The 144,179-nt window shown below is 40.0% G+C and overlaps 1 protein-coding gene across 2 annotated transcripts; it reads left to right on the top strand.

Annotated features, from left to right (window-relative positions):
• Positions 1–67,188: 67,188 nt before the first annotated feature.
• Positions 67,189–131,922, top strand: LOC124545005 (ubiquitin-conjugating enzyme E2 J1-like). 2 transcript variants are annotated; one of them, XM_047123779.1, is made up of 6 exons: positions 67,189–67,359; positions 67,500–67,562; positions 67,660–67,865; positions 94,473–94,663; positions 130,269–130,383; positions 130,700–131,922. In XM_047123779.1, the coding sequence occupies exons 2-6, from the start codon at positions 67,526–67,528 to the stop codon at positions 130,916–130,918; spliced, it is 768 nt and encodes a 255-aa protein (XP_046979735.1). In that variant the 5' UTR covers positions 67,189–67,359; positions 67,500–67,525; the 3' UTR covers positions 130,919–131,922. The 2 variants fall into 2 exon arrangements, with proteins under 2 accessions (XP_046979735.1, XP_046979724.1); XM_047123768.1 differs by having other exon boundaries at positions 67,192–67,562.
• The last annotated feature ends 12,257 nt before the right edge of the window (positions 131,923–144,179 follow it).

The raw sequence follows: 144,179 nt of genomic DNA, 5'->3' as shown, positions 1-144,179 counted from the left end.
AAAGCAAATTCCCCAAGCCAAATAAAAGATGGGACTGCCAAAAATCAAAGTTGGCAGTACGTGAGTCGTGATATAAAGGACTGCCAAACACCAAAGCGGTCAGATAAATAGTCAAAGGAGAATTGTAAGTGTGGTACAGGTGATGTGATAAAATGATGCGAAATGGACTGCCCAAATCTGAATAATTGGCAGAAAATGTATGTAGAGATTTTTCAAAATAGTATTGAGTGTTTATTAGTAGATAAGGAAATGGACTGCCATTCAATGCAAGCAGCAACAAATTGTTTTATAGTGTATATAGGTAATTGTATATGCTTTGTAGTTAAGTGTTTGTGTTCCATATTTTGATTTTATTTCTCTGAGAAATTTAATAATAATAAGTAATTTGCTACTCAAATCATGTTGTGATAGGAGGTTGTACTGTGTCAAATGCACTTAAGCACATGATAGGTAAATGTTCCCAATATATTAAAAAGTGTAGACCTATATAATGTGAGTAAAAGGAAGTTTTGTGATATAAAATTTGATGATGGTACACTCACACAAAGATTCAGAACCCCTGTATAAACATAAAGTTCAGTGTTCCCATCAAATTTGCACTTAGTAAAATTTACTGAAAACAGGGGCATGTGTAACAACAACGATGCTGTACTATTGTACACATAAATAATATTTTTTCTTCTGATTTTTCGATACACTTGTGTAATTAATGTTCTCCAGAATGAGATTTTCACTCTGCAGCGGAGTGTGCGCTGATATGAAACTTCCTGGCAGATTAAAACTGTGTGCCCGACCGAGACTCGAACTCGGGACCTTTGCCTTTCGCGGGCATGGGCTCTACCAACTGAGCTACCGAAGCACGACTCACACCCGGTCCTCACAGCTTTGGCAGAAGTAAAGCTGTGAGGACCGGGCGTGAGTCGTGCTTCGGTAGCTCAGTTGGTAGAGCACTTGCCCGTGAGAGGCAAAGGTCCCGAGTTCGAGTCTCGGTCGGGCACACAGTTTTAATCTGCCAGGAAGTTTCAATTAATGTTCTGATTTCATTTTTTTTTGTTTCATACCATTGTGCTAAGAAAAATGTAAACAAATTTCAGTGTGAATATTAATGTTTATGTCAAGTGTCAAGCAATATTGTAATAGAATTGAAATGTAACGAATTTTTAAACTGTTGTAAGATGTTTAAAATTGTAACTGTGCATCTGGTCCATACGTAGGCAATGTGTTAGGATACGTAGAATGCAAAACCTCGGGTGAATACGCTGTCTGTAAGGGAGCGGTAAAAGGTGGATGGCAGGGGAGCACAGGAAAATGCAAGTGGGCACTGCCCGGCACAAAGGGCTCAGCAGTAGTAGTTGGTGTTCGGCATTGGTTTGAGCAACACCTTCTGGAGCGAGGAGGATCTCCTGGAAGACATAGCTTCAGTGTACCTTGGGTAGGCTGTTCCAACGCCCACACAGCATGGCAAAATTCCATAGGCACTAAATGGAAAAGTATTGCGATGCTAAGAAGAATTAAAGTGCCGATACATCAAGAACCATAGCTGTGATTGTATGTGTGCTCTGTGCCTCGCCACCTCGCCGCCCGCCAACCACCGCATCGATACAAGCAGGTTCGAAACATTTAGCACTGTATTCGTATGGATCAGAGAGTGAACTGTGCAAGAATAACCCAAATTTTACCAGAACTTTTCCATCATTTAATTATCCTCACAACTAACATAGACAGGGTCCTTTCCAAATGTTGTTCAATCCGAGTGTCCCGAAATGAAAAATTAAATTTTGTGTTAATAATAATTATTTGCAGACCTAGCTATGTCAGAATGGCGTTTAAAGAAATGTTTTGTTAATGAATCAGTAAATGAACCAGTAAATGAATAACGAAGGTCTAACGAAGTTGAAAGATAACTTTAATATTGATATAGTAACGAAGTTTCATTATTTCGAGACAGATATAAAGGGATTTAAATGAGCAGTAAATAAGATGAAAAGATTAGTAGCTTATATACTGGAAATCTTGAAAGCATAATAAATTCAGTAATCAATTTTTTATTTCAGTGATCCTAACAGTGTCAGGGTTCCCCCCTCCCCACCCACCCCTTAATTCATTTGAATTCTGAAGTGTTCTAAATTGGTTTGACCAGCAAAAGTTAAAGTCAATATAAAAGTCAAAATTTACCAGTGTTTATCAAATTGACATTTTGTGTATGGCACGAAACTGCTATTTCTAGGGTAACCTATGCCCGATTTTAATCAGATTAATAGACGGTATAAAGTTTTGTAGTATACATTATAGTGTAGTGTTATGTATTCATGGTTTTTCCATATCAGTACAGAACGTAAAACTATCAGTTCAATAGATTTTCAGGTTCTAAAATTCTACTATATTATGCAGTGTTACTACTTGGTGTTTTGCATGAATATATACCAACTTGTACAGGGAAGAAACTCAGTTAATGCCTAATTAGGCAGGCGACCGTATTATTATCACATTAGTAGCATCTTCTGGGTTGCTTTTGGTCCATCCTGACGTGTAATTGAATTTCGAACTTCCTTGATGGATCATTGTTATTACAGAGTGGATGCAAGTCTGATTTGCCACCATTCAGGTACACGCAGTCGATAACTATACGAAAATCCTTTCTCATAAGGTGAACCCCGCTCACTTACCATAGCACAGGCTTTAATGAGTACTGTGTCACACACAGAGGTTACATGCCGAGTCTTACGTGACCATTTTGGCTGGACAGATCCACCCCACGGACAATGCTTGTTTTCCAATGGTGATGCTGTGCTCCAAGACGAGAGAGTCTCTGTTCACATAGCTCACATCGTCCAGATCTGGTTCTGTGAGCATGAGAATGAACTGTCAAATTCCCCCTGGCCACTGCTTCGCCAGATGTCAATATTATTGAGCCTTCCTGGTCTAGTTTTGAGAGAAGGGTACATGATTGCTATCCACCTCCGTCTTCATCACCTGAAACTGTCACTATTTTGCAGAAAGAATAGTATAAGATTCTCTTGAAAACCGTATAGGACCTGTATTTATCCATTTCGAGACGACTGGAAGCTACTTTGCATCCCCACGGTTTTCCTACACTGTATGAAGCAATGTGATGTGTTGTGTTTGTGGTGTTCCCATATTTTTCCCACCCTGCGTACTTTTGTCTTAGTGCAAGTTTCCTTCTACTTCTGGGAGGACCGCTCTTCCAAACAATTACCCAAGTGCTTCGACACTGGAGAGCAGCCCCCTCTTTTGGGAGAGCTACTCTCCTAAATGGTTGTGTAGCGAATCCAAAGTATGGCAGCAGTGTCAGGTACTTGTGTCCGTTACTAACATATCCTTCTAGTGTAACTGCTGCCTTATACATAGTTGAACGCTGCCGTCCCAAATGGGACAACAGCTTACTCAAGGTGTAGCAGCTGTTCTGGCTGGAACAGCTCTGCCAATGCTCTCTCAGTGTACAAACACTTGTTATTATGAAAATATATAATCCAGATAAATAAACTGAAACACGAATGAGAATATATGGCACAGAAAAGCGTTACACTTATTTTTTTTTTAATTTTGGGAAATTGAATGTTTATTCTGAGACCTTACAACAGGTAAACAGTAAAAGTGGTTTTAAAGCTATTAAGCCCTTATTATCTGACACTTCTCGCTCCAATTTTACGGTATAAAAAGAATTAGTGAACTTAATTTTCATCAGACTGTTTGTCTTTAGCTGCGGCTAGCCAATTTTCTGATGCACTTATAGCATAAGAATATTAGTAAACGTTTTTCTTTTCTTCGATACTTGTATTGTTGTATTATCAAGTGCAATTTATCTCAGTTATCCAAGAATATTATAATTAAATGAGAGACTTTCTACAATACGTGGAAGAGTCTTTCATTATAGAAAATTTGATTGTAGTAATACTTAAAACAGATATGGATAGATTTGTGGTGAGAAACAAAATGAAAATTAGGAGAAAATAAAAGGCGCAATTCGGCAGCTGAAAATATAAGAGAATCATGCACTATCTTTGAAACGTATATGCTTTAGAGTCTTCAATGATGGACATTTTGATGCATCTCACAATGAAAATCATAAGTGTACTATAAAATCAGCTAGTTTTTAGCTTTTTAAAACATTTTCGGTAATTGAGAATAGTGAAAGTACTATTCTTGTTTCAACCAACTTAAGAACTACAACGCAAATCGAAGGACGCAGTGCTTGAATTGTATACTCCAAAGCAAACAGCTTAAATTTCTGCTTTACAAAAAGGATCATAGTGATTTTAATAAGCAGTTTGTTACCTCTGACAAACACGACCTTGAATTTTCAAAATATATTACGTACCTGAAATATAAATGAAAAATTTGTAGTAATGCAGAACATCCATGTCTTTCATATGGTTTTTAATGGGCAATCCAAAATTCCATGCCATCAACATAACAAACATAATAATGGAATTTGTCAAATCTGTGGTGATGTGTGTGAACTAAAGCAAACAGTCCTTCTGACTGACTGGCAATAAAACCGGAAAAACATTGACTGATGATGAATCCTCAGACTGGGAACATGGAAAAGAGTGAACTCATGTTAAAAGTGCTTCTAATATTAATTCCATTTAAGCATTAGAAAATATCGAAACTATTGTCATTGGTCAATCAATGTCATCATTTCGGTTGAAACAAATTTCATCTATCAAACACTGATACTGAGAATATTAGCGCATTAAAGGCTTTGGCGAGACAGGGTCTCTCAATATGGAGATTCAACAATGGTGAAAGTTATCAATATTATGACATATTTATAGGTTCAAGCAGATGTAGCACAATCAGACACTTGTTTACAAAGAGATGGTTACAAATGGCTTCAAAACAATAATCAAAATGAAATGTTAGAGCTGATGGCTACTGTAGGAATTACGGATCAGATAAAAACAGCTGAATATTTCTCAATTTTGTTGTATATTCCCAAAGTAAGCAAGTCTCTGTTTACCTCATAGTCGGTCTTGAAGATTTGACAGTGAATGAATATGTTATTGGACAGTTACTTAGGCAGAAACATTTTTTGATCCCATCAAATACATTGTAGTCCCGCACAAATTATCAGTCTAAAATCTCAGAGGCCATTGTTATGACGAGTAATTAAATATTTGTGGCTAAGTGTCAGAATTACATTCACAAATACATAAAGGAGAAGTCTTGAGCACTGTTTATGAATTGTAATAAAAAACAGTTCTGACCAGCTGCATCATCAAATGCGGATGCAGAGGGGCATGTGGTCAGCACTCTGCTTTCCCAGCCATTGTCAGTTTCCATGACTGGTTTTGCATTATAGCACTCATAACTTAATCTGGTTGTGTAACGAAGCTTAATGAAATAATGAAAGATCTGAAAATATAGTATGGGATTCATTGAAGCACAGTGCTCTGTTCAGACAGCTGCAGGTTAAAGCTTAGAAAGAAACTGAAAAATCTTAACCTACTGTCCAACAACAAAGCAGTATATACTACAAGTTTTATGAATTGTGATTGACATTTCAAAGGAAATTGCTAGAATAGTATCAGCCAAAGCATCAAGATTCTATTATTATTTGCAAAGGTTCGAGTGCTCTTTTAATTACCAATGCCTGTTGAAGTTTTTCATCGAATAGAAATTTTAAACACTAAATGCACAAGTCTAAGCTATGTGTCAGGAATCTTATTAGCTGCAAAGCGAAACTGGGCAGTGGCTAAATATATGCTGTGCTTCTCGGCCGTACAGAATAAATTTTCTCGATAGGCAGCTCGCCCAACCCTCCTCCCCCCCCCCCCCTGCTCACAACTCAGATGTACTGAGGTAAACAATTTGATTATAATGGCCTTGAAAAATGAGTCGTGTGTGTGGTTCTTGTTGAAATTAATATGACAAATGGAGTGAAGGGGTTTATCCATTTAACTTAACTTAAAGAGAGGTCTACTTTGACCACAGGTTATTATTAAATTAAAAAATGGAAACAACACATGATGCATACATTGGAGATAAGTGGAAAGTGGTATATAAAATCAGTACAAGTATCACGTTTCACAAATATTTAGCAGTGAATATAGCACATGGTTTTAGAATCGAACATGTTGATTGTGGACATCATATGGGATGTGGGAAAATACATGCAGGATTCCAACTATTACAACTGTGGAATAGCATAATTACATACAAGATCATCATTCAACTTTGGAGCGAAATTGTGGCTATTCGTAACTAGCAACTCGCCTCGTCTCTCTGCGTGAACATTGCGCAATTGTGTGGTGAAAAGATGGACCTGAAGTCTTACATGGACAAAACCACATAATTTCATATAAATTTAACGTCCCAAAAACAACGGAAAGTGCAAAAATGTGCACTTGTCTATTAGTAACTTATGTAGATTAATTTATGAAATGTAATTATTATTTCATAAATAATAATTCAAAGATGTAGTGGCAGTCATCCTGTGGCTGATTGCGATCCACTGTAATAACTTTTTTTTGTTTTAGAAGATAAGTGAAGAGCGTTCCTGCTCAGATCTCTTCTCTTGTCTGTTAGCTTTTATGCTGATAGAACGCAATGTAGCTGTATTGCTTGCGTATCAGTAATTAATATTTCTTTTGCATACACAAATATGATGTAAATGTCCTGTATTAGCTTTATAACCATTTGCAATTAAATTAATATAAATTAGTTAAGTCTCATAAGTTCTCTTTTTAACAGTGCTCCTACTGGGTATATGATACATGAAATGTTTTAATGCATAATTATTACAGCCAATGACCAATACGATCTTAATGGATCGTGGTATGGAGACACAATGGCAAAATACAATTAGTGTTCTGCCATTTATTTATTTGCAGCTTGCTACTGTGTCAATGACATTAACTGCCGATCATCACAAAGCGTTTTGCAAACCTGAATGCAAGTGCAGAACCTTAAATAATGTGACCACAGTCTCTAAGCTCTGATTCTGTTTCGCCCATAATTACCAGATTTCAGCCCTGCAAAACTGATTATGGTATTTCTAAATTTTATAGCATTTTCCTAGAAGTTAGTTTGGCAACTAACAAATGTGCATCCACTATCAACAATGGCCTTCTGCTGCAGTTAATTTTAACAGTTTTCTGGCCAGTGATGAATTTTAATTTCTGTTTAAAGCCAAATTATCACACATAGTAATCTTGTGTGAGCGTATGCATCAGGCTGTGATCTCAGCAGCCACAGAAGTAGTATGTGCTACATCTGCTGCCTATGGAACTAGTACAGAGATAATGTCTCAGGACTCAGTGTATCAGGAGTCGTGTCTCTCTCTCTCGGATTCCAGGAAAGAAGTGTCTCGCTCTCGAGTCCACATCCGAATTCTCTCGCTCGGATCCTAGGGAAGAGGTTTTTTTTTTTTACATACGATGCTCTTCTGAGTCCTCTGTGGAGACACCGCCAAACATTGTTTATGGGCGAATCAGAAGGATTGTAATATGTACTGTCGATGAGAAGCCAAATAGCAAACATTGCCCATTCTCTTCCGAAAAGTTTATTTATACCTAAGCCAATCTCTTAGATTTTCACTTTAAACAATTTTGCAACAATTTTGGAAGATGTGGCCACAACCAATGCGAGAGAAGTCAATCTACCACCCCACTGGGAAATCGCCCTCTCTCCCCCACTCCGTCTATTTTTTATGTTACTATCCAATGAATGACAGCCTTGCCACATGTGTGCTCATGTCAATAAATTCTGAGTCTTGGCTCCTTATAGTCAAGCTGTCAAATTACAAAGCATGCCTAACTTTTCGCATGTTTACAGTGCCACGGACCTCAGTAGATCTTATCCGTAAACCATGCCGCCAGGACATGGTTCTTGTTTGACATGTGTCTGGCATCGGGCCACTAAATACATAGGGCGCAGTTTGGATTAATAGGAAGACGGCTTTCGAAATGCAGAAGCCTCCTACAGCTCTTGCCATTCCTTTTATGCTGCACAACAGTTATAATAACGGTCTGCTACGTCCTCCTGACGCCTGCCCCGATTCCGAAAAATGACGCCTCACTCACCAGAGTGACGGCAGACTCACAAAAACGGCCCGAGCGGTTGGTGAGAGTGGACTGCTGGAGGTGGGGGTCCGGCCCTTTAAGCTTGTGGTTCCACTCTCTTGACGTCCAGCTAAGTGTACCAATGCCCCTTGGGATAACAGCAAAGTCATCTCCAAAGTTATAGATGCACCAGCCTCAAGCCACATGCAAACCTAATGAACAGTTTAAGAGGAAATATTTTCTCAGAGGGATGCTACATCCTCTACAGTCATAATCGGTATCTCATTTGCACATCAAGACTCACACCACTTAAGCAAGGAAAGCAAAAATCTTAAATGTAGTTAAAACTGAAACAATGGACTGGCTACAACCTGATGCATTTCAGAACAAGCAGAAGCAGCTACTGATGTTTTAAGTACTTCTTGAGATTTTAAATTTGAGGAAATTTGGCGTAAAAGTGATCAAGCTGTTGCTGATCTTGATCTTGAGGAAATCAAACTTCTGCATCAACACAAAACTCCAAAACATCTCCATCAAGGAAATAAAGAATACATCAATTGAAAACGCTTCAAGAATTTTTTTGAATCATATACTGAAATTTTCATCCAGTTGATTGCATTGCTCAAGAGTAGCTCCAACAATGATTTTTACATTGCTGGAAAATTTACTCCCACACATCCTATGGGAATCTAAAAAATTGTAAAGTTTTACAACAATTATTTTGATGGAGAGAGACTGATAAGCAGTAGAGACATGTCTTTTAAACTTTTGAAGAGACAAGATGAGCTGGTAAAGAACTTTAGGGAAATTGTGAAATTCTTAAAAAAGTGCAAATGGGCAAGAGGACTAATTCCAAAGTTTGTGTGTGTTGTTTGCTTTCTCATTATATAATTCTTGGCTCATTGTGTTCTAATGAATGAGATTTTTCTTTTTTAGGTCCATTTAGATCTTATTTAAGGTCAATACTGTTGCAAGACTGACTCAGTCATACTGTTATCCACATTATTTACTGCAATATTGCCAATAAACTAGATTTATATGATTTATTAGCTACATTTATTCATGAAACGCAAAGTGCAGCACAGTTCTTGTCATCTTGCGCTAAACAGTATTTAATAAAATAAATAATATGTTATGAATCATTTTGAATTATATTTACAAGGGAGGATTATGTTTTGGATACTCATCCACTCACACAAAACATGAACCACTGAGCCTCATAAGTTGTGCTTCCAAGTGATAGTAAAAAGACCTTTTTTTTATATTTTGGAGATTTTATTTTTCAAAAACTGTTTTCTCATTTATAGAGAAAAAGAACCTTCAATGTTGGCCATTTTCAGTTCTTGTTGGTAGGCTTCATGATTCTCTTAGGGCATCCTCGTCTTCTATTCGGTGATCACTCGAAAACCCTCAAATAAACTACATTTTAAAAACATTTTTTTTTTTTTATGAATGTATGTTATGGGCAATCTGAGCTCACAATAGTATCATATTTAAGTGTCTTAAATGTGAGGTGGGGTCACTTCAACCCAAACCAGCTGACAAAAAGAAAAGGGGGCCCAAGTGGACCACTTTTGCATGTTGTGTTGGAAATCAGTGTGTTTATATGGTTTACATTATAAAAACATTAAACTGATTATGTATAAAGTTACAAAATGTATGTAATATGATAAAATATCACTTATCAACAATCTGTATCCATAATAATGCCAGAATACACGAAAGTTGAGAAATATTTGAAACAGGAACTTTTTTCTGGGATGAATGAGCCACAACAAAGCCTCTGGTGATCAGTATATGAACTAACAGTTCTATCCGTAATACTGAGATTGCTGCTAACATCAGAAAATCATAATTCTAACACTCCCATCAATAAATGTTGCCTCTGACAACAGACCGAAAGTTATTTCCTTTTTGGGCTGAAGAGAACCCTAAGGGGTCAAGTAATCCAAATTTGTTTCATATTTGTTAAGTCATATCTTACAATTACATTCTGAACCACTTTCACTTGCAAAATCATCTTGAAATTCCGCATGAACAGCTGTGTAATCCTGATCAAAATATAGCTATCTGATCTTATGACCACACAGACAAGATTAGTCAGGTGGCTGCTACCTGCCACCCCCTCCTCCTTCGCCATCTGGGCCAGTCAGTACCATACCACACCTCCCATCCCCCACCCATCTATGCCACTGCATTGGCCTCATCTACAACTTCTAAGAATGTACTAAGTTTCAAATACATCTAAAACTCGAAGAATATTACCTGTAGCTTTTCAGAACTGATATATGACAGAATTTAGGTACTTTATTTCCGTTCATGAAATTTTCTTTCAGGACGGTGCAAATAACTTCACATATGTTGGTATGATTTTGCTCAGTGCTTGTTTAGAAATTGCAGTAGAGGATTTTAGCTCCTTGTAGATTCACCCTGTTGCCAGGAATCTTAAAGTTAGTGTCTGGTGCTCATATGGAGTAATTACTCGTGTCAGTCAAGTATTTTTCCGCATTATGTGAGGTGTTATGAATGTCAAAAGATAAATATATGTTTCCAAATGCAACCAATAACAATTACACCACTCATTGATTTTGCCCTGCAAGTCATGAAGTAAATTTATATACGAAAACTGCCTTTCCTTAAGTTGCCACTGTCTAGACAATTTTGATCGGTGTTTCTATTCCTAGCTTTTTTTGCGACACAAGTTGTAGGCACAGATAATAACAATAATTACTCAATAACGAATTTCTAAATAGAAGAAATAAACATTGAGGTTGTGTCAGCCTACTCACTTGCTGCTGATATTTCTTTTCTAGACCGACAGGTTGCGGTCAAGCAGCAGGCAAGAAGTAGATTGTAGCCTGTATCATGTGACCGTGCCACATCTGCAGTGATTAATTGCAAGCACAGACATTTGCACAGATATCTCTGAAGACAGATCAGTGTGTGAGTATGGGCCTTAAGGGAGTATACGTTAAGGGGAGAAATACCACTTTCAGCTAAGTCCAAAGACTATTACAGTGCACTGGTACTATCTTTGAATCAATGCAAGGAGTTTTTATACCCTGGGTATAAAAATCTTTCCCACCAGTAAGATTCGCAAGGCTATTAGCCAATAATTGGCTTGCCAGTCAGAGAGCTTCTGTGGCAAGAGCTTCTGTAGTGGGAGAAGCTATTATCACTAGGCTCAGTTTATGAGAGATGTTAGGCTCACCTTGGTGATACTTCTCCATGATGCCACTATGAAGTATAGATGCACACTACTGACTGACAGACTTTTGTGGTGATATCAAATTTTGAGAATCTGGAATTTCCTTGTTTTAGTTGGAGCACAAATTTTATAGTTTTTCAGTTATAATCCGTATGCATATAAGCTGCTTCAAATACCGATGCTATCTGTTATAATTAAAGGTAAGGTTAAGGCATGCCAGTGATTTAAGTCTTCATGACTTCAAATATAAAACAGAGAACCCACCACGATGCCGTAGGTGGTGTAAATATTGGATTACAAAGAGAAATATAGCTTGTGTGCTGGTTCCTGTCTTACTACCTCTAATGTTTCTTTTTTACTTTCGCTTTTCTGAAAGTTTCTAGGACATTATTAATTTAATAGAAGCGTGTTCTGTAATTCTTGATACTACAAGAGCGATCCCCCAAGGAAAGAAATGTATTGTCAGCAATTTACAAACTGAGCATGACACATGCAGATGCCAGTAAATATTCAAATCATCTAAGTACCACTCAGAATAAGATGTATAGAAAAGACTGATACATTTGAAATGATTAAAAGGTATCTTTTTCTCAGTCTTTGATAAGTTATAAAACAAAATTTAGAAGCTAGTTATTTTAGGAGACTTCTTTTTTCAAACAAGAACATCTTCAATTAAAGAATACACCAGACGAAATATATTCTGGTGCTTGTTCAGGAAAGTTCCTGCAGCTGTTTTTCTAGTTATTTTGGTTACTTTCAGATGCAAAGTGAATTGCAATTTTTCGCACAAATTAGAATATACATCACACAACCAAAACACTTTTAGCACTGGGGGAGCTTACTTTTATGTACTTTTCGTGATACATACGAAAATAACGAGTATAAAGTTAGCAGATTTTCACATTCAGAGAAAGAAAATGCAGTAATAGTTTCAAAAATTGCAGCAAGTCTACCAACTGAAGATATAAGTTGCTGCTTTCATTCGTGTGCAAGAATGGCTACCACAATCAAAACAAAAACCCAAATTAACAACATTTTTGTGATTGCAGGAGAGAATTATGATATACGATTTTTGTTGTTCTAGGGTGCATATACCTTTGTATATGTAACTAGACGACATTATGTTATGTATATGGTCCCAAAATAAATAAACAGGTAAGTTAAAACAAGGTCATTAAGCAGCTCAGATCGAATAGGGTGAAGCAGGATGTGACTTATTCACTGGTCTGCTACCTAAAAATACATTTCAGTTTATTCATACTAATGAGGTACACACATTGATAATGCATTTTCGGACAGCATTTCTGAAAGGAACGTAACCAGGTTAACCACACATTACTTTCATGCTTGGAAGCAATTTGATATTGAAAACGGAACAAACCAAATTATTTCTAACAATCATTAAGTTGCGACACCAATATACCAGATGTGAACTTTGTGCCACGTGAGACTCGTCGTACTCTGGACTTGATATGAGTATAAAAGTCGAGTGATTCCCAAACGGTCGAAACTAGGCATGGGCACATCATAGTGAGGTCACAGAGACGTATCACCACAGTGCATCTAACATCTCCCTCGGCTTTCACTCAATACATCTATGTGACAGACGTCATACTGATTTGTCATATTTCACAGTTTTTGTTGCAGTATGCTGTTTCAATGCTATGGCACACTGAAGATCTATCACAAAAACGGCCCAGTTTCTTATAATCAAATTCAATAATGACACATCACCAGTAATAGGCTTCAAGAGATTGTAACATGAGGAATATTGAAGTTTCAGTTTACAAGTTCTCAGGGTAGCCTACCAGTAGTGATGCAGATTGTTGCTTATAGAGTAATCTTAGTATTATAACACTTTCTGGAACTTTCTTATTCAAGTAACAGAAATATGTTCTACAATATTCGACGTTACAAACACAAAAGAGGGCGCGCTCTCAGGAACGAATTTCTTCGATTTTGTGAATTCAGACTGATTCGAAACGAAGGATGAAAATGCTGTAAGCCGCTTTTCCCTAACATATCATAATTTCTGAGGGTGTGGTTAGACAGGAACCTAAGAAAACAGTCTAAATTAATGTCAGTGAATCGAGCACCAATGGCATCTATATTCCTTGCTTGTCACAAATATCTGGTTGTTTATTTCCGAATACATCGCAATATCCAAGGTCGAGTTTAGACAGATATTCATGGCTTGTCACAAATATTTGGCTGTGTATTTTCGAATAAGTCGCAAGTTAGCCAGGAACATAAGAAGACTGATTAAATTACTATTGCAAATGTATGTGCCCTGAACAGAGATGTCTGCCAGTATCGCTACCGTAGAACATAAAATTTTCGGAATGAATCTTCCTAACGAGTAACTTTTGCTGGGAAAGAATATCGCTAGACACAATTGAGTTTCAGTCGGTTTTAGCTCTCTGCCTTATATCAACAGGGAGTATCTTTGACCGGAATGATTTTCTTGCTTGGAATATAAGCAGACGTTCTCTAGGGAGAGTTTGTTTGCACCCAAAGAGATATATAATTAATATAGCGAGGTTATCTATGTATCAAAAGTGTTCTGGGTGGCGGCAACAAGCAACACTGGTCGCCATATTTTATAACGTCAACACAGTCACCATATTGACCAGACGGATACAACTCAACAACCTATAAACCTTATTTGACACAACACTAGCTTTGTTTTGCGATTGAAATTTGACATAGAAGTATTTTCTCTAAACCATAAACCATGGCTAATGTATGTTCCTAGTGGCAGAAATTATATTAAGGAAATGTGGAACTTTGGTAGCAAAAAATAATTTTCTCTAATATTATATCTCGTTGTATTCAGAATGTTGGAACATAGACAGATTTTATTTGCAGGATCTCATCACCCAATGGTTTCCTATGAATTTAGAGAGTAATGTTTCTAGTGTATTAGGAATGTTAATAGTCTATTCTGATAAAGCTGTTATTAAAACATAACCGGTACTTACCTTGTCGATGATATTTTTGCAAAACTAAAGCAATGGACGACAGAGGAAAACCGAGAAGACGAACATACATAAAGTTAATACTGTTTAAAGGACAATAATGGGCCTTTCTTGTAAATTGGCCTACTTAATGTAGAAATATAATCTGAGCTACATTTTATTGTCGAATGCCTGTAGGACTATGTAAGACAGCCATATTTGTTATTAAACTTGTCAATTACTGTAAATCGTAAATGTGTTGTATTTGATTTCTCTTTTTTCCTGTTAGCTTGTCAGACAGTTAGTAGAGATTTATTTTACGGTTCAGTGCTCAACTTACAACAGTATGCTTCAGTTTATCCATTATCAAATGGTCGTTTAACACCTGCCACGGTAAAAACAATTGTTTGGCTTTTTAAACAGCAATACTTGCTTTTATACAATAACAGTAGCAGTTTAATATCAAATGGTACCCTGTAGGATGTTGACTCATGCAAGAGGTTAGACAATGGTATTAATATTCACCCTAAATGTACTGATCATAAGGGATTTCGTAAATATTCTTTATCGAGAAACAGTTATCTTAACACGATATGACATAAACCATGACTGTCCTGGCTCCCATTACAACTGCTCAAAGGCACATAAAAACGGCATAACGACACAACTACAAAAATCCTACCTACATATATGTAATGCTCCTCAAAAACGGTAACTAAGCATTCGAAGCATGTTTTTAAATTTATGTTTGCTCATTATTTGCTTTTACTATAAATATCAATGATCTACCAAGGTACCTTTGATAAATATGCAAGACAGTACTTCAAAGCGCGAAATGTCATTAGAGTTAGAAGTAGGATAACCGAATGTAAAAATTATATGCGAAATCGCCTGTATCTATGCAGAAAGATAGTCTGTAATTACAAAAATACGCTTGTTGACATTACAGTAAAGTCACCAAAATAATGCAGAAGCTCGCAGATCGCAAATATCGCACTTATGGTAACCATAGAGTAAATATCTCTGGAGTGAGCATTGCGTTCTGCGCATGTTGTAAACATTAAACCAGGATTGTCACGTGTTTTCGGGACTTCGCTGTGCATGTGTGCTTTCCACAGAGTTTGAAGTTTATAATATCAAGAGTTTTTGTTGTGTTTTCACCGTTTGTTGATGGTGTGATAGCGATGGTGAATTACTGTTGTTGCTACGGATGCAAAGAAACATATGTGAATGGAGGGATAGTAACTTTTCATGGGTACTATGTTTAAAAATTTCGAGACGCATTATAATTCAGGCTTGATTCTGTAGACCTATTTTCCTACGATTTTATGACTATATAACAGATATTACGCCTCGTACAAAAGCTTACAAACAATCGCTTCCTCTTGTAAATTTGCTAGTGGAACAGGAAATGGAATGGTTAGATGTTTCAGCAAATACTATCCTCCATGCATTTATCAGTGACTTGCCCATTATGTACATAGATTTGAAAGATGGGAGACAGATAAATTCAATAGAGTGGGAGTCTGTAACTGTTTTCGTATTATATGTGTGTCCAAACCCTTTTGTTTACTATAAAGTTACAGTAGGAGACTTTGTTAAGTGTGTCTAGGACATGTAGAATGACTATGTGTGATTTATATTTTAGTTTCCTGAAGGATGAAAAACGAGTAAAGATGTGGCTCCAGAAAATAAGGAGTAATTTTGTCTCCACAGAATATTCCAAAGTATGTTCAAAATACTTTGAAGAGGAATGTTTAGACAGAGAAAAATTTGGATGTGTATGGCTGAAGGTAGATGCTATACCGACTATTTTTAATTTTCCACAGCACCTGCTACCAATTTCTGCATTCAGCTTAAATACATTTTTTGCACAAATCAAATAAAAATCACAATAGTGTAGTTAATCAAAGTACACATTCATCTTCTTTGGTATATTTTGCCTTCAATTTATTTTCTTCACCAATTGATTAAGAAGAGTAAAATATTAGGATACATGTCCCCAAACTCTTTCATTTGTGTCGCTTTCCACTTCCCTTAATGGTGTTATATGGGTTGACTGTTACATGGCCAACTATATTTGCTTTACAGTACATTTATTCACCGATCGCCTTTTTTCCCCCTTCTTACTCAGTCTACTATTGATTTAATAAACTGGCCGGCCGGAGTGGCCGAGCGGTTCTAGGTGCTTCAGTTTGGAACCGTGTGACCGCTACAGTCGCAGGTTCGAATCCTGCCTCGGGCATGGATGTGTGTGATGTCCTTAGGTTAGTTAGGTTTAAGAAGTTTTAAGTTCTTGGGAACTGATGACCTCAGATGTTAAGTCCCATAGTGCTCAGTGCCATTTGAACCATTTAATAAACTGGGAGCAAGTACTTAAAATGCGTTAAATAAACACTTCAAAGTGTCACCAGTAAGAAAAATTGTGCTTTAGGTCGCAGAAACGAGAAAATAAATACGCAGAAATAGCACAAAAAAAGGCCAAATTAGCAGGGATATAATCGCTAATGTGTAGCAAATTGGGTGTTTTTGGGACACTTGCAAAAGTACTAGCGTACGGTCAAGTCGTTTTGCAAGACTATCACTGCACAAATGTACGTCAGGGTCTGTAATACTATAAAGTGCTGTATCATACCGAAAACTGCTAAAAATCGAGTGCATCTGAACCGTAACACCTATTGCAAAGAAGCAGAATGTAATATAACTTGCCCTTAAAAGTTACGTAGCTGGTTTATTCCCGGTATCAAATGGATACTGTTAAAATGTCAGCGCAACATATATAAATAATGCACGACACGTACGAAAAGAATCCGTCTGTACTAGGGATGTAGTGACATTCGAAATAAACAGGGCGCTAAACGCGCTATACGGACAAACGCACGACGTCCCGAGAACACGTGACCAGGCCGGCAATGTATGCTGACAACACAAAATCTGTTCTGCGCATGTGAATGCTCACTCCAGATATATTTACTCTATGATGGTAACATAGTACACAACAAAAACACCTCGTTATTGGGATCATTTCTCGAAATGCATCTTTTTTGTGACTGGCAGCAGCAAATGCCGTTGCATAACAAAAAGAAACTAATATGATCCCATGTTAGCATACAACTGGTTCCCAACCTGACGCAAAATATGGCAGCTAAGTTTCCAATTGGCTTCAAAAATGGTGGCGCCTTATTGTTTATGGAGGTAACAGGTCATTGTTTCTCCCAAGCGAGCTAAGGAAATGACGTCGGAATGGACGTTGCCGAACGTTCATGGCATATGTCGATACCTCGATCAGCAAATACAAATCGAGTTGACGTGAAAGTAGCGTATGGCCAGCCAGGGCCATTCGGGCACAGTCTCTCACGGATTCTCCGTGTAGATGGACTGTTCGTTGACTACACGATAAAACCTTGTCGTTAACACATGGATAAATCATAAAGCTATCTGTTGTATTCTAATTAATTATACTGTGCTTGTTGATTCATCCATGGTAAAATATCCATAAGATATATGTCTTCTAATTATATTTATAAAATTTTACGCGCTTTCTAGACTTCAATAATGAAATTCAGTATTAGCAAACATACTCCAGAAACAATGCATGTAGAATCCAAAAAATCATGTAATTGCATTGGCAAAAAAAGAAACAAGGTGATTTGTTGTAAAATAAGTATGATTAAAAAACGAATTTTGTCACAGACACCGAGTTCTTTATTTATATTTGCTGTAGGATATATGAAATTACTCCTATCAGCACATTTTTAACATTCATTTTCACATTATCTCTGCTATTTCCGAATTTAATGTGGATGTGATTCACACAACTATTTAACAAGAAACGTAACTATATTATGAATCAGTTACCAGAACTCTTACATGAATATTATTCTTGTGATAGGGTTTTTACTGTGTTATAGGATTTTAGTTATGAGCAGTGTATGATCTCCAGCCACACAAAGATAATCATGTCTCCACACACAGAACTGTAGAAATAATGTTCCGTAATGTGTTATTAAAAAGTGACAATAATATATGCTGCCTACTGCACGATAGTAGGTGATTAAACATAATGTGCAAAATAAATAGTGAGGTGACTGTGTGATTTGACTGACAGTTGATTCGGCATAATATCTGCAGCTTCTGAACCTTTTTGCCCCAAGGAGTGGGGTGTATTCTGTTGACAATTTGTTTTCTGTTTGAAAAAAGTGTACCATTGCATTTATTTCTTTGTGTATCGTTTACAAATTGCTCATCTGTATTTGGGATGTATTCCCACATACCAGTACTGAACGGCATTGCAAGTGTGTCCATTACTCAGCAACAACAGTCTGAAGTTGTTTCATTTGTCTGCATCTAGATACTGGTACTGAAGACGGTTTTAACAGAGTGACAACATTATTTTAGAACTGTTTCTTCTGTAATACCCCTCAATATTTAGACTGTTTTGTTTATTGCCATTCCTCAGCCATAGAAAGGTTGTTATTTGTAATAGTTTTAGCCACATGTGCCTCAGAGTATTTGATGTGAGGGCACTGAGGATCTCACTCTTAGGTAGCGTACAGCCACAGTCATCATCACTGTCATGAAAGTGAGATGCAAAGCAAAAGTTTCAGAGTTCAGTCTCTTGTACTAATGTGGTAGAATATGGAAGATCCAGTTCAGTCTGGCGTCAGCTTAATCATTCCTTTTATTTTATTTATTGTGTTTAAAATTGTGTATGTTTTACACTTTATCCTTAACTTTTGAATGCATTTGGTTACCATTTAAGACCAGCTCTGTCGATACTGTTCTGCTGTTCCCTTCTCCACTGTGGAACAGCAAATTTGTTCAAAACCTGAGAACTGACTATGTTATATGCCCAGTTTGCTCTGTTCTTAAATGTGTTTTCATTATTTTTCAGAGATCAGTTTCCTTTTTAAGTACTGATTACTACCATTTTCTATAAGCAACTTGTAAACCTTACATTATAATTTGTAGTGAATAATTCTGTCTTCTGATATACTGTTACAGTAATATGAAGCTCCTTTTTGCATTAATGATTACCTTTTCTAATCTGTCCTTATTTATGGAAATTGACAATTATTAAGTAATTATTTTGAAACTCCCTCTTGAAAGTTTGCTGAAATTTCATTTATGCATGCATTTAATTTAGTATTAAAATGGCCAGTACAATATACGCTCCTGGAAATGGAAAAAAGAACACATTGACACCGGTGTGTCAGACCCACCATACTTGCTCCGGACACTGCGAGAGGGCTGTACAAGCAATGATCACACGCACGGCACAGCGGACACACCAGGAACCGCGGTGTTGGCCGTCGAATGGCGCTAGCTGCGCAGCATTTGTGCATCGCCGCCGTCAGTGTCAGCCAGTTTGCCGTGGCATACGGAGCTCCATCGCAGTCTTTAACACTGGTAGCATGCCGCGACAGCGTGGACGTGAACCGTATGTGCAGTTGACGGACTTTGAGCGAGGGCGTATAGTGGGCATGCGGGAGACCGGGTGGACGTACCGCCGAATTGCTCAACACGTGGGGCGTGAGGTCTCCACAGTACATCGATGTTGTCGCCAGTGGTCGGCGGAAGGTGCACGTGCCCGTCGACCTGGGACCGGGCCGCAGCGACGCACGGATGCACGCCAAGACCGTAGGATCCTACGCAGTGCCGTAGGGGACCGCACCGCCACTTCCCAGCAAATTAGGGACACTGTTGCTCCTGGGGTATCGGCGAGGACCATTCGCAACCGTCTCCATGAAGCTGGGCTACGGTCCCGCACACCGTTAGGCCGTCTTCCGCTCACGCCCCAACATCGTGCAGCCCGCCACCAGTGGTGTCGCGACAGGCGTGAATGGAGGGACGAATGGAGACGTGTCGTCTTCAGCGATGAGAGTCGCTTCTGCCTTGGTGCCAATGATGGTCGTATGCGTGTTTGGCGCCGTGCAGGTGAGCGCCACAATCAGGACTGCATACGACCGAGGCACACAGGGCCAACACCCGGCATCATGGTGTGGGGAGCGATCTCCTACACTGGCCGTACACCACTGGTGATCGTCGAGGGGACACTGAATAGTGCACGGTACATCCAAACCGTCATCGAGACCATCGTTCTACCGTTCCTAGACCGGCAAGGGAACTTGCTGTTCCAACAGGACAATGCACGTCCGCATGTATCCCGTGCCACCCAACGTGCTCTAGAAGGTGTAAGTCAACTACCCTGGCCAGCAAGATCTCCGGATCTGTCCCCCATTGAGCATGTTTGGGACTGGATGAAGCGTCGTCTCACGCGGCCTGCACGTCCAGCACGAACGCTGGTCCAACTGAGGCGCCAGGTGGAAATGGCATGGCAAGCCGTTCCACAGGACTACATCCAGCATCTCTACGATCGTCTCCATGGGAGAATAGCAGCCTGGATTGCTGCGAAAGGTGGATATACACTGTACTAGTGCCGACATTGTGCATGCTCTGTTGCCTGTGTCTATGTGCCTGTGGTTCTGTCAGTGTGATCATGTGATGTATCTGACCCCAGGAATGTGTCAATAAGGTTTCCCCTTCCTGGGACAATGAATTCACGGTGTTCTTATTTCAATTTCCAGGAGTGTATAAGAGACTGTCATAAGACGGAATTTATGGAATTTGTGGCTGCAAATTTTTTGTGTACCGCAAATTATTAACTGGTTCTGAATTGCAGAAACACTGAATAGTTGAATCCTTTCTTAGCTCTTTCAGTTGAAAAATTTACATTAAAGCTCCCCTCAAGATTATTTGTCCTTTGTTTAGTATCAGATGTAGCAGGTAAGTTGCCATAAAACTACTGAACTGATATAAGTGTGACTCATGAACTGCCAGCCCTTACTAGCATACCATCAACTTTCATCACCCCTGCACAGGCCTAAAACTGCAGCAGATCTACAACAGTGGGCTACTCGAATGTGTGTCCATGTAGAATTTTGTGGTATATCATGAGAAGTGCAGCAAATGACCACTGTATACACTCTGTCAAGTTGCTGAAGCACCCAATAAATAGATTTGTTTTGTGCTCTTCACCAAGAGGATGGTCCAACCCTATTTTAATACTGATCATATTTTTAAATGAGGTTTTCCATTATAATAACTTAAGTATGGAATATTGCACTGAAGTTACCAGTCCAGTAACTGTTTCCCATACCTTTAACACAGTGATTGCCGTCTGGCCATCAGCAGTCCCATCAAAACTGCATGCTTAACATTGTGTGGCTACTGGAGGCCACAGCTAATGCCATGTACCTGGCATTGTGGTGAAACAGTTATCACTAAATGTGTGCCAGTCAATGGGTTAAAACCATAAGAAAATTTCAATTTAGAGCCAGTTGCAAATGTGTGTACGTTATTTGAAAAATGTAATATATCTTCAGTTTCTGAATTTTTTGCAGTAATTACCTTGTCAGTACAGGGAGATAAGTGACAACTCAAAGTAAAACTTGGGTTGAATGGCAGCATATCCCATTGCATTTGAGTACACGAAACACACACACCAACACACACCGGTAATGTGGACCATGGAGGATGTTGTAGCATGGAGGAGATCCTGATGTATGGGAGGCTGTATAACCGGCCACGTCATGGCTTCCGTGGGGGGAAGGTGAGACTGCACTGTTGCTCTGCAAGGAAGAAGGAAGTGAGGAAAGCATGTAATCTCTGTGCCATAGAGGCGGGTGAGGGGATGGCCTTCATGGGATAAAGGAATGTGAGAGGAGGGGGAAGGGTTGAGGATCTGGAGGGAAGAGATATTGCAATGATAAACCACCCAGAGAAGTCAATGGTACAGTAATGTTGGCCTCATTTGTGGATGGAAAAAAAGGGTAATGTGGGCAGTCTTGGGGTTGTTGAAGGAGCAGGGAGGGGTATGGAGAAGAGAAAGGGTATCTTCATGGATCTGGATCGAAAGATCTTCAAGACTTAATGGCGAGACGTCAGTGGAGAATGTTGCGACACTCAGTAGTGCTGGTAAGAGAGGAATCATCAGAAGATGTGTGCGTGTTTGACCAGTAATAACGACACCTATTCCGATTGTTGGCAACACATGAACAGACAATAAAAATGCACGTTAATTTTCACTAGCAGAGAAAAGATAAACTGGCAGACTTCCTCACACATCTCAACTCCAGACACGAGAATGTTAAGTTCACCACGGAGATCGAAACGGATGGGATGCTTCCTTTCCTAGATGTTTTGATTAGAAGACGAGCTGAGCTGCCACCACCCGGCACAAAAGAATGGCGTGCTCAAAACTCTTGTACACAGAGCTCACACCATCTCCGACAGGGGCAGTCTCCAACAAGAATTGGACCATCTGAAGACCGTGTTTCAGAGGAACGGTTACAAGGAAGGGAAAATTCGGAAGGCTCTGCATCCCACACCTGCAGCACCGGCGGAAACTGAGGATGAACCTCAGGAGAAGGTGGTCTTGGCTGTTATTCCGTTTTGTGGGGCCTTATCCGGAAAAATTGGATACATTTTACGTAAACACCAAGTGAAAACCATCTTCCGTCCTCCAAGCAAAATCAAGAGCCTTCTTGGTAGTGTCAAAGACAACCTTGCTCTATGTAAATCAGGGGTTTATCAGATACCTTGCCCATGTGGTAGTGTATACATAGGGCAGACCATTCGTACCATTGAGGGCCAATGCCGAGAACATCAATGGCACACTAGACTGCAACAGCCCAGTAAGTCGGCAATCGCTGAGCATTGCCTGTCGAACCTCCACAGCATGGATTATGACCAAACCAAAGTCCTGACACAGACTTCCAAATACTGGGACTATGTCATCAAAGAAGCCATAGAGATCAGAGTAAGAGACCCACAACTAAATCGATACAGCGGTTACATCCTTAGCAAGGCCTGGGCACCCCCAATCACCTGGATTAAGAAGAGAAAGGATATTTCCCAGAGTGTACCGACTTCGGGGGAAGAGGAAAGAATAACGAGAGCGGTGCTGGCGGACCTTCCTGAACGAGAAGACCTACGACGCAGCGCCCATATGGCTGGAGAACGGGCGCTCTGCCTGGACCACACACGGAGCGCAGACCACACCGACTCATAGGAAGCACCTGAGGGAGGAGCGGGAGGGGGATTGTCCTATATATATATAGATGGCGCCGGCCCACCGCCGGTCAGTAAATCAGTGCACTTGATGATGACAATGTGGTCGATTGCCGAAATATTGTGTCGCATGCACACTCATACCAGGCTGTTCACCTGAGATTTATTTGGTTATAAAATACGTCTGGAGAAATTGAAGAATCACATCACATACCTCTACGGGGAGGAGATGTATCACAGCATGAAAAGGACCGACAATCTGCGTCATTAGAGAAGTCGTCTACTGAGTTCTTTTGTTTTTCTTATGAAGTGCCGTGAAGAACGTATGGTACCGAATTTTACTAAGGTCAAGCATCACATCTACTCAGCGGTAGCCAGAAGAATCAAGAAACATGCCAGCCTAGCTTTGGTACAAGAGAGAGTTCGCTTCATGCAGTGGCGCTTGGACACTACCGACAAAGAACTCCTACAGTTACATCTATAACTGGCCAACCGGCTCAGCCCCTGGACGTGGGACTGGGTTGATGGTGTCACATGGGCCACAGCCGACTCAACCCAGAGGAAGTCAGCCGAATGACAGGCATCCAAGTTTGAACGTATATCAGAGAAACAACCTTCTCATGGCGATGAAAAGACCATCATCAATCCCATTAACAAGGAACTCGATGATGACGCTATTTCGGTTCAAAGAAAGAATTTCGCTCCGACTCCTAAAGAGGTACCCATTGTTGACATCATTAGCACAGGGGAACAAACAGCTACTCGACTTCCACCTAAAGCTACTGAAGAAGTTCGTCGCGAAACCTGCAGAGCTCTAACCAAAACAAAGCTGATGAAACCGAACATCTCTTACAGGGAGAGGGTCGCCATATGGGAGCTAAGAGAAGATCCAGACACAGTAATATCACCTGCAGACAAGGGCAACGCAACAGTGATCCTATCCCGACAGGATTATGCCTACCAAGAGGGTCGAGAGGAAGACTCTGGCGCTTCTCAAGGATTCCGGCTTCCCTAACGAGATTACCAAGAAGCTATGCCATAGCGATGCTGATCCTCCTAGACTTTACGGATTGCCGAAGGTGCACATGGAATCGATTCCGTTATGTCCCATTGTCAGCAATATTTGTGCCCCAACGTAACTTCTCGCCAAGCACCTCAAACAGCAGTTTAGCCCTTACATTGGGAAATATACACACAATATCCATAACTCCGTGGATTTCCTGGGATGCATCAATAACTTTGCTCTTAAAGAATCTGACATACTGGTGAGCTTCGACGTGGTATCTCTATTCACTAAAGGTCCGTTACAAGAATCCTTGGAACTCTTCAGACAGAAATTTAAAGAAGAGACCACCAACCTTTTCAGAGATGTTTTGACATCATTTACTTCTTATTTGACGGTGAATACTACGACCAGACAGAAGGAGTAGCATGGGGAGTCCACTCTCACCCGTTGTCGCAAATATGTACAGTCGTTCTCAAGAGTATCCGAACGACCTGAATTGCATTTCGCCTCATTCGCACGCAACCCAGATAACGCAGCTGTCTAGCGGATCCTCTAATCACTCTTCGGTACAATCGTTTTGCTATTGAATGCGGTTCCAACAAGTCACCACTAGAAAACACTGCTCTGTATCGCAATAACTCAAGATGTAAAGTAATACCACGATACTACAAATGTCAGGGAACACCTTATCGCAGATAGGACTGTCCTTTAGGCTTGTAAGCTCACATTGATAACAATAAAGGACATACCTGAAATGATACCACTCTCATTATTACGTCAGACAGGTAATGCACGTAGTAAGTTGGTCGTAATCATGATTTCCTCTTCAAGTAACATACGTACTTATTATTTAACACAAAATGACAATAATAATTTAAATTATTCACAAGCAACAAGTTGAGAATATGTATGAACTTCAAATGACACGACGAACCGTGTCGTTCTGCATTTGGATTTAAACCCAGGTCATGTAGACTAAGCAAAGATTTCGTGACTGACGGAAACTAACAGTCATTCCTGACTAGGCATACAGAGAGTGATATACCTCGATTTTAGACAGTATGAGTTAGTTAATATCAACTTTAAATTACGTAACGTAAACATTTTTAATGGACGGGAATTCCTACCCAGCATCAGCATCTGTTAACGAACTACGAGAGAAATTACGTATTGCTTCTTCACAAGTAACTTACTTGAAATGCCGTGAGGTAAAGCTTTGTGTTGGACAGGGATTCGAACACAGAACCTAATTGGATTGATATCGAAGCACAATCAACTGTGACATATCGTATTTTCTTGGCAGTAGCTAGATGTAACGGAAATGACGAGAAGAAACATTAATTTTTTACTTCCCAGGACTCCAACCCGGCACCTATCGCTGTACATTCTAGAGAAAACGAACGTTAAATATGGGTTTGTTACACCAACAGTGACATGTGAGCATGTTTGAACTAGAAATAATATGACGAAGAGTTCAGTGCGGACTGGTAATCGAATGCCACACACATCGTTGTTGACTACACACGATGAGACGTCAGCTACCGAATTTTTCTCCACCAGCAACTCAGAATAACATCATTGAACTTTCAGTGATCTCGCAAATAGTTCTGTCTCTCATTAGAAGGCAAAACCGTCAGATATCGTTAGTGTTGACAACGAATGAAAATACATTAAAAATTAAAATTAAGATACACCAGCAGATAGGTATTCTCACGTTAGAGCTTGATAATACATAATGAAAACTTCAGTTCCAGGCTAGGATTCGAACCCATTCACGCGCAATATGAGAATATGTTCAGGAATCTGCAGTTTTGAACAAACAACAAATTGTAGTCGAGCTGTACTGTCACGAAGGCATCAAATTCCTCGTTAAGGGCGGTCTGAGTTGCATTCCCAGTTCAGAATCAATTTTACCGACATTCAGAAGCTGCAATATAAGATGGAATAAGTGTCCTGTGACCATACATAGCGTTTGTTTCGTCACTAGAAATAAAGAACTAGTGTAAGAAAAGTTACTAGAGATAGAGTTTCTACATGTCGTCACCCGTGACTTTATTGTGGTTCAACCTAACATCTACTTGGTAGACAAGGAATATCATGTTTAATGTGAATTTCAGACAACAATGCCATTGTACCTTCTTCACTTGGGGTAGCCAAAAGAGAAGAGAATCTGTCTCTCCTTATCAAAAATCATCAGGAGAAGTTGGAATCGAACCCAGACCATAAGTATACAAACCTACCATCAATCCAACAGACCACCACATCACGTACTCCAGGTTTCCTTTTTCTATTGTAACGCTGTTGTGCCACACTGGATGAGATTTCTGACACACAGGCTCCCTGTAGTGGTTTGCGGCATGTTCACTACATTCATTTACTTGGTTGACCGAATCTCCATGAACTAGCTGCCTCGGCTAGCCAGTGCATACATTCGACTCTGTTTTGTAATCACCGAAATAAAATCACGCAACTGCCACCTACACAGAACTGCCAACAGTGTAGGATGCAGAAATGTAAATAGGAAGTGTTCCTTTTCACTTGACCCGGACGCCCGGGTTCCCGGGTTCGATTCCCGGCGGGGTCAGGGATTTTCTCTGCCTCGTGATGACTGGGTGTTGTGTGATGTCCTTAGGTTAGTTAGGTTTAAGTAGTTCTAAGTTCTAGCGGACTGATGACCATAGATGTTAAGTGCCATAGTGCTCAGAGCCATTTGAACCTTTTTGTGCAGTGCAAAAGAAAAGCTGTAACTGTCTGTCTCTCAGAATCTAGATCTGGACATATGCATTATCTCACAGCACTGTGAAATGCGGAAGTACTGGAGGAATCGTTGTCGACTTCTGGTGCTGCAGTACCTATGTGTCAGCCGGTAGTGTAACTGTCGGCGTCGCGCACTGTAGATTTGACGTCGTGAATTCAAGTGCAATCACTGCTAAATTTGTTAAAACGCAATTCTGCTGGCTGATGCCGTTATCAATCTAATGGAACTTTGAACATAATTCCCTTCACTTCTCAATCCAAAATAATCGCATGTTAAAAAAGTGCTAACTTATGTGACATTTTGTTCTTCTTTCAGGTTTAATAGACGACCAGGCAGCAGATGTATCTCGAAACTTTTGTATTATGTATTGGGAGAGCGCATCTGCCAAAATACGCCAGAAAAGTATTTTCTACATTAGCTGTCGTGTGGTAGTGGCATTTTATTCTTCTTCAAACCTTGTTTGACAGCTTTAACTCAGAACAAGTTTTCTACATGCATGTAAACAATAAACTGCATGTGCATTGTCAGACTGTTATAGACAACATCAGAGAATTCGCACATATCGTTGATGATTAATTTCTCTACCATGTTTACTATTGTTTTAACAACACTAAAAGAAACCTTACGAAAATTGTGCACTGTATTACAAGAAATGAAATAAAACTACCCATGATAACCTTATGACGAAAGTCTGTTTTAATAAAACTGAATATCTGTGCACGAGCGTGACTCTATCGGCGCGAAGTAGTAAAATACTACTCACTTAGATTTCGATTGAGTCTGTGTTTAATTGGTATGCTGTGCCATACTGAAGAGGTGTGCAAAGGGAGTATTTCATAAATTAAGTTATGTATTCCTAGAAACGAAAAATTTGCTTGTCAGCAGCGGACAGAGGCGTTACCTGTTCTGCAGCATTATAATTTTTCCACCATTGCACTATGAGTCGGAAGTATTTTCTTGCGATCTCCTTATTGATGTTTGATCTGACTGCTTGTAGCACTTTCACAGAAGGGATAAAAACGTTACTGTCAGTAACACTGGACCTGCTAACCATAAAAGACGCTTTTTCCTAGATCAGCACGTTACCACATAGCTAGCAAGGAGGTATGCGTTTTTGTTTCCTCTTACAAGGCCAGTAGTGGCTACAACTCGTAAACCGCTATTTAAAGGACGAGATTAGTTGCGATTTCCACGTGCAACAACTTACCTGCGCTGAAAACCGTAAATTTACAATCTTTTGTTACACCTAAAGCGATAATAACTCAGATTATTCAATGGGAATGACAGGAAAAATTGAGTGAACTTTGAGGCTTAATTCCGTACACACCAGGAAGTAGCTCGTCGATCACAGAGTTGCCAAACATTCCTTGCCTTGTTGCCAAATCTCAGTTACAGCACCAGCAGGAAGAAGACAAACCGATGTGATCCTACAGCGGGCTGGGAAGTGACCATATCTCGCATCTCAAAGACGCGGCTGCTGCGGCCTGGAATACGGAATGCATCTGATTCGCATTTCTGTAACTAGGTTTAGGGACTGGAGCGTAGTTACTAATAATACTCTGGACAGACTGCAAACTCAGCATCATAAATCAGTATCTCTCATAGTTGTTTTTATATTTCTTTCGTAAGTGTACTCAAAACAAAGAAACTCATTCATGGACCTTTTCGTGCCTCGCCGATAGTCAAGAACTACAAACAAATAAAAATAAAAAAGAATGTGTGTGAGAGAGTGAGAAGAGAGAGAGGAGAGAAATAGTTGAAAATAAAAAAGAATGAGAGAGTAAAAAATTTTTGTTAAGAAATTGAATCAAGGTATCTAAAGAAATCTTTCATTAAAATGACACGTTTAACATCAATACGAAATGGTTTATTCAGGATCTATGGAACAAGTATTAATCTAATCTAATCTAATCATATTGCTGAGTAGCCACGAAGAGTCATGAATTACCGAAATTTTCGCCAATATCAGCAACCAAAACTAACCTTGAAAATAAAAGACGACGGTTTTTGTAATAAACTGGGACTCCTCTCAAGACCCTTTCTTCCCTGTTAACTAACCACAGAAGATGTCTGATATACCTCCATTCATTAGTAACAAAGTGTGCATGCATTTAAAGATGAAGTGCATGATGTGAAGTTCTGTGATGGAGATACGAACCCAACACATAATCAGATTGTTAACTAAGTAAAATCAAATGTTACATATCGGTTTTTTTACCAGCTGCTAGGTGTTTGAATCTAAAATAAGGATAAAAAATTTTGTGCCTGAGCGACAAGCGAACCGCACACCTACCGTCCTTTACCATTCACAAATATAGCTTAAGTATCAATTGCTTATTCACCAAAAGTAAGATGTGTGCGTGTTTGACCAGAAATAACGACACCTATTCCGATTGTTGGCAACACATGAACAGACATTAAAAATGCACGTTAATTTTCTGTGGGAGGCCAGTGTGCACGTGATAGGGCTTGAAATGAGACGAGGTACTGGCAGAATTGAAGCCATGAGGATGGGTTGTGAGTCTTGTTTGGGTAGCTCATTTGGTAGAGCACTTGCCCGCGAATTGCAAAGGTACTGAGTTCGAGTCTCGGTCCGGCACACAGATTTAATCTGCCAGGAAGTTTCATATTAGCGTACACTCCACTGCAGAGTGAAAATCTCATTCTGGACAGTATCTGTGTTTACCATGACATCTGCCTATGTCATTTCCCAACGTAAACCGGCTCTGCCCAGTTGGTATTGAAGGAACACGATGTTCATGTGGATTCTGGATTATAACGTCTTTCTCTTGAGTTTACCACAGGTAAAGGAAATTTGTTTGTGCCTCTTAAAAGTAAATGCCTGCACCCACGCTTTGCACCTGTGATAGTTCGTTCCACCAGACCATTTTCTAAAACATTCTTTGTCATACACAACTTGAAATAGGTCACATCGACCAAATCATATGGAAGAACTGACAGCGACATATATCGGAAGGCAGTAAGATCCCTTGGCTTTTGGTTTGGCAGTATTCGACAGCCATTTCTAGGCGCAAGTAAATGAAGAAAGGCTGCGTCTTCATCAGTTACTTTAGTTTTTCTGTAATCTACGAGTAATAACTGATGTTTGATATTAAAATGAAGAGGATTCCGTAGTCAGGGAAAAAACCTGTGCTTTCACAACTAATTTTATAATGACCAAAAGGCATTAAATGATCTTCGAGCACATGTGTTCCAGCAATGGTATGAGGAAAATGATAGTAATAATGATGGTAATAATCGAATTATCAGGTAACTTCACACTTCACAATGGATTTTCTCGAACTAAGAAATTTGCTGAATTGGTGAAAATTTCAAAATGGCTTCACATCGAGGCTATGATGCCTAGAAAAGTCTTTACACCCTGTTGACATGACAATGGCATAATCTCCGCGTCAGAAGCCTGCTTCTACTTAATCATTTAATAGAAACGCATTTTTCCCACTGTGACTAAGTTTGTAAGCTAGGCACATCATCCGTTACAGCACACTCCAGGTGCTGGGAAATGTGGCCGCAATGGTCTGGTGGAACGAACTATCACAGGTGCAATGCGTGGGTTCAGGCATTTATTTGTAAGAGGCACAAAAATGGTTCAAATGGCTCAGAGCACTATGGGACTTAACTTCTGAGGTCATCAGTTCCCTAGAACTTAGAACTACTTAAACCTAACTAACCTAAGGACATCACACACATCCATGCCCGAGGCAGGAATCGAACCTGCGACCGTAGCGGTCGCGCGGTTCCAGACTGTAGCATAAGAGGCACGAACAAATTTACTTTACCTCTGGTAAACTCAAGAGAAAAACGTTATAATCCGCATTAAACATCACGTTCCTTCATTACCAACAGGGCAGAGCCGGTTTATGTTGGGAAATGACATAGGCGGAAGTCATGGTAAACATAAATGCTGTCGCCAGCAAACTTACTTACATTAGAAAATTTTATTTTATTTGTTGAACCGATAGCCATTTAAAGGAACAGGACACCTATTTTACTTGTGCTTAATTGAACTAGAGATTTTGAAAAATTTGGTGCTGGACTGTGATTCGAATTCGTATCTCCTCTTTCGAGGATCTGAATCTCTCGGAACAGTATAGTTCAATCATTTCGTTCCTTTTCCCAAGACTGCAATCTTCTTTAGGTCTCCTCCAAAGGTAAGTATGTGGGTCAGAATCCTGATACAGTACAAAAATATTCATAACTTCATTTCAAGCCCTACCACGTGCACACTGGCCTGCTAGTGAAAATTAACGTGCATTTTTATTGTCTGTTCATGTGTTGCAACAATCGGAATAGGTGTCGTTATTTCTGGTCAAACACGCACACAACTTACTGTTGGTGAATGAGCAATTGATACTTAAGCTATATTTGTGGATGGTAAAGGACGGTAGGTGCGCGGTACGCTTGTCACTCAGGCACAAAAATTTGTATCCTTATTTTAGATTCAAACACGTAGCAGCTGGTAAAAAAAACCGATATGTAACATTTGATTTTACATAAATAACAATCCGATTACGTGTTGAGTTTGTATCTCCATCACAAAACTTCACATCATGCACTTCATCTTTAAATGCATGCACACTTTGTTACTTCTGAATGGAGGTATATCAGACATCTTCTGTGGTTAGTTAACAGGGAAGAAAGGGTCTTGAGAGGAGTCCGGTTTATTACAAAAACCGTCGTCTTTTATTTTCAAGGTTAGTTTTGGTTACTGATATTGGCGAAAATTCCGGTAATTCATGACTCTTCATGGCTACTCAGCAATATGATATGATTAGATTAGATTAGATTAATACTTGTTCCATAGATCCTGAATAAGACATTTCGTAATGATGTGAAACGTGTCATTTTAATGAAAGATTTCTTTACATACCTTGATTCAATTTCTTTACAAAAATTTTTTACTCTCTCTCCTTTTTTATTTTCAACTATTTCTCTCCTCTCTCTCTCCTCACTCTCTCACACATATTCTTTATTTATTTTTATTAGTTTGTAGTTCTTGACTATCGGCGAGGCACGAAAAGGTCCATGAATGAGTTTCTTTGTTTTGAGTACACTTACAAAAAAAATATAAAAACAACTATGAGAGATACTGATTTATGATGCTTAGTTTGCAGTCTGTCCTGAGTATTATTAGTAACTACGCTCCAGTCCCTAAACCTAGTTACAGAAATGCGAATCAGATTAGATTAGATTAGATTAGATTAATACTAGTTCCATGGATCATGAATACGAAATTTCGTAATGATGTGGAGCGAGTCGAATTTTCCAATACATGACATAATTAGGTTAATTTAACAACATACTTAAGTTAATATAACAACTTTATTTTTTTGTGTTTTTTCATTTTTATTTTTTTATTTTTTTTATTTTTTTAATATTTTTTTTCTTAATTTATATCTAAAAATTCCTCTATGGAGTAGAAGGAGTTGTCATTCAGAAATTCTTTTAATTTCTTCTTAAATACTTGTTGGTTATCTGTCAGACTTTTGATACTATTTGGTAAGTGACCAAAGACTTTAGTGCCAGTATAATTCACCCCTTTCTGTGCCAAAGTTAGATTTAATCTTGAATAGTGAAGATCGTCCTTTCTCCTAGTATTGTAGTTATGCACACTGCTATTACTTTTAAATTGGGTTTGGTTGTTAATAACAAATTTCATAAGAGAGTATATATACTGAGAAGCTACTGTGAATATCCCTAGATCCTTAAATAAATGTCTGCAGGATGATCTTGGGTGGACTCCAGCTATTATTCTGATTACACGCTTCTGTGCTATAAATACTTTATTCCTCAGTGATGAATTACCCCAAAATATGATGCCATATGAAAGCAATGAGTGAAAATAGGCGTAGTAAGCTAATTTACTAAGATGTTTATCACCAAAATTTGCAATGACCCTTATTGCATAAGTAGCTGAACTCAAACGTTTCAGCAGATCATCAATGTGTTTCTTCCAATTTAATCTCTCATCAATGGACATACCAAAAAATTTGGAATATTCTACCTTAGCTATATGCTTCTGATTAAGGTCTATATTTATTAATGGCGTCATACCATTCACTGTACGGAACTGTATGTACTGTGTCTTATCAAAATTCAGTGAGAGTCCGTTTACAAGGAACCACTTAGTAATTTTCTGAAAGACAGTATTGACAATTTCATCAGTTAATTCTTGTTTCTCAGGTGTGATTACTATACTTGTATCATCAGCAAAGAGAACTAACTTTGCCTCTTCATGAATATAGAATGGCAAGTCATTAATATATAATAAGAACAACAAAGGACCCAAGACTGACCCTTGTGGAACCCCATTCTTGATAGTTCCCCAGTTTGAGGAATGTGCTGATCTTTGCATCTTACGAGAACTACTTATTTCAACTTTCTGCACTCTTCCAGTTAGGTACGAATTAAACCATTTGTGCACTGTCCCACTCATGCCACAATACTTGAGCTTGTCTAGCAGAATTTCATGATTTACACAATCAAAAGCCTTTGAGAGATCACAAAAAATCCCAATGGGAGGTGTTCGGTTATTCAGATCATTCAAAATTTGACTGGTGAAAGCATATATGGCATTTTCTGTTGAAAAACCTTTCTGGAAACCAAACTGACATTTTGTTAGTACTTCATTTTTACAGATATGTGCAGCTACTCTTGAATACATCACTTTCTCAAAAATTTTGGATAAAGCTGTTAGAAGGGAGATTGGACGGTAATTGTTGACATCAGATCTATCCCCCTTTTTATGCAAAGGTATAACAATAGCATATTTCAGTCTATCAGGGAAAATGCCCTGTTCCAGAGAGCTATTACACAGGTGGCTGAGAATCTTACTTATCTGTTGAGAACAAGCTTTTAGTATTTTGCTGGAAATGCCATCAATTCCATGTGAGTTTTTGCTTTTAAGCAAGTTTATTATTTTCCTAATTTCAGAGGGAGAAGTGGGTGAGATTTCAATTGTATCAAATTGCATAGATATGGCCTCTTCCATTAACAGCCTAGCATCTTCTAATGAACACCTGGATCCTACTATATCCACAACATTTAGAAAATGATTATTAAAAATATTTTCAACTTCTGACTTTTTGTTCGTAAAGTTTTCATTCAATTTGATGGTAATACTGTCTTCCTCTGCTCTTGGTTGACTTGTTTCTCTCTTAATAATATTCCAAATTGTTTTAATTTTATTATCAGAGTTGCTGATTTCAGACATGATGCACATACTCCTGGATTTTTTAATAACTTTTCTTAATATAAGACAGTAGTTTTTATAATTTTTGATAGTTTCTGGGTCACTACTCTTTCTTGCTGTCAGATACATTTCCCTTTTCCGGTTACAAGATATTTTTATACCCTTAGTAAGCCATGGTTTGTTACAAGGTTTCTTACGAGTATATTTAACTATTTTCTTGGGGAAGCAGTTTTCAAATGCATTTACAAAAATGTCATGAAATAAATTATATTTTAAATTGGCATCCGGTTCACGGTACACCTCATCCCAGTCTAACTGCTGTAGGCTTTCCCTGAAATTTGCAATTGTTAAATCGTTGACTGAACGTACTACTTTGGAGGACTGTTTAGTATTGCTGAATAGAGCGAAGTCATATATTGTAACTAGCTGTGCACCATGATCAGAAAGACCATTCTCAACAGGCTGAGCATTTATCTGGTTAAACTTATCTTGGTCTATAAAGAAGTTATCTATCAGTGAGCTGCTATCCTTTACCACCCGAGTAGGAAAATCAATAACGGGTGTCAAATGGAAAGAACCGAGTAATACTTCAAGGTCATTTTTCCTATTACCCTCTTTCAGAGAATCTACATTGAAGTCCCCACAAATGATAATTTGCTTCCCCCTGTCTGACAGATAGCACAACAAGGAGTCCAAATTTTTCAGAAATAGATGAAAATTTCCTGATGGGGACCTATATACAGTTACAATTATAAATGTCCCTTTATTTAATTTAAGCTCACAGGCACATGCTTCTATATGTTTCTCTACACATTCTCTATGCATTCCGTATTCCAGGCCATAGCAGCCGCGTCTTTGAGGTGCGAGATATGGTCACTTCCCAGCCCGCTGTAGGATCACATCGGTTTGTCTTCTTCCTGCTGGTACTGTAACTGAGATTTGGTAACAAGGCAAGGTATGTTTGGTAACTCTGTGATCGACGAGTTACTTCCTGGTGTGTACGGAATTAAGCCTCAAAGTTCACTCGATTTTTCCTGTCATTCCCATTGAATAAAATGAGTTATTATCGCTTGAGGTGTAACAAAAGATTGTAAATTTACGGTTTTCAGCGCAGGAAAGTCGTTGCACGTGGAAATCGCAACTAATCTCGCCCTTTAAATAGCAGTTTACGAGTTGTAGCCACTACTGGCCTTGTAAGAGGAAACAAAAGCGCATACCTCCTTGCTAGCTTTGTGGTAACGTGCTGATCTAGGAAAAAGCGTCTTTTATGGTTAGCAGTTCCAGTGTCACTGACTGTAACGTTTTTATCCTTTCTGTGAAAGAGCTACAAGCAGTCAGATCAAACATCAATAAGGAGATCGCAAGAAAATACTTCCGACTCATAGTGCAATGGTGGAAAAATTATAATGCTGCAGAACAGGTAACGCCTCTTTCCGCTGCTGACAAGCAAATTTTTCGTTTCTAGGAATACATAACTTTATTTATGAAATACTACCTCTGCACACCTCTTCAGTATGACACAGCATACCAATTAAACACAGACTCAATCGAAATCTAAGTGAGTAGTATTTTACTAATTCGTGTCGATAGAGGCACGCTTGTGTACAGATACTCAGTTTTATTAGAACAGACTTTCGTCATAAGGTTATCATGGTTAGTTTTATTTCTTTTCTTGTAATACAGAGCACAATTTTAATAAGGTTTCTTTTAGTGAAGAAGGTACAATGGCATTGTTGTCTGAAATTCACATTAAACATGATATTCCTTGTCTACCAAGTAGACGTTAGGTTGAACCACAATAAAGTCACGAGTGGCGACATGTAGAAACTCTATCACCAGAAACCTTTCTTACACTAGTTCTTTATTTCTAGTGACGAAACAAACGCTATGTATGGTCACAGGACACTTATTCCATCTTATATTGCAGCTTCTGAATGTCGGTAAAATTGATTCTGAACTGGGAATGCAACTCAGACCGCCCTTAACGAGGAATTTGATGCCTTCGTGACAGTACAGCTCGACTACAATTTGTTGTTTGTTCAAAACTGCAGATTCCTGAACATATTCTCATATTGCGCGTGAATGGGTTCGAATCCTAGCCTGGAACTGAAGTTTTCATTATGTATTATCAAGCTCTAACGTGAGAATACCTATCTGATGGTGTATCTTAGTTTTAATTTTTAATGTATTTTCATTCGTTGTCAACACTAACGATATCTGACGGTTTTGCCTTCTAATGAGAGACAGAACTATTTGCGAGATCACTGAAAGTTCAATGATGTTATTCCGAGTTGCTGGTGGAGAAAAATTCGGTAGCTGACGTCTCATCGTGTGTAGTCAACAACGATGTGTGTGGCATTCGATTACCAGTCCGCACTGAACTCTTCGTCATATTATTTCTAGTTCAAACATGCTCACATGTCACTGTTGGTGTAACAAACCCATATTTAACGTTCGTTTTCTCTAGAATGTACAGCGATAGGTGCCGGGTTGGAGTCCTGGGAAGTAAAAAATTAATGTTTCTTCTCGTCATTTCCGTTACATCTAGCTACTGCCAAGAAAATACGATATGTCACAGTTGATTGTGCTTCGATATCAATCCAATTAGGTTCTGTGTTCGAATCCCTGTCCAACACAAAGCTTTACCTCACGGCATTTCAAGTAAGTTACTTGTGAAGAAGCAATACGTAACTTCTCTCGTAGTTCGTTAACAGATGCTGATGCTGGGTAGGAATTCCCGTCCATTAAAAATGTTTGCGTTACGTAATTTAAAGTTGATATTAACTAACTCATACTGTCTAAAATCGAGGTATATCACTCTCTGTATGCCTAGTCAGGAATGACTGTTAGTTTCCGTCAGTCACGAAATCTTTGCTTAGTCTACATGACCTGGGTTTAAATCCAAATGCAGAACGACACGGTTCGTCGTGTCATTTGAAGTTCATACATATTCTCAACTTGTTGCTTGTGAATAATTTAAATTATTATTGTCATTTTGTGTTAAATAATAAGTACGTATGTTACTTGAAGAGGAAATCATGATTACGACCAACTTACTACGTGCATTACCTGTCTGACGTAATAATGAGAGTGGTATCATTTCAGGTATGTCCTTTATTGTTATCAATGTGAGTTTACAAGCCTTAAAGACAGTCCTGTCTGTGATAAGGTGTTCCCTGACATTTGTAGTATCGTAGTATTACTTTACATCTTGAGTTATTGCGATACAGAGCAGTGTTTTCTAGTGGTGACTTGTAGGAACCATTTTCAATAGTCCAACGACTGTACCGAGGAGCGATTAGAGGATCTGCTAGACAGCTGCGTTTTGTGGGTTGCATGCGTATGAGGCGAAATGCAATTCAGGTCGTTCGGATACTTTTGAGCATGACTGTACATGAAACATTTCGAGGAGGAAGCTCTTGAACCAGCACATCTAAAACCCACTTGTTTCTTTAGATATGTGGGTGATACCTTCGTTGTCTGGCCACATGGAAGAGAGAAACTGGCAGGCTTCCTCACACATCTCAACTCCAGACACGAGAATATTAAGTTAACCATGGAGATCGAAACGGATGGAATGCTACCTTTCCTAGATGTTTTGATTAGACGAGGAGCTGACGGCACTTCGGGCCACAGCGTGTATAGGAAGAAGACGCACATCGATTTGTACCTACATGCGGATAGCTGCCACCACCCGGCACAGAAGAATGTCGTGCTCAAAACTCTTGTACACAGAGCTCACACCATCTCCGACAGGGGCAGTCTGCAACAAGAATAGGACCATCTGAAGACCGTGTTTCAGAGGAACGGTTACAAGGAAGGGAAAATTCGGAAGGCTCTGCATCCCACACCTGCAGCACCGGCGGAAACTGAGGATGAACCTCAGGAGTAGGTGGCCTTGGCTATTATTCCGTTTTGTGGGGCTTTATCCGGAAAAATTGGACGCATTGTACGTAAACACCAAGCGAAAACCATCTTTTGTCCTCCAAGCAAAACCACGAGCCTTCTTGCTAGTGTCAAAGACAGCCTTGGTCTACATAAATCTGGGGTTTATCAGATACCTTGCCAATGCGGTAGTGTGTGCGTAGGACAGACTATTCGTACCATTGAGGAGCGATGCCGACAACATCAGTGGCACACTAGACTGCAACAGCCCAGTAAGTCGGCAATCACTGAGCATTGCCTGTCCTGACACAAACTTCCAAATACTGGGACTATGTCATCAAAGAAGCCATTGAGATCAGAATAAGGGAGCCACAACTAAATCGTGACAGCGGTTACATCCTTAGCAAGGCGTGGGAACCCGCGATCACCCGGATTAAGAAGAGAAAGGATATTTCCCAGAGTGTACCGACATCGGGGGAGGAGGGAAGAATAACGAAAGCGGTGCCGGCAGACCTTCCTGAACGAGAACACCTAGGACGCAGCGCCCAGACGGCGGGAGAACGGACGCTGTACCTGGACCACGCGCGGGGCGCGGACCGCACCGACTCATAGGAAGCACCTGAGGGAGGAGCGGGAGGGGGATTGTTCTATATATATATATATATATATTGATGGCGCCGGCCCAACGCCGGTCAGTACATCAGCGCACCTGATGATGGCAATGTGGTCGATTGCCGAAATATTGAGATTAGATTAGATTAGATTAGATTTACTTTCATTCCAATTGATCCGTAGTGAGGAGGTCCTCCTGGATGTGGAACATGTCAGAAAAACAACAATACATGACAAATATTTACAACTAAAACAAATAAAGTAATGTACCATTCCACAGGTCCCAAGTGGAATGATCGTCATTTTTAATGAACACTAAGAGTCATTTTACAAATACTAATGCACTGAATTTAAAATAAAAAACGTTTTTTTATTTATTTATAAGGTAATAAACATGTAATACAACTACTGTAATACTTATTTACAATGAACACATTACTGCACTGAAATGGTGCAGAAGTTAGATTATACTTACACACACACACACACACACACACACAAATTTTCAGTGAACACATTACTGCACTGAAATTGTGCAGAAGTTATGTTGTACTTATATACAAATCAGTTGGTTTTACTAAGAAATTCATCAATGGAGTAGAAGGAGTTGGCCACCAATAAATCCTTTAGGCTTCTCTTAAACTGAATTTCATTGGTTGTTAAGCTTTTTATGGCTGCTGGCAAGTTATTGAAAATGTGTGTTCCTGAATAATGCACACCTTTTTGTACAAGACTAAGTGACTTTAAATTCTTGTGAAGATTATTCTTATTTCTAGTATTGATTCCATGAATTGAGCTGTTGGTTTGAAAAAGTGATATATTTTTAATGACAAATTTCATTAAGGAATAAATATACTGGGAAGCTGTAGTTAGTATCCCTAGTTCCCTAAACAGGCTTCTGCAGGATGTTCTTGAGTTCACACCACATATAATTCTTACTGCACGTTTTTGTGCCCGGAAAACTTTAGCTTGGCTTGATGAATTACCCCAAAAAATAATCCCATATGACATTATGGAATGAAAGTAAGCATAGTATGCCAGCTTTTTCACTTTTATATCCCCTACGTCTGACAAAATTCGCATTGCAAACAGAGATTTGTTAAGACGCTTCAGCAGTTCTGTGGTGTGCTCCTCCCAATTGAATTTATTATCAAGCTGTAATCCCAAGAATTTAACACTGTCCACTTCTTCTATCTTCTTGTCATCATATGTTAGACATATACTCTTGGGACACCCCTTACAAGTTCTGAACTGCATGTAGTGTGTTTTTTCAAAGTTTAGTGACAAAGAATTGGCTAGGAACCAGTGATTAATGTCCACAAATATTTTATTGGCTGATCTTTCTAAGACTACACTTGATTTGCTATTTATTGCAATGTTTGTATCATCGGCAAACAAAACAAACTTGGCATCTGGTAATGTTACTGATGAAAGGTCATTGATATACACAAGAAAAAGTAAGGGCCCCAAAATGGAACCTTGTGGGACCCCACATGTAATTAGTTCCCAGTTGGATGATGCCTGACAGACATGTATCAAGCTCTTTCCTAATAACACCCTTTGTTTCCTGCCAGAGATATAAGATTTGAACCATTTTGCAGCATTTCCTGTTACACTATAATATTCTAGTTTACTTAAAAGGATATTGTGATTTACACAGTCAAATGCCTTTGATAGATCACAAAATATACCAGTTGCCTGCAATTTTTTGTCTAATGAATTAAGCACATTTTCACTGTAAGTGAAGATAGCCTTCTCAATATCAGAACCTTTTAGAAATCCAAACTGTGACTTTGACAGTATGTTATTTGAGATAAGATGGTTATAAAGACGACAGTACATTACTTTTTCGAAGATTTTTGAGAATGCTGGTAACAGTGAAATTGGACGGAAATTTGATGCTATTTCTTTATCTCCCTTCTTAAACAGTGGCTTAACTTCAGCATATTTCAGCCATTCAGGAAATATTCCACTGATAAACGACTGGTTACACAGATAGCTTAATATGTTACTTAGCTCAGAATCACATTCTTTAATTAACTTTGTTGATATTTCATCATACCACACTCATACCAGGCTGTTCACCCGAGATTTATTTCGTCAAGATACAAAGAGGTTGACTAGAAAAGTTATGAATCTGACATACAGGATTAGAAACAGAAAAGTATTACACAGAACACTAAGTAGACTTGGATAATGTATGCACAAATTGTGTTTTCATACCCTGGTGGTGATGTTCTGCTAGTAGTATCATCAACAAAAATTCAGGAACAGAAAGCGGCCTTTCTCTTTTCAACGCCAACGTCATTTCTGCAGCAACATCAGTTCTTGCTTTAGGAAAATCAGTAACTTGTAACACAATACGAAGGTATCAAATTATATATAGTGAAGTGTTTATTTAACATGTCCCTAAAATATAATTCGGAAAAAGAGACTTTTTTGTATCCTAGTGACCATTTCATGACTGAATAGAAAACCTGGGAAATACTAACACATTTGCCTTAAGGTGTAATTAGCCATCTCTCATTTGTGTCGATTATATTTTTCCTTTAACTGATATGGTCTGCATGTAAATATAGAAAAGAAACGGAAATTTATTTTTAAAAAATTGGCAGTAAGTGATATGTACCGATGTAAATAAACATTGTCACTTGATGTACCTTGAACTTCCACAACCAGGTAACATGCCACTGTTGTCTTATATTGTAGTGGTGGAGACTACCACATCTGTGCAAGGATTGTGTGTGGATTATACTTTCCAAAAGAGGAAGTGGTGTAGGGAAGTACCAGAATATTTCTTCTCCACTTTGGGGAGAAGACAACTGTGCCACGTGAAAAGGAATAGAATGATATGTATTTCTGAATAACTTTGCTCGCAAGTAATATTTTAATAGAAAATCGTTGCAGCTACTAACATACCTTGATGTTACACAGAAGGTGATCTGAAACTGCAACTATTTTAAAAACAGTCCTTTTGGCTTGTCCGTTGCTTACAAGCAACATGAAACATCCAGCTGCAATAATATGTAAATACAAATATAAATTGTACAGTGCATACATTTGCTTAAGTTAATCCACTGTAACTATGGGGTGTTCAAAAAGTCGCTCTGCAGTGCTGTATGATTGTTAGCCGCGCGTGCCGTATGATTGTCCGCCTGCCTGGGTTACTTCCCTTCAAGTGGACTCTCCCATCATTCCACTGTTTCGCTTATCTCAGCCAGCGTCAGTAGTATCGTTGGTGTTTGTAGTTACGTGTTGATGTGAACGTTTAAGTTTAGTTTCTTTGTTCGTTTGTTTCGTTTTTGTCACTGTTAAAATTCTAACCATTGAAGAACGTGTGTTTTTAGTAGCACAAGTGTTCTAAGCTGGCGGTAAATACACAGTTTCAGTTCGTCAAACATTTAATTCAATTTTCCCAGAGACAACACTCCCACATCGCGATGCTGTGCGAGATTTGATTAACAAATTTCGAAGTACAGGTTTAGAGACAGATGCACCGAGAAGTGGTCATCTGAGGATAAACTACTCGATATTTCCGATAAAACGTCAATGAGTCCGAACAAGTCAGTAAGAAAACTCGTCCAGGAAATCGATATTAGTGTCGTGACAGCCCACACTGTAAGGAAAAAACTAAAACTTTTCCCATACAAAGTGACAGTCGTCCAAGAACTGAAAAATACTGATCATGGCAAGAGACTGCATTATTGTCAATGGTTCAAAAATTTCGTTCGACGAAATGGAAGGGATATTCTCAATGAGAGATATGAAAGGGAAGCAGTGGTTGGGAAGGGAGTGAGACAGGGTTGTAGTCTCTCCCTGATGTTATTCAATCTGTATATAGAGCAAGCAGTGAAGGAAACAAAAGAAACATTCGGAGTAGGTATTAAAATCCATGGAGAAGAAATAAAAACTTTGAGGTTCGCCGATGACATTGTAATTCTGTCAGGGACAGCAAAGGACTTGGAAGAGCAGTTGAACAGAATGGATAGTGTCTTGAAAGAAGGATATAAGATGAACATCAACAAAAGCAAAACGAGGATAATGGAATGTAGTCGAATTAAGTCGGGTGATGCTGAGGGAATTAGATTAGGAAATGAGACACTTAAAGTAGTAAAGGACTTTTGCTATTTGAGGAGCAAAATAACTGATGATGGTTGAAGTAGAGAGGATATAAAATGTAGACGGGCAATGGCAAGGAAAGCGTTTCTGAAGAAGAGAAATTTGTTAACATCGAGTATAGATTTCAGTGTCAGGAAGTCATTTTTGAAAGTATTTGTATCGAGTGTAGCCATGTATGGAAGTGAAACATGGACGATAAGTAGTTTGGACAAGAAGAGAATAGAAGCTTTCGAAATTTGGTGCTACAGAAGAATGCTGAAGATTAGATGGGTAGATCACATAACTAATCAGGAAGTATTGAATAGGATTGGGGAGAAGAGAAGTTTGTGGCACAACTTGACTAGAAGAAGGGATCGGTTGATAGGACATGTTCTGAGGCATCAAGGGATCACCAATTTAGTATTGGAGGGCAGCGTGGAGGGTAAAAATCATAGAGGGAGACCAAGAGATGAATACACTAAGCAGATTCAGAAGCATGTATGTTGCGGTAGGTACTGGGAGATGAAGAAGCTTGCACAGGATAGAGTAGCATGGAGAGCTGCATCAAACCAGTCTCAGGACTGAAGACCACAACAACAACAACATTCTTAATGAAATGTTTTTCACCGATGGGGCGTAGATTCATTTATCACGGTACATAAACTCGCAAAATTCTCGTATGTGGAGTACTGCAAATCCATTCTGTATTCATGAGGAACTACTTCATTCTGTGAAAATAGGAGTTCGGATTGCAATTTCTAGACGTCGGATTGTGGGTCCCATATTTTTCAACGAAACAATAAACGCACAACGATACTGCAGTAATATTCTGTACCCATTCATAGGAGAACTTGTGTTAAGTGAAATACTGAACGGTTTTTTTCCAACAAGGTGGTGCAATCGCGCATACAGCTCGCGTTTCAATGTCACTGCTTGCTGATGTTTCTGGTAATCGCATAATTTCACAGGGACATTGGTCTCCACGTCGCCTGACCTAACACCACCTGACTTTTTCTTCTGGGGCGCAGCGAAAGCAACTGTCTATAAAAATCGTCCAAAATCGATCGATGAATTGAAAACTGCAATACCCACTTTCACTGCTTCTGTTACAGAAGAAATGTCACAGCTTGTGTTTGGAAACATGATTAGACGAATTGAATTGTGTATTCAACAACAGGGGGGGACACTTTCAACATTTAATGTGAAAATAAGCAAGTAAAAATGAATATTCAATACATTAATAACTTTTATTTCACTGAGTTTCATTTCTGTATATTTACTGCGGCATATGGCACATGCGGCTAACAATCATACAGCACTGCGAAGAGACTTTTTGAACACCCCGTACAAAGTCAGATTCTTCAGTGATAGCCTCGTAGGAAATGCAGTACCAGTGAGAGTGCATGCATAATAAACGGAACAGGGGGTGTGGTAGACAAATCCTTACTTGATTTTGCTGGACGTAATTACATCGTGATCTACACTAGTCAGAGATTCAACACATACTAACTCATCGCAGATATTATTGTGCAGTGTACTGCACTGGGCAGCGCTGTTTACTTTGTCAATCAGTTACTATGTCGCCACAGAGACCCGCCCCCCTCCCCACTCTGTAGTGCAGAGCACGGTAGAAGGGGAAGCATTGCTAAGTGTTGAAGTGCCAGGGTTGATCGGCGGTGGGGCAACAGCCACAGTGATACCGGAGTTCTCTTAGTCTTTGAGGTGGGCGGGAGACTGGAGGTCACATCCATAGTGGGAAGCAGCTCGCTGTCATCGGTAGCAGCCTTGGTGGTGAGCTTCGAGGGTGGAGTGGCCGACAGTGTAGTTCTATTGTCAGCTGTAGGCAGGACAGCTGCACCATAAAGTGGAATGGTTATGATGAGGGAGCCCTTGGTAGCGAGTAGGGACATCAGTTCCACTACGTCCACATTGGCGAAATGTAGGCGAGGTGTGGTGGTAGCAATGCAAAACCATGCTGGCCCCGGATCTCCTATCTTGGTCGTGCAAAGACGAGCAGCTTTTGTCGACGAGCATCACAGATATATCCTCAAGGACAGTCAGAGAGGTTGAACTGCAGTGTGAAAGGAGTAGAAGATGGTTGCTCAGGTGAAGAATCACATCACATACCTTTACGGGGAGGAGATGTATCACAGCATGAAAAGGACTGACAATCTGCGTCATTAGAGAAGTCGTCTACTGAGTTCTTTTGTTTTTCTTATGAAGTGCCGTGAAGAACGTGTGGTACCGAATTTTACTAAGGTCAAGCATCACATCTACTCAGCGGCAGCCAGAAGAATCAAGAAACATGCCAGCCTAGCTTTGGTACAAGAGAGAGTTCGCTTCATGCAGTGGCACTTGGACACTACCGACAAAGAACTCCTACAGTTACATCTACAACTGGCCAACCGGCTCAGCCCCTGGACGTGGGACTGGGTTGATGGTGTCACATGGGCCACAGCCGACGCAACCCAGAGGAAGTCAGCCGAATGACAGGCATCCAAGTTTGAACGTATATCAGAGAAACAACCTTCTCATGGCGATGAAAAGACCATCATCAATCCCATTAACAAGGAACTCGATGATGACGCTATTTCGGTTCAAAGAAAGAATTTCGCTCCGACTCCTAAAGAGGTACCCATTGTTGACATCATTAGCACAGGGGAACAGACAGCTACTCGACTTCCACCTGAAGCTACTGAAGAAGTTACTCGCGAAACCTGCAGAGCTCTAACCAAAACAAAGCTGACGAAACCGAACATCTCTTACAGGGAGAGGGTCGCCATATGGGAGCTAAGAGAAGATCCAGACATAGTAATATTACCTGCAGACAAGGGCAACGCAACAGTGATCCTATCCCGACAGGATTATGCTGGGAAGATGTGGAGCCTACCAAGAGGGTCGAGAGGAAGACTCTGGCGCTTCTCAAGGATTCCGGCTTCCGTGCCGGGTGGTGGCAGCTATCCGCATGTAGGTACAAATCGATGTGCGTCTTCTTCCTATACACGCTGTGGCCCGAAGTGCCGTCAGCTCCTCGTCTAATCAAAACATCTAGGAAAGGGAGCATTCCATCCGTTTCGATCTCCATGGTTAACTTAATATTCTCGTGTCTGGAGTTGAGATGTGTGAGGAAGCCTGCCAGTTCTCTCTTCCATGTGGCCAGACAACGAAGGTATCACCCACATATCTAAAGAAACAAGTGGGTTTTAGATGTGCTGGTTCAAGAGCTTCCTCCTCGAAATGTTTCATGTACAGTCATGCTCAAAAGTATCCGAACGACCTGAATTGCATTTCGCCTCATACGCACGCAACCCACAAAACGCAGCTGTCTAGCAGATCCTCTAATCGCTCCTCGGTACAGTCGTTGGACTATTGAAAATGGTTCCAACAAGTCACGACTAGAAAACACTGCTCTGTATCGCAATAACTCAAGATGTAAAGTAATACTACGATACTACAAATGTCAGGGAACACCTTATCACAGATAGGACTGTCTTTAAGGCTTGTAAACTCACATTGATAACAATAAAGGACATACCTGAAATGATACCACTCTCATTATTACGTCAGACAGGTAATGCACGTAGTAAGTTGGTCGTAATCATGATTTCCTCTTCAAGTAACATACGTACTTATTATTTAACACAAAATGACAATAATAATTTAAATTATTCACAAGCAACAAGTTGAGAATATGTATGAACTTCAAATGACACGACGAACCGTGTCGTTCTGCATTTGGATCTAAACCCAGGTCATGTAGACTAAGCAAAGATTTCGTGACTGACGGAAACTAACAGTCATTCCTGACTAGGCATACAGAGAGTGATATACCTCGATTTTAGACAGTATGAGTTAGTTAATATCAACTTTAAATTACGTAACGTAAACATTTTTAATGGACGGGAATTCCTATCCAGCATCAGCATCTGTTAACGAACTACGAGAGAAGTTACGTATTGCTTCTTCACAAGTAACTTACTTGAAATGCCGTGAGGTAAAGCTTTGTGTTGGACAGGGATTCGAACTCAGAACCTAATCGGATTGATATCGAAGCACAATCAACTGTGACATATCGTATTTTCTTGGCAGTAGCTAGATGTAACGGAAATGACGAGAAGAAACATTAATTTTTTACTTCCCAGGACTCCAACCCGCCACCTATCGCTGTACATTCTAGAGAAAACGAACGTTAAATATGGGTTTGTTACACCAACAGTGACATGTGAGCATGTTTGAACTAGAAATAATACGACGAAGAGTTCAGTGCGGACTGGTAATCGAATGCCACACACATCGTTGTTGACTACACACGATGAGACGTCAGCTACCGAATTTTTCTCCACCAGCAACTCGGAATAACATCATTGAACTTTCAGTGATCTCGCAAATAGTTCTGTCTCTCATTAGAAGGCAAAACCGTCAGATATCGTTAGTGTTGACAACGAATGAAAATACATTAAAAATTAAAATTAAGATACACCAGCAGATAGGTATTCTCATGTTAGAGCTTGATAATACATAATGAAAACTTTAGTTCCAGGCTAGGATTCGAACCCATTCACGCGCAATATGAGAATATGTTCAGGAATCTGCAGTTTTGAACAAATAACAAATTGTAGTCGAGCTGCACTGTCACGAAGGCATCAAATTCCCACGTTAAGGGCGGTCTGAGTTGCATTCCCAGTTCAGAATCAATTTTATCGACATTCAGAAGCTGAAATATAAGATGGAATAAGTGTCCTGTGACCATACATAGCGTTTGTTTCGTCACTAGAAATAAAGAACTAGTGTAAGAAAGGTTTCTGGTGATAGAGTTTCTACATGTCGCCACTCGTGACTTTATTGTGGTTCAACCTAACGTCTACTTGGTAGACAAGGAATATCATGTTTAATGTGAATTTCAGACAACAATGCCATTGTACCTTCTTCACTTGGGGTAGCCAAAAGAGAAGAGAATCTGTCTCTCCCTATCAAAAATCATCAGGAGAAGTTGGAATCCAACCCAGACCATAAGTATACAAACCTACCATCAATCCAACAGACCACCATATCACGTACTCCAGGTTTCCTTTTTCTATTGTAACGCTGTTGTGCCACACTGGATGAGATTTCTGACACACAGGCTCCCTGTAGTGGTTTGCGGCATGTTCACTACATTCATTTACTTGGTTGACCGAATCTCCATGAACTAGCTGCCTCGGCTAGCCAGTGCATACATTCGACTCTATTTTGTAATCACCGAAATAAAATCACGCAACTGCCACCTACACAGAACTGCCAACAGTGTAGGATGCAGAAATGTAAATAGGAAGTGTTCCTTTTCACTTGACCCGGACGCCCGGGTTCCCGGGTTCGATTCCCAGTGGGGTCAGGGATTTTCTCTGCCTCGTGATGACTGGGTGTTGTGTGATGTCCTTAGGTTAGTTAGGTTTAAGTAGTTCTAAGTTCTAGGGGACTGATGACCATAGATGTTAAGTGCCATAGAGCTCAGAGCCATTTGAACCTTTTCATTTGAGCTACTACATTGCGCTATCTGTTTGTTGAAAACGTTGTGCAGTGCAATAGAAAAGCTGTAACTGTCTGTCTCTCAGAATCTAGATCTGGACATATGCATTATCTCACAGCACTGTGGAATGCGGAAGTACTGGAGGAATCGTTGTCGACTTCTGGTGCTGCATTACCTATGTGTCAGCTGGTAGTGTAACTGTCGGCGTCGCGCACTGTAGATTTGACGTCGTAAATTCAAGTGCAATCACTGCTAAATTTGTTAAAACGCAATTCTGCTGGCTGATGCAGTTATCAATCTAATGGAACTTTGAACATAATTCCCTTCACTTCTCAATCCAAAATAATCGCATGTTAAAAAAGTGCTAACGTATGTGACATTTTGTTCTTCTTTCAGGTTTAATAGACGGCCAGGCAGCAGATGCATCTCGAAACTTTTGTATTATGTATGGGGAGACCGCATCTGCCAAAATACGCAGGAAAAGTATTTTCTACATTAGCTGTCGTGTGGTAGTGGCATTTTATTCTTCTTCAAACCTTGTTTGACAGCTTTAACTCAGAACAAGTTTTCTACATGCATGTAAACAATAAACTGCATGTGCATTGTCAGACTGTTATAGACAACATCAGAGAATTCGCACATATCGTTGATGATTAATTTCTCTACCATGTTTACTATTGTTTTAACAACACTAAAAGAAACCTTACGAAAATTGTGCACTGTATTACAAGAAATGAAATAAAACTACCCATGATAACCTTATGACGAAAGTCTGTTTTAATAAAACTGAATATCTGTGCACGAGCGTGACTCTATCGGCGCGAAGTAGTAAAATACTACTCACTTATATTTCGATTGAGTCTGTGTTTAATTGGTATGCTGTGCCATACTGAAGAGGTGTGCAAAGGGAGTATTTCATAAATTAAGTTATCTATTCCTAGAAACGAAAAATTTGCTTGTCAGCAGCGGAAAGAGGCGTTACCTGTTCTGCAGCATTATAATTTTTCCACCATTGCACTACGAGTCGGAAGTATTTTCTTGCGATCTCCTTATTGATGTTTGATCTGACTGCTTGTAGCACTTTCACAGAAGGGATAAAAACGTTACTGTCAGTAACAATGGACCTGCTAACCATAAAAGACGCTTTTTCCTAGATCAGCACGTTACCACATAGCTAGCAAGGAGGTATGCGCTTTTGTTTTCTCTTACAAGGCCAGTAGTGGCTACAACTCGTAAACCGCTATTTAAAGGACGAGATTAGTTGCGATTTCCACGTGCAACAACTTACCTGCGCTGAAAACCGTAAATTTACAATCTTTTGTTACACCTCAAGCGATAATCACTCAGATTATTCAATGGGAATGCTACGGCCTGGAATATGGAATGCATCTGAGTCGCATTTCTGTAACTAGGTTTAGGGACTGGAGCGTAGTTAGTAATAATACTCAGGACAGACTGAAAACTAAGCATCATAAATCAGTATCTCTCATAGTTGTTTTTATATTTCTTTCGTAAGTGTACTCAAAAGAAAGAAACTCATGCATGGACCTTTTCGTGCCTCGCCGATAGTCAAGAACTACAAACAAATAAAAATAAAAAAGAATATGTGTGAGAGAGTGAGAAGAGAGAGAGGAGAGAAATAGTTGAAAATAAAAAAGAATGAGAGACTAAAAAATTTTTGTTAAGAAATTGAATCATGGTATCTAAAGAAATCTTTCATTAAAATGACGCGTTTCACATCAATACGAAATGGTTTATTCAGGATCTATGGAACAAGTATTAATCTAATCTAATCTAATCATATTGCTGAGTAGCCACGAAGAGTCATGAATTACCGAAATTTTCGCCAATATCAGTAACCAAAACTAACATTGAAAATAAAAGACGACGGTTTTTGTAATAAACCGGGACTCCTCTCAAGACCCTTTCGTCCCTGTTAACTAACCACAGAAGATGTCTGATATACCTCCATTCATTAGTAACAAAGTGTGCATGCATTTAAAGATGAAGTGCATGATGTGAAGTCCTGTGATGGAGATACGAACCCAACACGTAATCAGATTGTTAATTAAGTAAAATCAAATGTTACATATCGGTTTTTTTACCAGCTGCTAGGTGTTTGAATATAAAATAAGGATAAAAAATTTTGTGCCTGAGCGACAAGCGAACCGCACACCTACCGTCCTTTACCATCCACAAATATAGCTTAATTATCAATTGCTTATTCACCAAAAGTAAGATGTGTGCGTGTTTGACCAGAAATAACGACACCTATTCCGATTGTTGGCAACATATGAACAGACATTAAAAATGCACGTTAATTTTCTGTGGGAGGCCAGTGTGCACGTGATAGGGCTTGAAATGAGACGAGGTACTGGCAGAATTGAAGCCGTGAGGACGGGTCGTGAGTCTTGTTTGGGTAGCTCATTTGGTAGAGCACTTGCCCGCGAATTGCAAAGGTACTGAGTTCGAGTCTCGGTCCGGCACACAGATTTAATCTGCCATTAAGTTTCATATTAGCGTACACTCCACTGCAGAGTGAAAATCTCATCCTGGACAGTATTTGTGTTTACCATGACATCCGCCTATGTCATTTCCCAACGTAAACCGGCTCTGCCCAGTTGGTATTGAAGGAACACGATGTTCATGCGGATTCTGGATTATAACGTCTTTCTCTTGAGTTTACCACAGGTAAAGGAAATTTGCTTGTGCCTCTTAAAAGTAAATGCCTGAACCCACGCTTTGCACCTGTGATAGTTCGTTCCACCAGACCATTTTCTAAAACATTCTCTGTCATACACAACTTGAAATAGGTCACATCGACCAAATCATATGGAAGAACTGACAGCGACATATATCGGAAGGCAGTAAGATCCCTTGGCTTTTGGTTTGGCAGTATTCGACAGTCATTTCTAGGCGCAAGTAAATGAAGAAAGGCTGCGTCTTCATCAGTTACTTTAGTTTTTCTGTAATCTACGAGTAATAACTGATGTTTGATATTAAAATGAAGAGGATTCCATAGTCAGGGAAAAAACCTGTGCTTTCACAACTAATTTTATAATGACCAAAAGGCATTAAATGATCTTCGAGCACATGTGTTCCAGCAATGGTATGAGGAAAATGATAGTAATAATGACGGTAATAATCGAATTATCAGGTAACTTCACACTTCACAATGGATTTTCTCGAACTAAGAAATTTGCTGAATTAGTGAAAATTTCAAAATGGCTTCACATCGAGGCTATGATGCCTAGAAAAGTCTTTACACCCTGTTGACATGACAATGGCATAATCTCCGCGTCAGAAGCCTGCTTCTACTTAATCATTTAATAGAAACGCATTTTTCCCACTGTGACTAAGTTTGTAAGCTAGGCACATCATCCGTTACAGCACACTCCAGGTGCTGGGAAATGTGGCCGCAATGGTCTGGTGGAACGAACTATCACAGGTGCAATGCGTGGGTTCAGGCATTTATTTGTAAGAGGCACAAAAATGGTTCAAATGGCTCAGAGCACTATGGGACTTAACTTCTGAGGTCATCAGTTCCCTAGAACTTAGAACTACTTAAACCTAACTAACCTAAGGACATCACACACATCCATGCCCGAGGCAGGAATCGAACCTGCGACCGTAGCGGTCGCGCGGTTCCAGACTGTAGCATAAGAGGCACGAACAAATTTACTTTACCTCTGGTAAACTCAAGAGAAAAACGTTATAATCCGCATTAAACATCACGTTCCTTCATTACCAACAGGGCAGAGCCGGTTTATGTTGGGAAATGACATAGGCGGAAGTCATGGTAAACATAAATGCTGTCGCCAGCAAACTTACTTACATTAGAAAATTTTATTTTATTTGTTGAACCGATAGCCATTTAAAGGAACAGGACACCTATTTTATTTGTGCTTAATTGAACTAGAGATTTTGAAAAATTTGGTGCTGGACTGTGATTCGAATTCGTATCTCCTCTTTCGAGGATCTGAATCTCTCGGAACAGTATAGTTCAATCATTTCGTTCCTTTTCCCAAGACCGCAATCTTCTCTAGGTCTCCTCCAAAGGTAAGTATGTGGGTCAGAGTCCTGATACACTACAAAAATATTCATAACTTCATTTCAAGCCCTACCACGTGCACACCGGCCTGCTAGTGAAAATTAACGTGCATTTTTATTGTCTGTTCATGTGTTGCCAACAATCGGAATAGGTGTCGTTATTTCTGGTCAAACACGCACACAACTTACTGTTGGTGAATAAGCAATTGATACTTAAGCTATATTTGTGGATGGTAAAGGACGGTAGGTGTGCGGTACGCTTGTCACACAAGCCCCAAAAATTTGTATCCTTATTTTAGATTCAAACACGTAGCAGCTGGTAAAAAAAACCGATACGTAACATTTGATTTTACTTAAATAACAATCTGATTACGTGTTGAGTTTGTATCTCCATCACAAAACTTCACATCATGCACTTCATCTTTAAATGCATGCACACTTTGTTACTTCTGAATGGAGGTATATCAGACATCTTCTGTGGTTAGTTAACAGGGACGAAAGGGTCTTGAGAGGAGTCCCGCTTTATTTTAAAAACCGTCGTCTTTTATTTTCAAGGCTAGTTTTGGTTACTGATATTGGCGAAAATTCCGGTAATTCATGACTCTTCATGGCTACTCAGCAATATGATATGATTAGATTAGATTAGATTAGATTAATACTTGTTCCATAGATCCTGAATAAGACATTTCGTAATGATGTGAAACGTGTCATTTTATTGAAAGATTTCTTTACATACCTTGATTCAATTTCTTTACAAAAATTTTTTACTCTCTCTCCTTTTTTATTTTCAACTGTTTCTCTCCTCTCTCTCTCCTCACTCTCTCACACATATTCTTTTTTATTTTTATTTGTTTGTAGTTCTTGACTATCGGCGAGGCACGAAAAGGTCCATGAATGAGTTTCTTTGTATTGAATACACTTACAAAAAAAAATATAAAAACAACTATGAGAGATACTGATTTATGATGCTTAGTTTTCAGTCTGTCCTGAGTATTATTAGTAACTACGCTCCAGTCCCTAAACCTAGTTACAGAAATGCGACTCAGATGCATTCCGTATTCCAGGCCATAGCAGCCGCGTCTTTGAGGTGCCAGATATGGTCACTTCCCAGCCCGCTGTAGGATCACATCGGTTTGTCTTCTTCCTGCTGGTACTGTAACTGAGATTTGGTAACAAGGCAAGGTTTGTTTGGTAACTCTGTGATCGACGAGTTACTTCCTGGTGTGTACGGAATTAAGCCTCAAAGTTCACTCGATTTTTCCTGTCATTCCCATTGAATAAAATGAGTTATTATCGCTTGAGGTGTAAAAAAAGATTGTAAATTTACGGTTTTCAGCGCAGGAAAGTCGTTGCACGTGGAAATCGCAACTAATCTCGTCCTTTAAATAGCAGTTTACGAGTTGTAGCCACTACTGGCCTTGTAAGAGGAAACAAAAGCGCATACCTCCTTGCTAGCTTTGTGGTAACGTGCTGATCTAGGAAAAAGCGTCTTTTATGGTTAGCAGTTCCAGTGTCACTGACTGTAACGTTTTTATCCCTTCTGTGAAAGAGCTACAAGCAGTCAGATCAAACATCAATAAGGAGATCGCAAGAAAATACTTCCGACTCGTAGTGCAATGGTGGAAAAATTATAATGCTGCAGAACAGATAACGCCTCTTTCCGCTGCTGAGAAGCAAATTTTTCGTTTCTAGGAATACATAACTTTATTTATGGAATACTACCTCTGCACACCTCTTCAGTATGACACAGCATACCAATTAAACACAGACTCAATCGAAATCTAAGTGAGTAGTATTTTACTAATTCGTGTTGATAGAGGCACGCTTGTGTACAGATACTCAGTTTTATTAGAACAGACTTTCGTCATAAGGTTATCATGGTTAGTTTTATTTCTTTTCTTGTAATACAGAGCACAATTTTAATAAGGTTTCTTTTAGTGAAGAAGGTACAATGGCATTGTTGTCTGAAATTCACATTAAACATGATATTCCTTGTCTACCAAGTAGACGTTGGGTTGAACCACAATAAAGTCACGAGTGGCGACATGTAGAAACTCTATCACCAGAAACCTTTCTTACACTAGTTCTTTATTTCTAGTGACGAAACAAACGCTATGTATGGTCACAGGACACTTATTCCATCTTATATTTCAGCTTCTGAATGTCGATAAAATTGATTCTGAACTGGGAATGCAACTCAGATCGCCCTTAACGTGGGAATTTGATGCCTTCGTGACAGTACAGCTCGACTACAATTTGTTACTTGTTCAAAACTGCAAATTCCTGAACATATTCTCATATTGCGCGTGAATGGGTTCGAATCCTAGCTTGGAACTAAAGTTTTCATTATGTATTATCAAGCTCTAACATGAGAATACCTATCTGCTGGTGTATCTTAATTTTAATTTTTAATGTATTTTCATTCGTTGTCAACACTAACGATATCTGACGGTTTTGCCTTCTAATGAGAGACAGAACTATTTGCGAGATCACTGAAAGTTCAATGATGTTATTCCGAGTTGCTGGTGGAGAAAAATTCGGTAGCTGACGTCTCATCGTGTGTAGTCAACAACGATGTGTGTGGCATTCGATTACCAGTCCGCACTGAACTCTTCGTCGTATTATTTCTAGTTCAAACATGCTCACATGTCACTGTTGGTGTAACAAACCCATATTTATGTTCGTTTTCTCTAGAATGTACAGCGATAGGTGGCGGGTTGGAGCCCTGGGAAGTAAAAAATTAATGTTTCTTCTCGTCATTTCCGTTACATCTAGCTACTGCCAAGAAAATACGATATGTCACAGTTGATTGTGCTTCGATATCAATCCGATTAGGTTCTGAGTTCGAATCCCTGTCCAAAACAAAGCTTTACCTCACGGCATTTCAAGTAAGTTACTTGTGAAGAAGCAATACGTAACTTCTCTCGTAGTTCGTTAACAGATGCTGATGCTGGATAGGAATTCCCGTCCATTAAAAATGTTTACGTTACGTAATTTAAAGTTGATATTAACTAACTCATACCGTCTAAAATCGAGGTATATCACTCTCTGTATGCCTAGTCAGGAATGACTGTTAGTTTCCGTCAGTCACGAAATCTTTGCTTAGTCTACATGACCTGGGTTTAAATCCAAATGCAGAACGACACGGTTCGTCGTGTCATTTGAAGTTCATACATATTCTCAACTTGTTGCTTGTGAATAATTTAAATTATTATTGTCATTTTGTGTTAAATAATAAGTACGTATGTTACTTGAAGAGGAAATCATGATTACGACCAACTTACTACGTGCATTACCTGTCTGACGTAATAATGAGAGTGGTATCATTTCAGGTATGTCCTTTATTGTTATCAATGTGAGTTTACAAGCCTTAAAGACAGTCCTATCTGTGATAAGGTGTTCCCTGACATTTGTAGTATCGTAGTATTACTTTACATCTTGAGTTATTGCGATACAGGGCAGTGTTTTCTAGTCGTGACTTGTTGGAACCATTTTCAATAGTCCAACGACTGTACCGAGGAGCGATTAGAGGATCTGCTAGACAGCTGCGTTTTGTGGGTTGCGTGCGTATGAGGCGAAATGCAATTCAGGTCGTTCGGATACTTTTGAGCATGACTGTACATGAAACATTTCGAGGAGGAAGCTCTTGAACCAGCACATCTAAAACCCACTTGTTTCTTTAGATATGTGGGTGATACCTTCGTTGTCTGGCCACATGGAAGAGAGAAACTGGCAGGCTTCCTCACACATCTCAACTCCAGACACGAGAATATTAAGTTAACCATGGAGATCGAAACGGATGGAATGCTCCCTTTCCTAGATGTTTTGATTAGACGAGGAGCTGACGGCACTTCGGGCCACAGCGTGTATAGGAAGAAGACGCACATCGATTTGTACCTACATGCGGATAGCTGCCACCACCCGGCACAGAAGAATGTCGTGCTCAAAACTCTTGTACACAGAGCTCACACCATCTCCGACAGGGACAGTCTGCAACAAGAATAGGACCATCTGAAGACCGTGTTTCAGAGGAACGGTTACAAGGAAGGGAAAATTCGGAAGGCTCTGCATCCCACACCTGCAGCACCGGCGGAAACTGAGGATGAACCTCAGGAGGAGGTGGCCTTGGCTATTATTCCGTTTTGTGGGGCCTTATCCAGAAAAATTGGACGCATTGTACGTAAACACCAAGTGAAAACCATCTTTTGTCCTCCAAGCAAAACCACGAGCCTTCTTGCTAGTGTCAAAGACAACCTTGGTCTACATAAATCTGGGGTTTATCAGATACCTTGCCAATGCGGTAGTGTATACATAGGACAGACTATTCGTACCATTGAGGAGCGATGCCGACAACATCAGTGGCACACTAGACTGCAACAGCCCAGTAAGTCGGCAATCACTGAGCATTGCCTGTCCTGACACAAACTTCCAAATACTGGGACTATGTCATCAAAGAAGCCATTGAGATCAGAATAAGGGAGCCACAACTAAATCGTGACAGCGGTTAGATCCTTAGCAAGGCGTGGGAACCCGCGATCACCCGGATTAAGAAGAGAAAGGATATTTCCCAGAGTGTACCGACATCGGGGGAGGAGGGAAGAATAACGAAAGCGGTGCCGGCAGACCTTCCTGAACGAGAACACCTAGGACGCAGCGCCCAGACGGCGGGAGAACGGACGCTGTGTCTGGAACGCGCGCGGGGCGCGGACCGCACCGACTCATAGGAAGCGCCTGAGGGTGGAGCGGGAGGGGGATTGTTCTATATATATATGTATATACTGATGGCGCCGGCCCAACGCCGGTCAGTACATCAGCGCACCTGATGATGGCAATGTGGTCGATTGCCGAAATATTGAGTCGTATGCACACTCATACCAGGCTGTTCACCCGAGATTTATTTCGTCAAGATACAAAGAGGTTGACTAGAAAAGTTATAAATCTGACATACAGGATTAGAAACAGAAAAGTATTACACAGAACACTAAGTAGACTTGGATAATGTATGCACAAATTGTGTTTTCATACCCTGGTGGTGATGTTCTGCTAGTAGTATCATCAACAAAAATTCAGGAACAGAAAGCGGCCTTTCTCTTTTCAACGCCAACGTCATTTCTGCAGCTACATCAGTTCTTGCTTTAGGAAAATCAGTAACTTGTAACACAATACGAAGGTATCAAATTATATATAGTGAAGTGTTTATTTAACATATCCCTAAAATATAATTCGGAAAAAGAGACTTTTTTGTATCCTAGTGACCATTTCATGACTGAATAGAAAACCTGGGAAATACTAACACATTTGCCTTAAGGTGTAATTAGCCCTCTCTCATTTGTGTCGATTATATTTTTCCTTTAACTGATATGGTCTGCATGTAAATATAGAAAGAAACAGAAATTTATTTTTAAAAAATTGGCAGTAAGTGATATGTACCGATGTAAATAAACATTGTCACTTAATGTACCTTGAACTTCCACAACCAGGTAACATGCCACTGTTGTCTTATATTGTAGTGATGGAGACTACCACATCTGTGCAAGGATTGTGTGTGGATTATACTTTCCAAAAGAGGAAGTGGTGTAGGGAAGTACCAGAATATTTCTTCTCCACTTTGGGGAGAAGACAACTGTGCCACGTGAAAAGGAATAGAATGATATGTATTTTTGAATAACTTTGCTCGCAAGTAATATTTTAATAGAAAATCGTTGCAGCTACTAACATACCTTGATGTTACACAGAAGGTGATCTGAAACTGCAACTATTTTAAAAACAGTCCTTTTGGCTTGTCCGTTGCTTACAAGCAACATGAAACATCCAGCTGCAATAATATGTAAATACAAATATAAATTGTACAGTGCATACATTTGCTTAAGTTAATCCACTGTAACTATGGGGTGTTCAAAAAGTCGCTCTGCAGTGCTGTATGATTGTTAGCCGCGCGTGCCGTATGATTGTCCGCCTGCCTGGGTTACTTCCCTTCAAGTGGACTCTCCCATCATTCCACTGTTTCGCTTATCTCAGCCAGCGTCAGTAGTATCGTTGGTGTTTGTAGTTACGTGTTGATGTGAACGTTTAAGTTTAGTTTCTTTGTTCGTTTGTTTCGTTTTTGTCACTGTTAAAATGCTAACCATTGAAGAACGTGTGTTTTTAGTAGCACAAGTGTTCTAAGTTGGCGGTAAATACACAGTTTCAGTTCGTCAAACATTTAATTCAATTTTCCCAGAGACAACACTCCCACATCGCGATACTGTGCGAGATTTGATTAACAAATTTCGAAGTACAGGTTTAGAGACAGATGCACCGAGAAGTGGTCATCTGAGGATAAACTACTCGATATTTCCGATAAAATGTCAATGAGTCCGAACAAGTCAGTAAGAAAACTCGTCCAGGAAATCGATATTAGTGTCGTGACAGCCCACACTGTAAGGAAAAAACTAAAACTTTTCCCATACAAAGTGACAGTCGTCCAAGAACTGAAAAATACTGATCATGGCAAGAGACTGCATTATTGTCAATGGTTCAAAAATTTCGTTCGACGAAATGGAAGGGATATTCTCAATGAGGGATATGAAAGGGAAGCAGTGGTTGGGAAGGGAGTGAGACAGGGTTGTAGTCTCTCCCTGATGTTATTCAATCTGTATATTGAGCAAGCAGTGAAGGAAACAAAAGAAATATTCGGAGTAGGTATTAAAATCCATGGAAAAGAAATAAAAACTTTGAGGTTCGCCGATGACATTGTAATTCTGTCAGGGACAGCAAAGGACTTGGAAGAGCAGTTGAACAGAATGGATAGTGTCTTGAAAGGAGGATATAAGATGAACATCAACAAAAGCAAAACAAGGATAATGAAATGTAGTCGAATTAAGTCGGGTGATGCTGAGGGAATTAGATTAGGAAATGAGACACTTAAAGTAGTAAAGGACTTTTGCTATTTGAGGAGCAAAATAACTGATGATGGTTGAAGTAGAGAGGATATAAAATGTAGACGGGCAATGGCAAGGAAAGCGTTTCTGAAGAAGAGAAATTTGTTAACATCGAGTATAGATTTCAGTGTCAGGAAGTCATTTTTGAAAGTATTTGTATCGAGTGTAGCCATGTATGGAAGTGAAACATGGACGATAAATAGTTTGGACAAGAAGAGAATAGAAGCTTTCGAAATTTGGTGCTACAGAAGAATGCTGAAGATTAGATGGGTAGATCACATAACTAATGAGGAAGTATTGAATAGGATTGGGGAGAAGAGAAGTTTGTGGCACAACTTGACTAGAAGAAGGGATCGGTTGACAGGACATGTTCTGAGGCATCAAGGGATCACCAATTTAGTATTGGAGGGCAGCGTGGAGGGTAAAAATCATAGAGGGAGACCAAGAGATGAATACACTAAGCAGATTCAGAAGCATGTATGTTGCGGTAGGTACTGGGAGATGAAGAAGCTTGCACAGGATAGAGTAGTGCCGGCCGAAGTGGCCGTGCGGTTAAAGGCGCTGCAATCTGGAACCGCAAGACCGCTACGGTCGCAGGTTCGAATCCTGCCTCGGGCATGGATGTTTATGATGTCCTTAGGTTAGTTAGGTTTAACTAGTTCTAAGTTCTAGGGGACTAATGACCTCAGCAGTTGAGTCCCATAGTGCTCAGAGCCATTTGAACCATTTGATAGAGTAGCATGGAGAGCTGCATCAAACCAGTCTCAGGACTGAAGACCACAACAACAACAACATTCTTAATGAAATGTTTTTCACCGATGAGGCGTAGATTCATTTATCACGGTACATAAACTCGCAAAATTCTCGTATGTGGAGTACTGCAAATCCATTCTGTATTCATGAGGAACTACTTCATTCTGTGAAAATAGGAGTTCGGATTGCAATTTCTAGACGTCGGATTGTGGGTCCCATATTTTTCAACGAAACAATAAACGCACAACGATACTGCAGTGATATTCTGTACCCATTCATAGGAGAACTTGTGTTAAGTGAAATACTGAATGGTTTTTTCCAACAAGGTGGTGCAACCGCGCATACAGCTCGCGTTTCAATGTCACTGCTTGCTGATGTTTGTGGTGATCGCATAATTTCACAGGGACATTGGTCTCCACGTCGCCAGACCTAACACCACCTGGCTTTTTCTTCTGGGGCGCAGCGAAAGCAACTGTCTATAAAAATCGTCCAAAATCGATCGATGAATTGAAAACTGCAATACCCACTTTCACTGCTTCTGTTACAGAAGAAATGTCACAGCTTGTGTTTGGAAACATGATTAGACGAATTGAATTGTGTATTCAACAACAGGGGGGGACACTTTCAACATTTAATGTGAAAATAAGCAAGTAAAAATGAATATTCAATAAATTAATAACTTGTTTTTCACTGAGTTTCATTTCTGTATATTTACTGCAGCATATGGCACAAGCGGCTAACAATCATACAGCACTGCGAAGAGACTTTTTGAACACCCCGTCCAAAGTCAGATTCTTCAGTGATAGCCTCGTAGGAAATGCAGTACCAGTGAGAGTGCATGCATAATAAACGGAACTGGGGGTGTGGTAGACAAATACTTACTTGATTTTGCTGGACGTAATTACATCGTGATCTACACTAGTCAGAGATTCAACACATACTAACTCATCACAGATATTATTGTGCAGTGTACTGCACTGGGCAGCGCTGTTTATTTTGTCAATCAGTTACTATGTCGCCACAGAGACCCGTCCCCCTCCCCACTCTGTAGTGCAGAGCACGGTAGAAGGGGAAGCATTGCTAAGTGTTGAAGTGCCAGGGTTGATCGGCGGTGGGGCAACAGCCACAGTGATACCGGAGTTCTCTTAGTCTTTGAGGTGGGCGGGAGACTGGAGGTCACATCCATAGTGGGAAGCAGCTCGCTGTCATCGGTAGCAGCCTTGGTGGTGAGCTTCGAGGGTGGAGTGGCCGACAGTGTAGTTCTATTGTCAGCTGTAGGCAGGACAGCTGCACCATAAAGTGGAATGGTTATGATGAGGGGCCCTTGGTAGCGAGTAGGGACATCAGTTCCACTACGTCCACATTGGCGAAATGTAGGCGAGGTGTGGTGGTAGCAATGCAAAACCATGCTGGCCCCGGATCTCTTATCTTGGTCAGTGCAAAGACGAGCAGCTTTTGTCGACGAGCATCACAGATATATCCTCAAGGACAGTCAGAGAGGTTGAACTGCAGTGTGAAAGGAGTAGGAGATGGTTGCTCAGGTGCAGGGCTAGTTGGTGGCTGCAGAGACCATTCCACAGTAGTCCAAACCAGCTTCTAGCTATTAACAGACAGTGTCGATCAATTGGTGGGGATGTAGTCCGTAGGACAAAATCGGTGAGAAGAGATAATATCTGGTCATACAGGATTTTGGCTAAAGATATATCAAGGTCTTTCTTATGGGCAGTGCAGATGCCGATCAATACCCAAGGAAAGGCTCCTGTCCATCATTCGGTATGGCACATTAGCGCCGCTTTTAAGAGACAGTTTGACTGTGGGTGATATGCAGTGGTACCTAACAGTGGCAGCTGCAAAGATGAGAGAGTTCACTAAATAGAGAGGACTGAAATTGTCTGCCCTGGTCAGTAGGGAGCGACACAGTGCAGCCGAAATGTGCCATCCACATGTTGATGAATACTTAGGCGACAGTCTTTGTGGATACATCAGCAGTAGGTGTGGCCTCAGTCCACTGCATAACTCTACCAATCAGTGACAGAATATAATGCTGCCCATCCGAGACTGGAAGTGGTCCTATTATGTCCATGCACCTGTGTTGGAACCTCCCCTTGGGGACCGGGAATTTGCCCAGGGGGAGAAGGCTGAGTGTGGCGGCCTGTTTTACTCTGCTGGCATGGAATGCATACTCTCGTCTCTGTAGCATGGGCTTTCCACACATGGTGCCACGCGAAACATTCTGTCACTAAACGTACAGAGGGCCATACCCCAGGATGTGTGGGATTGTGGATGAGATCGAAGATATGTTTACGAAAAGGTTTTGGGACGTCTGGTTGGACCTGGTCACAGGACACATTATACCAAACTGGTTTGGTGAAGCCAGGGAAGGTTTTTGCTAAAGTGTCCAAGTCAAAAAGGAGGTTCTGTAAGTCTTGATCCTAGTCTTGTGTCTTGGCAATCCGGTTGTAATCAAACCAGGCACAGGAAGAGGCAATGTGTGACAATGTTTTCAGTGCCTGTGACGTAGTTCACATTGGTCGTGAACTGTGAAATAAAATCGAGGTGTCGAAATCGCCTTGGGGGAGGGGTCCTCAGATGGGCTGTGTAGCATGTCAGCCAGGGGACAGTGATCCATGTAAGCAGTAAGAGGTCTGCCCTCTATCCCTTCTCGAAAGTAGCGAGTAGCTAATGATGGAAGATTGACCACTTATGCTGCGTGTCTGAAAGTTTACGAGAGAAAAACCACAGAGGCTGGGAAATGCTGGCTGTCTCCTGTTGTTACAAGGCCCTGATAAAGAGGGTCACTCAAGTCGTTGATTTTATCAAAGGCGAATTGCTTAGGACGTATTCATTCAAGGAGGTGTTTTCCTGCAGTATCCATCTCAGCTGTGTTTGGAATGTGTCTTCTTTAGAAATTTATGACGCCTAAAAATCTGCATAACTCTTGGCAGCTGGAGGGAGGTGGCAAGAGTCGCATCTGGTCAGTGTTCTCTGGTGTCAGGCAGATTCCTGAGGCTTCATGGAGTGGCTGATAAATGTCACATGGAATTGCTGTAGCTGACATTTGTCTTCATTAATGATGACCCCACAGGCAGCGAGTCTATCTAGGACTTATTGTAAGTGAGCCTTGTGCCCGTCTGGTGATGAGAAGAACATAAGGACGTTGTATATGTAGGCATAACAAAATGATAGACAGAACAAAACTGTGCAATTAAATGATTCCATGTTTGCACAGCGTTTTTCAATCCATAAGGCATATACAAAAACTCAAAGAGTCTGAAAGGTGAAGTGATTGCTGTCTTTGGTATATCCTCTTTCGCCATGAGAATCTGGAGGTATGCTATTTTACGGTCAATAACACTGAATATTTTGGTGCCAGTCCTGTAGATAGGGCCTGGATAACTGTCTATCATAGTTCAATCATTGAGTCACTGGTAGTCGCCACACAGGCGCCATGATTTGTCTTTCGTTAAAACATGCTTTATAGGGGATGCCTAGAGACTGCCCGGTGGGTGGACAATGTCTGCCTCCAAGAGTTTGTCCATGGCGGCCTTCGCTGCTCTAAGTTTGGGGGGACGGAGGCATCGAGGTCTATGTTGGACAGGTGGGCTGGGTACAATGTTTATATGATGAACAGTATCATTGCGAACAGCACAAACTACAAGTGGACTGACAATGGGGTGCACATGAGTGGCTGGCAACACACTGCATTGCAGAGCAGCGTTGTTGGGTGGAGTAGTGGGTACACTGTCAGAATTGCATACTGAAGTTGGATACAGCACTTCACTAACCTGTTCAAATTCCTTGCAGATAGGCTCTGGAAGTATGTTGGTGTCCTCTGAAGAGGCAGACGTGTGTCTTGGCTGTTGCACATGTTGTAGGACAGCAAAGTTGTGCTTGGCAGCGTGAAATGATGCTGCTGTGTCAGTAACGTGCTGCCAAAGACCCATGTTTTCGCATCTCGTGGTGTCATTTGCGGTGTTTAGCGAAGAATAGTTGGACATGAGAGAGTGAAGTTTGCTGAAGAGCGCTGAGCACTATAGGAGGAGTCCAGTGGTGTACGTCCATGTGATGAAGAGGTGGGAGGTGAACAGATATGTTCATGGAGAACTTTACCGATAATTCCAATGTTTGGCCACTGACCGTCATGGCATAATAAAAAACTGTGGTCGAGGACAGGAAACAGGTGATAGTGATGCAAAAAGTCTGCCCCCAGGATCAGTTTGACTTGTAGAGGACAAGGGGATATTTTCAGGAAACATGGTGCGAAATTTTGATTTCGTGTGTTTCAGTGTGTGATGCGCCAGCCTTTCGGCAGACGGCGTACGAAGGCTGGCTGGCGCTTTATGCAAGTGACGTAGTTTTGCAACGAGCGCCGGCATCGGTTCGACTGATTGGGCGTTCGGTGACTGTTACGTCGTCGTCATCAGTGAAGCGCTAGTGTCAAGAATTACTGCATTAACAGGAAACAGTTCCTTGCTTGCTTCTTTAGACCGAGCAAGCTCTATCTCTAATTCCGACACTTGCTCAAGTAGCTGCTGAATAGCCACCTCAGCTGACACAGACTGCTCCATCACTACCAGCTATCGAATCAAGACCACAGTAAGCCCATAAAGAAGAACAGGAAGGGAAGACGGACTATGCTACAGGTTCAGACAAACCACCAAACGAAAAATTGGCACATACTTGTCATGTTGCAGGAGTTGCTGATCCATTGTTGCCCTTATCAGGTGCCACATATCCTCGTCGATTACCAACCACGATTTCCTCCAAATCCAGGGAGAATACGACTACTGTCACCAACTGTAACAGGAGTGTGTGATGTGCAGGTTGCCTGACTGACACCACTTATAATAGGATGACCGGAGCGGGTGACATGGTCGGGGTTGTAGGGCGTGGCTGGGTAGAAGAAGGTGGCTGTTTTTAACAATCTTCCTCTTTATTGTTGGTTCTTCCAATACATTTTCTGGTAGCTCAGCCCCACCGCTCGTATCATGGTGGAGACGGGCTGATGCACGCAGCCCAGGGAACGCGACACCGTGCTCGGTCAGTGGCTGTGTAGGCAGTAAGAGGTTAGCAGTATGAGGCCCAGCCTAGCTCACCTCCTGCAGATGCTGTGGCTCGTGACGACGCCGGGAATTGCAGGTGCAGCAGCGGGCAACGCCCTCCGTCGGCCGGTCCTTGGGGACAGCGTCACTGATGACGACGACGTAACAGCGACTGAACGCCCAATCGGTCGAACTGATGCCGAAGTTCGTTGCAAAACTGTGTCAACTTCATAACGCGCCAGCCAGCCTTCGACTGCTGTCTGCCGTGAGGCTGATGCATCGCGCACTGAAACACACTAAATCACAATTTCACACCATATTTCCTAAAAATAACCCCTTGTCCTCTACAGACTGTCACGATGACAAGGAAGGTCCAGTGCCCCTAAGTACAAAGTGATTGAGGCTGTGCCGGGACTCCGATGACAGTGTCATTTGCAGCAAATAGTTGGAGAGATTACGGTGAGAGAGTATTCGGCATTCGAGTTGGCGGGCGACTTCTGACATCAGTGCCCGTGCCGATGAGGAAGTAGGTTTGCATCAGATGTTCATGAACAAATAAATGTGAGCCATTGGAAGGGCAACATGAGGTGGCAGAACAGTGTAGGTGCTCTTGATTAAGGCATCTTTTAGTTTTAGAGTGGCCTGGTGCACCTGTCTGGTGCAGTGTTCGTTTGGGTAAGCACAAGGGGTTAGATTCCTGTCTGAATCTGCTATGGAACCCACAGTATCGCTAGGCTGTTGAAGGGGTGGAGACAGGCGGCACCGTTCTCTGAAGTGGCGTCTGTTTATAGAAAGCGCTGAAGGAGGGGGGGGGGGGAAGGTGGGCCAGGGAGGTGAATATATTCGCTGTACCATTCAGCGATTATTATCCGTCGGCACTGTGGTCGCATGGCGTAGGGGCAGGAGAGGCTCTGGACCAGATTGGCTGTAGTCAACTGACCTCGGATGTTTCGCAGGTGTGAGAAGCGGATGCAGTGATGGCGTTCAGCACTGAGTCGGGGAGCTCGGGCAGGCCTTCACATGATCGATGTTTCCGAATCCATGCTGGTTGGCACTGAAGAGGTTATTCTGCTCAAGATATCTCATAGTGTTAGACCTCAGAATATGTTCTAAGATTCTACAATAAATTGATGTCAAGGATATTGGACGGTAGTTTTGTGTATCACTTCTACTACCCTTCCTGTAGATGGGTGTGACCTGTGCCTTTTTCCAAGAACTGGGCATGTTTGAGGGATCTACGATAGACTATAGTTAGAAGAGGGGCTAACTCAGACGCAAATTCAGTATAGAATCTGACGGGGTCCGGAGCTTCGTTTAGTTTTAACGATTTCTCAACACCATTGACACTAATACTTATTTCATTCATCTTTTCAGTGGTACGAGGATTAAACTGGGGCAATTCTCCTGGGTTTTCCTTTGTAAAGGAACATTTGAAAACGAAGTTAAGCATTTTAGCTTTTGCTTTGATACCCGAAATTTCAGTTCCTGTCTCATTCACTAGACAATGGATACTAAACTTCGGTGCTACTAACAGCCTTTACATACGACCACAATATTGAGTCAGATTATGATTACAGGAGGAGTGCTTGTAAATTTATGGGGATACGATTCTGCAATTTTCTTATATAAAAAATCTCTTTCTTCAGAAGCGTATGGTCTGCACTTAAACAAAAGGCCACGCCAAGAGATTCTTCTACTTAATCTCTTGACACCAGGCTGCACAAATAAAGGAATAAAGGAGAATAATACTGATTTTTGGTTATGCTTTCCTTCAGCTACTAAATTAGTCATAGGAAATACACATTTGACAAAACAGAGAATATGTGTCAAAAAAAATAAAGGAAGCGAATAAGTAATAGCTCCTAGTGCGAGAGAAGCAAAGATTTTTTTTCCATCTCCGACATCAAATGGTAAATTTTTTCTTCTTAAATTACAAATAAAACTACGCAAAAATAGAGGGATCCGCCTTTGTACACTCGATTTTTTAATTAGACGCTTTTCGTTTCCCTCCATTGTGGAGTCTCTACGGGTACGTCTGTAGAGCTCTATCACGGCCGTCGTCAATAGACGCGGCCGTGTCTGTATCTAAACTGTATGCAATCAATGTGTCTTTGATTGCGTCATAGATACTTGAAGGGGAAGTATTTTGTTATTTTTTTGTTTTTTGTAAATAAACGTTTTAGGATGTATTTGAACTCGAAATTAAATGTACTGAATATGAAATCTAGAGCACTGTTGTAAATGACCAGTTTGTAAGGGCTTGTTTTACTGTACATCTAGTAACTATGAAAATGAAGTCTTTTTGTAATATTTGCTGTACATGGAATTGTGTTGCTATCTGATTCGTCCACGTCAAAAGCATATCTACATAATACATTGTACTTTTTCGTAGTTATTTTTTGATTGTCACATCCGAAAATGGATATCCAAGGAAGATACAATGTTCGGAGTCCTGGTAAGTAATTTAACTTATGGTGTCATATTATGTGTGATTGCGGAAATTGTCACAGTGTCGAGCTTACAAAACGTGTTTTATTTCTTCCTCACCATAGCAGTTAAAAGGTTAATGCGAGAAGCGTGTGAATTGAAGGATTCCACGGAAGAATACTGGGCACGCCCACTAGATGACAACTTGTTCGAATGGCATTTTACTGTGCGTGGACCGCCGGCTACCGACTTTGAAGGTGGAGTGTATCATGGAAGGATAATACTACCAACGGAGTATCCCATGAAACCTCCAAATATAATACTGTTAACAGTGAGTAGGCCTATATGCTGACTATAAATTTGTACATTCAGTAAAAAGGAAGGACAAGCAATGCTTCCGCTGCTTTTTGAAGACAGCGTTTTGTTACAACTTTAAATGAATGTGTACGTTGATACCGGTTTCATCTCTCGATATCATATTTTGAGACCGTGTTAGATGAGCATCTCACTTTTGTAGAGCAGAAATAGAGTATTTAGGAGTTGCCACATTCATTAGAAATTATAAATTTTGTGGATAGCAATATGTGGAAGCACGCGCAACAGACGTAGGTTTGGAAAACATCAGGGGCACCTGCAGTTAACTTTAATCTGTTCATGTATCACCGTGAAGCTGTACTTACCTATTTAACACGCAAAAACAACGAAATAGGTGTTACTGGTGATTTTAGTGTGGGTTTTTGTAAAAACTCTTAATGTAAGAATTTACTAGGCCTACAGTCAGTAACACTATTACTGAACTTCTTTCCTACCATAAGCTTCCCAACTAGGGTGTCTAATCGCTCACAAACAGCCATTGATAATAAAGACATGAGCTGGAGTTATGTTTGCATTGCTCATGACATGAATGCAAATGTCCACAGTAAAATCTTTAAAATCAAAAAACATCTAGTGGTTATGATGAAATATTAACAAAGTTAATTACAGAGTTTGCTTCAGAATTGAACAACATATTAAGCTACCTGTTTGATCAGTTATTTATCAATGGATCATTTCGTGAATGGCTGAAATATGCCTTTGTTTGAGAAATAAGTTAAAAAAGCGGCATCAAATTTCCATCCAGTTTCATTGCTGCCAGCATTCTTGAAAATTTTAGAAAAGGTAACATACAGTCAGCTTATTAATGATCAGACAACGAATAATTTATTGAAAAAATCACAGTTTGGACTTCTTAAGTATTCAAATAGTGAGTAAGGTTCTCTACATGCACAGTGAGAATGTATTTAATTCATCAGACAGTAAATTAAAGGCTGGTGGTGTATTACGTGGTTTGTCAAAGGCATTTAACTGTGTAGATTGCAATATCCTTTTAAGTAAATTAGAATTTTATGGTGAAACAGGAAAGTCTGCGAAATGGTTAGAATTTTATCTCTCTGGCAGGAAGCAAATGAGGCCAATAGGAAAAAGATGTATGTTAAGTTATCAGACATTATCCAACTGGAAGGTCATTACATGTGGTATCCCAAGGTTCCATCTTTGGGCCTTTACCTTTTGTTGTGTGGCCTATATCAGTGACTTTCCATCAGTGATATTACCAGATAGCGAGTTTGTTTTGCTTGCACCTGATTCAAACATTGCAGTGAATAGCAAATCAAGTATAGTCGTAGAAATGTTGCTTCATGGAGTTTTCATGGACATTAATAAATGGTTCGCTGACACATCTTTGTCCTTAAGCTTAGAGAAAAATCTCTGTTTCCAGTGGGGATGTTGTAAAACATAACTGATGTAAAAATGAAAAAGCTCTGATTCCATAATGTCATCAGGGATCGTTTTTGTGGTAACCCATCAAGGCAAGCTAAATTTTTCTGAGTCCAAAAATATATAACTTGAATTATTTGTGGAGTGAACTAAAAGCATACGGCAGAGGCCTCTTTAAGGAACTGAGGACATTAACCATTTCTTCCCAGTACTGTATATTTATGCCTTAATGAAACTTTTCATTGAAAGTATATCTCTTTTTGTTTAGACCAACAGCTCACATGAATCAGTACTAGAAATAAGAATAATTTTCAGAGAGATTTAATGCCACTTGCTTTTGTCCACAAATTTTTCCAAGCATATTAGCAGGCTGACGACCATTTTGTGAATATGTGTATGATGACTCTTGGCGCGTCTACTTCCGTTCTTGTGCTGCAACCCCCCACCTTTAACCATCCTTACTTGCCTCACTTTTCCTTCCCATGGTGGAAGTCTTTGATGTTCACCCAGTCATGTCTGTGTTTAGGTTCTGCTTTGTTTTCCACTATATCTCTTTATCTATCTATATAAATATTAACTTTTTGACTGATGTAATTTTGGTCAGCTTCTGGTTAGACATCCATTTTAAAATTTATTTATTTATTTTTTTTTTTTTTTTTTTGTGGTTTGCACTGACTTGGGAAGAACACCTTAGATAGCTCAAGCTGCCTCCAGCCATAAAAGACCTCTGTGCACAGTAACTGTGGAGACTCATTTATGCACTTAAAAGCTACTGCAGTAGTGGATCCAACATGGTGCGGTTGTTAGGTAGCATTCTGGTAGAGCCCTAGATAACAACTGGGATAACAATCGTGATACTTGAGCTGCTAGCTCCCCACAGATACCAAGGAGAAGATGCTCATCTCCTGGGGGCATGAAGACTCCTAACAATGTCTGTCATGCTATATGAGCTCAATGTGGCTGGATGGTGGTAGTGATGAGAGTAGGTGGCATGACTGTGGACGTTTTGAATGTGAAATGCATCAAATTAAATCGGTACAATGGCTGTAATCATCCGGCTGTTACAAAAGGTAACTCGCTATTTCAATGTAAACAGTACCGATCAAACAGTTTTCCCTGCCCTCCCTATCCCATAGGAACAGGGACAAGTCAGAAGACCGGGAACCAAACAATTTATTCAGTACCTTTTGTTTTCTAATAGTGGGTCAGGGTACTTTTATGGCAATGAAGCCATTAATTTTCATTGAATATATAGAAGATAAATTTGGAGAAGTAAACACACTGATAAAAATGCAAAATGGATCACTATTGATTAAACTGTCTATGCTGCACAATTCGAAGGACTTCAAACATATGAAAGGCTTTGTGAGATACCAGTGACTGTTATTCCACATAAAACTTTGAATAAGGTACAGAATTTATTTTGCATGGAGAACTCTCACTGCAGGCAGGTCAGAAGCTATGAACTAATACAAGTTGATGTGTGCATTTTGTCCGGCAAATATAAAAAGATAAAACAGGTAACTAAATAGATACAAGCACTTTCATCCTAGCTTTTGAAGGATATGTCCTCGCTGAAAAAGTTAAAAAGTTATAATATGCCGGTGCTATGTGAACCTTACATCACACTGCACATGAGATGTTTTCAGTACTTATATTTTGGACATGCCTTCCCAATGTATGGCAAATCCAATATATAAAAACTGTATCAGGTAATTTCTGTGTAAACTGGTAGAACACAATCCCTTAGTTTCACTGGCTTGTCCTACATTTAAAAACGAAAAGAAAATACAAGAGTATAAAATAATGGACTGCCTGTTGTATCCTGAAGAAAGAATACTTGCATCCAGTCAGTACAGTCGTCTGTTATGCCAAAGTTGTGGCACCACACCTACCACAGTTTTTTCAAAACCAAATCTACCACCTGCTATAAGCCAAGAACATACAACCAAAACCGAAAGATTACCTGCAAGAGGAATCTCCATCCCTCTTTAATCCTTTTCGTACAGAGTTGTCAGTGGCCTACCAGCAGATAAAACAGGTGGTGCTTCATGTCCCACACAAGAGAGGAAGACCCACTTCACAGCTTCTTCCTTCCAAAATATGACTGATGAACTGTTAGACACTATTCAGTGGTTAAAGGATTAATATGTCAAGTTGAGGCCTACAATCTGAGAAATTACACAAAGGAAAACACCAAATAGAGGAAAGGAAGGGAAATTAGAAAAAGAGGAAATAAACAAAGCAAAGTAGTGATTTCTTGGTTCTGATGAACTGGAACTCTCCTTGACAGCAGAACAATATTTGAACAATATGCCAACCACACAGGAGGGTTTGAAACTCTCTGAAGAATAACATATATCACCTTCATCCTTACTGAGAATGCCGATGCATTTACAGTGATTTGATGATGGAATTGGAGTGGTTTTTATAGGTATATAGATGAAATTTGATAATTAATCACAAACTATCCCACAATATGTATAGCAGGCAATACAAGAACTTAAATTTTTAGAAGACTATCTTCCTACTCTCACACGAGATAACCAATATAGAAAACACAGGACTAGCATCTGGAGATGTTCATACACTAGTCAAATCAAACACCTTCTGTGGACAAATACCTATGAACACTACACTCAAAGCAATCCCATTTGAGTACAGTTGAGCATAATGATGGCAAGATATTACCTACAGAGAAACGGAAGGCCTAATTAAATAGATACCCCTGCTTTACTTTTTACTAGTGATTTTAATGCCCATAATCACTTATGGGACAGTGAGATAGTGACTCATAGAGGGCAACTAAAAGAGAGTTTATTCTCATATGTTGATCTCTGCCTCCTACATTCTGGGGCTTCAGCTCATTGATCACCACTTGTGGTTCCTATTCTGCAATGGATTTGACGATATTCTGTCTCAACCATGCATCTATTATGCAATGGAATGTTCACAATAGCATTTGCACTAGTGACTAAATATGGCTATTGTATCACCAAGCGAGATGATGGAGCGGTTAGCACACTGGACACACATCCTGATTTAGGTTTTCCATGATTTCCCTAAATTGCTGCAGGCAAATGACGGTGTGGTTCCTTTTACAAACTGTGGTTGATTTCCTTCCCTATCCTTTCATAGTCTGATCATGTGCTCCATCTCTACCAACCTCGTTTTCAGTGGGACATTCAACACTAATCTCATACTCCTTCTCTAACTATGTATTGGTTCCTAATTTATGCCACACTGGTTTTTTGTCACAGTGGTCACTATGAAGAACCTATTGGAATGCTTTCACTGCTAAAGCACAGATCACAATGAAACAGAAAAGAGGATCGACAAGGTAGTACAAGGTGCAGCAGAAATTATCATCCACCCTTAAAAACTACAACAGCATTCCCTTCAGGTCCCGCTAGATGGAAATCTGTTCCATGGTGGTTACAGAGAGATTGCAGAAGCCATCAAGAGAATGACGAAAGGCTCTACATCAACATAGATGACACCCCTCTGTGGAAAATTTAATTTTATTCACAAGATCAAGGGTGAAAGTGCATTATTTAGTGAAACAAAAGAAGAAAAAATGTTGGGAATGGTATATCTCTTCAGTGACAGTACATTTCTCAGCTTCACAGGTGTTGTCGAAATTATGATCGGTTAGTGGATTTGAAACAATAAATGGAATCCAGGGACTACTTAACAAAGGAAAAATTAAACCAGTTCCTCTGACATTGCTGAACTTCTAACAGTGTAGTATGCATAAATATCAATAACTAGGAATTACCATCCTACTTTCCTCAGCATCACCTTTAGCAGAGTTTTGGAAACTAAATAATACTTTAAAACAATGTAGGGATACATCCCCAGAACCCAACAACATCTTATTTTAAAATTTTTTAACAAGATTTGGCAAGATGGTGATCTTTCATTTGTGCAGAAACCCGTGCGCATTGGCGGCCGTCACAGGAGCGTCCTCTGTCGAAATCCGCACTCTGTGGAAATACTGTTCTGTCTGTGGCACACATGTGCATGCATAAAGGTGAAAACTACATGTTTGCCCTTTGTCAGAATGCGCACTCGCGTCGCTAAAAACCAGACATCAGATGTCACAAGATGTGTCATTATGAATTAACTGCCTTCCTGTCAAAACTGCCATCACGATTTATCAGATTTTGTGCTAGGCGTATTCTCACAGAATCTTTAATTACTGAATCCCAAAAAATTTTCGCTGGGGCCAAGATTTTTGTGGCAGAAAAATCCATAGCGGGTTCTGTGGTAATACAGTGCTCAGCCATGGCCGGCTTACTGGGCTGCGAAAGGTGAGTGTGGCGCTCGAGTTCAATGCATCTTTCATGTATTGTGTGTGTCGTCTGACTGATGTAAGCTTTGCCACACTGGCAAAGAATTTTGTAGATCCTGGTCTTCTGCAGACCCAGATCATCTTTTACCGAACTGAGAAGGGCACTAATCTTCGCCAGTGGCCGGAAGATTACTTTTACTTGATATTTCCTTAGGATCCTACCTATTTTAGATGAAATGTTGCCGACGTGACAGACACTCACCTGAAGATGGCTGGATGCTTGCCAGCCAAAATATCATGGCAGGAAGTCAACATGATCCAACAGCAATCCCGAAACCTCATCAAACATTCAGTACGCCGGGAAAACTTCAAGAATCAGAAGACCAATATTCTCTACTAAAATTTAGTATTTTTACTACAGTGTTAACGGCCGTCCATACAGCACTACAAAACATAATGGCTTTCCCTGGATGGGATTTTTTATGTATGCAGCATCTCTTTGGGTGCTTTGCAAACAAAAGACAAGTGCTGTCCAAAACATTCATTGTATATGTAGCCATGAACAACTGGGTGGTCTCTACTGTACAGGGATATCCATACCTTTTTCTCTGGACACCAAACCATGTTGGCATTCCAGATAATAAGCTGGCTGACAGGCTAGCCAAAGAAGCCACGAGGAAGGAAATACTCAAACTAGTTATTCCAGGTGCTGACTCAAGGACACATGTCCATGACATGTCCTTAGGAAATGGGAAAACAAATGGCAAGGTAGTCCGCAACCGAATAAACTATGGACCATCAAACACTTCACCAAGGTCTGTCAGATTTTGCTAGAAGCTCAAGAAGATGAGGTATTGGCTTATGCTGTCTCAGAATTGAACATATCTAAATAACTCGAGACTTTCTACTATGAAAAGAACAAACCCCCAGGTGTGTCTGTGGAAGAACATTGTTTTGCTACATCCTGAAGACTGTAAGACTATCAAAGATCGGCGACATCAAATGGACCTAAGGCAACACTTGTCAGAGATTGTAGCAGATGATGAAACAGCACCACCCAGTCTGTTCTTCACACCTGAGCCTGGCTTGGACAGCAAAATATATCCATTTCTGTGTTAACCTAAGATACTACATGTATTAGGTTGCCAGTTTAACTCCCAAGCAGTGATCTTAGTTTCCTATTCTGAGAGCTGAATTTTAGTAGGCTAATTACCCATTTATGTACCTAATACAAAAGTGTGATAGTTTTATTACCATTGAACAAAGAGAGGAACAAAAAAAGGCTTGTACCTATATTTTTGGATGCCAGGCGTGGATAAAGAGGCTAATAACCACATATTCAGAATCATCATCTGTTATTCATGAACACACATTTTCAATAACTTGTCAGTGGTCATAAAAAGTTTTACTAGTAGTAAAGTCCAGTTTAAGAAAAACTAAAGGATTTATTGGTAGCCAACTCCTCGTCCCTCAGCGACTAATTTCAAAAGCGGTGAACTGTGTGCTGCATGTGTGATTGATACTGTCAAATAATATGAGTATTACATATAAGCTGACTTCTGTACAAATTCAGTGCAACAATGTGACCACATAGTATTGAGTATTTAAATGTTTTGTGACAGATTTCTTCTCAATTAAAATATGTTTTAAGATGTCGGGTTGTCGAGGTTTGTATTGTCAACTGCTTTCTAATTACATTGTTGTTGCCCATTTCTGTCCAGTTTTGTGTCTAGAAAAATTAGAATTTGTTAAAATTTTTTTCAGTTACTTATATTTCTGCTAACCATTGCATCTTCAAGTCACTGTTGACTGCACAGTGCTGTTACATTGGCTATCTCTATTATTCAGACACTTGTTAATTGAAAAAAAAAAATCACTGTTCTAATCACTTTGCCTAGTTCACCCCCAAACTGCGTTGCTTTACTCTTTTCCTGCCATGCAGCTATGCAAATGCTGACACGCTTACCATTCTTAGATTCCTCAGATTTCCGTCTCAAAAGGTTTCATGATGTCAGGGTGTACGCAACTATTGCCAAGTTGTAACACACCTGTTTTCTTCCAGATATGTAGACCATGTTCAGAGGGTGTCACATCAAGGTATTTGTAATATACAAGGTGTCAAATCTTTTGCGTCAAATGGAATCAGGTGGTAGGGAATCCACAAGTGATTATATTGAGATAGGGAACCAGTGGTCAGAAATGCTTGTTTATTGTGTTATGGACATACACAGCACACACCACATGACAACAGTGTATTTCGTAGTAATTGTTAAGTAATGACCATCAGTCTCAGTGCATGAAGGGAAACAGTACATGAAGTTCTGACACACTCAAAGATTCCTGGTGTCTGTTGTACCAGGAGACAGACACAGCTTGGACACTAGCAAGCAGATCTTTGTCCATTTCAATGAGGGCTTCATACACCAACCTCTCGACATAAACCAAGGAAAAGGCTCACAGGTGAGAGATCCGGTGATCGCACTGGCCATAGGACAGGACCTCCCGCAACGATGAGGGTACATGTTGTTCAGGTGCTAACGGAAATTAACATTGAAATGGGCTGGTGCACTGTGTTGAAACAAATCCTTTTGTGGAAAATAAGGGGTAGAGTCTCAAAGAACTGTGGCTGTACATCTTTGCAGAAACACCAGGTAATGTGGACCAGTCAAATGAGAAGCAGAAAATAAGGTCCTATTAGGTATTTTGAACAATGCTCGCCCATACGTTGATCAGAGAATTGCTGCTGGTGGCCACAGAAGTGGGTGGCCTGGGGATTGTCCTCACTTCAAGCATGGCTGTTGCAGCTGTTGAAAACATCACCACAGGTGAATGAGGCCTCAACTGTGAACAATAAAAACTGTGCAAAATTCGGCACTACGGCACTGCGGTGGATAATCCATTGACAGAAGTGAATGTGGGGCTCAAAATCCATTGGTCCCAGTACTAGCAAACGTTCTTTATGACAGGAGTGTAGTACCTAATCAGTCAGCACTCTCCGCACTTATCCTTTGAAGTGTGCGTTTCTCAGGCAAGTTGATGGCCTCATATGCTGGGTAATTCGCCAAATGATCCAACACTGTCCCCTCAGTCTGCTATTCAGACATGTCTGTGGCGGGAACCTTAGCCGGCTATCTGTGGCGTGAATGACCCTGACTCTCGTAAGTTGGTATCCAGAGAGATAAATGTCTTCCAGTTAAGATGACACCTGTTGGGAAAGTTATCTCTGTACATTTGTGCTGCTTTACAGGCATTACTTCCTGCTGCACCATACTTTAAATGCATTCCTACCTGACACCAGGGATAGTGGTGTGCATGTGGCACATGTTGCACATGCTATGAGCTAAGTTGTGTACATCATGTCTGTCTGATGGTGAGGTGTGTATGCTGTTTACCACCCACTGCCTGTTCCAGTGTACATCAGACACAGTGCATCTTTGTGAGAGTGTGGCAGAACTGTGTGCACTGTTGCAATTCAAGCATTGAGACTGGGGGTCATCGCTATGAACGATTACTGTGAGCTACATTGTTGCAATGTATGCTGTGTATGTCCATGAAACAATAAATATGCGTTTGCGACTGTTGGTTACCTATCTCAATATAACTGGTTGTTGATCCACTACCACCTATGTCAATTTGACTCAAAAGGCTTGTGATACTCTGTATATCGCTTGAATTTGAGTATTCATCAGTTACCGAGCGAGGTGGCGCAGTGGTTAGCACACTGGGCTCGCATTCGGGAGGACGACGGTTCAATCCCGTCTCCGGCCATCCTGATTTAGGTTTTCCGTGATTTTCCTAAATCGTTTCAGGCAAATGCCGGGATGGTACCTTTGAAAGGGCACGGCGATTTCCTTCCCAATCCTTCCCTAACCCGAGCTTGAGCTCCGTCTCTAATGACCTCGTTGTCGACGGGACGTTAAACACTAACCACCACCACCTATTCATCAGTTGATTAAGAACAGAAGCACTGTGATGATATTATACTTGCAATTTTTTAAATACTTTTTCATCACGCATTTTCATATCATTCATGTGCCACTGAACAACTGTTTAATAGCAGAGCAACTTTCCTACAGATGTTTATACTGCGTACACTACAGAGAGTGATTAGAACTGTAGAGGTCAGGGTGTACAATCTCTGGAGTGACATATGAAGCTGCCTTTGATAGTTCAGGGCATGTAGCAGTCACGTCCCAGGGCATGGCTGCAGTGGAGTAGTGGCAGGTGTTGGATGGCTGACATGATGGAAACATATTTCCATAACAGTCACTATAGAGTCTTGTACCAAGGAAGCAAGGGAGATGGTGGTGTTATGGGTGGCTGGTACCCTCTTTATACAACACAAATGCACACATGGATTAATACGGTTCTTTATTTCCATGACCTGGATACTTAACTTTAATAGAGTGCTTGTGTTGTGGTACAAGCTCATCAGTAAAGTTCTCTTACAGTCGGTATCAGTAATCTTGCTATTACAAACTTTAGTCTCACTGCTAGTCCCAGTCTGGTCACCATGCACTGTCGTAGCCTGAGTGACTTAGTGAGGCCTTCTGGTCAGCGGCACCACTCTTACGTACATGCTGATGGGAGGGCGCTGGCGGCGTGTTGCTTGTCGGTGTGTTTATGGCCCCTCTCGTGATAGGCGCACTTAGTACAGTGCCTACTGTTGATCTTCGTGCTACATCTTTGCCGATCTGTGCTGGCGACAGTCAGTACAGTCACGGCAGTGGATATGGAGGCAGAAGGCAATCAGTGGCTTCTGTGATGCAGGTGGTCATGGCTGGTGAAGCTTGCCAGTGTCACCAGGAGCCCGCAAGTTGATAGCATGCTGTGTGTTCCCTTGGGTGATGGCTGCAGCTGGCAAGATGCTGTTCTCAGCACAGTGGCACTGATGATGACTCAGGAATGAGGGACAGCATGTTCACATTTCTGGAAAAAGCTCACAATACATTTCATAGTGTGACACACATATTACATTGTTGCTACCTTGTCTTAAATAAAACTTGTAAAATTTTTTAAGAAACACCCATGGAGAATTAAATTAGCTACTGTTGGTTGGTATGCACAGTGTGGAAACAAGCCAGTTACATTGACATGTATGCAAAAGGATTGCGAGAGGCACAAGCTATGCTCTGTGAAACCTGCACTGCGCAGTAGTAATAGCTTGAGTGAACAGGATGGTGTTAAAACACTAGGACTCGAACCATGTTATGAGCTACATGACTGGGTCCTGGGTAGTAGTGCAACAAAAGCATCCTGTAGCAGTATAAATAATTGTGAATTTTGAGACAGATTCATTTGAAATCCAGCAGTACTTCCCCAACACCAGGGCTTGCCAGGCAGTGAGATGATGGATGTTTGAAACTGGGTCAGGGCAGCTGCCTCCTGTACCATATCCAGGCTGTGAGACTTGGCGCCACAATGCAGTAGATTTCTGTGTGCATTTGCCGATGCGAGACTCCTAGCAGGAGGCAGTGGGTCATGTCCTATGCTTTGGCGGTCTTCCCTCGTCACTGCAGAAGATGCGAGTGGTGCCAAAGTTTCCTGGCTACAGTCATGAAACAGCAGAAGGCAGATGCACCAAGAAGAAGAAGTAGTGTGCCATTGATATCAGGGCCTTGGCCTGCTGGATTAATGCCAGCTTGCTGCCTGGCCTGTCATCAGCAACGCAGGACACTAATGCGTGTACCGTCTTGCGGGGCGGAGGCCAGCTGTTTGCTGATCATCTGTTGCAAGCCACAGTGAAGAGGGGGTGTGTCTGCCTCACATTGGCATTGGAGAAATGTTTAATTTAAAAGTAATAAAGTGTTTTTCTCAACCACCAGTCTTATCACTGGGACCACTCCTTGCACAGGCTGCAACAGTGGTGCCATAGGTTGTGCCACCCTCTAACAAAGTGGTGTCAGAAATGGGTTTACCAAGAGGACTAATGAAGTCATAGAAGATTTTTCAGACAGAATTAGAAAAATCAATGTGCATACATGTGATTTACCACAGAATGATGGGGTGGACAAGGTAGTGCTACAGGAACCTGAGCAAAGGGCACTCAATGCTTTCTTGAAGGGTATAGCACCTGAGATGTCTAGGAGGGTGTGCACTGGTGTTGCAAGGGATCTCCATGCAGCAGTGAGGCTAGCAGTGGAATTTGAAGAAACTAATAGTGTGACAGGAGTAAGAGATAGACGAAGTGTGTTTGCAACGAATATAAAATGTTTCAGTTGTGAGTGTAATGGACACATGCAGAGGGAATAACAATAGAGGTGGTCTGGGCACCCACTAAACTCAAAAGGGAACCCCAAAATTGCCAAAAGGTGTACCCAGTAAAAACAAATGCAGGAAATATGAATCCAGAAGCAGAATGTGCCACAGCAGGTATAATAAGTGGAGAAAGGTATAATTTCTGTTCAATACAGAGGCGCGTGTCTCTGTGGCCTCGAGGGATTAAGTCAGTCACAGACAATGAGGCCTACTGTGTTATAATTTGTGTTAGGTGAGGAATAACAAATTGTATGAGGCCACCGGGGTCAGTAATGATGAATTTTCAATTTGAGGCAACCAAGTTTAGGCAGTGTGTAGAAGTGGTATCTCATGTAAGCAAGGGTTACAGCATGATCTTTAAGGCTTTCTCCATCAGCAACATACCATTGACCTTCAATGACATGTTGTGAAACAAGAAGAGGTGTGCAGTGATGGGATTGACTTTCTGAAACCATCTGTACGGTGATGTAGGTTTCCCAACATTCAATCTGGTGGGCCCATGTTGGTGGGTAATCAACAAAAAGTTTCTGAAATTTTGCATGGTCTTCTACAGCTTTAATAAAGGAATATTATGCAGACTAGTTGCGTAGCATAATGGTTAAGACGCAGTCCTCCCATGCCAAATGCTATGAGTTTGAATCTCATTAGGTGCTAAGTCCGCCCTCGGTAGTAGAGTGGTCAGCGTGACAGAATGTCAATCCTAAGGGCCCGGGTTCGATTCCCAGCTGGGTCGGAGATTTTCTCTGCTGAGGGACTGGGTGTTGTATTGTCCTAATCATCATCATTTCATCCCCATCGACACGCAAGTCGCCGAAGTGGTGTCAAATCGCAAGACTTGCACCAGGCGAATGGTCTACCCGACTGGAGGCCCTAGTCACACGACATTTATTATTATTATTATTATTATTATTATTATTAGGTGCTAAGAATTTTTTTAAATTTTAAAATCTGTATGGAAGTGACTTTGATCATTATTTTATTCTGGTAATTGGTTTAAATATAATTTTTTAATTTCTGTTTCTTTGTCATTTCAATTTAATGATCATACTAACTTTCTCATTTGCTCTCATTTTTCTTCCTGTCTTTCTTTTCCACTTGGAATCGTTGTTCTTGTGATTTTAATTATTTTTGTTTATTAATTGCTATTTAATTACTTCCATGTTATCGTCCAGTATTTTCACCCTTGTTATTGCATTCATTATTTCTATTCCGCCTCTTGCTTGAATTTCGTTATAATCCCTTCCTTTGTTTAAATCTTCATCTGCGTTATTTTGTCCATATTGCGATAAGAATTCATGTTTACAAGTTTGTATAACGATTACCATCCAAAAACACATACATCCTGTAATGAAAAATACATTTTAGGCACAACTGCACAATCATTATAAATAGATTATTTTGTTTTTTGTTTGTTAATCAGTAGATTGGCATTTTGAAATGTTTAAATATTATGATAGATAAATAAAACTAATTAAATTGAAATGCACAAAGATACCAATTGGAAAAGAGAGTGAGAGGAAGAAAAACTGAGATCAATCAAGAAAGTTAATATGGTGATTAAAATGATGTAACTAAGGAATATAAATAAAACGGATTACATTTAAACGATTAATTGAATAGAAGTAATTATCAAAGTTATGTCAATAAAGATTTAAAAATAAAGAATTTCAAAGCATCTGACAAAATTTGAACTCTCAATCTTTTGCATATGACAGCTGTACCTTAACTACTACACCATGCAACCAGTCTGTGCAATACTCCTTTTAATAAAGCTGTAGAGCATCACATGAAATTCTAGTTTTTTTTCCACAAATGAGGGCCCATCAGCGTGAATAGTTGCAGGGTGTGTTACCTGCACCTTATGCTATGTCACTGTGTAGATTATTTCAAAAGCTGATTCCACTACTAGAGAACTCTCCTTGTTAGTGGGAAGACATTATGGCTAGTGAAAACTGACTGTTGTCAGTTTTGATTTGTCATAATAAGCAATCCAGTTACACTGTGAGCAATGACATTGAGGCTTAATTCACATGATTGCGTGTTGAACAGCACTGGGAAGCTGCTTTGAGTGAGTGTGGAGCTTGACTTAGCAGTTGATATGATGTGTACTCTGGAAATGCTGAAGGTTAGTGATGTATTGAATACAGTGTGTTGCCCAGTAGGATAAAGTGTTGTAAACATACAGGAAAAGGACAGAGGTGAGGTAACACCTATCAGTGTGGGTAATTTTGGTGCTGAGGACCAAAGGGAACATTAGTGGCAATGTTAGAGATTCCAGAAGAGGAAGATTTCTGCACAAGAGGTGCATACTATGAAAAGGTGCAGAATGCCTGCAAGAGTGCATTATGTGAGAAAGTGAAGCATTTGAGGGGATTAGAGAAAGCACATATGGAAAAAATGTCGTTAGAGTTTACAGATTTGTTCCTTCAACAGTGGCTGTTGCCAGCATTGTCTGTGACTCAACACAGGATTCCAACAGGGAATGAAGTGCCAGTATCTTGGAAGCCATACAGAATATCATGGTCACTGCAGCCAATTTTAAAAGAATTTATCAGCCAACTGTTGGCTGACTGCAATCAGCTACTCACTGAGGTCCATTGTGGGCTGTAATTATCATATGACAGCAAAACTTGGCAGATATGGTAATGCATTAATATATGCATTAATATGGAATCGATTTGCACTGGAAAACAAACCCGTTCCAGTTGTGGCCACCAGATGCATGTCTGGTGCTTTACACTGTTTGTATGATAATATGACAGCCACACTCTCATTTGACAAGCCATAATTTGAGTTATCTATGTGGCTGCCGAGAAGAGAGACTGTATGCTGTTAGTGAAAGTGTTTTATGTGAACAATTATAGCGCTGCATTGAGGGAGTATCTCTGACGTAAAGCTCTGAGGAGATGCTTCTGGTCATTAAATGGTTTAAAGATGATGATAATGACATTCAAAAATACGAGTGAGCTGGGTGTGGCATCTGGAATGGAAGGCATCCTATATCAGTGGAAGTTATTGACGAGGTGGGAGCTCGTGCAGTGTCTGAAAATTGTCCATCCCATGATCCACATCACAGAAAGTTTTGTGGTGTATTTCACACTGATACTCGTGTAATATTCTGACAGCGCAGCAACCTCATGATCTGCAGCAATGTTCTGAATCTTGTTGTTTTCTGCCATGGATCGAAGTTGATGACATGTGGGCAGACAATATGCTATGGAGTGATGAGGCACAGGGTGCAGTGAATACACAGAACTGCTGATTTTGGAGTAGTGTTAAACTGTGTGTTGTGCACAAAGAGCAATTGCATTCGCCCTATATGCCTGTGCGACGTGGATTGACAGTGTCTATTCTCAGTCCATTATTCTTTGAAGAGAATACACTCAGAGGGGCTATCAGGCATACCGTGACATGTGTGTTATTGAGACCTCCTTGTACAGGATGTGATTCTTGTTTTGGAAGAGCACAATTGTGTGGAAACCACTATTTCCAAGCAAGATGGAGCAACAGATCATGCAGCTCACTCAGTGATAAATCTGCGTAATGCAGCTTTCCAAAAATGTTTCCTATTCACAGTGCTAGGTTTGCATCTAGTGACCAAAATTGGAACTAATTTTTTTTTTCCATCGTAAATCCAGTCTGCATTTATGTACTATAATGTGTACCAAGTTTCACTGATGTACAGTATTACAGCCCATGTGGAGCTCTTTGAGTAGCTGCACTTTATAACCCCACAATAGAAGAGGGGTGTAGCCCACGGGGAGCAGGAATTGGAATTGCAACAAAACAGTCTATGGATGATTCAAGGAAATACAGTAAGATGACCACAGATTCTTAGCCCATTCTAAATATCACTGAAACAATTGAGTATCTTGGGCAATACTGGTATTTCTCAATGATGGATTTGAGGAGTGAGTACCATCACTTGGAGATGATTTGAGAGGACAGACCAAAGACTGCATTTTTAGTACCTTGGGGATGTTAAGACTGTAGAAAAATGTCATTTGCTTTGAAAAGTGCACCAGCACCATGTCACCATTTTTTTTAAAAAATGGAGTGTTGAAGGGATTAAAGCCCCATAAGTGTTTAGTGTATTTGGATGACATATCTTTATACAAGAACACAGACAGTGACCAAGGGAAGTATTCAGGAGATGACAGACTGCACGTTTAATGCTGAGTACCAAGAAGTATCATTTTAATTTGGAACAGGTAAATTACTTGGGACAAGTAATTAGTAAGGATGGTGTGAGGACCGATCAGAGATTGATACAGGTGGTATGAGATTTTCCAGCATCAGGGACAAGCAAAGAATTACAGCTGCCTGAGGCATGGTCTGGGCAGCTGCTTCCCACACTAAGTCTACTTTGTAGGACTTGATAGCACAGCACAGCAGACCTACCATTTGCATGCTGGTGCCAGACCCCTGGCAGGAGGCAGCAAGTCGTATTGCAAACGCATCATTCTTCCCTCATCACCTCGGAAGATACAAGCTGTGCCTGAGGCACTCGGGTGTGGGCATTCAACACCAGGTGGCAGACACAGTGAGAAGAACAACTGTTTTGCTAATGTCAGGGTCTGGGCCTACTGACAGATGGCTGGCTTGCTGCCTAGCATGATGTCAGTATCACAGGGTGCTGACACATGTACCGTTCTGCTGGGCAGAGGCCAGCTATCTGTTGACAATCACCAGCCAGCCATGCTGAAGTGAGGCTTGTTTGCCTCGCATTGACAACTAAGAAATGTGTGATTAAAAAGTAAAAAAGTGTTTTTTGCAGCCACCAGTCTTTCACTGGGCCCCACCAGGTTGCCACACAGCCCACTCCCCCACATGATCTGCAACAGAGTTATGCCAGAGATTATACCAACCACAACAGTATACAACATTCTCCAGTTCTTCTTGCTCTAATTCATTGTGAATCACATTGTTTGTTGGATACTTGTTAAATTAATAGCTATTTTCTAATATTAGTTCAGTATGATGCTGATTGATGCAATGGGAGCACTGTGTTTATTCACTAAGTAGCTGAGAGATGAAAAGCTGCTCCTTATATGTTGCTAATTGTGTCATTAATCGGTAATCCACTACCCCACAGTTCCAGTCTCATCATCCGTTTAAGTTGACCCTGCTCATAGCAGTTTATGATGACCACTTTGTGTTTGAACATGTAATAGATCCAATACGTTCGGGTTATTTGAAAGTAAGGGTACAGTGGCAGTAAATAAAGTAGGCCTCCTCTTACTCCTGCTTACCCTAAAAACAACTGTAACTTGAAAGCCTTTTCATTTGTCTTTACGACTTGGGTCAAGCATACACAAAACCCGTTCCTTGGCTACTCCCTTGTCATGATATCCACAGCCTCACAATTACTTTTAACTAAAAAAAACATAATTTCAAATGCATTGATACAGCAAAATAAACAATATTCTCCCAAAAAATTCTTAAAACAAAATTCGACTGCCAGCACTGATTCTCATTAATCCACATAACCTCTGGCAATCCTCAGTGTGCCGTAAACCACATAAATTCCTCACAACTTACCTCACAGAAATCGCTTGAAGGCACTTATGGTCATCCATGATTGTGACATTACATCCTCCTCCTGCAGCCCTCTTTAAAAGGCTGGATGCTTGCAACTCTTTCCACATACGCATCATGAATGAATAAACCTTTCTGTTATGTCAATACATCCTCGTCTTTCCCAATTCCTTACACAGTAAACTCCCTACCATGCCTACAGCTACAAAAACCTCAAAACAGGTAAAGTAAATCTGCCTATATTGACAAAAACAAGAAAATTACATGGAAAAAAAACATAAACTTCCACAACTTTTACAAGAACCCCATATTTTCTACACAATTAATCACAAAGAATAAATACTGTCAAAATACACATGGTAATCTACCTATTTACTTGTGTGATCTGAGTGTGTTCAGTGTACCTCACATGTGGCTTGCTTGCATGTGTGTTTCAGTCTTCTTGCTTCACTTTTTATGTGCTCCATCTTCCCAGGCGCGTCACTGGTACCTGTGGTAACCTGTCTTGAGCGTCATTAAAAGGACAAGTGCACCCTTCATGGACAATGGCCGTCCATGTTGCCAGTTGCAGCTTAACATTTACCAGTGACATCATTTCCACATCTTGGTACAGTACCTGATATTGCATAGTAAATTTCTTCGTCTTACCCTTCAGTATACACCAGCAAGCTAATATCACTCATGGGCCAACCGTATACTCTGGGGATACCTATGCTGTCCCATTTTCTTGTGATGCTTGGAGTGCCTTCATGTTCACCTACTGCACTCACTTCCACACATCCTGTAATGTTTTAGCAAAGTTGCATACAGGTTCCCTGTGTTTACTTTCTGCCATTGGTTTCATAACCTCAAATGGTGATGGCATCTTCCTTCCACACACTATCTGGTTTGGCAAGAGACTGATACTGTCATGCACCTTTGAATTATACACAGCCATAACATATGGTAGATAAACATCCTTGTCTTTACGGTGACTATTGACATAATAGCTCAGCATCTTCCTGGTTGTTTGGTGAATGTGTTCAGTTCTCCCATTAACTTATGGGTGCAACAGTGTAGTTATTAGTTTCCAGATACATACCAGGTGACACAATTATTTCATTAGCTCTGACATAAGTTGTTGCCCTGATCCGTGATTATAGTCTCAGGGATGCCAGACTTCAACAACCAGTCATTTAATTTCTTGCTCAGAATATGAAGCATGTAGGTGCAGGTTGCACCTCACATATATCTGGGTAATGGCCTTGGAGGCCAAAACCAGTCATGGATTCTAAAATAAAAAGAAAAGTACAGTTGGTGGTGTCACATTATTCAAAACTAGTTGTCTACTATCAACTGCGCTATGTATTTGCTTTCTGATTTTGAATGACAGTCACTGTGACATATCACAAAAAATGATTTACAATTATCAAAACATAGCAGTTGTCCACTGACATCTGGCTAAACAGATATAAGCTGTTTGTCTCAATCATATCAAGTGGTTGGTTGCCTCTGTTAACCCCTGGAGTAGTTCAGGCTGTGGTTGCTTACATTGCTTCTAAATGTGACCTTTGCCCACACTTGTAGCACCTCACATCTGCAAAGAAGATGCTCCTTTGGTCTTGCATCCCTGTCTGCACATCCAACTCTTCTAACTCTGTGATTATCCTGATGCAATTGGCCAGACCTCTGGGGTTTCCTGTATAGACCCTCCTCTACAATACCACATGGAAGCCCCCTTAGAAAAGCATCCAGTATTCTATGCTCTACTTCCTGAAGAATAACACTGTTTGCCTCACTGTTCTCTGTCAACTGATAGGTCTGAGCATTTATTTCTCTTATATAAACTATCCACCAATTGATTTTGCCTCTGACATACTCCACTCAGTTGCTCATGAAAGAACCTGTTTTGTTTCCTATAGTACTGCAAAATCTCTTCCTTAAGCTACCTGACTGTATATGATTTGTCAAGTCCTCATGATATGTAACATACGACTTAGCTTCACCTGTTAAGTTCAGTTTGGCCATCTGCAATAGTTGTTCAACTGTCCGGCCGTAGTCTTTTGGCTGACTCTAGGCCACCTATGAATGCCAACACGTCCTCCACTGTCTGGCCCGAAAAAGGGATAGTGCATCTGAATGTTTTCTGCCTTTAGAACCTCTATTGCATCTAATAGAGCTTGAAATGCCTCCTGCGGGGATACAACCTGTGTATTTGCCTGTGACATAGCGGAACCTTTATCCACCAAAATTAAATATAACACAATAACAGAGAAAAAACAAAGATGGCAGAAATACAGACTCTTTCAATAACAACACACTGCTTTTAATCATTTTATGCAATCGTCATTGACTCTGTACGCAGCTTGGCAAAATGACCATAGCACTGGGACACGTGACACATAAAACACTGCCTGTGCAATGGCTCAACAGAATGCACAGCTTGCATCTCATTGGCTGCATGATTGTCCCCAGTATTTTCTGATATGTTCTCCCAACCCTCCCCTTGCACACAAACAGCAAAAGGAGGGAGGGGAGGGGGGGGGGGGGAATAAGTCCACTCACCATGCTGCATCATCAAAGCTGAAAGCTGAAGCTGGCATAAACGTCCACAATCCAGCCATTTTTATCAGCTGAGAATTTTGACACTACTTGTTGAAGTAATGATATACGACCTCTGTGGTGGCAGGTGAAGCTGGCTGTGATAGGTCAGGCTGTGTGGCAGTCCACCTCTTAGAGCGTGATTGCAGTGGAGTGGTGGCAGCTGTCAGGCAATGGACTCTCGTGGAAACAATACTGGTTGTATTAGTTCTTCATTCCATTTGAATTACAGCAGTGGCTACAGAGTTGGATTGATGTCAGTGGCCCCCATGACATAGGTGGCCATGGCTGGTGAAATGTGTCGATGTCATCAGTGGCCTGCCAAAAGGATGCTGAACTGCATGTTCCCTCAGGTGATGCTGGCAGCCAGTAGTGAGCTGCTATCAGCTCGCTGGCAGTGGTGCAAATTATGGAGTGTCACCAGTTGGCATGCAGTGAATGGACAGTACATGACCAGAAGCAGCTCGCCTAGTCCCATTGCTCAGCATGGCGTGTATCGGGCTGGACTATATCAAATCATGACATACAGGATGGGTGATGGTGGTAAGTGCCAGCAAGTATGATAAGCAGCAACAGTGTGTGCCCACACTGGACAAAGATCAGTAGCAATGTGCACCCTACTCTTGCTCGGCAGCTGGGTGGCCCAGACTTGAACTCACAGCCTGTCATGAAGGTGGCCATCAGGAGATTGTAGTCACCCATTGATGGCCTGACAGTATGAATGCATGAAGTTAGCAGCATTCAGACTCAGCACTGACAGTGGCCTGCAACTATTGAGTGCAAAGTCCAATGGTGATGGCTTGCTGATTCATCTCAGTCAGCAGATGGGCTTAGACCTCTCCTTGTGACTAGCGGTTGGTGATGATGACTGTGTAACTGAATTTGGCAGTGTGTATGCAAGACTGGTCAGCCAGTGTTTCTGAAAAGGCTGTGGTCATGGGCACTGAGTCATAACAGGCCACATATGTTGGGCGTGATCATTGGGCAACCACGACACCATTTGCCTTTGCTTTCCTGTTATGTCAGTGCCTGCACAAGACATATCAGTTCTGCATTGTGTAAAACACCTACTTTCAGAGGTGCTGGCAAACTTCTTTTGCAGTATCAGCTCACTGACTAATTGCTCTTGTGCCAGGATTCTTAGTTACTGGGACACCTGTGATGCTTTCCTTATGATTTCATTTTGCCAGGATTCTTAGTTACTGGGACATCTTTGGTGCTTTCCTTATGATTTTGTTTTACTGAATCTGTCACAACAGCCATTTGTTATGCCAGGCTGAACTGAGGTGCAACAAAATATTAAACCAAATGTGTGCCAGACAAGACAACAGAGCTGAAGTAGAAGTGCCATTGGCACGCAGACTAGCTGCCTCACAGTATTCCTGCATTGTTGACACAGAGTTATTTCCTAGTTGTTGATACAAATGAATATGCTTTCCTGTGCTTCATTAAGTTTATGGAGGTTAAGCTACATGTCTTATACCCTGTAAGCTAATAATTGGTTAACGAAACAAATTAACTCTGTACAACATCCACAATTTCATGATTTTATTTACAATCAATAACATAGTAACCATGGGCTAAAATAATAAATTGGGAAAGTGTGGTTTTTGGATCACTTACCAAAAAATTGGATGAGTCAGCCACCCGATAACAGATTAAAAACTATTCCTAGGTATTTTAAGAAGCATGACAGACATTTCAGTGAGTTTTGAAATTTATATCACATCAGATCAACTTACTATACCTTCTTCTTAGAGTGTATGATATAATTTGCTAAAGTGTAGAATACAGAATTCTCTCTAACACACACACACAGCGAACTGGAGGTACTGCTCTTTGGCAGAATAAGCATGTGCTGCAATTAGCTCCAGAGTATCTGGTGGCCATCCCTCTTGCAGTAGCGCTGTTCCTCGAAATTTAAATCTCTCTCTTGGGGAGGTCCCCAACGTCAACCACTGGGAATCTGCACCGATTACCTTCAGTGCCATGCTGCCAATAAAGCTGTGGTGTCTACTGAAGCTCCAGAAATGCAAAGTGTCTTGTAGAAGACATCATTTTGATGCAAGATGATTTCTGGTAGTAAAAAAGTTTTCCATTCAAGACTAGTATCAGAGGTAATTTCACATTACGATGTCGCCCACAGGATGGCAGTGGCTTACGATCCACAGATTAAAGGCTCCACAGAATGCTATAATGAGACATTGACAGATATACTCTTGGTGTATGTTGATGGCAAGCAGAGAGACTGGGAGACAATAATGCCCATTGTTACATTCGCATGCAACAAACTGAAGCAAGAGACTACAGGCTTCACATTGTTCTTTCTACTTCATGGTCATGTCAGTGGATACATTCTTCCCATTTCAGCTGTGTGATATGGAGGATACCTGCATGAAATACGTGATCACCAGGTCTGAAGAAGCAAGGCAGCTGGCTCATGTATGGACTTTGGACACAAAGGAGAAAGATTGAGAGTGCTATTAGGCCAAGCAGTGGCCAGTGAGATATGGTCTGGGAGACTTGGTATGAATGTTCACACTGTATTGAAAAGAGGGGAAAGGAGGACTATTGGAAAAGTTACTAAAAACTTTTGTGGGCCATATTATATCATTTGTCACTTGTTGGATGTCACATATGAAGTCAAGATTATGATCCTTCATCAAGAAGACAAAAGCACATAGATGTTGTCCATGTCCTCTGTATGACTCTGTACCAAAGTCCAGATTGGCGATGGGAGGATCGAGGAAGCTGAAGACATATTTGTCAGTCACGATTCTTCGACAAGAGGGACTGTCTTCAATGCTCAGTGTGGTTGAAGAGGATGTAACAACATGACTATGATGTGAGGATCTACGAGAGGAACATGGACAAGATCTAAATCCAGGGTACCATAGTTGGCTGCAATGACAGCTTCTGAAACAGTGGGTTACTGTTACTCCAGGAGAGGGAGCAGTGCCGCAAGTTGTGGCGCATACAGTGCGAGGCAGTTGTTAGGATTGATGTCTGGCATGTGTGTGTCGCCATTCAAACACAACCACCAGAAGTTATTTCTTGTTTAATTATCATTTCTGGAAGGCTCTTAGAATATCTTATGTGTGTAATTTTGCATGATCTGGAATATTCACTGTTTGTATAAATAACTGCACTGTGTGTCCAGGAGCTGCTAACATGAATAACGTAGAGGTAGATATCCTCAGAGTAGTGAAGCAACTTAAATCTTTTAACAAAAACAAGTCTTCTGGTCCAGATTCTATACCAGTTAGATTACTTTCAGAGTATGCTGATACAATAGCTCCATACTTAAGAATCATATACAACCATCTGATCGACAAAAGATCCATACCCAAAGACAGGAAAGTCGCACAAGTCACACCAGTATTCGAGAAAGGTAGTAGGAGTAACCCGCTAAATTACAGGCCCATATCATTAGCGTTGATATGCAGCAGGATTTTGGAACATATATTGTGTTCAAACATTTTGAATTACCTCGAAGAAAACTATCTGTTGACACACAGACAACACGGATTTAGAAAGCATAGTTCTTGTGAAACACAACTAGTTCTTTGCATGTACAAAGTGTTTATTGCAATTGACAAGGGATTTCAGATTGATTCTGTATTTCTGGATTTCTGGAAAAGGCTTTTGACTCTGTACCACACAAGCAGTTTGTAGTGAAATTGCGTGCTTATGGAATATCGTCTCAGTTATGTGACTGGATTTGTGATTTCCTGCCAGAGAGGTCACAGTTCATAGTAATTGATAGAAAGTCATTGAGTAAAACAAGTGGTTTCTGTCAGTGCCCAAGGTAATGTTATAGGCCCTTTGTTGTTCCTGGTCTATATAAACAATTTGGGAGACAATCTGAGTAGATGTCTTAGGTTGTTTGCAGATGATGCTGTCGTTTATTGACTAGTAAAGTCATCAGAAGATCAAAATAAATTGCAAAACAATTTAGAAAAGATATCTGTATGGTGCGAAAATTGGAAATTGACCCTAAATAATGAAAAGTGTGAGGTCATCCACATAATGCTAAAAGAAATCCGTTAAACTTCAGTTATACAATAAATCAGTCAAATCTAAAGGCTGTAAATTCCACTAAATACCTAGGTATTACAATTATGAACAACTTAAATTGGAAAGAACACTCAGAAAATGCTGTGGGGAAGGCTAACCAAAGACTACATTTTATTTGCAGGACACTTAGAAAATGTAACAGATCTACTAAAGAGACTGCCTACACTATGATTGGCCGTCATTTTTTAGAATACTGCTGTGCGGTGTGGAATTCTTACCAGATAGGATTGGCAAAGTACATTAAAAAAGTTCAAAGAAGGGCAGCATGTTTTATATTATTGCAAAATAGGGGGCAGAGTGTCACTGAAATGATACAGGATTTGGGGTGGACATAATTAAAAACAAAGGTGTTTTTCATTGTAGTAGAATTTTCTCTCGAAATTTCAGTCACCAATTGTCTTCTGCGAATGTGAAAATATTTTACCGTTGCCGACCTGCTTAGGGAAAAATGATCACCATAATAAAGTAAGGGAAATCAGAGCTCGCACGGAAAGATATTGGTGTTAGTTTTTTCCGCGCACTATATGTGATTGGAATAATAGAGATTTGTGAAGGTGTTTTTGTGAACCTTCCGCCAGGCACTTCTATGTGATTTGCAGAGTATCCATGTAGATGTAGATTTAGATCCATTCTGTGCTGTCTATTGGTGTTCGTAATAAATGTGCTTACACTGCTAAGTGTTGTATTTCATTGAATACCCTGTTTTTGGATTTGACTTGAGTGTGGTGACAGTAAGTGTATCAGTTTACATTTACAACTCTGTTAATTTCATTGTTCTGTTTTGTTTGTTATTTTTTGTAGTTCTATGACTAAATTCTTCTGAAACATAATAAAAAGAACTAATCTACTGCTGACACTTCCTGACTCCGTGCACCAATTCGTTTTAGAGCAACGCTTACTTAATATGGCTTGTTTTATTAGTGTAAATATCATTCTTTCCTATTAAATAATTGTCTAAGGTGCTCATTTTCATGTAATGCAAAAGAATCGATGTAATTATTACTGGTTTTTTCCCAAAAAGAGTGTAGGAACACCTTGTAAGAAATTATAATGCATGCTGCCACTGATGTTTCCTTCTTATTGGTCATTATTTTCATTTATTTATTTTTGTAGCATCAGTCATTTGCACCAAGCATATTTCAGAAATCACACCATTTTTGGTAATTATTTGATTTGTCTCATCCTTAGTTGAATGATAAGAAAGGTTATCAGTCTTTGTCATAATTGCAATTGAGTTTGTCTTTTTGCCAGATGTGTCAGAAGGAGCAACATGTCAACCTTAAGATAAATGCAGGACTTTCTCAAAACCTGTCAAAACTTTGTGTGGGAGCTCTCAAAATGTTACTGCAAAGCTGATGTTCTGCAAACATTTTGTTTGTATGAACTAGCGTGAAGGTGTTGAAAGAGTTGAATGTGTTTCCCACTTCTACTTTTCCTGGGTGCATTTGAATAATTATGGCTAAAATGTCAGAGGTTACAGATGAACATCAGCAGCCTGGATATTTACCAAAAGTAGTTCAATAATTATGGAAGAAGACATTTGATAATTACTGGGGATTATGAAAACTACCGAACTGTATTTGTAGTGTTGACAGAAAGTGCAGCAGGATTACAGCTCCTGCTAAATCTGGGTCAACATTTTATAATTCCAGTCTGTAGTCTTGTGAGTTTTTTTCTAGATGAAGATTATTTTTACCTGTTGATGTTGAGGTGTATGACCACATCAGTGTGTTTCCATAAAACATCATTTGGAGACACACTCCCACTTCTGGAGCCTAAACTTTTGCTGGAAGAAGACTGCAAATTTGATTATTGTTTTGCACGGTTGAAGCTTTTCTTCTCACAAGATACATAATGAGACTCTATCTTCGTAGACAGTTAAACAACAAAAGCCATGTTTAATTATGAATTATCTGGGGAAGAAGGGCTGTAGAATGTACTTTTGGTGTGTTATATTAGTGTCAAAGATGTTGATATTGGATACTGTAAACTGGGTATACTTTGACCACTGTGGTTACTTTGACCATTCATACACCAAAACTTTTACAGCTCTCTGCTGGCTCTCAGTTGGGTGTGTAATATATACTGTTTGATGGTGAAGTTCCATCAATATACGCTAAATTGACCTGAAAATCTGTAGCATAATGGGAGTTCTAAGCTAAGTTGGAAAATGACAATTTGGTTGCGAGTTGGTGAAGCTGACACATTTCATATCTTGGTAATAACTTTATTGTTATGGTGCATATTTTATCCATTAAAAAAATTTGATTAGCTAATTGTTTATGTGTGCCATTGTAATGATTTTGCAGTGCACTGCAGTCTGATGGTATTCGTAGGTTCAGTATTTTCTACTACAATTGTTAAGAACATGATTTAGTTAACATTGGTATAATTTATGTAAAGCTGCCTTCTTATCACATCAAATATTACTTACAGCCAAATGGAAGATTTGAAGTAAACAAAAAGATTTGTTTAAGCATATCTGGCCATCATCCAGAAACATGGCAACCCTCGTGGTCCATACGTACTGCTCTTCTTGCACTGATAGCATTTATGCCAACTCCTGGAAGTGGTACAATTGGATCTTTAGACTACACACCAGAAGAAAGGAGAAAACTAGCCCGTAGGTGAGTTTTGATTGTTTGTGACCTAGGTATTGCAGTTTGTCATCTTGGTTACAGACATGTTTATAATATATTACAATGTAATATAATAATCATCTACTCCTTACTTTATTCTTAAACTCTACATTTGTAATAAATAATTGCGACTACCTGTATTCTGAAGAGTGTATGTTATCAGTCGGAGAGTTTTTGTCTTCTTATAAAAAGTCATAGACAATATTTTTAGCTATATTCAATCAGTGGCTTTTTCTGGATGTAACTTTTACTTACTTACTTACTTACAATTCATTGAATAGGTTAGTCTCATTCACATCTAGTTTGATTTACTTTACTCCAAAGAGGGCTGTGTTTGTGAGGAGGGCACTGTTATTGAATTTATGCACGTATTTTATTGCACCTTTTATACTTATGAAAATGGTATTAGAAAGTCGTAGGTGGAGTACAGATGAAACAAGAGTGAAGGTAAATAGTCACTGTCTAGTTAAAAGTGCTGAACAGATGAGAGACAGACAGACAGGATTGAGAAGGTTCCTGAACTTTTGGACTGTTAGCTAACAGACACAAGCATGACTTAATGTTGCTACATTCTTACCCTGTTTACTTGCTGCTTCTCCCTCCCAGACATCAATCTCCCCATTTCTGATCCCATGCTACTCTTACCAACCCTACATGACAGTTCCTCATCTCAATCTGGCTGCAAAGCTGGAGCAGTGAATTCAGTGTAGTTAGCTGTAGCAATTTAGTCAAGTGGAGTAATGTAACCAGACATACGTGTGTGTGTGTGTGTGTGTGTGTGTGTGTGTGTGTGCGCGCGCGCGTGTGTGCTTTTTTAAAAAAAGAAATCTCTAAAGGAGAACATCGTCTGAAAAACTGACCTAGTTTATGCCTCAACTGTACATTGAGTGGTTACCTTTTCTCCTTCTGTTATTTTTTACACATGTTGTTTAATTCAGTCATGACTTGGAAAGAATGGTTTCTTCACATTGATTGCATAACAATGTTAGAAGCATGGTCTTTCCTTGATATTTAGTTCTGGAAACTTCATCTAAGCATATCATTTACTTGTGAAAAATAAATCCTACATATTTCTAACATTTGTGATGCATTCATCTGGATGCTGTTGCATAGTAAGCAGTATAAATTTACTTATTTTAATTTTTTTCTCAGACTTTTTAATTTTTTGAAAAATCGTGGTTGCACATGGGAGGATTACTCAATTTATTTCACAGCCAGTTTGTCATTAGTAGACCATCATCAGGTCTACATCCAACAAGAAACCAAAATAAGACAGAAGAAAGGACAGCCATACACAACCTCAAAATAAATCCTGGCCTAATGATCCTACCTGCAGACAAAGGTTTTGCCATTGTTGTTAGGAATGACAGTGACTACCTGGCAGAAGGCCTCTATCAGTTATTTAACTACTCTGCCAAAGTGATCTCATCCTAGAAGTCCAGCGTAACTTCCAGTCCCTGCTTAAAGCCTTATTCCCATCCTAGGACCTCTCCCCTGAATCCATTTCCCTCCTCACCCTTATGATATGCTGCGCACCCACCTTCTACATGCTCCCCAAAATCCACAAACCCAACAGTCTCGGATGCCCCATTGTAACTGGTTATTGTGGCCCCACAGAAAGAATTTTAACCCTCATTGACCAACACCTCCAACCATTTGCCCATAATCTAGACTGCCACCTCAAAGATACCAACCACTTCCTTTACTGACTCTCCACAATCCCTTTACTTTCTGGATGCCTACTCATGACTGTTGACACCATTTCCTTATACACCAACATCCCTCATGCCCATGGTCTTGCTGCTATTGAACACTACATTTCGTAATGTCCTTCAGACTCCAAATCCACTATCTCTTTCATCATACACCTTTGTAACTTTATCCTAAATCACAACTACTTCTCCTTTGAAGGGAAGGTATACAAACAAATCCTTGGCACAGCTGTAGGCATTGGCATGGCACCCTCCTATGTCAACCTATTCCAACCTATTCATCGGCGTATGCCAACCTATTCATCGGCGATCTACAGTAGACCTTCCTAGCCTCCCAAAACACCAAACTCCTAGTCTATTTCAGGTTCATTGATATCTTCATGATCTGGACTCATGGCCAAGACCCCGTATCCTCATCCCTTCAGAGCCTTAACACCTTCTCTCCTATCCGCTTCACCAAGTCCTCCTCAAACCAGCATGCCACCTTTCTGGATGTTGACCTCCTTCTCTTTGATGGCTCCAGCCACACCTCTGTCCACATTAAATGCACCAATTATCGTGGTACCTGCATTTTGATAGCTGTCATCCCTTCCATACCAAATATCCCTCCCATACAGCCTGGCCACCCAGAGATAGCGTATCTGCAGTGACAAGAACTCATTTGCCCAGTCTGTGGAGTGTCTCACCAAGGCCTTCACAGACAGGCACCATCCCCCAGACCTGATCTGCGAACAGATCTCCAGTGTCATTTCACCACAAACCACCAATACTCCCACCAACCAGAAGAACGAGCTACAAAGGAGTGCCCCCTTTGCTACACAGTACCAACCCAGACTGAAACAATTGAACCACGTCCTTCGTCAGAACTTTGATTATGTACCATCATGCCCTAAAATGAGGGACATCCTACACAAGACCCTTCCCAGCCCTCATAAAATGGTGCCCACCCAACCTCCACAACATCCTAGTCCATCTCTGTGCCACTCCCTGCACCAGCCCTGTGGAAGGCCCAGATGCAAGACCTGCCCAGTCCATCCACCCACCACTTCCTATTCCAGTCCTGTCAAATGTTTATCCTACCCTATCAGAAGACCACCCACCTGTGGAGCCAGCCATGTCATATACCACCTCTGCTGCAATCATGGCATAGCTTGTTATATTGGTATGACTGCTGACCAGCTGTCCACTGGGGTGAACAGCCACTGCCAAACTTTGGCCAAGAGCAAAGTAGACCACCCTATGGCAGAACACACAACTGAACATAAAATAATTGATTTCAATGTCTGCTTCACTACCCGAGCCATCTAGATCTTCCCCTCCACCACCAGATTTTCTGAACTGCACAGATGGGAGTTATCCTTACAACACATTTTCCACTCCTGAAATTATTCTGGTCTCAACTTATGGTAATCTATTTTCCCCACAGCCTCTGCCGTACCGTTTCCACCTCCTCTATCTTATGACCTCCTCCCTATTCTCATCCCCTCACCCTCTCTGTGTGCTGTCCTCTGCCAAGGCGCCTGCTCATCTTTCCCTTTCCCTGCTCGTCTCCTTTTTCACTCTCCGTTCCACCCCAACCCAACCCACCCCACCCCCTCTCCACCTCCTTGCCCCACAGCCTCTCGAAGCTGCACCCGTTGGCAGCCTACTTCCAGCACACTCAGCCAGACAGTGTTCTTCTCTTCCTCCACCTGTACCCTGCTACCCCCCCCCCACCCCCCACCCCCCTTCAGATTCCTGCTTCCTCTCTACATGACAGTTGCATTCTGGTCTGAGCTGCTGGAGATGGGGATCATGTGTGCGTGAGGTGTGCTTGCTTGTGTGAATGAATATGTGTGCATTTCCTTTCCTAAAGAAGGCTTTGGCTGAAAGCTAATGTGTAAGTGTTTTTTCATTGTGTTTGTCTGCAACTCAGTGAGTCATCTTTATGGTAAGTAGCACTCTGTCTTTGCCTTATATTGTAAAGATAAGGCACAGTTAGTCATTACAAAATCAATCATAAGTATACTATTCAACTTTTATAGCCTATTGAGAACTTATATTGTGAAATTGGAATCAGATGTGTAACTACTCATAACAACTATCAACCATCATGGCACAAGCCAACTACATAATCAGGAACACAAATAACATCCAGTAATTATGTGACGAAGCACTTGCAACATTCGATCTTCAGTAATGAATACATTATCAAAAATTTTAGGCTTCTAGGAAGAGGTAGTACACTAAACCAAAGAGCACTCTATAATTTTAAATCACAGGTATCACTTGACCTAATGTCCTTAATAGCATTGACTCCAAGAAGAGTAAGTGGAAACATGAAGCCATCATTATATCAGTGTAATGATTGAACATCTCATGTTGTGAAAATATTAAAACTACTCTACCTCTCTTATGTGCTTATAAAACTTCATTCCTTTATACCCTTTTTTGTGCTTGTGTCATATCTGATTTTGTACTGTAATAATCTTAAAACATGGTCCAAGTCATTGCCTACTTGAATAATATATTATAGGTTATTGATGTCATGACAGATCTGTTCGACTCTAATGAATGTAACCTCACTTTGTGGTTTGTACTTTATTGTACTGCCAGCTTGGATTAAGAATCTCTTATATCCTTCTGATACCACACAAAATTTCTTTTCAGCTAAGCTACCAGTGTGCCCTCCAATATAGCTGTAGTGGTTGTAGTATTGCATTAGAATCTTACTATACTTTTGAACTTTGTCACCTTGTTTCAGATAAACTGTTTCGTTCATTTGCATCTTAGCAATGTTTTAGTGATGCTCAACGATAGGTAGTGTAACCGAATAAGTTTTATGGGGAATATGCTTCGTATTATACAGGCTACAATAGTGTAATGTACTCATAATGTGCTTAATAGTGTTAGATTGTCCTGTGAGAAAGCTGACTGTATAGTGTCATTCAAATTATGCAAGATATACATAATTATAGAAACCTGATACAGTACAAAATTTCTAATAGAATAATAGACTGAGTCCATTGGTTGTACATTCACTTCCAGTACATGATTAATCAATTTTATACTTCTCAGATTGTTAATTGTAAGTTACTTAGTCAGCATTGAGTTATGATTGATTAAAAACTTGTATATTTTTACAAATTTATGCCTTTATACCCTTCTTATTGGTATTTGTCACATGCTTAACTCCAAACTGTGATAATCTTAAAACAGGATGGAAGCCGCTGCTTACACGAATATTTATTATAAGCTGTTATTGTCATAATGCAGATTAGTTAGATTGCGAGGACTGAAACCTCTCCTTATGTTTGGTTTTTATCCTGCTACCTATGTGGAATAAGAATCTGGACATACCCTTCTGATGCCACAAAGTATTCTTTTTAGATAAGCCATTTAACAGGCAAACAATACAGGATGAGTTAAAAAGAACTTTACAACTTTAGAATTATATGGAAATTTGTGAGATAACTTACAGAATCGGTAGATGTGTCATTTTGTAGCAAAATGCCTCAAGTTTCACATAAAAGAGGTAAGTGTCATTTTGGTTCAATATGACTACCATTTGTGATGTGGTAAAAATCCCGTAGTAATCAATTTTTTCCCACACTCATTGAGCAAATTGGGTGTAACTTGCACAACAGTAATGTAGATTCAATTTTTCTGGCTGGCTAAACTGTTTGCTAGGTGAGGAACATATACACGGTCTTTAATGAAACCTCAAAGAAAGAAATCCAGTGGTGTTAACTCTGGGGAGTGAAGTGGCCATGCAGTAGGTCTTTCATGGCCAGTCCACTGACCTGGGAAGAGAGATAAAGGAAATTTGAAACTCCATGAGTCAGTGAGGTGGTGCACAGTCTTGCTGGTAGTAAACCATCCCATTTCAGTCAGCTTCATTGATCTCCGGAATAAGAAGTTTTCAAGCATATCCAGAAACCAAAACACACAGCAAGCATGCTCTGCACCAGTGAAAGTATCGATTTTAACATGCACTGTGCTTGTGCTCCTTTTGGTGGAATCCTTTTTGAATCAAGCATGTCTTAGCAGTATTTGAATGATGCATAACAATAGGTGCTTGATCCTGAATTTTCCTCACATCTGATAATGATTTCACAACTTAAGTTCTCAACAGGCTATAAATGTTGATTACTATATTTATGATTGTTTTTTAATTACTCATTGTGCATTATTGTAGTTTTTTCTGCATGTAGACACCTGAAGATTGCTGATAATGACTGAAACTGGTTGTGTAATAAATTGGGTAATACAGCTGTATGCAGCCATGATTTTTCAGCAGTTTTTACAAGCTGTATATTATTGCTGCCACAAAACTTCCTTGCACAATAAAAATGCGTGCCATACTGGGACTTGAGCCTGGAACCTTTGCCTGTTGCATGAAAATACTCTACCAACCAACACTCACCCTTTACATCCACCAGCACTCTTTCTTTTATTTCAAAGTCCAGCAGCACTCAAAATATTCTAAATACAGTTGGAATATTTCTATGTCCTGTTATGTAATAACTTTCAGAATTTCTCCAACTCCAAAATATTTCTAAATCCATCAACTCGGCAAACTAACAGAAAGTTTCTATGTCCACCTGCAACCATTTCACTCCTCATACCATAATGCTCTGTTTTTACCATTGACAACATGACTGCCCTTTTACATTTTTTAGCCTTTTCCCTTTTATTGTTCTGATATTTCTGAGATGTCACACTATCGGAATGGACCACATTTGAAACAAGGGACTGATGACCTTGCTGTTTGATCCCTTAAACCCCAACCAACCAACCATAATGCTCAATAGCATGACTGTGTGCAACTGTGCCCGGTAAAGGAGTGCCTGGACGTGTGCTTCTCTCCCATATTTATTGTCGAAGTAACAATTTCTCAGCGTCATTCAATTTATATGATGCTTCAGCAATTAAAATCCCCTCAAGGTAGGTATGTTATTCATATCAATGTAAGTGTCTTCCATTGTCCATCTTGTGATATGTTTATAAATTTTGTGTGCTTAATATCTGTAGTGCAGTGTGTACAGTATTGAATTCATGTTCTGCAGTGTGAAAGTTAACACAAAGGCAAGTCACTTAATATTGATGTGAGGCGAGTATTTCATCATGTGTTGTGAAAGAGAAAATCACCAGCTTCTATGTAGTAACTGTAACAGAGAGTAGGTTCTATCTTGGGAGATTGGAATTGTGATTGCATTTTTTTTATTTTCTTTAATAGATTGAGGGCACCACAAGATATATTTTTATTTATTTATTTATTTATTTACATGACAAGTTCCGTAGGACCAAATTGAGGAGCAAATCTCCAAGGTCATGGAACGTGTCAGTACATGAACTTACAACATAAAAGTAATAACAGATAAAAATAAATGTTCATGAACCCGAAAGAAAATCAGTCCATAAGTTTAAGCAAATGCTATCAGCAATGCAATGAGAATCAGCTTAATTTTTCAAGAAACTCCTTGACAGAATAGAAGGAGTGACCCATGAGGAAACTCTTCAGTTTCAATTTGAAAGCACGTGGATTACTGCTAAGATTTTTGAATTCGAGTGGCAGCTTATTGAAAGTGGATGCAGCAGTATACTGCACACCTTTTTGCACAAGAGTTAAGGAAGTCCGATCTAAATGGAGGTTTGATTTCTGCCGAGTATTAACCGAGTGAAAGCTGCTTATTGTTGGAAATAAACTAATATTGGTAACAAGAAACGACAATAAGGAATATACATATTGAGAGGCCAATGTCAAAATTCCCAGACTCGTGAACAGAGGTTGACAAGAGGTTCGTGAACTCACACCACTTATTGCCCGAACTGCCCGTTTCTGAGCCAAAAATATCCTTCTAGAATGAGAAGAGTTACCCCAAAACATGATGCCATACGACATAAGTGAATGAAAATTAGCAAAGTAGACTAATTTACGTGTCGAAGTATCACTCACTTTCGATACCGTTCGAATAGTGAAAATGGCAGTATTAAGTCTTTGAACAAGATCCTGAACGTGGGCTTTCCACAACAGCTTACTATCTATCTGAACACCTAGGAATTTGAACTGTTCAGTTTCACTAATCATATGCCTGTTCTGTGAGATTAAAACGTCAGGTTTTGTTGAATTGTGTGTTAGAAACTGTAAAAACTGAGTCTTACTGTGATTTAACGTTAGTTTATTTTCTACAAGCCAGGAACTGAGGTCATGTACTGCACTACTTGAAACCGAGTCAATGTTGCACACAACATCCTTTACTACCAAGCTAGTGTCATCAGCAAACAGAAATACTTTAGAGTTACCCATAATACTAGACGGCATATCATTTATATAAATAAGGAACAGGAGAGGCCCCAACACTGATCCCTGGGGCACCCCCCACTTGACAGTACCCCTCTCAGATCCCACATCACAGCCGTTATCAACATTGTGAATAATGACCTTATGCTGCCTGTTGCTAAAGTAAGAGGTGAACCAATTGTGAGCTTCTCCCCTTATTCCGTAGTGGTCCAACTTCTGGAGCAATATTGTGAGATCAACACAGTCAAATGCCTTTGTTAAATCAAAAAATACGCCAAGCGCTCGAAACTTTTTGTTTAGCCCATCCAGTACCTCACAGAGAAAAGAGAATATAGCATTTTCAGTTGTCAAACGACTTCTAAAGCCGAACTGTACATTTGATAGCAAATCGTGTGATATAAAATGATCAATTAACCTTACATACACAGCCTTTTCGATAACTTTTGCAAACACTGATCGCATAGAAATAGGTCTAAAATTATCTACATTATCCCTTTCTCCCTTTTTATAAAGCGGCTTTACTGCTGAGTACTTTAATCGCTCAGGAAACTGACCATTCCTAAAGGAAAAATTACAAATATGGCTAAATACAGAGCTAACATGTGCAGCACAGTACTTTAATATTCTACTAGACAGTCCATCATAACCATGAGAGTCCTTAGTCTTCAGTGATTTAATTATTGACTCAATCTCCCTCTTGTCTGTATCGCAGAGGAGTATTTCAGACGTCAATCTCGGAAAGGCATTTGCTAAGAAATTTATATGATTTCCTGTAGAAACTAAATTTTTATTTAATTCACCAGGAATTCTCAGAAAATGGTTGTTAAATACTGTACATATATCTGATTTATCAGTAACAGAAATATTATTACTGCGAACTAACTTTATATCATCAACCTTGTGCTGCTGACCAGACACTTCCTTCACAACTGACCATATGGCTTTAATTTTATCCTGTGAATTAGCTATTCTATTTGCATACCACATACTTTTTGCCTTGCTAATAACATTTTTAAGCACCTTACAATACTGTTTGTAATGGGCTACTGCAGCTTGATTGTGACTACTTCTAAAATTTTGATATAATTCCCGCTTTGTTCTACATGATATCCTTATCCCACTAGTCAGCCAACCGGGCTGTCCATTACTGCTAGTACCCCATTTAGAATGTTCTAATGGAAAGCAACTCTCAAAGACCATGAGAAATGTGTTATGGAAAGCATTGTATTTATCATCTATATTATCGGCACTATAAACATCTTGCCACTCTTGTTCCTTGACAAGTTTTGAAAAACTCTCTATTGCTGTTGGATTAACTTTCCTACATAGTTTGTAATTAAATACTACATTGGTTTGAGTACAAAAACCTTTTAGTGTTAAAATTTGTGCATCATGGTCTGAAAGGCCATTCACCCTTTTAATAACAGAATACCCATCTAGTAATGAAGAATGAATAAAAATATTGTCTATGACTGTGCTACTGTTCCCCTGCACCCTAGTTGGAAAAACACAGTTTGCATCAGATCATATGACTTTAGGAGATCTACCAACATCCTTTTTCTTGCACAATCATGTACAAAATTAATATTGAAGTCACCACATACAACTACTTTCTGGTACTTCCTACAAAGTGTATCAAGAACCCTCTCTAGCTTAAGCAAAAATGCTCTGAAGTCTGAGTTAGGGGATATATAAACAACAGCAATTAGAAGTTTAGTTTCACTAAATTCAACTAATGCTGCACAACTTTCAAATATCTTTTCAGTGCAGTGTCGTGATACGTCTATGGACTCAAATGAAATACTGTTTTTTACGTACAGAGCCACTCCCCCACCCCGCAAGGAACTCCTTGAGAAACAGCCAGCTAATCTGTAGCCTGGTAAAGGAAGTCTCTGAATTATCAAAATTATTTAAGTGGTGCTTTGATATACCAATAATTTCAGAGTTAACATATATTAGCAGTTCACTAACTTTATCTCTAATACCTCTTATATTTTGATGAAATATGCTAATTCCATCTCTACTTGGAAACATTACATCCTCTGGAGGTGAGCCCTTAGTTAGAGGCACTTCCTTTAAGCAGGTATACCGATCAGCTGACTTCAGTCTAAAAAAGGTGCAGCTCTAACACCAACTACTACAGGAATTTTTCCATGAGTGATACCACCACCACCACCACCACCACCACCACCATTGCAATCAACTTTTATTTCTATCTTCTTTATCATGCTGTATCAGTTTTCTCATTTCTAATTAACATTAAAAGTATTTTTACAAGAATTGTATGCAGAGTATGGAAGAATACTAATAACTCAAAACTATATATAAATTCATAACTTTTAGTACCAGACCAACGTTCTATCTTATGTTGTGCTTTGTTTGAGGCGTCTCTTGGCTCTTTAATGGATCAAATAATACAAACATCTTTATGGCTCTGTAATTCATAAACTAAACATTCCTGCCACAATCAGGATAGGCCTTTTCTCCTTTGCCTCATAGAGGCCATTAATTTTGTATGCTTAGCTTTTTCGAAACTATTTTGCTTCACATATTTCCTATTATGGATGTAATCTTGAATTTTTATGAAAAGGATAGTTACTACTCACCATATAGTGGAGATGCTAAAACACACACACACACACACACACACACATCCACGACTGCAGTCTCTGACAACTGAAGGCCCCCTCATTGTGGCTTCAGTTGCCAGAGACTGCTGTCGGTGTGTGTGTGTGTGTGTGTGTGTGTGTGTGTGTGTGTGTGTGTGTCATCTATTTTTGACAAAGACCTTGTTGGCCAAAAGCTTTTGTGACAGTCTTTTTGTTGTGTCTGTCTGCGACTCAGCATCTCCGCTGTATGGTGAGTAGCACCTATCCTTTTCATAATATTGTTACATTCCATCCTGGATTTTTCATTGTTTAATCTTGAATTGTCCGTTAACCAGCTGCATACATTCATAGCGGACGCAAAGGAGCGGTTGAGCTCTGGCACCTCTTACTGTTCTACCTTGACACACAATCTGTCGGAAAAAAACACTTTCGTCAAGTGTGTGACAAATGTCATCTTCAGGCTGAACAGTGAGCTACCTTCTCGCTTCTGATGTGTGACAGCTTCGTTCTGCACAGTACATGCCAGCAACCTTACACCCTAAACCATCAGAACTTGCGAGTGCATTTGTGTGCACTGTGTGCACTGTATGGTTTAATGGGAAGGGCATAATTTTACAGTACACAGTCACTATTGCTTTCACGGAGAGATCATCCTTTACTGCACCCCTACCCCTTCCACAAACTTCTCTCTGTCAAAGCATTTCTTTCTGAAATGTTTTGAAGTCATTTAGAAAATTTTTTAGGGACAAAACTCTTTCGGTCTTATTTCGTGGTGCTATATTTGTAATCTGTTTACCACTAAGGAAACTAAAATAGTAGTTGCAGCTAATCACTTTCCACATCTCAAGTACTGTCATTGTAGCTTCTTATTGTGGCTATTGTATAATGAACACACTGGTTTTGAAAGTGGCATAAAATGTAAGAAACAACTGAGAATGCCATTTATATGTCTTACCAGCAGATTAATACTGCTTAAAATGTGTGTACATCTATGTTCAAACACATACTCTGCAAGACATTGTATGGTAGATTAGATTCAGTTTCCATTCCATAGACCAAAAAAAGAGAGAGAGATGATTCTCGTCGGTGTGGAACATGTCAGAAAGTATAACATAAAACATTTGAATACAATACTAACTATCCTGATCATTTATCAGGAGATAGTCGAAAATAATCTAATAGAATGCAGTAAACTGGGATAGCTATTATTTACTGAATTAACACAGTCAGAATGAAACACTGTTATCCACTATTAATAAATTTATCATACGCAAAATACCTAACCTTGACTGTTGTGACGAAGTGTTGTCAAAACTGAAATCTAACAGATATTTTTACTTAAGCTGACTTAACAGTCTCTGTTGAGACATTCATCTATGGAGTAGGAGGAGTTGCCTATCAAAAAGTCTTTCAAATTCTGTTCAAACCGTGCTTTATCTGAAAGCAAGTTCTTAATGGTTGCTGGCAGTTTATTAAAAATGTGTGTTCCTGAATATTGGACCCCTTTTTGTACCAAGGTAAGTGATTTTCGGCCTTTATGTAGATTCTTCTTATTCCTAGTATTGATACTGCGTACTGAGCTATTAGAAATAGAGATGTATTACTTGCAACGAATTTCATTAAGGAATAAACACACTGAGAAGCAGTGGTGAGAATACAAAGCTCCTTGAACAGGTTTCTACAAGATGTTATTGAATTTACACCACAAATGATTCTTATCACACGCCTTTGCACCCTAAAAACTTTTGCTCGGTTTGATGAGTTGCCCCAGAATATGATCCCATACGACATAATGAAAGTATGCAAGTTTTTTATATTTATATCCCCTACATCTGACATCATTCTCACAGCAAATACAGACTTGTTTAGGTACTTAAGCAATTCTGTGGTATGCCCTTCCCAACTGAATTTATTATCGAGTTGTAATCCCAGAAATTTAACACTGTCAACCTCTTCGATCTGCATGTCTTCGTATGTTATATTCATGCTGGAAGGAAATCTCTTACATGTTCTGAACTGCATTTAGTGGGTCTTTTCAAAGTTTAATGACAAAGATTTACCTTTAAACCACTTATTAATGTCAGTGAAAATTTGATTAGCAGCTATTTCTAAATCTATACTTGACTTAGTACTTATTGCAATGTTGTATCTTCTGCAAACAAAACAAACTTAGCATTTGGCAATGTAACAGATGAGAGGTCATTAATATACACAAGAAAAAGCAATGGACCCAAAATGGAACCTTGAGGAACACCACATGTTATTGATTCCCAGTCAGATGAAGACTGACTGCTTACTGCACAGGTATTTCGCAATGACACCCTTTGTTTCCTGTTAGATAGATAAGACTCAAACCATTTCGCAGCATTGCCGGTGACACCATAATACTCTAATTTACTTAGGAGAATGCTGTGGTTCACACAGTCAAAGGCTTTTGACAGGTCACAGAAAATGCCAGTAGCCTGTAATTTATTATCTAATGAATTATGTGCATTCTCTATATCAGAACCCTTCAGAAATCCAATCTGTGACTTGGACAATATATCATTTGCAGTCAGATGCTTAAGGAGACGCTTGAACACAACCTTTTCAAATATTTTTGAGAAAGCCGGCAGAAGTGAAATTGGTCGATAGTTTGATGGTATCTCTTTATCCCCCTTTTTGTAAAGAGGCTTAACTTCAGCATATTTTAGCTAGTCTGGAAATGTTCCGCTGATAAGAGATTGATCACACAAATAACTTAAGATAGAACTTAACTCGCATGAACACTCTTTGATTAACTTTGTTGATATGTTATCATACCCACTGGAATACTTAGATTTTAAGGATTTTGTGATGGATGCTACTTCTTTGGGAGATGTGAGTGCCATTTCCATTTTACTGAAGTTATTTTTAAAGACTGTTCTCAGATGCTCCATTGCACTGTTCACCGAACTTGATAGCCCCAAGCTGTCAGTAACAGAAATGAAGTAGTTGTTTAAGAGGCTTGCAACACTAACTGTATTTGTTACCGAAGTTTCATTTGTTTTTAGAGCTATCTGTTCCTCTTCCTTTTTGGCCCCACCTGTCTCTGTCTTCACAATATCCCATAGAGTTTTTATTTTGTTACCTGATGTGATTATCTTTTTTCTCATAATAAAGCTGCTTTGATTTCTGGATTACTTGCTTCAGTATTTTGCAGTATTCTTTGTAATGCATTACAATTGTAACCTCAGAGCTGTTCCTAGATAGTAGATAGTCTCCTTTTTGTCCCACATGATATCTTTATTCCTTGTGTAATCCACAGTTTTTTTTTTGACTTGTGTGTGAGTTGAGTTACATTTAGGGGAAAACAATTCTCAAATGTGGAGGCAACTTTATTAATGAATGCTTTGTATTTTCAATTTGAGTCAGATGTATTGTAAAAAACTATCCAGTCCATGTCTTTGAGCAGTTTCCTGAATTTCTCAGTTTTTTTACTTATTTATTACCCTCTTGTACTCAGATTTAATATATTTTTTTTATCCTGACAAGTTTCAACAATAACACAAGATGCTGCATGTCATGATCAGATAGCCCACTTAATATTGGTTTTGTGATACGACTTTTTTCCCTAGATTTGCCCACAAAGATATTATCAATAGCAGTCTCAGAGCATTTACATATCCTAGTAGCAAAGTTCACAGTAGGAACTAAATTGAATGATAGTGTTGCTGGCTGCAATAATTGTTCACTGACAGAGCTTTTCAATAAATGCACATTAAAATCTCCAGCAACCACTATTTCCTTGTTTTTTGCTATGGGGTGGGACAGTAGAGCTTCCAGATTTTTTAATGAAGAGTTTAAAGTTTCCTGAAGGAGATCTGTAGATGATGATGATGAAGATGAAGTTCCATACTCCGTGACGGAGCATAGGGGAACGATGCAGGAGACCCGCACCGCCATACTAGGCAAGGTCCTAGTGGAGGTGGTTTGCCATTGCCTTCCTCCGACCGTAATGGGGATGAATGCTGATGATGAAGACGACACAACAACACCCAGTCATCTCGAGGCAGGAAAAATCCCTGACCCCGCCGGGAATCAAACCCGTGACCCCATGCTCGGGAAGCGAGAACGCTACCGCGAGACCACGAGCAGCGGACTACCAATTATTATAAAGGACTTATTATGAAATACTGCTTCTGTTGCACAAGCTTCTAAGTGCTGCTCTGAGCAAAATTTATTAATGTCATATTCTTGAAATCAAAACAGTTTCTGACAAATATGGCAACTCCTCCTTTCTCCATATTTCCTCTACAGAAATAAGAACCTAACTTGAATCCTGTAACATTTATCATATCTATACCAGTGGTCACATGATGTTCAGGGAGGCAGATTATATCAACTGGTTTGCTCAACTCTAATTCTTCAACACAAATAAGCAACTCATTAAGCTTACCCCTTAGTCCTCGGATATTCTGATGCAGTAGTGGTAGCTGATTTTATGCACTGGCTGAATTACAACTGGATGAACCTGCAGTGCTGTTGGCGTACCACCCACCTCTGAAGTCATATCGTTGTTTGATTAATACTTCAGTCTTCTCCTTAATCGTACTGAGGGCGGGTTCTTCGCCTTGCTAAGTTTGTAGCCTCTGTCAGATGTTATCAGTTCACCCTTGGTTCCTGTTTGGATGGTTTCTCTTAAGGCACAGCCCAAGTATTCGGAAGTTTGTGCCAAAATACTTGTACAGTCATATTCCATACCATGCTTTGTGGATAAACAGTTCTGCAGCTACCAACTGTGATAATTGATCGTGTTACTATTGTTTGCAGCTGTGATCTCAGACTGTGCACACCACCTGACCTCTAATCTTCTTTTCGCATTGACTGGAGACTCTGTACACCTCAGTCTTACAATATCTGAAACCATCCTTGAAGCTCCTTGTCTTAGTCTCTGGCCAGAATAGTGTTAACCCAATCTTTTCTGTTTGTCAGTCTAATCTTCCCGGAAGAATCACCAATGTATGGGATGAAGACAGTAGCCACTTATTTTCATCATTTTCCTTGTGTCTCTGTAGGTTGTCCTATTGTTGAGGAGAGAAGTGTGCATAGGATCTACCATTCTGCGTAACTTTATTTCTGTGACATTGTTCTGTTTCTCTTGGGAGACCTTCCTTGTTGTAGATGATATGAGACCTGTGTATCAGTGTTAGGAACACCCCTTTTCTCTGCAATGTATGGTGGCGAGATATCCACATGCAAGTATTAGTCTGTATCTGTCTTCTGACGATAATATGTCACCAAATGTGCCATCTATTCTTCTTTCAACCAGAAGATTTAGATAGGGGATTCCTCCAACCAGCCTCTATCTCCATTGTCAATCTGATTTTAGGCTGATTGGAGTCATTGAGTTTCTCTCTTCCGTGTGGCAGAATCACAAAAATACACTCCACGTAACAGAAGTAGCAGTTGGGTTTCTACAGGACTTCTTCCTCGAAATGCTCCTCGCACATGTTTGCAACCACCAGTGAGAGCATACTGCCCATGTCAACTATAATAGTACGTTCATCTTAAGGTCCATAGAAGAGAAAGTAATTTGATGTCAATACATTCCTGAAAAGGTTGATGGTTTCAAGGCCAAATTTCTAGCTGGTAAAGTTCAAGAAGCTCTGAAAGATATTCACCAGCAGCAGGTGCTACCACTCAGTGCAAAGGAACAGAGTGCTCAAGAGGCCGACACACAGGGCTCATACTCTCGCAGATAAGGAAAGACTCCCACCGAGAAATAGAATATCTGAAAAAACATTTTTTCAGGATAAAATTCAGTCATCAGTTGCAGATATATTTTGACAATGCTTTACCAGTTTTTACAAATTAATTTTTTGTCTTCAGAAGCTTAATGTTGGTTTAGCAGATGTCAGTATCTTCTTCATAGAAACATAATGCAATGGTATGCTTCTATGAAGGGGATATCGACATCTGCTGAATCAACACTTAAGCCTCGGAAGATGACAAGTTAATTTGTCGAAACTGGTAAAGCATAATAAAATATACAGGGTGTTTCAAAAATGACCGGTATATTTGAAACGGCAATAAAAACTAAACGAGCAGCGATAGAAATACACCGTTTGTTGCAATATGCTTGGGACAACAGTACATTTTCAGGCGGACAAACATTCGAAATTACAGTAGTTACAATTTTCAACAACAGATGGCGCTGCAAGTGATGTGAAAGATATAGAAGACAACGCAGTCTGTGGGTGCGCCATTCTGTACGTCGTCTTTCTGCTGTAAGTGTGTGCTGTTCACAACGTGCAAGTGTGCTGTAGACAACATGGTTTATTCCTCAGAACAGAGGATTTTTCTGGTGTTGGAATTCCACCGCCTAGAACACAGTGTTGTTGCAACAAGACGAAGTTTTCAATGGAGGTTTAATGTAACCAAAGGACCGAAAAGCGATACAATAAAGGATCTGTTTGAAAAATTTCAACGGACTGGGAATGTGACAGATGAACGTGCTGGAAAGGTAGGGCGACCGCGTATGGCAACCACAGAGGGCAACGCGCAGCTAGTGCAGCAGGTGATACAACAGCGGCCTCGGGTTTCCGTTCGCCGTGTTGCAGCTGCGGTCCAAATGATGCCAACGTCCACGTACCGTCTCGTGCGCCAGAGTTTACACCTCTATCCATACAAAATTCAAACGCGGCAACCCCTCAGCGCCACTACCATTGCTGCACGAGAGACATTCGCTAACGATATAGTGCACAGGATTGATGACGGCGATATGCATGTGGGCAGCATTTGGTTTACTGACGAAGCTTATTTTTACCTGGACGGCTTCGTCAATAAACAGAACTGGCGCATATGGGGAACCAAAAAGCCCCATGTTGCAGTCCCATCGTCCCTGTATCCTCAAAAAGTACTGGTCTGGGCCGCCATTTCTTCCAAAGGAATCATTGGCCCATTTTTCAGATCCGAAACGATTACTGCATCACGCTATCTGGACATTCTTCGTGAATTTGTGGCGGTACAAACTGCATTAGATGACACTGCGAACACCTCGTGGTTTATGCAAGATGGTGCCCGGCCACATCGCACGGCCGACGTCTTTAATTTCCTGAATGAATATTTCGATGATCGTGTGATTGCTTTGGGCTATCCAAAACATACAGGAGGCGGCGTGGATTGGCCTCCCCATTCGCCAGATGTGAACCCCTGTGACTTCTTTCTGTGGGGACACTTGAAAGACCAGGTGTACCGGCAGAATCCAGAAACAATTGAACAGCTGAAGCAGTACATCTCATCTGCATGTGAAGCCATTCCGCCAGACACGTTGTCAAAGGTTTCGGGTAATTTCATTCAGAGACTACGCCATATTATTGCTACGCATTGTGGATATGTGGAAAATATCGTACTATAGAGTTTCCCAGACCGCAGCGCCATCTGTTGCTGAAAATTGTAACTACTGTAATTTTGAAAGTTTGTCTGCCTGAAAATGTACTGTTGTCCCAAGCATATTGCAACAAACGGTGTATTTCTATCGCTGCTCGTTTGGTTTTTATTGCAGTTTCAAATATACCGGTCATTTTTGAAACACCCTGTATTTGGAACTGACTACTGAATTTCATCCCGAAAAAATATATACTACAGTTGCTGAAAATTACTGCCATGAATATAATAATGGAAAAAAATTCTGGAAAAATAGAATGATTTGCACATCCAAAGAGCCCTGACAGGAGAATAGCAGAAAAATGAGGCCACAGCCTTTGTCCCTCACAATGGCACTTTATCAGGGAAGAACGGATGTTTCCTCCTAAAACTAGGGTACTGCAAGTGAATGTCGAGGATGTACTCGGACTGTGTAATGCTGGGATATACAAGATCAAAATATGAACCAATGCCCAACTGATGAACCATGACTGTGGCTGCATTCTCAACAAAGCAAAAGGACCCTCTCTCTGTGTGATAAAAAATGAAGGATGACGTGTTCAACAAACAGAACAAGATGGCTTCTGAGGCAGGTGGAGTGCCAACAGCTATGCCATTGATACCACCGACTCAACTAGCATGGACCTTCAGGTGTGGGCTGTGTACTGAACTCTGCTTCAGATATATCACCTACAACATGCCCCCAGGAAATCTATCTGCTTTGATAGCCATATGTGTTAAAGAGCTGCTTCCAGGATGAGGAGTTGCAATGGCCCCAGATCGAATCCTCCTGGCTGGTTAATGATTGAGGGTCAGTGTGCTGGCCAGTGTGGATGTGGTTTTTAGGCTCTTCGCCAAATCCCACTTAACGAATACTGGGCTGTTCTAACATTTGTCTCAGAAAGGTTATTGTTTTTACTTTCTTCAGCTATCCAAAATTCTTTCTTACTCTCAACACTCAAACAAGAGACTTCCAAACTAAGAACTAAACCTTTCATTTAGCAAACACAGACATGGTCACATATAAGTTGTTACTTTTTGTTTGTGGATTATTGGTTTTGAATTGCTACCCGAAATCATAATCAGTGTCCTTAGTGGTGGTGGTAGGAATCACTGACATGGAGCAGGGCCATCCGTGCGGGCATTGAGAACACACACAAATGATGCGATGACAGCATGCAATTTGATTAAAGATTGTTTTTAGTACACTTAAATCGAATATTTAACTGATATCACTGGCACTGACTTCACTGTACACTTGATTACAGTTCACAAGCTTCTTCTTGGAAGCACTCAGTGGTGAAGAACTTTGTTCGTTGTTGCTTGCCCTAACCTCAGTCTCTGAATGCAAACTTCCACCTGGACATATTTCTGTAGAATTTGTTTCCCTTATTATTCCGTCTCTTCTTAAATATTTCCTTTGATGGAATCATATTAAAGAGAGAAACACAGCTCAAGGAGCAACAAGTCCAAATATACACAACAAAAGGTATAGCACAACTTACAAAATGTGAGTGCTCCCATGTGCTATATCACAGATAGAAAGTGATATCAGAGCAACCAATGCAGCCAACCTATGCAGCAGAATGCTTACTTTAAATCAACATAAATCACCACCTTCTAGAGCAAATAGTTCGTGAGAGATCTTGTCATAACTGAAAAAGTGCTCATGGAACCTGTAGAAATTACTTGTACAATACATTATTTCAAATAAATTAAAAATACTTAGTCTTCTAAAATCAGTGAAACATACATCAGATTAAAGAGAAAACTCCAACAACAATTTTTGTATATCAAAAGAAAAACAGTTCTACATTTTATACCCACATCATCTTTCATACTCCTGTTAAATCTCCATAATTTCCTCACCAGTTGCTTTGAAATTTTGACACAACATTGCATTCAAATATGTGTGTGTCTTTACATACCTACTGTAGCACCACATATACTACATAAATATGTATGTAGTAATTATAGGGGAAAATCAGCAAAAATGTAAAGGTTCATTTGTACAAAATTGTAAATCTCTGATCGCTTGGAAATTTTGACACAATACTGCATTAGAATATGCATCTGTTTTTATATACCTAATTTTAACATATGTAGTATACAAATAAATATGTAATTTATAAGGGTAAAGATTATTATCAAAAATCTTGAAAAGTTCTTGACTAATTAACTTTAAATTTTTACACAAGACTCGATGGAGAAAGAGAGGAGGAGGTGATGTACAAAGAGGAGAGGAGATGATGGGCAGAGAGAGAGAGAGAGAGAGAGAGAGAGAGAGAGAGAGAAGATTAGGATGTATGTTCAATTCCCATACATATTAGAAACATGGGGTTTCTCTTTCCTTTCTTTCCTATTTAGTCAGATGAGCCACAGCAATGCATGGCTGCAAACAGCTAGTTGCGTAATTAATTCTACCGTTATAAGGAATGAAATGCTCTGGGTTCCATGATACTTTTTGTTTAGTATTAATCTCTATACATAAAAGGCAATGTCCTGAATGACTGACTCACTCACTGACTTATCACCCATCCGAAACCACTAAGAATAGAAACTTGAAATTTGCAGAGGATGTTAATCATATACTGTTGGCATTGTTTCAGAAGGGATTTTTTTAATTCCAACCCTAAGGAGGTGAAATGAGGGATGAAAAGTTTTTTAAAAATATGTTCCTACTGAGGGATTTTTCAAACTAGACCTATAACAATTGGTATTTGGTTAATTGGTGAGAAATAAAGAAATGCGTGTTTCAGCATTTTTGGAAATTTAATCCCTATGGAGATGAAATAGTGGGGGGAAATTTTAAAAAATGTAAACCAGTATTAACAAGCTGCTAAAGTATTTTTAAAGCTACATGTGTGAAAACTGCTATTTAGCTCCTCGGTTACAAATAAAAAAAAAATTGCTGAATGTTGGACTCCATAAGGTTCCCTTTCTGTGCAGCGACTATGGAATATAAAATTATAAAGAATGTAGCAACCAGTTGCGGAAACATGCATAAATAAATTATGTTTCCGCTACTGGTTGCTACATTCTTTATAATTAAAAAAAAAAAAAAGTTTCGGTTTTTTGGAAATTCAACCCCTAAGGAAGTGAAATAGGAGATGAAATGTTTCATGAGAATATTTCATTATGAAAGCATGAAAACTTGAATTTGGCTCCTCAATTAGAAATATATGAAATATCTGTTTCATGAAATTCAGTTCCTATGGGGATGAAATAGAGGATGAAATTTTTTATAGAAATGTTTTATTATGCAACCATTTTTTAAGCAAAACCTATGAAAATTTGTAGTTTGCTTCTCTGTTAGAAATAAAAAAGATACACATTACACTATTTTTGAAAATTGAGCCCCCAAGGGGGTGAAATAGGGCCTGATTCATCATCGTCCAGAACAAAGTGCTAAGAATAGAAACTGAAATAAAGAATATAAATTTGAAATTTGGATAAGGTGTGGATTTTATACAGTAGGCATCTTTTAAGAAGGTATTGTTCAAAATTCTACTCCTAAGGGGGGTGAAATAGGGGATGAAAGGCTTTTTGAAAAATGTTGCTATTAAGACAATTTTGTAGCTTGAGCTAGGAAAATTGATAGTTGTTTTCTCAGTTATAAATAACAAATATGTGTCAGCATTTTTGGTAATTCAACCATTAGTGGTTGGATATCGTTTTGAAAATAAATCATTATTAAAGAAATACCAAATCATTTTTAAAGCTACAACTATGGAAATTGGTATTTGACTTCTCGGTTAGAAATAAAAAAAATATGTTTTTCAATTTTTTTGAAAAATCAACTCCCCAAAGCAGTGAAATAGGGAATGAAAAGTTTTATATTTTTAAAAAAATGTAAAGCATAATCTATGAAAACTGATATTTCACTTCTTGGTTAGATACAAGGAAATATGAGTTAGGGGACAAAAATTTCTGTGGAAATATCACCACAAGAACACAAAAGCCATGATCAACAAAATACCTAGGACTCCATTACCAGAATAGCTTTTTGGTCATAAGTACATTCAGAAAAGACTGTTTCTACTGTCTTAATTAGTGTGAAAAGTTTAGACGGTGTTACAATTTGTGAACAACATAAAATTTCTATTGAAGGAAAAGAAAAACATCTGTGCAGACCATAGTCCACATGAGCATAGCAGCGAGCAGTAAGGTAGTAAAGTTATAAAATGAGTTCAGTAGCCAGTTAACTTCCCACCCTCTCCAGTATATCATAGAGCTGTCAAGTCCTCCAACTCCTTAGACTCGCCACCAAGACAGAAATGTGAAGAAATATTTCTGTATTAAAATGGCGCTTATTATCCCCGTTAGTCCAGGTCATGAAGATGCCATCAGTTAATGTGACTCAAGTGAGGAGTGTGGGATTCTAGGTGGCTAGAAAGGATTCCTCTGGGTGGCTCATGAATAGGTTGGCATAGGGTGGGGTCATGAAGGTATCCATTGCTGTGCCATGAATTTGTTTGCAGCTGACGCCTTCAAAGGAGAATTAATTGTGGGTAAGGATATAGTTGGTCCAGGTGACCTGGCAGAAGGTTGTATATTTGTTGTCAGTTTGCACTGAAAGAGGTAGTGTTCGGTAAAGGAAAGACCATGGGCGTTGGGGAGGTTTGAGCATAGGGAGGTTTGCAACAGTGACAAGCAGGTTGCCAGGTGATAAAGGGACAGGAAATGTTGAGCTTAGGTAGATGTAATGGTTAGTGTCTTTCATATAGGGAAGTAGGTTCTGGTGATAAGCAGAAGGTGTTGGTCCACAAGGGCAGAGATTCTCTAAGTGTGGGAGGAAAGTCAAGCAGCAGGTGGACATCCTGGGTCATAGGGTATATGTATTTTAGGAAGCACGTAGTAGGTACGATTCCAGGGAATAAAGGCGATGAGGAGGGAGATGGATTCAGGGGAGAGTTTCTGGAATGAACTTGGGAGTTTGAGGAGGGCTGGAGATCATGCTGTATTTCTGGAATGGGTTCATTATGTCAGGGCTTGTAGGTGGTGTACCTGATAACTGGAGGAGCCCCTCAGCCAGCTAATCCCTGTGGTTAATAGACACAGTGGTGGAGCCTTTGTCAGCAGATAGTGTTGTAAGGTCGGGAATAGTTTTTAGGTGGTGGAATGTGGTTCTTTCTGTTGCTGTGAGGTTGGTTTAATTGTTGGGGGGATCTAGTGAATGAAGATACGGCAAGATTTGAACTTGAGAAGGTATGGAAAGTTATCAAAGGACAATTCAAGAGAAGTGGAGGTGGATCATGGCTACACGGATGTGTAAATTGACTAAGTCAGGTTCGATATTGGTTTTTGGTAGAGAATGATTGGTAGGGTTGGTTGTAATGAAGTGTTTCCGTTGTAGGAACTGGAAGACGCAAAGAAGTTCTTTAAGAAGCACAGCAGAAATTTGTGAGTGGGCCAAAAGGTGAGCCTTTTATAAAGGACTTATACTTTCGTGTGACAGAAGCTTGTGGAAGACAGATTCAACACTTTGTTGTGGGCCTGTTTGGACTCTGGGTTCTGTAAGGTGATGAGAGTGAGCTTGTGTGGGTGTGATAGATGTAGTAGGTCTGCAGGCAGGGTTTTGTGATTGATAAGGGGAAAGTTTGGGTTGTTTCTACATCCATACTCTGCAAGCCACCTGACGATGTGTGGCAGAGAGTACCTTGAGTACCTCTGTCGGTTCTCCCTCCTATTCCAGTCTCGTATTGTACATGGAGGTATGTTCTCGAAACTTCAACAAAAGCCCATACCGAGCTACTGAGCATCTCTCTTGCAGAGTCTTCCACTGGAGTTTCTCTCTCATCTCCTTAATAACGCTTTCGCGATTACTAAATGATCCTGTAATGAAGCGCGCTGCTCTCTGTTGGGTCTTCTCTCTCTCTTCTGTCAACCATTTCTGGTCCGAAACAGACACCGATGAGCAGTATTCAAGCAGTGGGCGAACAAGTGTACTGTAACCTACTTCCTTTGTTTTCGGACTGCATTTCCTTAGGATTCTTCCAATGAATCTCAGTCTGGCATCTGCTTTACCGACGATTAATTTTATATGGTCATTCCATTTTAAATCACTCCTAATGCCTACTCCCAGATAATTTATGGAATTAACTGCTTCCAGTTGCTGACCTATATTGTAGCAAAATGATAAAGGATCCTTCTTTCTATTTATTCGCAGCACATTACACTTGTCTACATTGAGATTCAATTGCCATTCCCTGCACCATGTGTCAATTCGTTGCAGATCCTCCTGCATTTCAGTACAATTTTCTGTTGTTACAACCTCTTGATATACTACAGCATCATCTGCAAAAAGCCTCAGTAAACTTCCAATGTTATCCACCCAGTCATTTATATATATTGTGAATAGCAACGGTCCTACAACACTCCTCTGCGGCACACCTGAATTCACTCTTACTTCGGAAGACTTCTCTCCATTGAGAATGACATGCTGTGTTCTGTTATCTAGGAACTCTTCAATCCAGTCACACAATTGGTCTGATAGTCCATATGCTCTTACTTTGTTAATTAAACGACTGTGGGGAACTGTATCAAACGCCTTGCGGAAGTCAAGAAACACGGCATCTACCTGGGAACCCGTGTCTATGGCCCTCCGAGTCTCATGGACGAATAGCGCGAGCTGGGTTTCACACGATCGTCTTTTTCGAAACCCTTGCTGATTCCTACAGAGTAGATTTCTAGTCTCCAGAAAAGTCATTATACTTGAACATAATACATGTCCAAAATTCTACAACTGATCGAAATTAGAGATATAGGTCTATCGTTCTGCATATCTGTTCAAAGTCCCTTCTTGAAAACGGGGATGACCTGTGCCCTTTTCCAATCTTTTGGAATGCTACGCTGTTCTAGAGACTTACGGTACATCGCTGCAAGAAGGGGGGCCAGTTGCTTCGCATACTCTGTGTAAAATCGAACTGTTATCCCATCAGGTCCAGCGGCCTTTCCTCTTTTGAGCAATTTTAATTGTGTTTCTATCCCTCTGTCATCTATTTCGGTATCTACCATTTTGTAATGTGTGTGACAATCTAGAGAAGGAACTACAGTGCAGTCTTCCTCTGTGAAACAGCTTTGGAAAAAGACATTTAGTATTTCGGCCTCTAGTCTGTCATCCTCTGTTTCAGTACCATTTTGGTCGCAGAGTGTCTGGACATTTTGTTTTGATACACCTACTGCTTTGACATAATGGAGGTTCTTGTAGTAGTGGTTGTTAGTGATAGTCCAAGGCAAGACTATGAGGTGAATAGATCGAGATGGCATTGTGCATACTGCAAGGATTTCGGTCTTGGAGGTGGGATGCAGGAAATGGAGATTGCAGAGCAAGAGGATTTTATGGATGCAGCAGAGGTAGTACAAGGGAGCTTGGGCCTAAGTTATATGATTTTGTAGGACTATGTTGGTGTGGGCTGCAGACTGCTAAAGATTTGAATAGATAGAGGTCATTGTAGAAGGATGGGTTTAGTTGATGGGTAATGTAATGGTCTGGCAATTTGGGGGGGGAGATTTCAGGCAACACAATGCAGGAACAGTATGTGGGACTGGGTTTTAGCTAGTTATAGGAAAACTTTGGTGTATTGGCACACATAGTGGAAGATTAAAGAGAGAAAAAAACCTAAAATATATGGGAATATATTAATCATAAAAATACATTTCAGTTTTAAAAATCTAAAATGATTACAATTGTGAAAAGGGTAGTTTCTGTGCACCTTGTAGCAGAGATGCTGAGTTGCAAATAGGCCAAACAGAAAGACTGTCAGAAAGTGAGCTTTTGGCCTACTAGGCCTTCATCAGAAATAGACAACACATGACCACAATCTCTGGATACTGAGGCCAGAACCTGTGGTTGTTTGTGGGTGTGTGAATGTGTTTTATTTATGACAAAGGCCTAGTTGGCCGGAGGCTCACATTCTGACAGTCTTTGTGTTGTGCTTATCTGCGACTCAGCATCTATTTTTTTCATAATATTGTTACTTTTCATCCTGGATTTTCCATTGTATGATTACAAATGGCATTATTGGGACTGTATAATATTGACTGCAAAAATAGAAACCTGCAATATATCTAGTCTTTCACTGTTGTAAGCCAAAGGATGTCTGTATACTGCTTAGCATTAATAGGCCACTGTGTGATATTTTCAGTGGGCTCTCCCAGGTTATCTCAAGAAAACTAATTATCAGTAAATAGACTCTGGTTCTGATGTTAATCAAATTTTCAACCTGACTCATGACCATGTCCTTTTGTCATCTAAGGAGTTGTACTCCTCTGGCCTGATCAGCATAAACTTTCTCAGAGTTTCCATTAATGACCTAATTTTGAACAGCTTGACATAATCTCCATGTTCTCTTGGAATGATGTTACCATTATTATCCATGTGCAAGTAGTTCCTCCATTTATAAAATCAGCCTCCAAGACATTCTGCATACAGTAGGTTCATAACGAGTAGAATTAACCAGGTGCATTCTGTATTTTGGCATTTATATAACTCCAGCTAGATGTGAACTGATTCATTTCAGTTGCTGTCATGTTGTAACAAGTCCGATTTACGTATCCCGCTCGATCGGGATCTGAATAGCAGCCCAAATAATAATTAATTAATGTGACCGTGTACCTAATGGGGCTGGCAATCGGATTTGACTGCTACGGAGTTGTTACATTCCATTTTGTCCTTCTCAATTCTGTAATAATGAAATGTCTGGTACCAAGAAGAACAACAAGACAGCTTCACTAATCAAGAACCTATATTCGTCTCAAAAACACACAAACAAGGAGACAGCCACTGCCTTCGTCATACATATTTAATTACAGCTAATCTCAGCAGAGGCTCCTTCGTTATTCATAATCATCTCACGCTAATACAATCCAACACTGCAATCCAAATGATGCTGGCGCGGTAGACGCGAAACCAAAAATATCGGCACAGAATATCACTGATCACTCCGCAGTTATACTTCTTCACTTCCCCGTATTATTCTGACACAAAGGGGTTAAACCGCGGCGATGGCCACTCCCTTTGTCGGTAAGCCTTGTATTACAGCAACCGGCCTCCGCACGGCTCGGCCCGCAACCTGGGAACTGACTCAACTCTACCCTCGCTCTCGCAACCCGACACTATCGATTGTTTGCCCTATCAACCTGTGCCGAGTGCAAACTTATGGTAAGGGCCTACGGACCCCTTACATCCCCGCCCTCGAAAACTTCTTTGGAGCCTCCGGCGTAAAAGAATCGGCAAGGGAATTAGACACTGCTACATCTGAACAAAACAGAGTGTAAATAATAAATGATATTACAATTCACCAAATAATCCCTCGACTCCGGTAGTGGGCTGCCTCCACAATAATTTCTACAAAAGGTTATTACATCTCATAAACATGGCATTGTCCAAATTACAATTTTTTTTATCAAGCAGCAATAATCCTCTATAGTCCATATTGAATGAAACACACAACATACAATCAAAAATTATTACGTAAACACATGACATATGAATTATTATATTACAAATTAATTGTTACAGGTTTTCACACCCATTCTCAGGTAATCGTCGATATGAAATATGAAGTTCTAGTTATAATACATCAGAAAACACAATGCAAATAAACATTCTCCTTTTCCAAATGTCCGTTTAACAGCTAAATGTTCTAAACATGTCTTACCCAACTACATCAAGGAGCTTGAACACTCTCATTTCAGACATTCGCCCTAATCGAGTTCCCCTTCCTCATCTGGGTTATCCCTGTTCTCGTGTGAGTAGTACCTTTTTATGTTTTCCACATGTTCCTTACCATGCACTCTCTTTGTCCGTGCATATTCCAACTCCACCATGTTAGGATGACCAATTTTTATAATACTGTATGGTCCCTTATAAACGTGATTGAATTAGTGTATTTCAGAGTTTATTTTCTTTGATTTTGCACGAACCTTTACTAGTACCAAGTCTCCCACTCGGTAAGTTATCGGTTTCACTAGCTTGTCGTGTCTTTCCTGTCTTTTCCTAGCTTTCTCCTTCATACTTAATTCCACTAGCTCCAATTTCCTTTCCCAAGTCAATGAAATTCCTGGTGAGTAGACTAACAACTCACAAAAAATACTGTTGGGTTCTTGATTGAGCAATACTTCACATGGTGCAAACACTGTAGAATCATGTGGGAGGTTATTCCTGACCCGCTCAAATTCTTCCAGATATTCTTTCCATGAACCATGCTTCCTATGATTATGTTCGGCATAAACGGTTCAATTCCTTCATTGTTCGTTCTGCTGGGTTAGAAGCTGGCCTATACCTAGAAATGGCAATTTGCTCTATTCTGTGCTCATTTAGCATCTCTGTCCACTCCTTTGACCTAAATTGTGACCCATTATCACTCAAAATTCGCTTAGGAATACACACCTTTTGAAAATAGTCTTTCTCAAAATGGTTAATGATGGCTCTACTAGTGGCTTTCTTCAACGGGTAAAATTTTATGTACTTGGAAACCAGTTCTTCCACTACTAAGATTTGTGTGTAATTCCCTCGTGAGGCAGGAAGTGGCCCAAAGAGATCCACTGCAACTATGTCCTTAATTGCTGTTGGTACAATTGGATGCATATATCCTTTATGGTGTACTGTAGTCGTTTTAGATTTTTGACAGGTGTCACATGTACTCAGTATCTTACGTATACGCCTTCCCATGTTGTTGAATGCACAATCTAACTTCAACTTTTCCAGACACTTCTTCGGTCCATAATGCGCATTACTATAGTGCGTATACCAAATTAATTTTTCTACCACATGCTCAGGCACACAGAGTTTTCAGTTCTCCTCACTCTCCTTGTTTCTTTTATAAAGTATCCCACTATGAATATAATAAAATGTGCGTATTCTTTCCTCTCCTGCACACCTGTATTTGGTTTTAATTGTCTTTAATTTCTCGTCCTCGTTATATTCCCTGCGCACATTCTTTAGGAACTTCCTTATGAATTCTTCATACTGTACTCCCTTCATCAGGTTAATTCTAACTCCTTCTCCTTCTGGCCTGTCCACCAACATTCCTCTCGAGTCAGCTGGTAATCTTGATAAAGCATCAGGTATTATATGTGTTGCTCCTGGTTCATAAATTATCTCGAAGTCATAGTCCTGTAATGCCAAGGCCCATCGCGTTAATCTGCTATGCCTCAGCTTGCTTGTAGTCAGAAATGTAAGGGCCTTATGGTCAGTCACTACTTTCACATGCCTCCCGGCCAAATGATACTAGAAACGCTTAAACCCCCACACAATTGCCAATGCCTCCCTTTCAGTAATCGAATATTTCCTCTCCCAAGCATTTAAACTTCTGCTACCGAACGCTATTGTTCTTACACTCTCACCATTTCCGCTCCTCTCCATTTGGTACAAATGTATTCCTAGTCCATAGTCAGAGCTGTCTGCTCCTAAATAAAAATCCTTGGAAAAATCCGGGTGGTACAGTATGTCTGCACTATATAGTGCTTCCTTGATACCCTCAAACTCGGTTTGGCACTCTGCACTCCAATGCCACGGCATCCTCGCCTTGGTCGATCCCCTCATACTCGGGGCATTAAGTATAGATCCTTTGACAAATTTTCTATAAAACTCACAAACCCCAAAGAATGCTCGCAACTGCTTCTTACTATGGGGGGTCGGAAAATTTCTAATAGCCTCCATTTTACTAGGATCAGGATAGATACCCTCCTCGGATATTATATGGCCCAGGAATTTTATCTTTGATTTGCCAAATTCCGACTTGTCCAGGTTTACAGTTACCCCTGCACTTTCAAAAGCTGCCAAGATTGCATCCAATCTATTCAAATGTTCTTCCCATGATTCGCTTGCTATCAAGAGGTCATCCACGTAGACGGTGACCTTTTTAAGTAACTCCTCGCCTAGTATCTTATCCATCGCTCTTATGAATTCAGACACTGACACATTAATCCCAAATGGCAACACTCTAAATTGATAGCACCTCCCTCCATAAGTAAATGCTGTATACTGGCGGGACTCTGTGGCCAATGATATTTGCCAGTAACCAGCAGTTAAGTCGATGTTACTAAGCACCTTTGCTCCTCGGAATTTTTGAATCAGTTCTTCTATAGTCTCAGGTTTGTCCCGCTCCGGCTCGATGATTTTGTTCACTGTTCGCGCATCCAAAACTATCCTCACCTTTCCATCCTTCTTATCAACGACAAATAGGGGGTTGTTATATTGACTGTTGGCCCTTTCTATAACACCAAGGTCCATCATCCTCTGTATCTCTTCATCTACTGCTCTTCGGTTCACCTGGGGAATGGAATACTGTTTTATATTGAACGGTTTATGGTTCTTTATCTTTAGTTTACACTCCACCCCTTTCATGATACCTGGCCGTTGAGAAAATACCTTACAATGCCTGTATAATACTGTGGCTAATTTCCTCTTAGTCCCCTCATCTAGGTGTGTCATCTCCTCCAACTTTTTATTGATCTTATCCTCTTTATGTCTATTCTCTCGTGCTAATCCCTCAAGGTATATCAACACTTCTTCTTCTAGTTCCTCTTCCCCGAATCCCATGGTGGGTTCCTCTTCATGACACAAATTTATCCTTCTGAATTCCTCCTCTTCTTCGATTGCACTCCCCTCAGCAAACTTTAACCTCTTCTCTTCTCCCTTTCTTCCTTTGACCTTGATAGTACCTTCATCAAAACTCACTACTGCATCAACTTCATTCAACCAATCTATCCCTAAAATAATTGATGTGTTCAATCCGGCCACCACCAAAAATGTTGCTTCGTATTCTTCTCCCACTATCTCGAAGGTAATCAACACTTGTTCTGTAATAGGTTTACTCCTTGCACCCAACGCGTTCACAATTCTCACTCCACTCACCGGGAAACTAGGCAAGCTAATGTTTGCTTTTAGTACCTGTTCATATAACCTCTTGGACACTGCACATGCTTCACTTCCTGTATCGACTAACGCCTCGATATTCAGTCCACATAGCTTGATCCTTATCATGGGTAGTATGGGTTCTTTGGGAATCCTACTTCTTTCCTCCAGTAGATCTTCTCTCAGATCTCCACCATTGTCGTGTCTTAGTAGGTTTACTCTGGTCCTTGTAGCTCTCACTCCTGACCGGACCTCATCTGGAGTGTCATTCAGTTTTCCGGTCTCTCCACCTCTTCTATATGCACTGTGTCATTCATTCGCCTATCCCATCCTCTCTCATGATCTCTTGGTTCTTCACTCCTTCTCCAATCATTTCTCCATTGCCGTTCACCACCATGGTTCCTGTGCCTATGGCCACCACCTCTTCCTCTATAATTAGACGAATTACCAAAATGATTCCTTGGGTCATTACTTCCCCCTCGGTTTTGATCATTAGCTTGATTGTGTTCCTGTGATCGAACAGATTCCAACTGTTCCAGTATTTCCATCAAGGCCTCCCTATCTTTAATTAGGCTCCCGGATACAGTTTCTTGCATTCTCCGGCTCATTCTTCTTTTTATCGCTGATATCATTCCCGTCATCACTCAGGGGTTGTTCCAAGGTCTCGTTCAATTCCCACAAATGTTCAGCAAACTCTCTCAACGTTCCTCTCCATGTACTAAGTGACTTGCGGTGGAGTAAGTCCTCAATTGCTGCACACTGGTGACTTTTGGACCAGTATTTCTTCAAGAATTCCTCTTCAAACTGATCATAACTAGTAGTCCCTTCCTTCTTCCTGACTCCCCAAGTGAAGGCCTCACCTTCCATTCTATCTATTGCAAATTGAATCTTGTCTGAGTCTTTAAGATGTGCTGGGAAAACTCCTTTTAACCATTTCATAAATATCATTGGGTGCAACCCTCCTTTTGGTCTAAATTTCTGCCCTGTATTATTTTGGACGTACCGATTATCACTGCTCATCAAGGTAACGACTCTACCTTCCCCAATGGTTAAAGTGGCATTGCTAATTCGTTTATCAATTTCTTCTGTCTTGCTCTCCAATTGCTGCACTCCCTGTTGTAATTGCCTGACCTCCATTGCAACCCTCTTGTTATCCTCTTCTCATTGCACGGCTATAGCATTTCTCAGATTGACAGCCAGTTGGTTTTGCCTATCTCCTATCCCCTTAACCGCATCATTGCATTGTTTCTGTATCTGCGTCACCTCGGCGATTCGATGATTGCAATTTGTTTCCACTTCGTTGATTCTTTCTCCCAATTCGGCTTTCGTTTCTTCAATATCGTCTTCCATCTTTTTTGTTAACTTTCCTTCCATCTTCTCCACGTCTCCCTTGATTTGGTCTATATTCTTCTGTAGCTTACTCTCTCTCTCGTCGAAGTCCATCTTCAATCATTCTTGTAACTCCTGCATTTCTTTCTTCAGATTACATTCCATCATCATCTGCGACGTTTTGATCTCTTGTAAACCCTTCTCTAATGATTCTCGGAATATTCTTCCCTCTTCTCTTGTTTCTTGTAAACCTTTCTCTAATGATTCTCGGAATATTCTTCCTTCTTCTCTTGTTTCTTGTAAACCTTTCTCTAATGATGCTTTATTTTCTTGTAAACCTTCCTTTAATGATTCTCTGAGACCTTTCTCTAATGATGCGTTAGTTTTCTTTATCAAGTCTACCAACATCGACCACCTATCGGCATCCTCTGAAACTGGCTTATCTCTCGTCGTTCGTCCCGGTGTCTCGGGATAACTAGTTGAATGTGCTAATGGGCTTTCTAATGACAATCCATAACCACTGATTCCTGAATCATCTCTGTCTTCCTGTCCTATCCCTTTCCTTTCAACTACTGCCTCACAAACTTGCTTATCTTCAGTAGACATGTTTGGTTTATTTTTAATGCACAGGCAAGTAATATAAAATAACCTCTAGTAACCCAAAACACTCCTCATTACCATGAAACTAATCAAACAGTAACTGCAGTATCTTCAGTTAATCCCAAAATTGATACAATATGTATGAATACCGAACATAACAACTCTCAAAACCTAATAACTTCAAATATCAATTGTCACATACACAGCTTATGTAAAATTTTCTAAATAAGATAAATCACACCACTCATACAATCTATAAATGTAAAATCCCCAAAAACAATGAGCATATCTGTATAATTACCATTTAGACAATGCAGTATGCATAAATAAGTATGCTATATTTCAGAGTATGTTTCGCAAACTTTTAGGAAATTACTGTAATTGGGCACTTTTCCTAACGCGAAACTCAGTTTACAAATGTTTATTTACCGCGAAGACTGCACACTACAATTTAATGTTATGTCAACCAGTCGTCTTCACTCACCAACTGACGTTACCACGAGTCGCGATGTTTTTACGTTTGAAGTGGGCGTGGCGCTGTACTGCTGCCGGAGCCGCGTGAAGTCGCGCTGAAGATCTGTGGCGAGTCGTCGTAGTTCTCCGTCAGCCGCTCCGTGGCGCTGCAGACGGGCGTAGTTTGTAGTTCGGCCGCTAGATGCTGGGTCGGCGCTCGGTGTCTCGAAGTCACGCTGAAGACCGTCGGTGTAGTGCGTCTGTGCTTGAACTACTCCTTGCACAGGTAGTTGAGATGACGTGTGAAATCACCTGGCAGATCGAAGCTCTTTGGCGCAGCTGCTACACGGGTCTGCGTGACGTCACTCAATAATTGCGTCGCCACAATACATTGTCGTCCGTATAACAGTTTATGGGTCCACATGAAGCTGTCCGATTTTCACTATTCAAAAAGCAATTTCAGTCAAAATATTACCACTAAATACTTCTTTAAGGCTTTCGTGACGAATTCTTAGTTCGTTTTGCTATAGTAATGTTCACACGTGTCTTTCTTTAGTGTTCACTTTTCACAGTTTTTCGTGCGGATTTACGCGTTTGCACATTACAACACAGTTTATCAACACTGTTATTCTTATCTAATATGGCAAGGAAAAAGTTTAGTCACAATCGTAAGATGCTATTACTTCGTATTGTTCAAAATGCACTGTTTCTTGTCGCGATTTTAAAGTTTATACTCTGTCTTCATCCGAAATTGGAAAAATATTTTCTTGCGTTAAGCAAGGTAAAATTACCTATTGTTCTTTACGATTCGTCCGAAAATTGCACTTCTCCTTTCACGGTAAGCCAAGGGTGTAACACCTCCGAATTGTGTATCCCGCTCGATCGGGATCTGAATAGCAGCCCAAATAATAATTAATTAATGTGACCGTGTACCTAATGGGGCTGGCAATCGGATTTGATTGCTACGGAGTTGTTACATTCCATTTTGTCCTTCTCAATGCTGTAATAATGAAATGTCTGGTACCAAGAAGAACAACAACACAGCTTCACTAATCAAGAACCTATATTCGTCTCAAAAACACAAAAACAAGGAGACAGCCACTGCCTTCGTCATACATATTTAACTACGGCTAATCTCAGCACAGGCTTCTTCGTTATTCATAATCGTCACATGCTAATACAATCCAACACTGCAATCCAAATGATGCCGGCGCGGTAGATGCGAAACCAAAAATATCGGCACAGAATATCACTGATCCCTCTCGCAGTTATGCTTCTTCACTTCCCTGTATTATTCTAACACAAAGAGGTTAAACCGCGGCGATGGCCACTCCCTTTGTCGGTAAGCCTTGTATTACAGCAACCGGCCTCCGCACGGCTCGGCCCGCAACCTGGGAACTGACTCAACTCTACCCTCGCTCTCGCAACCCGACACTATCGATTGTTTGCCCTATCGACCTGTGCCGAGTGCAAACTTATGGTAAGGGCCTACGGACCCCTTACAATGTTGATACACTTTCCTGTCTTTTCTGTAGAGTAGTGGTGTGGAGCAGGGATGAAACTTAACAATGTATGTAACTTTGCAACACAAGGAACATTTTCAACCAAACATTGTAGATACATAAATTACTAAGTGAAAACAAAATACTCTCATGTAAAGAAACTTATGGCTGTCACTGGGCAGGTGTACAACTATTATTAGTGTTAAATCCATAATTTTCATGCTCACATGGCTCATTGGCGACAGTCCTTGTAACATTTACTGCTAGATGTGGCCTGTGAGGGTGAGAAGGGATTGACATTTAAAAATAATAACAAAAAATGAAATTAGTGTCAAATTCATAGTTTTCAGGATTGCTTTTCTACTTGGTGATAGTCTCAGTTATAGCTTAGTGGGAAAGAACATTTTTGAACATTCTACAACATTTTATTGGGAACTTAACATGCAATAAATAATTTTCCAACACCTTTATGTTCCATGGAACTGGTATATATTAGTAACCAAGCAACACAAGGTGAACAGTTGGTGTATTATGATAGTCATTTGCTTAGTGTGACCAGCCAACTAGACCTTACGAAAAATGTTATTAAATAAAGGTCTGACTTAGAGCTATTTCAATACTGCTACAGAAAGTGACTTGTTCCCTCCCCCCCCCCCCCCCCCCCCTCCCCCCTCCCCTGCTGGAATGTTTTATGCTGTTATGTTGTCTTACAATAGGTGGAAGGTATTCGTTAATAATGATACCATTATGGATTCAAAAATCTATTCCTGAAGGATGTAAATAACTCTTTTGTACAGTTTTTAGACTTAAATTTGAATTAAAAGCTATGGAATGGGTCCATTATTATATTGTTGCAGGTCACAGCAGTGGGAGTGCCAGAACTGTGGAAAGATTTGTGAGCACTTGTCAAATTCAACATGCTTACCACCAACAAAAGAAGAATCAAACCTTATAAAGCAAATAGCTCTGAAGGTAAGCTCTGTACCTATAATGTGAAATGTGGCTTGTAAAAGGTAACTTTGGTTAATGGAAATGTTTTTTCCTGTATGTAATTAAAATGTTGTTAGTTGCAAGGTGTTTTGTGAAGCAATGCTATCTTGCCACTTAATTGTTCAGATTGTAGTTAAAATTAGTAGTTTTTGGAAGAGTTCATATGATTTTAAGATAAGTTGTCTATTTTGTGATGAGAAACTAAATGATTTCTTAGGGCATTATTAAACATAATAATCAGAATTCTATAATGTTTGTAAGATGTGAAGAAAATATGAAATTTTCTTGAATTACTCAGGGAGAGGAACCATCCGAGAGTGCAGATGGTACTTTGCGACAGCGCCGAGCAGATGTTGTGACAGCAGAACTAGTCCAGCAAGGTATTCCAGCTGAACAAATGGCTGGTTCTGACAGGAGTTCAGCTGCCAGTAGTGATTCTCGAGGAATGACTGTTCTTGTTTGGTTTCTGCTTGTAGCTATTGCATTTCTTATTGTGCGGAGGGTGTTCCTCCTTTAATTTACTTCTGCTTGTTTACAGCTTTCTGTAAAGAGAGATTTATTAAAAATATTGCATTTATTAAAGATGAGAATATATTTTGTTTTTAGTGGTGGAGAGATTTAGATTATTGATTAGGGAATTTTCTGTTTTGCTACAAATGTAATATATTTCTGTATATTGAGCCCAGATTGTACTAAAGACAAATATGTTATATTTTGTATGATAAACTTGTGTATGAAATGAAACAACTCGAGGAAGTCTAGAAGCAAAAGGTCTATTAAAAACCATGCCCATTATCTCAGTGATGTTATAGTCTGAGCTTCTTCTGTTGCTCTAATGTACAGAGCTCTAGAGATGTCTATCATGCTTTCATAATCCTTTAATAGCTGGAATACACTCTTCTTGTATGATGTAATAAATGTTTTCATATTTGATTTAGGAAAGTAAGAAATCCTTCCTAGTCACTTTGTGTTGCTGTAAAACTGTAAATAAAGTTATTATAGAATTTCAAAAAATGAGTATGAATAGATGGGACAGACCTGTTAACAATGGCTGGAAATTTCATTTTCTGTAATGATATTATACTAAACTCCTTGATACCTTCCATTAACAATGCCAGATGTGGTTGATTTTGTGTTGTTGCAGAAGGTAGATACGACACAGTAATGTCATCACTGCCACTTCCCTGAAAACCCAAGAGTATTTCATCAGCAACTGATTCCTGGAAAGTCTGTATGTCTGATCAGTATTTTAACTTTGACTTAGTCATTCAGTGGCTGTGATGACACCATAGCTTGTAAGAAAGGAGGATGGTATGTGGCATTTGAAACTGTGGGAAAAAGTCTGTAGATAGGTCCCATTGTTAACTTCCATTTTATGCTATCCCATTAATTATCTTGCTCATGCTCTAGAGGCCTAGGAGTGCAACCATTTAACGAATTACGTAGTAAACTGACTTGCCCTGTGTCTCACTTTAGCTGTGCTCTGAATGAATAAAGTTGTAGTTGAGTATTTCATTTTCATCCTGCTTTTAAATGAGATCTGGACTACCAGCAGCTTTTGTAAACTGGCATATACCACTCTGTACATGCATGTGGAATAAATTTTAGGGTTTAAAGATAAAACTTCAAATTTGCAGTGGAAACTTACTCATTTCTATCACAATCATATCAAGTGCAAGATAACTCCCACTTCAAACAAACAGTTAAAATACGATGTTGACATGGTGAATGAGGTCTGTTCAAAAAATTCTGGAACATTCATAATTTCGTGCCAATCACGTGTTGGAGCAAAATGCATTTGGCATCCCTGTACATGCCTGTGTTTAATGTATAACTGCTGGAAGTTTCATTGTTGTGTCTGTTAGTTATTGTTCATTGCTGTATTGAGTAAAGCATTGTGCTCACAGTTTGCGAATTTCTAGATGGCAGAGTTAGAGGAGCAACGTGTCTGCATTCAATTTTGCAAGAAAACATTTACAGAGAGGCAGCAAATGATGCAGGAAGCCAACAGTGATGAGTGCTTAAGCTGTATTCAGTGCTACGAATGTTTCACTCAGTTTAAAAATGGCTGGATGGGAGTTAAAGATGACCCTTGTTCTGGAGGCTCTTCAACGTCTACCGATGATGCTCATGTCAGGAATGTTAACGAAATTGTGCATGCAAATCGAAGAGTGACTGTCAGAGAGATTGCAGAAGAATGTAACATTTCAGTTGGATTATGTCATGAAATCCTAACACAGCATCTTGGAATGCACCTTGTTGCTGTCAAGTTCGCCCCACGGCTCATGAGTCAAGAGCAGAAAGACTTTCACCTCACACTCTGTGAAGAGCTTTTGGGTCACGCAAATGGGAATGAGATGTTCCTTAAGAGAATCATGACTGATGGTGAAACATGGATCTACGGTTGTGATGTTGAGATCAAGGTTCAGTCTTCATAGTGGGTCAGGAAAGAGTCTGAGACCAAAAAAATGTCATCAGGTCAGGTCAAATGTGAAAGCTATGCTGATAGTTTTCTTCGACTTTGAAGGATTAGTTCCATCATGAATTTGTGCCACAGGGATAAACTGTTAATCAGTGGTACAATAGGGATGTGTTGTGGTGCCTATGAGAAAAAGTGAGAAGGAAATGGTTTGAAATGTGGCAAGACAGTTCATGGCTCATGCATCATTATAATGCACCCACACATTCATCCCTGTTAGTGCTTGACTATTGCACAAAAAACAAAATCACTGTGCTGCCTCATCCTCCATACTCTCCAGACCTGACCCCTGCGGATTTTTTTTTTTAATTTCCAAAGTTTAAAACGCCCTGAAAGGATGACTATTTGCAACAATAACTGACATAAAAGAAAATAAGCAGATGGCACATCATGTGATCCAGCAAGAGGCATACCAAGACTGCTTGTGGAAGTGGAAAAGGCATTGGGAGTGGTCAATTGTGAAGGAGAGTATTTCGAAGGAGACCATGCGCAATAAGAAAAAGGTAAGCATAGAAAAATTTTGTGGACAGAGTTACAGAATCTTTTGAACAGACCTCATACGTACAGGATGTCTGTGAAGGAACTCCTGATTTCTAAATTAAAAATCTCAAAAACAAAGAATGATAGGTGAATGCGATGACAGGTATGTTTACTGTGAAAGCTGTAAGAATTTTATACAGAAGTTTCAAAATTGTACGAGAGACTGCTAATGCTAACTGCTTGCACTGTAATTGCAATATGAAGTACCTATAAATAGTGCGCCATAGCTCAGTGTGTTCAGTTCCACCCTTGAAATGTGAAAGGAGGTTGGCATACTGAAGGAAGAGGTTGAAATCGTGTCTTCCATTGAACGATGTGTTTCTGGTGCTGGAATATGTCAAGATAGAAAACTGTCCTATGCTAGCAAGGTGCAGTTTTCAAACACAATTTTATCTACCAGGTGGGCAGCATGACTCACGATCCAGTAAGGATGTTTGTCCCATGCAAATTCCAGTTACTCTTGAAATCCCAGTTACTCTTGAAAATGTCACTGCAGTTTCTGTAATTATTAAACAAAATCCAAGGAAATCCATGTGAACACATACAGCAGAGATTGGTTTGAAGTGTTTCAGCACACAGAAAATAGTGAGACAGAGCCCTCACATTTTCCCATTCAAAACCCAAAGGCCATTGCTGTACAAACTGTGTGATATAGAGCTGTTGCAATCATTGATAATGAAGAATTATGTTGGCTGCATCTGGTTCACAGATGAAGTGCACTTCCACTTGAATGGAGTTTTGAACAAACAAAACTGGAGATTTTGGGATTCTGAAAATCCCCATTTATGTGAAGCTGTTTGGGCTGCAGTTCACAGCAGTGACATTATTGGCCTTTTTTTACATTCAAGAAACAATCACTAGTGAACATTACATTGCAACCTGCTTGTCACAGTCAATGCAAAACTCCCTATACACACAGCTATACTTGAATTCTTTTATCTTGGCGGCTCGCGCATGCCCGCCCAGACGCGGGAGACTGCTGCGTTGCCAGTTGCACACGACGCACGCGCCAAGAGAAGCAGCGCCATAGTATAGTATAGTTCGCAAACTTACGTTTAGGGGGGAACGCGCAGTACATGAAGTAAATCCACCACGGCCGCATTAACCCTTTCGCTGCTACAAAGACGTGCTCCCTGCATTCCGCGCTGTGCGCGATTTTGTCACTGCACTGCTCGCCTGTGCAGACACATGGTGTTCCGACTGCTTTGACACTCTTATCATTCGATTCCACAAAAACTATTTGGCTCAAAAATTAGATTTTTACACATCTTCTTGACTGATACCTTCCCCCCATAAATGACTTAATTTTGTTTCGATGTTCAACGCAGCTATTATGCAGCATTAAATATAGTTAACCATTGCACGAAATTTTGAAGAGTTTGCAGAGGTAAAAGTTCATAGAGTATACTTTCCGTATGGTCGATTTTAGTTGTCACAATGTTGAGAATGAAATGTGGACAAGATACCTAAATTTCATATAAAACTTACTGTATAACAATATCTCATTTAATTTAAGTACCACATAGGTGTCGTATGTAATATTGAGAAATATTCCATCTTTCTCGACTGTACTAAAAGTTTTATTTACACCGGGCACATTTGGCTTAATTTTAAAGCACCTCAATCAATCAAAAGGCAGTACACAAAATACCTTAAACAAAACTGTGGACTTACAAAAACATTAGGACTTGAATATACCGTCTATCAGTGAAGTCCTCTGAGCTATGTCAAATATAATTTTTGTGTGTGGCACACACAAACAACATTTATTTGCTTAAACACTGATCAGCCAACACAAATGTTGAATATTGTGTTACCGCAGCACAAAACTACGAAAGGTGACTTGACAATGGAGGAGACAAAATACTGTCCATTGAAGATGCTTCAAAAGAGAGATACGCGTCTGGTCTAAATAAGTCGCTTATTACAGTTGCAGAAGAGGAATATATTTCAATACCATTGGTAAAACTGCGACTATGGAACAAAAACAAGAAAGAGAACACGAGTACCATTGTGTATGTGCCATACCTTTCATTGATTGAAGTGCTTTAAAATAAAGCCAAATGTGCCCGGTGTAAATAAAACTTTTATTACAGTCGCGAGAGACGGAATATTTCTCAACATTACATACGATACCTATGTGGTACTTAAATTAAATGAGATGTTATACAGTAAATTTTATATGAAATTTAGATATCTTGTCCACATTTCATTCTAAACACTGTGGCAGCTAAAATCGACCATACGGAAAGTATACGCTATGGACTTTTACCTCTGCAAACTTTTCAAAATTTCGTGCAATGGTTTACTACATTTAATGCTGCATAATAACTGCGTTGAACATCGAAACAAAATTAAGTCATTTATGGGGAAAAGGTATCAGTCAAGAAGACGTGTAAAAATCAAATTTTTGGGCCAAATAGTTTTTGTGAAATCGAATGATAAGTGTGTCAAAGCAGTGGGAACACCATATGTCTGCACAGGCGAGCAGTGCAGTGATGACAAAATCGCGCACAGCGCGGAATGCGGGGAGCACGTGTCTGCAGCAGTGAAAGGGTTAATGAAGGGACAAAGCACTAGAAATTTCGAAAAATTGCATTCAAACGAATAAAATTTGTTAAGTATGGCACTTCAATATTGTTTTTAAATAAAGAAAATATTATGCACCTCAGAAGTATTGAACTCTTAACCTTTCACGTAGAGGCACAACACCTTCACCGTTACGCTATTGTAGCTCATCTGTTTTCGTTACTCCATGAAAACTATAACACGTCATGCAAAATACTGACAAACACCATTGGTATGACTATGAATATTAACGCTTCGTCGAAGAACAATAGGAAATAAACAATTACCGCTGTTCTTTATTGCGAAAAAGCGGTTCGTGAGATTGATACAAACACCTTTCCTTGCTGTCGCCTGAATTAGGAGTCTTATTGCTTGTTTTGTTTAATTAAGTAATAGAATATGAAGCAATTGGTATAAAGAATGCTTTTTGCAAACTTTCTATAAAAGAAAGTCTGCTATCAAGACATTGCTTTTGTTCTATTACTTTATTTATGACTGAACGTTTCTAAAACTGAAGACACTCGTCCATGCTCTGCACTGCAGTCGAGATCTGGCAACATCATTCTCTGTTCATTGGCTGACTGTGTTTTGTGACGTCAGATGCGCAGAACGAACCTAAACTCGGCCGCCAACATAAATGACGCGCACTTTAGTATTGGAGGACTGGTTGTCCCAGTCTAACTGTCATAACCCAAGTTGTACACTACTTAATGAAATTAACTGCATCAATGTCAATCATATCACTCAAATAGGGGAGCATGAACTTCATAATAGTGGTTTAATCATTCACATTGATGGTCTTCACTTTAGTATGATTATTAAAATTTATCTTCTAGCGCAGGGATTCTCAAACATATTAATCATGCCTCCCCCTTTTGAAACATAAATTATTTTGCTCCCGCCCCTATTTTTCTTTCTTTCTTTCCTTCCTAAACACTTATATTTGGCACAAAAACAGTCCATGATGTCTACTTACTACTGTCTAATAATTGCAACTGTTGGTTACAACAATAAAAATAACAATTGGAGAGTTGTCTATGAGCACATCAGATTTAAACTTTTTTTTTTTTTTTTTTTTAATTTATCATACATTTGTGTTAGTCAAAGGTGGTGAACGTTAACAATTATTAACGTGACATAGCTGGCAGCCCAAAAAGATTTTAATAATTCATACTGCCACGAGACTATGTGTTCACAAATTATAACTAGTTCATAAACAACCACGTGCAAATATGTGTGTTTCACTACATATTGTTTTTACATATAATTTAAGGGTTAACTATTTCCGTCTATATTGTGTTTAACTCATTTAGAATGTTTTAATATTTGAAAGACAACGTGCAAATGTCAGAACGATGACTGACATTAAAATACCCATTAAAAACTGTTACAGTAGAACCTCTCTAATCCGACTTTGGATGGTCCGTCACTCCGGTTAGTCCAACCATGCTCAGGCTCGCGAGCCTGTGCCAACTTGTCACTGACTGGACGCCTGTCGGGCCATTGTTGCGGTGTCTATCGCTGCGCATATTGTCATACTGCACGTTATTGTGCAGATTTATCCTTTGTTGGATTAAAAAACGTCGTCGTTGCTTTATTCTGAGTTCTCTACAGTACTTATTACTGTAGATTCATTGTGTGTACAGTTGTCTATTTTTCAACATGTCTGGATTCAAACGTAAACACGTAACTCTTTCACTAAATGGAAAAATTAGCAGTGCTACAAAGACTGGACGAAGGAGAATCGCTCCAAAAAATTGCAAATGAACTGAATGTGGGTGTTACGACAATTAAGGATTGGAGGAAAAATAGGAAAGACATTGAATCCTATACAGTTATGATTGATGGTGAAAACACTCTGAAGAATCGCAAAACATTAAAAAAGCCTAAACTTGAACTGCTTGATAATGCATTGTGTATGTGGTTTTGTCAAGAAAGAAGGAAAGGAACTCCAATATCCGGGCCAATTCTCAAAGAAAAAGCGATAGTTTTGCACAAAAAACAGGAAGCCGAAAGTAAATTTGCTGCCAGTGAAGGCTGGATTGATCGTTGGAAAACTCGTCATGGTGTCCAATTTGTTTCTATTTCGGGTGAAAAACTATCTGTCGAAGTCGCAGCTGCTAAGGAGTTTTCTGGTAAGTTTCAAGAAATTGTAGAAGAAAATGAACTGTTACCCTGCCAAGTGTATAACATCGATGGGAGGGGGCTGAACTTTAAAATGTTGCCAACAAAAACGCTCGCAGCTTCAAATGAAACTGTGGTAGGAACAAAACTTATAAAAGGTAGAATAACAGTCATTCCTTGTAGCAATGCAGATGGTACTCACAAGCTCCCCTTGTTCGTCATTGGCAAATCTAAGAAGCCAAGGGCATTCAAAAATATAAAATTATCTTCCTTGCCAGTTTATTACCGCAATCAAAATTCTGCTTGGATGGGCTGCTACCTTTCTAAATCCTGGTTGTTCGAAGAGTTTGTGCCATCGGTCGAAAAAGATTTGAAGCAAAAAAATCTGCCTGTTTGTGCTCTACTGCTTTTGGATAATGCACCATCACATCCATCTGAGGAAGATTTGGTGAAAGGAGACATACAGGCTCTCTTTCTGCCTGCTAATGTGACCTCACTCATCCAACCAATGGATCAGGGCGTTATCGAATGATTAAAAAGGCGATATCGCAGAAAGTATATCAGCTCAATCTTGGAAAAATCTGAAGGAGGTCATAACTTATTTGAGGCAATGAAATCCCTGAACATCAAAGATGCTATCTACACAATCACTGCAGCATGGGACGAACTGAAACCTGACAAACTGCGGAAATCGTGGCGTAAGCTTTGGCCACTAGTTATGACTGAAAATGAGCATACCGAAGATGAGCAAAACAACGACGCACTAGAAATCGTTGAAGATCCACAAACTCCGGAGCCGAACATCCCTGCCAATGAAGTTGAAGAGTGGATCAATGAATGTGACAAAGACTGTGACACTTTTGAAGAGCTCAATGACGACTAGATTGTTGCCGCTGTTAGCCAGGAAACTGTAAATGAGGACTCGGACGATGAAGACGAACCCCCTCACCTGGATTTCACAAGACAACGCAAAAAACGCTTTTGACATCGCCCTTCAATACATTTAACAGAATCCAACTTCAACTCCAATGGACGTTTTGTGGATAAAAAAATGGAGCGACACTGCAGCTAAATCTAGAGTAACATCTGCAAAACAAAAATGTATCACTGACTTTTTTTTCAAGTAATTTGTTTTCATTTTTACTGTAAAAACAATGCATACCGTATAATCATTCCTTAGTTTATACACACAGTAGTTTATTTCTTTGTATAAAAATCCTTTTTTATATACACAGTGGTATAAACATTTTTTAGTTTACAGTATACATCGTTTATACGTTATTAAGTACAGTACAGTACTATAATTTGTTTGTCGTTTTTCCTTTTAAAACCAATACATATTACAGTGTGTGTAGAAGTTTTTTAGTTAATATATCGTTTAACTCTGTGTAAAAAACATCTTTTTATATTACTGTAGACGTCTTTTAATTCTTAAATCGTGTAATTATTTGTACTTAATGTCTTTTTATATTTTTTCCAATAAATATTAGATTTTTTGGATAATCCGACCTTTTTTTCGTTCCGACCATGGTCCCGGCCCCGAAGGTGACGGATTAGAGGGGTTCTTCTGTATACTCAAACTGATCATCTGAAACGGCAATAAACAAGAGTAAAAATGCACCCAGTTCAAAATTTGCATATTTAGTGCGATGTGTGTGCTAGACATTTTGAAGAAAGCAAGATCAAATCTTGGTGGATCTTTGAAACACCAACTCGTAAGCTACAGTTGAGAACAATGTTTCATCTTGATTAATGCCATTGCAGAAAATGTTGACTCACACATGTAAGTTGAACCAAAGGGTAATAACAGGTCTACTGGCCTTCTTACTAAATTGGTATATTCATTCTGAGTCTACAATCAAAACTTTGCCAGAGACTTTGATTTACATTCATTTCAAAGGGTTCTACCACTTCAGAGTTCTGTTATCTCCTCCAGTTCTACTGTTGACAGATGGTCTGTTATGATCATATTGGATTGTGGATCAAGTCATGCTCTGTTCAGAATCCTGGAAATTTACCCTCAAATTGTTTTACTTACATGCAACATTTTTTTTCCTTTTTTTTTTTTCTCTCCATGAAATCATTCAGACAAGAAAACATCTTGGAGTCACCTGTTCCATCTGAGTTTCTCTTCACCACAAGCACTTTCTCTCTTAGAAAGATTTTTTTTGTGATATGTTTTTAAGTGATATGTTGAGATCTGTCAGTTCCTCAAAAACGTTGACCAAGTAGCATTTTTCATTCAGAAACAGAACCACACAAGTGTAGGACTGCTATTCAATAGGAAAGACGAAGTTCATCCTTCAGCTACACAACATGAGAAAGAATTTTACTGTGAGACACCCAACAAATTCCCTATGCAATAGAACTGAATCATGAGTACCCATCTCCTCACAAAGCATGGGAAATAGCCGACTGTTTTAAGCTTGTGCTTTCACAAAATTTACTACATGACCGCATTGTTCAACACACTATTGGGTTCCAGTTGTATTACTTTAGAAGCCAGTGCCTCCCTGTGTATCCTGTAATTGTGGATTTAACAGAAAGAGAAACAGCATCATGAACCACTTTTTAGTTCCATTAAACACTGCCGCCCAACCAGTACATGTGCTAACACAATCTATCCGTGACAAATTTTTGCCAACAAAAAAGGAAGTCGGAAGAAAGAAAATATCTTCACCTGCAGTATTCCCTTTGACAGCTTTACAAAATAGGAAGTCCTTGGGCATTTAATTTTCATAACAGTAGCGAACAAAAATGAGAAGCTGGGAAAGATTCCCTATGTCAGTAGTGTTATCAAGTTGCAAGGTGAACTTTGGGCTATCATGAAGACATCATCAATACCATGAGCCACGGTGTCATTTGGAGAGTGTTGCTGGCTTCAGACTCGCCAAACCCCCCTCAATGCTTGATTTCGTACATTCTGACAAGAATAAGTAATTTCTCACTATTAACGTGTGGGGTATGGATTTTGCAATTTAGTAAGATACATCTAGAGATGGAATGGATACCTGTTTTTTGAGGAATCTAACATTTCCCTTTAGTTGCTGCTCATGACGCAATTTTTATGGGTTATACTTAAATTATCTGGATGTTTTGTCCACAGGTGTGTCTTTAGTTTTATAGACTTCAAGCTATTGTTGGCTAAAATCTCCAAACAAAGACCACGCTATGGTCATTCCTCATTAATCAAAAGAATGCTAGTAAAGCCTGATCTCAGATACTCAATGTCATACTTCCGCATTTTAATTTTGCATTTAGAACTAATGTTGGTGATAGCAACAGAGGAAGAGATGAAAGAAGAATATACTTTAATTAAATGAGAATCGTTTTCCTTATTGGAATTGCATACTTGTGAAGGAAAAAAGAGACATTTGGTGAACCAGTCCCATGGGTTCTCTTGCTGTCTCTGCTAATCAACCTGTTATCCATGGAAATGGTAGAACTTGTATCACTTTACTTTAAATCCAGTTAACTACTTAAACTGAACAACTTCCAGCTAACTCACTACCTTTGAACTGACTCTGGAAGCCTGGCTGAAATCGAATAGTCACAATGCCTGTGATTAACAATCTATTCTAGTAGTAGACAATATAATGTAAATGGATAAGCTTAAGTTTTGTGAGCTTTTGGAGTCAGTGGTTCCTCTTCCTGGTAGAAGAGTTGAAGGGGAAGGAAGAAGGTGAAGGAAAAGTACTGGAGAAGTTTAGGGAAAGGAGTACAGTTCAGAAAAGTCACACACAACCTCGGATCAGGAGAGACTTAGCAGAAGAGATGAGAAGGAAAGAACGATTGTTGGTGACTGCACAGGACGAGATGTGAAATTCTGAGAGCGTAAAGGTGGAAACAGGGTAGCATGCAAGACAGATTACTACTAAAACATCATGCACAAGTTAATAAGAGTGAAAAGCTAAATGCATTGTATGCAACAGAGGTGGGGGGGTGGTGGGGGGGGGGGGGGGGGGGGTAGGGACGGCGAAAAATAGACAGGTCAGGAAATGAAAGATGTAAAAAACTAAAATGGAGTGAAGAAAGGAGTAGTTACTGTGAAGAAATGCTCAGACAGGAGTTCATGCCAGGTGGGTGGCGAGAACCAAGCACGTGTAGCACTAGTTCCCAACTGCAGAGTTCTGAGAAGCTGGCGTTTCGAGGAAGAATCCAAGTGGTGCGTGTGGTGAAATGGGCACCCAGGTCATGACTGTCATATTGTAGAGCATGCGCTGCAACAGGATATTGTGTTGCCCTGCCTGTGCCCTTTCATCCTGACTAATAACTGGGTGGTAGTCACACCGATATAGAAGGCCAAACAGAGTTTACAAAACAGCTGGTATATGATGTGTCATTTCACAGGTGGCCCTCTCTTTGATAGTATATGTTTCGCCAGTTTCAGGGCAGTTATAGGTGGTGGTAGGAGGGAGCATAGGGCAAGTCTTACAGCGGGTACGGTCATAGGGGTAGGAGCCACAGGGTAGGGAGATGGGTGCAGAAGGAGCATAAGGTCTGACAATGATATTGCAGAGATTGAGAGGGCGACGAAAGGCTATTCTAGGTGTGGTGAGCAAAATCTCAGATACAATGAATCTCGTTTCATCGCAAGTCATGGCAATGTCAAAGTAGCTGATTAACACATTCAAGACCAGGATAATACTAGGTGACAAGTGGTGTGCTCCAAAGTTGTTTTTTGGAGGGATCAGCAATACCAGGAGAGGATGTGATGGCCTGGGAAATCTGCTTTTGAACTATGCTGTTGGGATAATTATATCCAGTGAAGGCTAAGGTGAGTGTGGTGGTGTATTTCTGTAAAGAGTCCGCATAACAAGAATGTCAAAACTGTATGGGAGAGAACGGTTGACATGGAAATGTGGCAACTGTCAAAATGTAAGTACTGTTCAGCATTATCTGCATGCTAACCTGTCCTCTACAGAACTCCAGGCTCTACATTCCCTAAAAGTAGATGACTCCATCATTATTCTCCCAGCAGACAGAGGATCTACCACTGTGGGACCTGACCAAGAGGAGAATGTTAGTGAAGTTCTATGCCAGCTGACACCCCTACATACAGCATCTGACATCAAGATCTCATTCATGTGATTCAAATTGACCTGCAGTCCCTCCTTAAAACCTCAGGCCCCTCATAAGGACTAGCACATTGATCCATAGAACATCTTCCCCCACCCAAACCAGGCACCCACCTTTTACCTTCTACCTAAGATCCACAAACCCAATCATCTAGGATGTCCTATAGTTTTTGGCTTCAAAGCACCAACCAAACGTATATCTGCCTTAGTTGATCAATACCTGCAACGCATAGCACAAAGACTTCCTTCCTATATTAAAGATACCAACCATTTCCTAGATCAGAATGAGATTTTCACTCTGCAGCGGAGTGTGCGCTGATATGAAACTTCCTGGCAGATTAAAACTGTGTGCCCGACCGAGACTCGAACTCGGGACCTTTGCCTTTCGCGGGCAAGTGCTCTACCAACTGAGCTACCGAAGTACGACTCACGGCCGGTACTCACAACTTTACTTCTGCCAGTACCTCGTCTCCTACCTTCCAAACTTTACAGAAGCTCTCCTGCGAACCTTGCAGAACTAGCACTCCTGAAAGAAAGGATAATGCGGAGACATGGCTTAGCCACAGCCTGGGGGATGTTTCCAGAATGAGATTTTCACTCTGCAGCGGAGTGTGCGCTGATATGAAACTTCCTGGCAGATTAAAACTGTGTGCCCGACCGAGACTCTAAGATTCGCAGGAGAGCTTCTGTAAAGTTTGGAAGGTAGGAGACGAGGTACTGGCAGAAGTAAAGCTGTGAGTACCGGGCGTGAGTCGTGCTTCAGTAGCTCAGATGGCAGAGCACTTGCGCGCGAAAGGCAAAGGTTCCGAGTTCGAGTCTCGGTCCGGCACACAGTTTTAATCTGCCAGGAAGTTTCATTTCCTAGATCGTCTGAAATCTGTGCCCATCCCACTCCCACCACACACCATACTTGTCGCTATTGATGCCATTTCCCTCTATGCCAACTAGAGATGGGTTGTTCACGAACTAATCGGTCCAAAGGAGTGGTT

The sequence above is a fragment of the Schistocerca americana genome, chromosome 1, assembly GCF_021461395.2.
Source record: "Schistocerca americana isolate TAMUIC-IGC-003095 chromosome 1, iqSchAmer2.1, whole genome shotgun sequence".
Taxonomy (NCBI): domain Eukaryota; kingdom Metazoa; phylum Arthropoda; class Insecta; order Orthoptera; family Acrididae; genus Schistocerca; species Schistocerca americana.
The sequence above is the reverse complement of the archived record's forward strand: the minus strand, read 5'-3'. Positions and strand labels throughout refer to the sequence as shown.

What these genes read in the sequence shown, in the direction of transcription:
- LOC124545005 (XM_047123779.1), top strand. Translation starts at nt 67,526, where the DNA reads ATGGATATCCAAGGAAGATACAATGTTCGGAGTCCTG. An exon ending in CAAATATAATACTGTTAACA is followed by an intron (nt 67,866 to 94,472) that starts GTGAGTAGGCCT and finishes TATTACTTACAG; the next exon opens with CCAAATGGAAGATTTGAAGT. An exon ending in TAAAGCAAATAGCTCTGAAG is followed by an intron (nt 130,384 to 130,699) that starts GTAAGCTCTGTA and finishes TGAATTACTCAG; the next exon opens with GGAGAGGAACCATCCGAGAG.